General features: G+C 37.3%; 5 protein-coding genes and 1 pseudogene across 10 annotated transcripts; 5 read left to right on the top strand and 1 right to left on the bottom strand.

Annotated features, from left to right (window-relative positions):
* Positions 1–29,080: 29,080 nt before the first annotated feature.
* On the bottom strand, positions 29,081–38,394 carry slc39a7 (solute carrier family 39 member 7). The gene is made up of 8 exons (XM_030147567.1): positions 38,236–38,394; positions 36,249–36,668; positions 34,947–35,115; positions 33,505–33,582; positions 33,232–33,366; positions 32,335–32,448; positions 31,018–31,214; positions 29,081–30,112 (listed from the first exon to the last, which is right to left on the bottom strand). The coding sequence occupies exons 2-8, from the start codon at positions 36,657–36,659 to the stop codon at positions 29,858–29,860; spliced, it is 1,359 nt and encodes a 452-aa protein (XP_030003427.1). The 5' UTR covers positions 36,660–36,668; positions 38,236–38,394; the 3' UTR covers positions 29,081–29,857.
* A 4,968-nt stretch (positions 38,395–43,362) lies between these two features.
* Positions 43,363–49,821, top strand: LOC115428492 (major histocompatibility complex class I-related gene protein-like). 2 transcript variants are annotated; one of them, XM_030147569.1, is made up of 7 exons: positions 43,363–43,479; positions 45,332–45,598; positions 45,924–46,190; positions 46,291–46,608; positions 48,232–48,322; positions 49,109–49,128; positions 49,222–49,821. In XM_030147569.1, exons 1-7 carry the CDS (start codon positions 43,428–43,430, stop codon positions 49,224–49,226), a joined length of 1,020 nt encoding a protein of 339 aa, XP_030003429.1. In that variant the 5' UTR covers positions 43,363–43,427; the 3' UTR covers positions 49,227–49,821. The 2 variants fall into 2 exon arrangements, with proteins under 2 accessions (XP_030003429.1, XP_030003428.1); XM_030147568.1 differs by having other exon boundaries at positions 49,109–49,821.
* An 815-nt stretch (positions 49,822–50,636) lies between these two features.
* LOC115428634 (major histocompatibility complex class I-related gene protein-like) lies at positions 50,637–58,225 on the top strand. 2 transcript variants are annotated; one of them, XM_030147769.1, is made up of 7 exons: positions 50,637–50,760; positions 51,946–52,212; positions 52,305–52,583; positions 53,514–53,816; positions 56,550–56,651; positions 57,455–57,472; positions 57,596–58,225. In XM_030147769.1, coding segments are annotated over exons 1-7 (1,020 nt in total). In that variant the 5' UTR covers positions 50,637–50,711; the 3' UTR covers positions 57,598–58,225. The 2 variants fall into 2 exon arrangements, with proteins under 2 accessions (XP_030003629.1, XP_030003630.1); XM_030147770.1 differs by having other exon boundaries at positions 50,643–50,760; positions 51,985–52,212.
* Positions 58,226–64,138: 5,913 nt separating this feature from the next.
* LOC115428178 (major histocompatibility complex class I-related gene protein-like) lies at positions 64,139–86,292 on the top strand (annotated as a pseudogene).
* On the top strand, positions 76,665–79,453 carry LOC115428591 (class I histocompatibility antigen, F10 alpha chain-like). The gene is made up of 4 exons (XM_030147714.1): positions 76,665–76,801; positions 77,199–77,453; positions 78,814–79,126; positions 79,410–79,453. The coding sequence occupies exons 1-3, from the start codon at positions 76,756–76,758 to the stop codon at positions 79,104–79,106; spliced, it is 594 nt and encodes a 197-aa protein (XP_030003574.1). The 5' UTR covers positions 76,665–76,755; the 3' UTR covers positions 79,107–79,126; positions 79,410–79,453.
* Positions 86,293–118,687: 32,395 nt separating the features above from the next.
* rxrba (retinoid x receptor, beta a) lies at positions 118,688–137,532 on the top strand. Of its 4 annotated transcripts, XM_030146588.1 has the most exons (13): positions 118,688–118,875; positions 119,677–119,824; positions 121,115–121,350; positions 121,662–121,815; positions 121,976–122,155; positions 123,626–123,646; positions 124,783–124,943; positions 125,616–125,745; positions 126,673–126,805; positions 129,276–129,311; positions 130,733–130,824; positions 130,962–131,067; positions 131,584–137,532. In XM_030146588.1, exons 2-13 carry the CDS (start codon positions 119,809–119,811, stop codon positions 131,729–131,731), a joined length of 1,413 nt encoding a protein of 470 aa, XP_030002448.1. In that variant the 5' UTR covers positions 118,688–118,875; positions 119,677–119,808; the 3' UTR covers positions 131,732–137,532. The 4 variants fall into 4 exon arrangements, with proteins under 4 accessions (XP_030002448.1, XP_030002450.1, XP_030002451.1 ...); XM_030146590.1 differs by lacking the exon at positions 123,626–123,646 and having other exon boundaries at positions 118,690–118,875; XM_030146591.1 differs by lacking the exon at positions 129,276–129,311 and having other exon boundaries at positions 118,693–118,875.
* The last annotated feature ends 6,647 nt before the right edge of the window (positions 137,533–144,179 follow it).

Genomic DNA, 144,179 nt, shown 5'->3' with positions numbered 1-144,179 from the left:
AACATGCAGGATACCGGCCCTCGAGGATCTGAGTTTGAGACCCCTGCTGTACATGGTGTGTAAGAGATAAAATGAGAAAAAGGATATGTTTAAATAAGCAAGCAAGCAAGTGAGCACCTGTAGCATTATGCACTGAATTAGGATTTTTGTGAGGAGGCTTTTTTTTGCACAGAAAGGAGCTGATTTTGCATCAAATGTGTAAGTATTACCTGTATTACATTACATTGGTTCTGTGTGATGGAGTGAATTTACCATTTGTGGGTGCTTTGTGCATTACACACCAGATTTTGGTCTTATTTACACTGATTTTGCACCAATAAAAGTTGCACAATCCTTTTCTGGATCCTTGTTTTAACCCACACTGTGACACTAATGACTCATATTGTGGTCTACTGTCGCATCAATATTTTTGATTTGTCCAACTGACAATGGAACCAAAGTATAAAAACACATTTTACATGTACCTTTGTCAAACAGACCATAGATGAGAGGTGTGGATTTGGAGATCTGAACATATAAAGCACCTGTAAAATCCAGTGCTGTTTATTGAATTACATCTGCTTCGAAATAATAAAAAAAAAGGTTAACTGCATCTACACCTGAAGTTATTTCAGTTCACATTAAAAAGAAACTCTGGTCACAGATGTAAAAAGTTATTTTGTAGTTCTGAAAAGACCCTAACTCTGCATCAGGAGCCATGTGCCTGGCTGTTGTCTTGTTTGTCTGACAGACGCTACAGCGAAATCTGCACAAGGAAACTGACGAGCAGAAGGGGAAAAAACCAACAGAGGTGTGATGTAATATATGAATATCTTTTTCATTTCTTCCTCATACTGATCATCGTGCAGTGAAAGAAATGCAGCGCTTGGCTGTTGGCTGTGCCAGATTTAACGCCCATTCCAGCATCATCACCTGCATGTAAAGGAACTTCAACAACCTGTAATTTTGTGTTTCAACCAAATGAGGTAAAATAATGAAATCACTGGTCTAGACTTACCAGAGCCTCACTTTTTTAAATCTTAGAATGATGTGCATGCTATCTTTCCTACTCATCAAAATATTTTATATGCGGTCAAGGCTTTATTAACATTTTAATATCATTAAAGAGACCATGAGACCATACACATAAAATGAATAAAGGAGTTCTCTGGTTTTTAAAGTGTTTGTACTTTTACTGAAATTATGTGTGTACTTTTGCTCCAGCAACAGTTTTAACATCCCATATAAATAAGAAACATCGCAAGAAAAGTAATAAGGAATTGTTCTTCCCATATCAGGTTACATCAACTCTCATCACTCTAACCCTTGGAAACCTAGAGCTATTTCTGTTGTGACATCTAAGAGATTTATTACTGTTTATTATTTCATCTACTGCATTTGTCAGCAGAAACTAGATGTTTTCCTATTTGTAGTTTACTGATCATGTAGGGGAGACCGGGTATGGTTGTAACACTTTTTGTCTCAGCTCCTATAACTTGCAGAGTGTTCACGGTAGGGCTCTCAAATTTTGACGCAAAGTACCCTCATTTGTTTACTACAAATAGAAATACCTACAACTTCTCCAACTAGATCACAGAATTAATTATTTAATGTCAAAGGCAAGGAGTGCTAGTGTTAAAACCTACTCCACTACCGGGGTAGGTTGTAACACCACCTGGGGTAAATTGTAACAGTAAGATTAAAGAACTAAAAACTGAGACTACACCACAAAATGTGCTTCCATTTAAATTTACTGTGTATGTGCTAACACTTAAACATCTTCCAGTGTTTTACTAAGAACAAATAGAAGATATCATTGATGGGTAAATAAAAACATTCTGAACATTAGAAATTCAGCTTTCATAATGTTTTCTACATCCATACCAAAGTGACAACAGTGTTTGAAGGAAGAATCTCAAGTCCTGGGTTACTACACACATTCTAACCATCAGAACTCTAGCCACTTATAAAGGGTTACATAACATGGTACTTTACCGCCCATTGCACATTAAATGTAAATTAAGCTTATGGTTTGTTCTTGAAGGTGCATTGTTTAGTTCCTCAGATGCTTGGTTTTAAGTTTGAAGTTATCGGATAAACATTGGAGGATTTGGATTCTGGCACAGAAACAGTGTGAAGGAATTTAGTTTTTTAGGTAGGAATTTTTATTAGGTTTTGTTACTGGTCCTTATACCCATCTATTTTAGGGATTTCATTTTTGTTTAAAAAAAAAAAAGTATGTTTGAATTAACAAAGATTTAGAGTTGCCACACTATTTCTTATTTATGTATAAAGCAACATGTAACACTTCTATTTACTGTCTCTGTTCTTTTAATGTTTTGTTTTTGCAAAATAAAGAGCTATTAAGAACACTTTGATGTATGATTTTTGACTTACACTTTACGTAGAGCCAGCAGATACTGCTCATAAGTCATCATACTTGTGTTATAATATACAATTGCTAATAACCTCATACAGTGTTGTCACTTTACTAAAAGCTCTTAAAGTCCTCTTGTAACTTATTATTGATGTTTATAAGGCATTATTCAGTTTCAGAAACTACATGTCAGAGCAGTTCTCTGTGTCTTTATAACTGGCCACAGTTATGATGGATATAATGTGTTCTGTAACCCAGGACTGGAGATTCTTCCTTCAAACACTGTTGTCACTTTGGTGTGGAGGTATAAAACATTCTGAAAGATGAATTTATAATACATTATGCCTACACTTTGAATACTTTATTAACCTTGGTATAAGTTGTTTTACATGATCATAAACTGTTGTAATGACTTTTATAATGCATTATAAATGCATTATAATGTCTTATTAATGTGCACTTAATGCATTATAAACTAGACCTTCAAATAAAGTGTTACCAACTTTCTCAGTGGCTTTGATCCTAAGAGTCAAAGAACATTCTTTGAAAAAATATTCAAAAATACTTATGAATGGTGTACTCATGACTTAGACTAGACTTATTTGTCCCAGAAGGGAGATTTGTTTCCACATGATTGTACATAGAAATTGTCACACAAACACGCACATTAACGTCAGACAGAAAAGAAAAACATACAGATAAGGCAGACATACAGTATCACAAATACACTTAGTTGTGGCAGACACGGCAACAGATATGAGAAGGAGGAGAGTGTGATCCATAAAACTTCAGTGGAAGGTCAGAGGCAGCTCCCAATTCACAAAAAAAATTAAAGGAAGATGTTTTTCACCTAAAGAAACCACAGCCAAGCGCACAAATGATAAAACATGGATGTGAGTGTGTTCATCTGTATGTGTCATCTGTCTAATCAGAATCAGATTCACAGTGATCACAGATATATGTAGGTTTTCCTGGGGTGCAATTTTGAATGAATGAATGAATGAATGAATGGTTTATTTTGGTTTGTACAGTAATCCCTGCACACAGCACAATAACCACAATAAACACAAAAATAGGACCAGTGGCCCTGTAGCTTAGCTTAATGGCCCTCTCCCCTACATGTTTTTTTTTATATTTATTGTTTTATATTTAGTATTTCTGTCTTTTTTTTTTTTTTTTTTAGCTAAATATATGATCAATCAAACATTAAAACAAGTATTCATCTTTGAACTTTATGGGTTTTACTGCTGAATGCCTGGGAAACATGATACAAACCCTAAGATGCTGTGGGCCACCCTAACAGGTCCACTTCCTTCACTTCAAAGAAATGGATTAAACGTACGATAAATGACAAGAGGAACCAACCTAAAGTGTGATGGTAATATGTTGGTCCCCAGTCAGAACAACTTCAGCATTCTTTGTCTGTGATCCAACAGCCGGTGAACTCTACTAAAGGAGTTAGGGCAGTTAGATCCAAAACATAGTCTCTCATTTGGTGCTTTGATGGTGGAGGTGTGGAAGAAAAAGGCATGTGCCATCATATCTGATGTTAGATATGGTCATTGATGTGAATAAACAAATCAGATTTACAGTAATGTAACACACAAACCAGACAGAGCTGATAGAGATGATTAGCTATTTACTGACATTTATGAGTGATTCAGATCGACCAGCTAACCTGTTAAATGCATTTCTTTGGATGGTGGGAGGAAGCTGGAGTATCCACAGAGAACATGCAAACTCCACACAGAAAGGACTGGGTTTATTATCACTATATCATCCTCTGCATTTTGCATTTTTAGTGAAAATCATGTATTTTACTATTATTGATTCACTTGTCATAAGGGCTGCACTATTGGAAAAAACTGACATTGCAATTTTTTTTTAACCCTGTGATATATATTGCGATTTGAAAAAAAAAAACTCAGGAGGTGTAGAAGCCAATAATGTAATAACAGCCAATAACGTAATAACGGTCGATAATGTAATAAATTTGCCATTTTTAAAACCTAATAAGCCAATAACGTAATATCTGGCCAATAACACAGTAGAAGTCCTAAACCGATAACGTAATAACCTTTGGCCAATAACATTATAACTTATTGGTTGGTTATTACGTTATTGGCCTGATAAAAAAATTTTTTGCAAATGTAATAACTGAGTCAGTAACATAATAAGTTATAACGTAATTGGCCAAAAGCTATTATGTTATCTGTTCAGGACTTTTATTACATTATTGGCCAGATATTACATTATTGGCCTATCACATTTTAAGAATAGCAAATTTATAACATTATCGGCCGTTATTTCGTTATCGGTTGTTATTACATTATTGGCATCTACAGGAAGATATGATAGCTGTGTGATGCTGATGTAAATGGTCAAACTAATTAGTTGTTTCCTCGAGTTATGGCAACAGGTGCAAGGCACTATCGACACAGAACATGTGTTTCAATATCATCCGTCTTGTAGCCAAAATAATTCCAGGTAACTGACGTTGCTTTTCTTTTTGGCACCAAGTCTTTATTTATGGTGATTTTCTCTTGTTTGTTGCTCATTTTTAGCTTACAGGCCGTAAGCTATTGTCGTCCTGCAGTGTCCGTCGGCGTCGTGGGCGTCTGTCATCTGTCGTCGTCCGTCATCCGTTACAAAAATTTCAATCGTCTTCTTCTCTGAAACTACAATTCCGATTGACTTCAAACTTGGTATACAGCTTCTTTATGATGATGTCAACAAAAGTTAGTGAAATTATTTGGATCTGGATCTGATTCTGGATTTGGTGCCACTTTGAAAAATTTCCCTGTTATAAGAGATAGGAAGTGGATCGATGCAATAACTCAGTAAATATAAATGATATCCAGTGTAAATTTCTCCAGTCCATCCCTGATGGGGTGATGACCCAAACATAATGTCCACATGCTGATCAGGATCTCCTTCTGGATCCGGGAACTTATGGAAAATTTAACATGGACTCTTATGGGGAAAAAATTTCAATTGTCTTCTTCTCCGAAACTCCAGTTCTGATTGACTTCAAACTTGGTATACAGCTTCTGTATGATGATGTCAACACAAAGTATTGAAATTATTTCGATCCAGATCTGATTCTGGATTTGGTGCCGCTTTGAAAAATGTTCCCATTATAAGAGATAGGAAGTGGATTGATCCAATAAATCAGTATCAATGATATCAAGTTGGAATTTGAATTTTTTACAGATCTGATTGGAATATGACCAAAACATGGGCTATTTCTGTAAAATAATAAATACACAGAACTGGGTGATAATAAATGGCATCTGGATACATTTCCCAAAGCTTTTAATTTGTGTGGTAAGCTACAGGGCCATTGGTCCTATTTTTCAGTATTGTTACCAGTGACTCACTCCAAACTGATCAAAAATCGGATCGCTGCGTGCAGTGTGTGTCAGGTACTCTTGAAATTATATGAGAACATGTTGAGTTCATTTGCCTCATACATTGCAGGACCTGTGATGTGACAATTGGGCACACGTACATCGCAATGACGATGCTCAAACGACATGTTGTGCAGCTCTACTTGTCATGTAAATGGCCGTTAAAGCTCAGAGGAGATTCAAAGGTTATTATATGAAAACAGAGAAAACTGAAGAAAACATGACTTTTTCAGCAAAAATATATCATTAACTGAACATAAAAACAAGTGTCTCCAACCATGCTCATTTATCAGATTCCATGGGTTTTATTGGTGAATCAGTGTTGTAGAAGATGACGGTGTTTCCACAATCACTACAGATTCTTATCATAAATGTTGCATGTGCAGTAGAAGTAGTAGGTCTCACAGTCTTGCTTTTTTTTTTTTTTTTTTTTTTTTTTTTTTTTTTTTTAATTTGAGCAATTAAATTATGGTTGAAAAGTGTGTTGTAACACAAGTGCTATTGAACATGTACCAAGTTAATTATTACTGAAAATTGCTTAGTAATGCCTTACACTACTGTATTTCAACAAAAAGGAATCTGTTATTGTAATGCATTACTTTTGTAACACATTACTCCCAACACAGGTTATTAACAGTAAGAATATAAAAACAGATAATACAGTTTACAACATGTCGTACCAATGCTTAATGGAAATAACAGATATGGTATATGCGGTGACATGAAATAAAATCAAAATGGCTAAAAACAAGTATGATGATCTTGTATTAATGGTTGCACGGAATTTTTGAAAGAGGAGAGTGGAATGAATGAGCTCAGCTCTAAAGGAAGCCAAAAAGAGGAGCGGCCAAAGGAGTTTTGGGCTTCACTGACTGTAGGATTAAAGACAAAGAAGGCTGAGGCTGATCTGATGGGGGACCAACATGTTTCATCGCACGTTATCTTGGTTCCTCTTGTCATTTATCTTACATTTAATCAATTTTTGTGTTTGAAGGAAGTCGACCTATCAGGGTGACCGATAGCCTCTCAGGGTTTGAATCACATGTTTTCCAGGTGAACGCACACACCATCATACCTGATGTTAGATATGGTGGGTGTTTTCCGATGATGAGTATAAATAAACTCATAATGCTGTGACCTACAAACCAGAGGTGGGTTCCTGTTTCATTTACTGAAGCGGCCAGACCCAGATTAACTTGGTTCAGTTCTTTGAAGTGAGATAATGCTAGTAAACCAGTTTGTCCACATCAGTTTCCAAATTACCTGAGTTTGAACTTGATTTGTTAACCTGAGACTATGCAAACAGGACAGATCCTGGTGTTTTGGTAAAGTCACTTCATGGAAATGTCCGTGGAGTTTGCATGTTCTCTGCAGCTTCTGCATGGTTTGTGGTGATTTCCAAATACATTTTTCTCTACATTGAACACATATATATGTACTTTCTAAGTGATTTAACACTATTTATTATAAAATTATTCATTTATTTGATTCTGATTTGTTTCCAATCCATTCATTCATTCATTCATTCATTCATTCATTATCTGAACTCGCTTTATCCTCGCTAGGGTCACAGGGGACGCTTGGAGCCTATCCCAGCTACTTACGGGCGAAGGCAGGGTACACCCTGGACATTTTGCCAGTTCATCGCAGGGCTGACATACAGAGACAAACAATCACTCTCACATTCATACCTATCCAATCCAATCCAATCCAACTTTATTTGAAAAGCACTTTAAAACAACCATAGTGGACCAAAGTGCTGTGCAGAAAAATAAATAAAAACCAAAGTAACAGAGTAAAATAAAAGAATAGATTAAAAGACATAGAACAACTGTAAAAATACAATTTTAAAAAATTAAGAAATTAAAAAATAAATAAATAAATAAAAATACAGAAGAATAGATAAAACCTAAATAAAAGAATAAAATACAAGAATAGATTAAAGCTGCAAGCAGCATTGGGCGGGACCTCGCACCGGGTGTTCCGCCTCCCCCGCGATCCGCCTCCCGTGACCGTCGAAACCTCAGCTCCACTCACACCTCTCCGTCCCCATACCAGTTCCCACCCTTTAGTGTCTGTCCTCCTTACATCTGTACAGAACACCAGCGACCTTCTGCTGAAACCACCATCACCTTTAAATGAGACTTTTATTTTGGAAACCCTACTGTGTGTATGTGCATTTGTTTTGTATGTGAGAGAAAGAATCAGTTTGAAAAATGAATTGAAATTGTATGAATAATTGAGCACTGAAGTGATGATTTACCACATTTAAGGCTTTTATTTTGGAAAAACCCTATTGTGTGAGCATGTGTGTCTGTGAGAAAGAGTACTTTTGAATGAAGAAACATTGTACAAACAGTTGAGTGTTTGATCATAAAAATGAAAAGAAGTTATGTAATAGAAATTTTGTATTATTGGTAATTTGGGTTTTATTTAGTAAAACCTGTTTTAAAATGGAGAAAGAAAAAAAAAAAAAAAAAAATATTTGGATTGTCTGGGACTTGAACCCAGGTCCACTTGTTCTATAGGCAGCTACATGAACCGCTGCACTAAGGATAGACACATGTGACAATGCACCAGGAAGAGTTTTATGGGAACTTTGTCATTGTTAAAAGTGAAAGTAAACATAGTCTTCAAAAAAATCACCATTATTCCATAACCGTAGGTCGGATCTGAAAAATTCTTTCACTTTTGGATTCTGCAGACTTGTGGGAATTTCATGAGGTATAACTTTTTATTCAAAAGTCTGAAATGACTAAGCAGTAATTGCAGAAACGTAGAGTAACTTTCAAAGGCAGATTGCCAACTTCCTGTTGGAGTTAGCTCATGAGTGTCAGCGTATGATTTGTCGGCTCAATCAGACCAACATTTTGGTATTTGTTTCATGTTTCTGTGACATTCCTACTGGCCACTAGGGCAGATTTTGTGTGTTTTTTTAGTACATAGGTGGCGCTACAGAGTCCATTGTGGCACCCAAGGGGTTAATTTTGATATTGAATCAAAGTGTTCACCAGCCATGACATACATGGCAAATTTGGTGAGTTTTGGAGCATGTTAAGGGGGTCAAATGGCAGTCTAAAGGGGGAAAAGTATGAAAAGAAACAAATTGTTATAAATCAATAACCGTACATCCTATCTGAACAAATTTTGCATGTGAGCATTGTGCTGAGTCCCGTGAATGTGTAGATATGTCACATGTTGGGAAAAACTCCAAAGTGAAAAATGAGTTCCAAACATCGCAACTTTGCGGGCTTCTAAAAAAAAAAAAACTAAGACAGTTATGGAAAAAGTGCGAAGTAGCTTTTTTGAGGAGGGTTCACTCTATCTTTTGGCACTATTTAGAAGTCAATATGACAAACGGTGTCATCGGAGTTAGTTTTAAAAATTTTATTTTGAAAGGCAAATTGCGAACTTCCTGTTGGAGATAGCTCATAGGTGTCACTGCGGGATTTGTTGGGCTCGATTGAACGAACGTTTTGGCGTTGGTTTCGTGTCTCTACGACATTCCTACTGGAAGTTTGCAATTTGAGCATTTTACTTTGAAAGGCAAATTCTGAACTTTCTGTTGGAGTTAGGTCATTAGTGTCAGCACGTGATTTGTCGGGCTTGATAAGACGAAAATTTTGGCGTTGGTTTCATGTTTCTACGACATTCCTAGTGGCTGATAGGGCCATTTTTGTGTATGTAGGGGGCGCTAGAGAGGTCATTTTGGCACCTATGGGGTTAATTTTTACATTTTATCAAATTTTTCGCCAGGCTTGACATGTGTGCCAAATTTGGTGAGTTTTCGAGCATGTTTAAGGGGTCAAAATCCAGTCTAAAGTGGCGGTCGGGAAAAAAAAAAAAAAAAAATTAAAGCTGCAAGCAGCATTGGGCGGGACCTCGCACCGGGCGTTCCGCCTCCCCCGCGATCCGCCTCCCGTGACCGTCCACACCTCAGCTCCACTCACACCTCTCCGTCCCCATACCAGTTCCCACCCTTTAGTGTCCGTCCTCCTTACATCTGTACAGAACACCAGCGACCCTCTGCTGAAACCACCATCACCTTTAAAATGAGACTTTTAATTTGGAAACCCTACTGTGTGTATGTGCATTTGTTTTGTATGTGAGAGAAAGAATCAGTTTGAAAAATGAATTGAAATTGTATGAATAACTGAGCATAACAGTGATGATGTCTCACATTTAAGGCTTTTATTTTGGAAAAACCCTATTGTGTGAGCATGTGTGTCTGTGAGAAAGAGTACTTTTGAATGAAGAAACATTGTACAAAGAGTTGAGCGTTTGATCATAAAAATGAAAAGAAGTTATGTAATAGAAATTTTGTATTATTGGTATTTGGGGTTTTATTTTGAAAAAATGTACTCCGTGTACTTTTGAATGTGTGCAAAATTTCCAGTATCCAAAATACAATGCAGTAAAACCTGTTTTAAGATGGAGAAAAAAAAAAAAAAAAAGTGTGGATTGTCTGGGACTTGAACCCAGGTCCTCTTGCTCCATAGGCAGCTACATGAACCACTACACTAAGGACAGCCATAGACAGCTGGCCACCAAGAAGCATTTTATAGGGACTTTGTCATTGTTAAAAGTGAAAGTAAACATAGTCTTCAAAAAATCGCCATAATTCCATAACCGTAGGTCGGATCTGAAAAATTCTTTCACTTTTGGATTCTGCAGACTTGTGGGAATTGAGTGAGGTATAACTTTTTATTCAAAAGTCTGGAATGACTGAGTACTAATTGCAGAAACGTAGAGTAACTTTCAAAGGCAGATTGCCAACTTCCTGTTGGAGTTAGCTCATGAGTGTCAGTGTATGATTTGTCGGCTCAATCAGACCAACATTTTGGCATTTGTTTCATGTTTCTGTGACATTCCTACTGGCTGCTAGGGCAGATTTTGTGTGTTTTTTAGTACATAGGTGGCGCTAAAAGAGTCCATTTTAGTATGCAAGGGGTTAATTTTGATATTGTATGAAAGTGTTCACCAGCCATGACATACATGGCAAATTTGGTGAGTTTTGGAGCATGTTAAGGGGGTCAAATGGCAGTCTAAAGTGGAAAAAGTATGAAAAGAAACAAATTGTTATAAATCAATAACCGTACATCCTATCTCAAAAATTTTTGGATGTGAGAGTTGTGCTGAGTCCCGTGAACGCGTAGATATGTCACATGTGGGGAAAAACTCCAAAGTGAAAAATGAGTTCCAAACATCGCAACTTTGCAGGCTTGTAAAAAAGAAACTAAGACAGTTATGGAAAAGGTGTGAAATCGTTGTATTAAGGAGGGTTCACTCTATCTTTTGGTGCTATTTAGAAGTCAATACCACAAACGGTGTCATCGGAGTTAGTTTTAGAAATTTTATTTTGAAAGGCATATTGCGAAGTTCCTGTTGCAGATAGGTCATGAGTGTCAGTGGATGATTTGTAGAGCATGATCCAACAAAAATTTTGGCACTAGTTTCATGTCTGTACGACATTCCTACTGGCCACTAGGGCAGTTGCAGTTTTTTTCACATAGGTGGCGCTAGAGAGCCCATTTTGGCACCTATGGGGTTAATTTTTTCATTTTATCAAATTTTTCGCCAGGCCTGACATGTGTGCCAAATTTGGTGAGTTTTCGTGCATGTTCAGGGGGTCAAAATCCAGGTCAAAGTGGTGTGTGAATAATAATAATAATAATAATATAAAAACGAACGAAAAACAACAGGGCCTTGCTTGCAGGCAAGGCCTCTCACTGTGTGAGAGGGCCTTACCTTTCGGCTCGGTCCCTAAAAAACGAACGAAAAACAATAGGGCCTTGCTTGCAGGCAAGGCCTCTCACTGTGTGAGAGGGCCTTACCTTTCGGCTCGGTCCCTAATTAAAACATAAAAAGCTGTACACTTAAAAAAACAACATTATTTAATCCATAAAGACCCAAACAGCCACCGGTGACCAAGACCATCTACTGATCTAAACTCTTTAATACTTGTTGATCTACTAATCCTGTCAATACATGTAAAATAATTGGCGGAAAATGTAGTTTGTCATCCTTTCATGGTCATCAGATATGACCCATTTGGACGTTCAGAGGCTCCGCAGTTACCATGGAAACACCATCATCTTCTACAACATTGATTCACCAGTAAAACCCATGGAGTCGGATCAGTGACAGTGGATGGAAACACATGTTTTTATGTTCAGTTAGTGATATATTTTACAGAAAAATACACTTTTTCTTCAGTTTTCTCCATTTTGATATAATGACTGTTGAATTTACTCTGAGCTTTTATGAACATCTAAATGATCAGTGTATTAATTATAGGAAAATACATCATTTACACTGAAAAAACACAAAATAAAGAGGATAATATTACAATAAATGGTGATAAAACTTAAGAAAGGTTAAATATAGAGAATAATTCATTTGGGAACTGCCACAAAAGTACAACTGGGTCTGTATGGGTTAATCCAGTGGTTCCCAACTTTTTTTTGGCTTGAGACCCAATTTTAACATCACAAATTTCTGGCAACCCCAGACATTCAAAACAGAGACGGTTTTTGCTTGGAGGTGTCTTAGTGGAGGCAGGTGGTTGAAGAAATCTTTTCATTCTCTGTGCGGTCCGGTTTCAACTGTGTCCAGGCAGGCTGAAGCGTAGTAACGCATGCAGTTACATGATCGGGTCAATCAAGATATGCCCTCTCAGATGTTATAACCTGCATTTTATTTGAACTTGATTTTTATTAGGAAAAATGTGTGGTGTTTTAATTATAATTAAACATATATTGAATCATTAAAAAATATTTTTTATTAGTAATTTTTTTACATTTTTTTTTTTTTTTTTTTTTTAATCAATTACTCGAAATTTCAGGCCACCCCATAGGAATTCCAGGTGACCCCATGTGGGGTCCGGACTCAAAGGCTGAAAAACATTGGGTTAATCCTAAAGCAGGTTGTGGCAATGCTGGAGTCTACAGTACATCCTGCACATGTCACCAGTTCATCACAAGGCTGACAAACACTATGTGATACCATTAATATTTATTTCTCAAATCATTATGAACAGAATATCTTATGGCTGTAGTCATGATGTGTCCCAATATTTTTGTTCATGTAGTTTATAAACATCAATATTTCCTTAAAGTTTAATGGGAGATTTTTCTTCCTCAGTGAGATGTGAAGAAAGTAGATGGTTAGTTGAGGTAGAAAATTATCATTTACAGTCAGAAAATGAAAAATATATTAGAAATTTAGGGGTAGAACATTTAAAATCATATGAACAAAAGAAAAAATCTAAGTTGACAGAACTCAAAACCAAGTCAAAACCATCTTTGAGACATTGTGGAAGCAAAGATAACAATTTAAACCAAACTAACCAATGTAATGATATTTATCACAAAATAAAACTATATCATGACATTATTGTTTTGTATCCCACACCCCTGTCCACATACTTTTGTCCATATAGTCTATGTAGAGATGAACAACCATTCACTCACATCTGTGAATGATTTAGATCGACCAATTAACCTATTTAATGCCAAGGCCAATGTTAGAATCTAACCTAGGACTATCCTCTGCACTTCACATTTTTCAGTGGAAATCAGGTCTTTTCATGTATTCTCAGATCTTTAACTGACACTGACAGTGATGCAGTGGTACAAGAGGGTCCTGGATTGGAGTTTTCATGTTCTCCCCGTGTCTGCGTGAAACTCCAGGTACTCCAACTTCCTCCTACTGTCCAAACACATGCACCTTGATAGGTTGGTAGGTTGATAAGTCAAACTAAATCACCCATAGGTGTGAATATGACAATGAATGGTTGTTGGTCTGTATATGATGACACTGGTGACACTTCCAGGACATACCCCACCTTCGACCAGTGGTAGCTGAAATAGACTCCAGCACCCCCCACCCCCCCAAAGGATGAAATGGTCCAGAAAATGAATGAATCATTTGTTAATCATGTAGATGTTCATTAACAGTCAGAATAAATTCAAAGGTTATACCAAAAACAAAAAAAAAACTCAAGAAAAAGTTAGCTTTTCAGTGGAATCGATCAATGAACACTTAATGTAAACACACAACGAAACTCAATCAAAAATAGAAATAGAAAGTTAGCACAGTTCGCTAATCTGATTTTATGTTTGTGCCAAGTTATGTTTATCTCATTGTCTTTTAGTAACTGGAATTGGTGTTTGAAGTAGAGGTGTAACTTCAGATTCTGCAGAGGAATGATAAACAATTCTGGGAAAAATATTTATAACTTCCTTAACCCTTGACGACCTACTTAAGGACCTTGACGATCGTAACGACAAGTTTTTTGTCGTAATTTCCAAATGTATTTTTCTCTACATTTAAACTTTCCTAAGTGATTTATGATTTTAGCATCTGCATTTTTCAGTGAAGATCACATATTTTCCTTTATTTAAGTTACTGATCATGTAGATGTTCATAAAAGCTCAGAGAAAACTTAGCAAAATCTATCATTAACTCAGTGAAAAACAGAAACAGGTGTTGTTGGTTATGTTTAATTTAAAGGAGCGTGAAGTGTGAGAGAGGCGTGGATTCAGATTCTGCAGAGGAATAATAAACAATTCTGGGGAAAATATTTATAACTTCCTTAAGCCTTGACGACCTACTTAAGGACCTTGATGACCTTAACGACAACTACTTTTTGTGGCACTTTCCAAATGTATTTTTCTCTACATTTAAACTTTCCTAAGTGATTTATGATTTTAGCATCTGCATTTTTCAGTGAAGATTGCGTATTTTCTTATATTTAATTTACTGATAATGTAGATGTTAAGGTGTGGGAGACTTTCGGGACCAATTTTTCATCAAACCTGTAAAACCTCAGTCATAGCCTAAGTATCACAAATCTGTAAGTCTTTCTGTGATTACTCACCTGAATCTTTTGCATTACGGTGAACAATTTCAAAGTGCCATCCACCATAAACAAAATGTGTGTTTACAAATAGAGCCAGAAGATAACTCGGGCATCTTCGGAATTTTGCTGCGACGTGCATTGTGGGAAATGGAGGCTCGCGCAGCCACCTGACAGCTGCCAAAGACACGACGCGGAAACGGCAGGAGCTCCCTTCCCTCTATGCATATTCCTCCAGCCGTTTCCGTCTTTCAGCCGTTTCCGCATCGTGTTTCTTTCATCCATATAATATCATATGGTCACGCTGCCATTGCCGTTGCAGGCAGCTGCGTGAACCTCCCTTTCCCACAATGCACGTCGCGACAAAATTCCGAAGATGCCCGAGTTACCTCCTGGCTCTATTTGTAAACACACATTTTGTTTATGGTGGATGGCACTAAGAAATTGTTCACCGTAATGCAAGAGATTCATGTGAGTAATCACAGAAAGACTTACAGATTTGTGATTCTTAGGCTATGACAGAGGTTTTAAAGATTTGATGAAAAATTGGTCAAAAAAGTCTCCCACACCTTTAACTCCATGAAAAACAGAAACAGGCAGTGGTGTAGTCCAGGGTATACGGGAGTATGTGGAGTATACCCACTTATTTTCAGTCAGCATTGGGTATATCCACTTCTAAATCCCCCTGATGTGCACCATTCAGTAGTATCTGGGCCAAATTGCCCATTTTTTTCCCCTTGGATGGTGAAGCCATGACCCGCCCTACTCTGCCTCTAATTGGCTAGTACTCACTACCTTCACTGATTAGATTGGTTAACTTTAGAAATGAGGACTGATGAGCCCAGCAGAGGAAGAGTAGGACGGGTCATGCCGAGGAAACTATTGCTAACTAGCACCGGCCACCTCTGGAACCTGACTGGATACCTCAGGTGCCAGTGCCAACCCAGTTGATTGACAGGTCACTGCACGTCTCTTTGAAAGATACGTGATTACTGGAAATGCAAACGAGAAAGACAGAAAAAACGTCTTTCGAATGAGTGACACATACTGAAAGAACCTATTTTCTGAGATAAGTTTTAAGGTGGTTTCCAAATGAGTTACTGTTTTAAATTACTGGTCATATGACTGCACATTTAGAGAAGAGATTTTGTCGCCAATAGTTAAACTGTGTGAGTAGGCTAATTAATGAAAGGCCAATGTTATGAAAGGCTAACATTATTCTATGTTTGCCTCATGTTGAATCCATTTACTGTACATTCATGCAGCTGCTTGTGTGACCAGTAAAAGCTACAAACTGCTCCTGATCATAATATTATAATAGTGAGCAAATACTACTGAGGGATTTTTGGGTAAAATAAATAGAGTAGTCTTTATATGTCACTGTTTCTAAAACACCATTTTTCTGGACTTAAGAAAGAAAGAAAGAAAGAAAGAAAGAAAGAAAGAAAGAAAGAAAGAAAGAAAGAAAGAAAAGAAGCCAAAAATTGAGAGTATACCCACTTCTCCAGGGAACACTACACCACTGGAAACAGGTGTGGTTGGTTATGTTTAATTCAAAGGAGCGTGAAGTGTGAGAGAGGCTTGGATTCAGATTCTGCAGAAGAATGACAAACAATTCTGGGGAAAATTGTTTTAACTTCCTTAACCCTTGACAACCTACTTAAGGACCTTGACAAGCTTAACAACAACAATTTTTTTGTGGTAATTTCCAAATGTATTTTTCTCTACATTTAACCTTTCCTAAGTAATTTATCATTTCAGCTTCTGCATTTTTCAGTGAAGATCATGTATTTTTCTATATTTAATTTACTGATCATATAGATGTTCACAGAGAAAACTGAAGGAAATGTGACTTTTTCATAAAAATACATCATTAACTGAGCATAAACAAAGTGTCTACATTGTCTTTTGCAGTCGATGTTGTTTAGTAGAAACATTCAGATCGCCAACTGAAATTTGTTTTATTATACTTTTTCAGTTACAGGTTTTGGCATCAGATTTGGTTCTATGTGCACATGTTTCCTTCAGGGTTTTCTATCACATGATTAATGTGTTTTTTGTCTAGGCCATGTTGTTCAGGATGATCATGTTAGAAAAATCCAATTGTTTCTCTAAGTATAGGATGTTATATATATATATATATATATATATATATATATATATATATATATATATATATATATATATATATATATATATATATATATATGCATGCATTATCTGCATTTTATCTGAGTTATTTACATGTATTAATAGGATTAGTGGATCAGACACAAACACACCGGACCACCAACATCACAAACACTAACCAAGAAACAAAAGAAATTATGTGTTATTGTAGATAAAAAAAATTGAGTCTGAAATACCATATTAATCTTGTTTGTAAAAAGAAAGAAAGAAAGAAAAGAAGCCAAAAATTGAGAGTATACCCACTTCTCCAGGGACCACTATACCACTGGAAACAGCTGTAGTTGGTTATGTTTAATTTAAAGGAGCGTAACGTGTGAGAGAGGTGTGGATTCAGATTCTGCAGAAGAATGATAAACAATTCTGGGGAAAATTGTTATAACTTCTTTAATCCTTGACAACCTACTTAAGCCCCTTGACAACCTTAACAACAACAATTTTTTGTGGTAATTTACAAATTTATTTTTCTCTACATTTAACCTTTCCTAAGTAATTTATCATTTCAGCTACTGCATTTTTCAGTGAAGATCATGTATTTTTCTATATTTAATTTACTGATCATGTAGATGTTCACAGAGAAAACTGAAGGAAATATGACTTTTTCATGAAAATACATCATTAACTGAGTATAAACAAAGTGTCTACATTGTCTTTTGCAGTCGATGTTGTTTAGTAGAAACATTCAGATCGCCAACTGAAATTTGTTTTATTATACTTTTTCAGTTACAGGTTTTGGCATCAGATTTGGTTCTATGTGCACATGTTTCCTTCAGGGTTTTCTATCACATGATTAATGTGTTTTTTTTCTAGGCCATGTTGTTCAGGATGATCATGTTAGAAAAATCCAATTGTTTCTCTAAGTATAGGATGTAATATATATATGCATGCATTATCTGCATTTTATCTGAGTTATTTACATGTATCAATATTTTATGTATGGAAGTCTGTCTGTAACTATTTAATGTACTGCTGCCCGTCTTGGCCAGGACACTCTTGAAAAAGAGATTCTTAATCTCAATGAGGTTTTCCTGGTTAAATAAAGGTAAAAAAAAAAAAAAAAGGATTAGTGGATCAGACACAAACACACTGGACCACCAACATCACAAACACTAACCAGGAAACAAAACAAATTATGTGTTATTGTAGATAAAAAATTGAGTCTGAAATACCATATTAATATTGTTTGTAAAAAGAAAGAAAGAAAGAAAAGAAGCCAAAAATTGAGAGTATACCCACTTCTCCAGGGACCACTATACCACTGGAAACAGCTGTAGTTGGTTATGTTTAATTTAAAGGAGCGTAACGTGTGAGAGAGGTGTGGATTCAGATTCTGCAGAAGAATGATAAACAATTCTGAGGAAAATTGTTATAACTTCTTTAATCCTTGACAACCTTCTTAAGCACCTTGACAACCTTAACAACAACAATATTTATTATACTTTTTCAGTTACAGGTTTTGGCATCAGATTTGGTTCTACGTGCACATGTTTCCTTCAGGGTTTTCTATCACATGATTGTTTTTTCTCTAGTTCATGTTGTTCAGGATGATCATGTTAGAAAAATCCAATTGTTTCTCTAAGTATAGGATGTAATATACATATGTATATACATATATATATATATATATATATATATATATATATATATATATATATATATACACACACACACACACACACATATATATATATATATATATATATATATATATATATATATATATATATATATATATACACACACATATATATATATATATATATATATATATATATATATATATATATATATATATATATATATATATATATATATATATATATATATATGTCAGGGTAGAGACTGCGATCTGGTAGGATCGGCGATTCTACCAGTAGAGACTCTGATCGTAGTCTCTACTGGTAGAGACTACGATCAGAGTCTCTACTGGTAGAAACTCCGATCCGAACCCTAACCCTAACCCTTCTACTGGCAGGATCGGAGTTTCTACCAGTAGAGACTCTGATCGGAGTTTCTACCAGTAGAGACTACGATCGGAGTCTCTACTGGTAGAATCGCCGATCCTACCAGATCGCAGTCTCTACCCTGACATATATATATATATATATATATAAATATATATATATATATATATATATATATATATATATGCATGCATTATCTGCATTTTATCTGAGTTATTTACATTTATTAATAGGATTAGTGGATCAGACACAAACACACTGGACCACCAACATCACAAACACTAACCAAGAAACAAAAGAAATTGTGTGTTATTGTAGATAAAAAAAATTGAGCCTGAAATACCATATTGATTTTGTTTGTAAAAAAAAACAAACGAAGTCAAATGACATTTTGAGTAGAGTCCGTTCATTGATAAATCATTCCCGTTTTTTGATTTCTTATAATAGCTTAATTTATCCTTACATTATTTATTCCAATACTGTTTTGGGGGCAACCTGTCCCACTTATCTCAATAAGATTTTCCTGATTCAAAAGAAATTTTTAAGAATGATCAGCTTTTCTAAGAGACTCGACTCATCTGCTTCTCTTTTAGAAAAATTTAAACTTCTCTGTTTTTGATGTGAATGTTTACCAGACCTGTGTATTCATGTACAAATATGTTCACTTAACTCATTACCTTTTTAAAGTTTTCCTAGAACTTTTTTATGTTGTCCTCTGTTATTCACAATTATCCTACACAATACTCAAGCAAATTTTATCTTCCTTAGCCGACCTTCTGTCAGTCAGTATTCTCTAAAATATCATGGACCACATTTTTGGAATAATCTACGACCTGAATTTCATTCAACATCTTTATCATTATTTAAAAAGCATCTGAAAAGGACTCAAATTTGCAAAAAAAAAAAAAAAAAAAAAAAAAATGGAAGACTGTATATCATTTGATTTGTATTTCTATTATTTTACTTTAGATTATTATTTCAGTTATACTGTATTTTTAATTCTTCTAATTGTTTATTTCTGGGGAAGTATTTACATAAGCCTTTGTTGGCTTCTATCTTCTCCTGCACAATGGTGTTACTTGCATCAAAATTGTTTTTTTAAATTTTGCTCTTGCTGTTTATGATGTGCAAATAAATAAAAGAAAAAGAAAAGAAAAAGAAAACTAAACCAAGAGGAGAATACACAATAAATCAGTCAATAACAGACATTCAGATGGAATCCACTAAGCAAGGGAAAGATGGAGAACCAGGAGGATGGAGGTGTTTCAGGGGGAACTGAAAGGCCAGAGTAAGAAAACAGAAACTGGAAAGGTAATTGTGGCTCATTTGACATTAAAAATTTATCAAACAATGCAGCTCAATAGACAAACAAAATTTCATAATCATTGCATGACAGGTATGTTGTTTGCTGTGTTGTTGTTATGTAACGGCCGGACCAGCAGATTCACGTGGATTTGAAATTTTTGAACATTATTCAACAGGTGATCAAAAAAAAAAAAAAACGCAGTCACAGAAGTTCAGTTGTTCTTATGTAACGTAATGACACTATTAAGGCTGGAGTGAACTGACCGCATTAGTTACACTAAACAGGTTTTCTATCTTTCAGTGACAGCTGCTGTTAAACCAGACTGATGGTGCACAAAGGTCAAATCCAGCCAAAAATGTAAAATATAAAGTTTCACCTATCACCCTGCTCATTTTTAGCTTAAGAACTCTTTTATAGAACTGTTTACAAAATTTCAGTATCACTTGTAGAAAAAATATATAGCTGGTGTTATGACCTGGCTCAGAGGCCACAACAAAAAAGGGGAACACACCATAATGAAGTTTAACACAAGAGTATTTTATTAAATCAAAATAAGTCAAATTAAACCAAATTAAACCAAATTAGAGAAAAGCAAACTAAAGTATTTTACAGGATGTAAATGAGCCATCAGTAATGTCAGTAGTGTAAGTGTGCATGAGTGGACGTATGCTGATGTGGGTGTTGAAAAGTGCGAAACAGAACAAACATCAAAACAACATAACCAACCCAAAAGCTGACAAGGACCTGTGAGGGCAGCGAGCGCAGCAGCAGCCAGCCAGCCTCTAAATGAGAGAGCTATAGGCAGACTATTTGAAGGCAGGAACTCTGGGCGCCACAGGTGTTCCTAATCTTCACATCAGGTGCCTGTTAAGAGACAGAAGCTGGAGACATGCACAGCTCCCCCAAGAGGACCCCAGGGGCCGTAACACTGGTTATGTACAGTTATACTTCTGACATATATGTAAATGCACTGTTAAACGGTATACATGTAGTTCTACCTTCAAATATTAACGAAATATCTAAAATTATCATTACCTGTGAAGTTCTGCTAAAGATGCCAATGCACTGGATTGTAAAGATATGATTTGCATTCATTTACACTGATGGGCCGGGGGATTCATGTGACTATTAGAGGGGGTAGTGAGTCACTCTGCTGGTCTCCCACGGTGATGAAAACTAACATCACAGGGGCTTTGACCAAAGCATCAGAAAGTGACCAGATGGGATGAGAACCATTAAGAAACAACTTTTAGAGTCAAAGAGAGTGACAAAGTGATGGATTGTAGAATCACTGTTGTAGTTTTCACCACTGGACTTAAATGAAAAGAATGGAGTTTGTTGATGAAATGACAGCGTTTCTTCTACACGGTTTGAGTTTGACTCTGAGGCTTATGAAGCTGGTTCGTTGGTGGTTAATAGTTCATTCTTTATAAAATGAGAGTGCAGGATGGAGACGGATTTCTTCTTACATCAGTGCTTTACTTTTCATATACCGTAATAGCTACAACAACACTTCCTTAAACATTATCTCACATGACCAAACCAGCCAATCAGGAACTAACAGTACCTTGATTGGTAAATGTAAGTGATGTGGAAAAGGCACATTCAACAGGTTATCTCAGCTGCTTATGTACGACAAATGAAGATAATTAAATGTATATATGTGTAAATAATTATTCTACAACATAATATGTAAATAGTCATTTGTGTAACAAATGTATATATATATATATATATATATATATATATATATATATATATATATATGTGTGTGTGTGTGTGTGTGTGTGTTTTTTTTGTTTTTTTTTGTTTTTTTTTCCACAAATACCTGAATTAACTTATTCCCTGTAAATTATTATTAAACCTTACATTCATTCAAGATAAATTGTTTTAACTTCTGAGCCTTACAAAGGTATAAAGTTATTATGAGATGTTTTTATCTTTGTCAAGTTGTTTTTGGATCCATGGTTTAGACTAAACAGTGAAGTTCTGACCTTGTTTGTTGGATTCCAAACAGATCTTTAGTTCAGCTACAGACAACACAAACCGAACAGAAAACAGGTGATTTATGGTTTTACTGTGGCTGGTTTCTGTCTAAAACCAGAGCTACGCTAACAGAGCTATAATGTAAACTATCAGCTGATGTAGCATGTGAAGATTATAAGACAGTGTTAAATAAGTAGCCACAAATTTTAGTTTGAAGGAGAAAACTTGATGATACCATAATACAGATATGAGTAAACAATTAGTTTTATACTTTATTCAGTGACTGATACAGTTTGTGGATACATGGCATTGATTCGGTGGTGGTTTTGGTCCTAAGTGTGTTCTGTACCAGGCTCCTCCTACTGATGAGAGTTTGGAACATTAATACCTCATAGAACTCATTTAGATCAAATTTCTCCTAAATAAATAAGGCGGATGTTGATCTCATTCTGTTGCAAGAGCAGGTAATGATGCATCTTGTGAAATTTTAATTCAGAGTGATACTTGAATTTAATGGTTTAAGACTTGAATTGGCCGTCTGACTACAAATCACAACCCCATAGTCTAAAGCACAAGAAATTTGTCTGAACACTGTCCATTTTAGGTGTCAGTTTAAAGTGTGATCTTTGAATGAGGGAGGATACACTGTAAAAAATGACCATAGAATTAACACCAAAAAGTTGTAAAATTGCGACAGAAAAAAAAAAACTGCAAGTGAAAATACAGTGCAAATACAATTATTTGAAAAGCTTTTTGTGTTAATGATTAAATCAAATATAGCTGTAGTTTTATGGGAGGAGTATGTTAATAAAACCAGATTTGTATGTAGAAATTATGTGTTGAAATAATACTGAAATAACCGTCTATTCTCATACTTAAAAAAAATAAAAATAAAAAAGTAATAGGGTCAAAACACAGCATTCGAAATCTCTCTGATGGGACATTTTAGAGACAATTTGACAGATTAGTATTGCTAAATGACCCACATTTTTACTTTTAAATTCATATTTGCTTTAGTTGGACCATCAGGGATTATCCAAAACAAGGAGCTACTTTATATTGAAATAAATGTTGGAATGACAATCAATCAAAGTTCGCTCTCTGACGGGACATTACTGTGTTTTGACCCAATAACAGCATGGGGTGGCTCAACCATGGCTCAAAGGTAGAGCGGGTCGTCCAATAACTGAAGGGATGGCAGTTAGAATCCCGCTCTGTCCTAGTCAGTCCATTGTGTCCTTGGGCAAGACACTTCACCCTCCTTGCCTCCAGTGTATTTCACACTGATGTATAAATGTGGCTGTGGCTACAAACGTAGTTTACCACCACCAGAGTGTGAATGTGAGAGCGAATGAATAATGGATCAATAATGTAAAGTGCTTTGGGTGCTTTGAAAAGCACTATAGAAATCTAATCCATTATTACTATTTTAAAAAGTAAATGTAACATTTAAACATGTAAGTATCACTGAAATCCAATGTTGAATTCACATGTTTAAAATGTTAAATTTACTCAGCGAACTCGTCCACTTCAGAGTAACAATGATATAAATATCACTGAAATCCAATGTTAAATATATATGTCTAAAATGTTAAGTCTACATGTTAGTCCATAAATATGTTTATGGTTTGATGTGTTTTTTTACAGTATTGTGTTGGCACCCAAAGCTGCCAGTTTTTTTCCATAAAACAAAGGGATTTTTTTTTTTTTTTTTTACAGTGTAATACATTCCGCTTCTGAGTTACATGCTGTTACATGTCAGGAGTCTTCTGCACTAGACACTGCACGAGTACTGTCATACTGAGCAGGCCAACCTCGCTTCAGGCTAATTGCGTAGAGGAAGAGATTTATCCAACGCAAACAAATTAAAACAGAGAAGAGATAACGAGAAACCCCGCATGTATTAAACAGCAGAATTAAATTGTTCTTTTCTTCCTCGTCATGAGTCTGACAACAAACCATGACTTTACATGACATGCATCCTTGTAAAGGAACCAGACACCTCAGAGGAGGAAATACTTTTATTACTGCCAAGCCCTGAGGCTTTTGCAGATTTATATAATTATCACTGGCTATGTGTCTGGTTAAAGAAGCACATGTTCAAAACTTAACTTCAGCGCCAGTTATTAAAACCCCTCAAAGACCTCAACAGTTACAGACGTCCAAAAGCTTCTATTTATTGAACATATTAATGAACCACTAATCCTATCAATACATGTAAATAACCGGCGTAAAATACAGTTTGTCATTTCTTCATGGTCATCAGATATGACCCATTTGGACATTCAGAGGCTCTGTAGTTACCGTGGAAACACCGTCATCTTCTGCAACACTGATTCACAAATAGAATGCATGTCAGTGGATGGAGACACTTGTTTTTATATTCATTTAATGACACATTTGCTGTAAAAGTCACTTTGTCTCTATTTTTCCCTCTTTTGATGTAAATTTAAAATTTACTGTGAGCTTTTTTTAAACCCAATACAGTTCTGTTTTCAAAAATGACAGAATGATAGCAAACTGTAAAAAGATGTTTGTGTTATCGTGATTCATTAGAAAAATAAGTCAAAAGTGTTCCCCTTGGTTAGTTCACTTCCACTGAATCTAGTTTTCCATACTCAGGTTTCATCTTTCTGTGACTCATAAATGTGTCACAGAGGGTATTTGACTGTTTTAAAGACACAAAACACTGAAGCATTTTCAAACGAAATATAAAGGTGTTTTCAAGGATGGATGGATGGATGGATGGATGGATGGATGGACGGATGGATGGATGGATGGGTGGGTCTGTCTGTCTGTCCGTCCATCCGTCTGTCCATATCTATCTATCTATCTATCTATCTATCTATCTATCTATCTATCTATCTATCTATCTATCTATCTATCTATCTATCTATCTATCTATCTAGCTCAGATTCACATTTTAAACACATGTATCAGAAACACTGCCCATCCCTGCATCTGTTTATCTGTGTGTGTGTGTGTGTGTGTGTGTGTGTGTGTGTGTGTGTGCGTGTGTGTGCGTGTGTGTGTGTGTGTGTGTGTGTATCTATGGGTGTGTCTGCTGTGTCCTTGTTTGCCCTTTTTGTTCTGTCTCTGTTGTTTTATGTGGGCAGAACTTAGTGACTGCGATTCACTGAAATGCTTTACTTCCTTACAGTGGAAATGAATGATAAATGAATTAATAAATAAAGGACGGGTGCAGCTGATTGTGAGAATGTGAATGTGTGAAGGTTTTCATGTTGTACCAAAACCACTTTTCATAAATCACAACTCAATAATAACACAGTGACATGTCTTGAATGTTATGGAGGAAAAGGAATTTTCTGCCACTTCCTGCTCAGAATACTAATAATAAAAGGAAAAAAACACCTGTACCATTGCCAGGGTGAACAGTGTTACCACTTACCTAACACCTGCTTATAGAACTCAAGGTCAGATTTTCTTTTCTCATATTCTTAGCCTTATAGCATAATTGGCTAAGTCTTTATTATTTTCAGATCAGAGCCAATGATGTAAAATGAAGCAGCAGTAGTAGTTATTGGGAGAGTAAAGTTCTGCAGATATCACAATTTGGCTAAAAAATATAACTTCCACCACCTTCATTTTCCGCACTTGTCTGAAAGTTGGTTTATCAGACATTTTCGGTGTTGTTGTCAGTTAAGTTTCTATCAAGTTGCCCCCTTCTGCTGTTCCCACCACTGAACAACGCGGGACGTGATTGGTGGCCTCGTGTAATTTCTAAATTCTGATTGGCTCACGGATAGACCCTTATAAAGCCAAGTTGGAGTTTGATTTTGCAGATAGAACTTTTGTTTTTGTTTTAAAACATAGTAAAAAAAAAAAAATGCAAAAACAAATACAATACACATCAAATACTGAAAATAACCCCTCCAATATTAAGAATATGTGAATAACTCAATTTTGTCAGAAATGTCAGATAGATACAGTTTCCGACAAGGGCCCATTTTGCAAAGCTGTGGACACTTTAAAGACATTCTAAACATCAGTCTACACATTGCTGAACCATTCAGCGTTGCACATTAACATAATGTTAGCCTCATAGCAGACTTCATCCCCTTGGAATTATAAGGTTCTATCTATGGTGGCCGACAAGGGCCAAACACATTCCACTGGCCCAATGTGTCTCAATTAGAGAAAACAGCTGCAAGTACAGAAATGATGCAAATTCACAAACTCAAACACAAGTCTATACAAGGTACAAAAAGAGGAACATGGTGCAAATGAAAAAATGTGCTGTAAGTCACAAAAATACATGCACAATCATCAAATGCTCTGCAAATAAAATAAAAATAACATAACAGTCTATAAATGAAATAGTAATAAACATATTTACATTAACAATCTATCCAAATAAAAAGATGTGAATAACCTGAAAAAAAGACATTTCTGAAGAAAAAATAAGCACAATTTTAACAATATCATGCCTCAGTTTATCATTTATACATGTGTATGACACCAAACATTTAGTAACTTGCCAGATATTGTTAAAATTGCACTTGATTTTCTTTAGACATTTTAGGTTATTCAGGTAGATGACATTTTATTGTTGAAAGATTGTTAATGTAAATATTTTCATATTTTAAAGTTTTATTTTTTGCACTAAAACAAAGAGGGAAAAAATATAGATATAATGATTAACCACTGACTGTTAATATCTTTAGTGTAATTTTTACACTTTGCAAATTCCTACTGTGAGCTGGATTGGACCCTTTGGCGAGCCAGTTTTGGCACCTGTACTGTAGACTGAAATAAACTGAAGTGAACTATTTACCAAGTGAGTCAAACTGAAAGCACAGTCTGGCATTTTACAGCACAGTTTTTGCAAAACTGTAACTATCATGTGCACTTCAAAGTCACAGTTCTGTCTGTCGTCTTTGCACATTAATACGTGTGAAAACACTCAATAATCAGTTGACGGACCAATCAGAGGTTGAGCTGTGTTAATAGACCACAGGTGAACGGTGGGATTGGACTCAAATGATACAGAGGAGATCCAGGAGGTACAAAGAGGGTGAGATTTAGCAGAATTTTCCCCCTTTTTTCACAGATGTTTGTGTTTTAGCCTGTTGCTTGTTTTTGTGTGCTTACTCTAAAAGGGCTGATGTATAATTTATTGACTCAAATCAGCAAATTTTCAAGTTGTTTAAATAGTTTGATTTTGCAAGAGATGACAACTGTTTTGCAGGTTTGGTGTGAGCATTTATGGTTAATTTGTGGAATTTTTCAAAACAAATAGTGACATAGTCATTTCATAGAACTTGCCTGACTCTGATACCTCAACAACACTAATGCTGAACAGATTTTTTTTTTTTTTGTATGTTTGTTCCTCTCGTCCACACATAAACACCATTTTCATTCACAAAAACTAACTCTCTCCAGAGTGTAGGTTGTCTAAACTCTGGTTTGTGTGTATCTGTGCATTCAGGGAAAATGTACACTTAGTTCATTGATGTCGTCCCAGCCCGTGTTACTCATATCTATTATGAATTTGTGTAATGAAGCTGCACCTGAAACATCAAATCCAGGTGTGTAAACCAGTGTATGACCTGGAGTAGGTGGAGGTCAGCACTGATACCTCTGGGAGACGGACCAGACTGGCATTATGGACAAATCCACATCATGTAAAGAACAGACTTCCACACCCAACACTTAAGGTAACACAAGTTTACAACTGAACATGTTTCTGCTTCACCTTCATGACAGATTAAAGCCTCTGTGTCCGTTTCATTCCAGTATTATCCACAGTGTCCACAGGTTGGACAACAACAGCTGTGGTTTGTCTGAGTGTTTGGCTCAGTTTTTACATTTTACCGATCCTAATACACACACACACACACACACACACACACACACACACACACACAATCTAGTATTAGGAATTATAGCACATAACTGTCACTGAAAGTGCTGAGTTCTTTTCTTGATATAATTACTATTGGGTCATTCCATGGCAATTCAACCAATGGTCCCCACATGACCCCCTCAGAAAATTCTGAAAAAAAAATAATACTTGTTCATCTACCAGATAAATGAACACATCCAAAATTTTAATGTCACATCTGTAATAGTTTAGGAGATACAGCCCTTTGAAAATTATTTTTTAATTTTGCAAATTTGCTTTTTGGCCAACTAAGATTTCCCAGAATCACCAATTTTCAGAAAGCCTGTTTGTCTTGATAATGTCTTTCTGTGACATTCATCCTTTAAGATCAATCCAACAACACATCTTTCCTCAGAAAATTTCAGAATTTTCTGAGGGGGTCATGCGGGGCTCTTTCTGAAATCTAGTTGATTTGGGGTGGAATGACCCTATTGGCAAAAGATAGGAAGTCACATATGGGCTTTCATTTGGTGCCTTGACCTTTGACTTTGAGGGACCTTGAAAGGTGAAACAAACGTCAATATTTAAAAATCACACAAACATCATATATATCCGCCTAATGCTGCTTTTCCTTTTATTGATACTTTTTTTTTCTCCTCAAATATGAGGAACCTCTTCACCTTCCATCAAACTCCTTCCTCAGATCCTGGTCCACTGCCTTTAAAGTCTCCCTTAAACCTCTGAAACCTCAACGATTTAAATTTAATGTGCAGAATGTTCTCAGAGGACGCTGACACAGGAATGATAGAATGTCATCTTAGGTCATGCTGTGGGTTTGACTGTTGTGTAATCCTGTATATAAATTGGCATAATCCATCAGTAGATTCCAAAGAACTTTGCAGAAAGGATGTACTCCATGTTTCTTGCTGCTCCCTCTTGTGGTCAGTTCTGTAAACTGCACACTAACACACAAATACTGTGTTGAACCACTCCAGTCACACTGAATATTTTAAGTATGTAGTTTAGCTGAAAAGTATTGTGTAAAAAAAAAAAAAAAAAAGTTCTCAATTCGGAAATTGACTTTTATTGATGGTGTATTGTCTTCCCAGCTACAAATGTTCACTTTCCGCTGTATCATTCATCAGCTGTTGAAAAAAAAAAAATTGAAATATTTCAGCACAATTATATTTCAAACAACTTTCCCTCACATGGAGAATCAGGTGGATTTTAATTAACTGAAGCTGAACATGAATCCATTTTGATCCCATCTGTATGAGCCACAATAATTTCTTTTATTCAGTGGAATGTAAAAATACTAACATTCAATATCTTCAAACAAAACCGACAGTAAACACAGAACGGAGCAGGTCGGCGTGGTGACAACAAATGAGAGCTCGTCGTTTGCTTCTGACAGACTCAGCTTTGAAATGTAGACTTCTGGACCAATGTGCTGAAGAATTCAGACTTCAGTCTTGTTACTGGGAATCTGTTTACGACGGGCCCAGCTGTCAGTTTAAAAAGCAGGAAACTAAGTGGATGATCTGCTGTGAAAGTGGTGAGCAGAGTTTAGGAACAGAAACAGTAAAACTACCTTCTATCACTCTGGAAAAATAACCGTCCTTTAAAACTTTTCCCCAGTTTCTGTCCCCCATTGAGTCACTCCTGCTGAAGTCGACACATTCGCTTCAACATAAAGCAGTAACGCAATTGGACATTTGACAATTAAACAATTAAAAAACAAGACAAAAAAAAAATATCCATTCGCCATTATTATGTGATGTTTGTTCCAAAGCGGAACTTCATAAAAAAATAATCAAAGAATTCACAACCTTGACAGAAAAACATCCACTTGAACTCAACCTGAAACCACATTTTTAACCCTTTTTTGACCTTTTCTATATCCGTCTGTCTCTTCAGGAGTGCGTTTCTGTCTCAGTGGTGTCTCACTCATACTCGGCGATCAACACCATCATGCCCACTCCGAACAGCAGGGCCAGTATCTCCATGAGCGACTGTCCGAAGCTGGAGCGGCCCGCCAGCAGCTCTGGGAGCACAGTCACTGTGGCGATGTAAACGAAGCCGCCGGCCGTAAACGGAAGGATCCAGGCGGTTGCCGCGGCACCCACGCCTTCAGCCAATAAGGAGCAAGCTGTGCCGGCCAGAGCTCCCAGGGCTGTCAGCAGCTGTAGACACATGGCCTGATGGGAAATAGAGGATTCATGTATCATTAGTGAGGGCAGAGCAACAGGGACCTAGAATTAAATATCAGGTTTTCTCAGTATTATTCATGATTTTAATCAGTTTTTTTCTGTCACTGAACTCTTCAAAATCAGTTTTCTCTGTTACTTCATGTCAGATCAATGTGAAAGTTAGTATAAGGCAGGAAATGTAACATGGTGAATAAACAACCACCAAACAGGGACGCAACCAATGCAAAATTCCTGGCCAACACCAATGTTACATTCTGTTCTGTTAATTTTTTAATGTTATTTATACCTTTAACAAAGAATTTTCCACTATAAATATATAAAAAAAATAGAGTTCCTATTTTAAAGTCTCTCAGTCCATCACCTTATCTTTCACTGCACAGTCAAATGTACACATTTATGCAAATGTATACATTTAAGCAAAAACCTTCAATATATCCTCCTGAGACCCAGGAAAGTGAAAATTTTAGCTTTTTTACATTAAACAGTCATCTTGATTGGAAAACTGCATAATGCAACAGTTTTTTCACATACATTTTTATAAAACTATTTTTTAATGAAATGTCCTTTGCAATGGACAGTATTTTTTTTAGTAAAACTGTCAAACTTTCATCCCCTACAGAGAACAAAAATGCATTGCTGGGTCTTGGGAGGATAAAAAAACAGATAATTGACACTCGGTGATGTATGAATGATACATCAGTACATCCTTAAAAACAAAAGCAAAGTGTCAAAACTGTTATCTATTTAAAAAATAATGTCAAATGAAATAAAGTATCCCTAGTAGGCAATGACCACAAAAGATTTATTTCACGTCGATTAAAAAGCAAAAACTCTTATTAATCCAGTGAATTAGAGATAAATTGACATCTGACTGTGTTTTGGTTCGTTCTTACCTTTCTTTTGGTGCAGCCGGACTGGACCAGGATGGCGAAGTCTCCGATCTCATGCGGGACCTCATGCAGCAGGATAGTGAGTGTAGTGATGGCGCCCACTGCTGGACTGACCAGGAATGACGCTCCGATTGCAAGGCCGTCAGTGAAGTTATGTGTGAAGTCAGCTGCCAGGTTCAGGTAACCGGACACCTTAATATCTACATGAGACAAAGAAACGCAAATATGTAGCACTGGGATGTTTTTAATTAGATGCTTTTTTTCCAAGATGGGACAGGATGACAGAACAGACTGATCACATGATGTTTCTTAATAACTTTATTCTAAATGATCACTCTGAACTGAAAAACACCTGACGGTATATTTGTATAAAAAAAAAAGCAGGTAACCCAAATGGAGAATACTTAACGCTAACAGTGTATGAACACGTTTGCACATATTACCCATCATGCTAACTGATGTGTTTTCTGGTTGATGTATAACTTTATTTATCCCACAATAGACAATTCAGTTTAGCAGTCCCCAATTTCAATTCAGGAAGTGAATCATAAAGACAATATAAGCAACAAGACATCAACCATTTCAGACATACATCACACAGTGAGAACAGTTTATGAAAACACAGGTAAGTAAGTTAACAGACACGTATCGGTTATTCAAACCAATAACTACACCTGACTCATTATCAGCCTGATGGCAGAGGGAATAAATGAGTTTGAGTATCTGTTCGTTTTCTTTTGAGGCGCATAATGACGTTGCCTTGATGCCATTAACATAAATCTATCTTTAAGGATATCGTCTGGTTGGGTTTAGAGTCTTCTGGCTTTCTGCACCACCTGCTTTTTCCACAAAGAATTCAAGTCATTTAGTTGGACTCGAATCACCCTAATGATGCTACGGAGACTGTTGTTGTTCTTAATAGACTGCCCATTATAAAAGCAAAAAAAGAGTAAAAACACTTAAATAATGATAATAACTACATAAAATGGGTTTAGAAACCCTAAAAGAGCTCATCTTCCGCAGCAGGTGGATTCTTTGTTGACCTCCTTTGACCATTGACTCAGTGTTTTTGTCGAACCTGAGCTGAGAATCAATCAGAGCACCTAGATATTTGTACGTGTCCACAATTTGGACGTCCTCACCATGAATAATACCAGCTTCAGGCTCAGATTTCTCCTTCCTAAAATCAATAATCAGCTCTTTAGTCTTTGTCACATTTGGGTCAAGGAGGTTCTCGTCACACTACTGTACAAATGAGGTCAGAGCAGGGCCATGACCTCTGTGAACCTTCTCTGGTGTAGGTGTAATGTCTGCTCTAACCTGTGCTGCTCTTCTCCTCTTTCTTTGGCACTTTCTCATCTTTACTTCCTTTGTCGTCTTTCTTCTTCTCCTCCTTCTCTTCTTCTCCATCACTGTCCTTTTCTTTAGGAGCAGCTGAAAATATAATAACAAAATTTAGAAGAGACAACTTGACCGCATCACCTACATGATAAAGAGGAAAAAACTACAAGACATCAGACAGTTGTAGTCTAATTTACCTTCAAAGACTAAAAACATTCATTGCAAGATTAGACAGACAAGAATACAAGAGCAAACACACTGCACATAATAAATTAGAAGTATAAAAGAGAACTGGTAGAAAATCTGGACAATCAAAAAGTAAGGTGCAACGATAAACTGTAATGTGCAAACTAAACTGGATTTTTTTCAGTAATACATGACTGTTGGAGCCAAAATACATTTTGTTTGTTTATTCATCTTTTTATTCTGACCTTAATTTAATAATTGTTTAGTGGGTGTGGCTGTGATGATCGCCACATGTGCAATTCATCATGGGTGTTGGTGTTGCAAGGTTACATATACCTGCTGTGTGTGTGTGTGTGAGAGTGAGGACAGCCCCAAACAATTTTCTGACTGAGACAGAGTAAATTAAGTTGGTCAGCGTTTTCAGCATTTTTTTATGTTAAGGAGCCTATTTTGTTTATTTATAGAAAGTATATGGAACAACGATTGTGACCTGTAATGAACACTTGGACTTGATAGCAGTGAATACATGGATTGGCATATCCAAAGACAAAGAAAACCAAACGGACATTCATTCATGCACGTGTTAAAAAATACAACAAGTTGAACCCTTCCACACCGTCGTAGTGGCTAAAGGTAAAGCCATTACAACAACAATAGATGTTATACTGAAGAAATATTTTTAATGAGTACCGTGTGAGTGGCTGTGGGAATGTCCGTGGCTGTGGCCTCCCTTCAGCAGACGTACAAACTTCTCCACAACCAGGAAGGCGATGATCCCACCGAGGACCCACAGACCCACTGACATCATGTGACCGTGGGCGGCTCCTGGGTAGAGAAGAGGTACCACACATCTGAAACAGTTCAGTTTAATGCAGATAGAGCATTTCCTTTAATTCTGGGTGTCACTGCTGTCTCTAAGGGTGTCACATGTACTATGCCTCCATCTGTTCACTGAATGCGTACCGTGGGAGTGGCCGTGGTCATGTGACTCTTCAGTGTCATGTGAGTGGCCGTGATCTTCTCCGTGGTGAGAGTGCGGTTCTGTGCAGATCCAATACAAAAGCACCATCAGCAATTAAGAAAAACCTTTTGTGTGTTTGCATTTTTGATTTCACTTATGCAGATTTGGTCTAAAGCCCTGTTCTTACAGGACCAGTATGACCTGTGGACTCAGGTGAAATTAACCCAGAGTCTGTGTTTCAAATGGTGCATTCACACAGGAAAAGAAAAGTCTGTTTTTCACTCAAATCTATTGACATAATTCCCTGGTTCTAATGTCAAGTACAGGTTAACTATTTACAGACAACTATTAGAAGACAGAAACATGTCCGTGTTGTAGCTGTTGTCATGTAATTCATCTCATCTTCAGATTTAGGTTGCCTCTTGTTGTGAACATCCTTGTGACATTACATGAGCCTCCTGAATTTACATGTGAAATGCTTTAAAACTTTCATTTATCATCACCAGTTCAGACACCATCAGCCTTGGCAGGAAACAAGATGAATAAATGTGCTGAAAAAAAAAAAGGTGGATATTTCACAAAACTTTTTGTCTGAGCCTCTCGTTCCACACAAAAACAATGTTTTAAGTCTCAAAAGCTTTTTTGAAACTTGCGTTTATAACTGAACTTGTTCTTGCTGCTAACTTTCACTCCTTGTGTGTCTGGTAGTGATATATTATCTGCAGTTTTTCTGAGTGTTTGTATCAGTTGTTTTTGCTCTGTGTGGACAGAGGCATTTCATTTGGACAGAACGTTTCTTAAAACGGAGGTGGAAAATACTAGTTTAGAAACATATCCGCATTACTGTGGGCAGAGAATGAGGGCAAAAAATGCCAGAATTTGGAGATTTACACCTCGTCCTTCTGCAGCTTCCTCCTCTTAGTTCAAATGAAAAGAGCAAAGGTAAATACAGATGAAATGACTTAACTTCATATTATTGAAAGTACAACCACTTTGCTAGGTTTCCTGGAATAGAGCAGCAGTCAGATCCAGGTTGTGTCTGATGGAATCTTATCAGTGGTCAGTCATTACAAGTTTCAATCATGTATTTAACCCTCTATATGTCTAAAAAATGCCTGAGATTTGAATACATTTGGACGTCACAGCGTAGATTTTCTCCCGTCAAAATCACAGGCAAGGAATGAATGTAGAAGTCTCCTCTACTGGTCCTGTCAGACCACTTGAATTACAAACTGCTGAAACACTGTAGATTTTTTTTCCCTGTAATGCTAAAAACAATCAAGCACTGTAGCTTTAACATGGGAGAAAAAAAAAAAACTGAAAATTGACAGGTAATGCAACAACTACACACGCAAGAGGTAACAAATATGTTCCAGGTGTCACATGTCATGTAAATTTTACTATTTAATGTTTTAGATGAAACCTCTATGGAGGAACTTCCTACCCAGTGCATGTGGAATGAGGTGGAGGAAGGCGTCGCCCAGAAGTCCACCTGAGGCGAAGCTAAGCAGCACCTTCAGCAGGTTCTGGTGCTGGTCGCTGTTGGACTGAACTGGGATCAGAAACAGGATGAGGAAAGGAGCAGCGCTGATAAGCAGGGTGGCTCCAATAGCCTGCAGAGAGGGATGGACGGAAAGTTAGGACCACTCCCACTTTCAGAAGGTAATGAAAAACTGGAAGGTCAGAGATACAACATGAAGGTAAAACAGCAAAAAAGGAGCAGTTATTCATGCGGAACTGGTCTCAGGAGTCTAAGTTTACACAATATCCATCAAGACTCAGCCTACACAGGAAACAAAGTGAATGCAGTGGCACTCATTGGTCCATCCTGAGACTATTCACACAGTAAATGACTCACTCAACATACGGATCCCTGAAAACAAAACATTGGTCAATATCTATTTCGAACTGATGTGACTGACAAGAACAAAAACTCAGAAATCATGTCAAAATACAAGGTTTGACACGAGTGATGACTGTTAATTTATCATCTGAGTTATAATGCATAAAAGTAAATGAAATGCAGTGCTGTCTGGGTTACTTTTGGATATTTGATTAGTTAGGATAATTATCTTCCCTGCTTAAAATGTTATAAGTAATTTTAACTAATTTGATTACATCAAAGAAATGTAACTCCTTATATGCAATTACTTTTTCAAACTGGGTTACAAAGCTGCAATTTTCTTGAAAAAAAATCTAAATCAAGTAGTGTAAAACTTCCAGCAATCAGCAGACCAGTGCCATACAAAAATCAGCCACAAGAGGGCATTCATACACTGCAAAAAGATGCAAAACGAAAGGATGCATAATGATATTCTACACAGTAAATGCTTTTTACCAAAAAGAATGAAACTAATATCATACATACATACATGCCAATATATATAGACACCTGTAGTTAAAATACATTTTCCCCTCAGTGACTGTAATCAGTAACATTTTTATATGTAAGTATTCCCAAACAGTGATGTGATGCTCCTTTTTACTCATATGAAGAATATTCTGCTAAAATGAGTCAAATGTGTTTTGGCGCTGGCTTTACTATTGACAATATTAATGATTTTATGCTGATCATACTATTACAGCACCAAAGTTATAACATAAAACTAGTGTTGCTCACTTTGGTGAATAAGTAGAAAAATCTGATTGTTCCTGTGACTCCTGATCATGTAGTACTCCCAGCGTCTCAGAAAACAAGTTTTTTCTTTTAATTATCCACATCTTTACATTAAACGCATAAACACACCTGAGTCCAAAGTTCCATCATGTTCTTCTCATCTCCATCAGCTTCCCTCTTCGCTCTCTCGCCTCCATGTGAGTGTGCGTGGTCACTTGAATCTTTGTGCACACGAACAACATCCTCGTGATGAGCATGTCCGTGTCCATGGTCGTGGCCGTGTCCATGGTGATCCTCCTCATCTGGGAGGTTGGCCTCAGCGCTCCATTTGCTCGCTCCATGGAACATCTTCACCTGAGCACCATGAGAGTGCCCATGGTGATCGTCCTCTCCGTGGGAGTGTCCGTGGTGATGGTGTCCGTGGTGATGGCCATGTCCGTGGTCACCATGGGAATGGCTGTGAGCGATGGCAGACTGGGAGGCAATCAGCAGTACTGCACATGTGGCGAGTGTCAGTGCCAGTAGACGTACACAGCTCATTTTGTCCCCCTGGGAAAAGACAAAAAGCACAAGAAAGAAAGTCACACTTCAGTCAAGGTAAAAGGACTGCATTTTATTTTCCCCTTCACAGATGATGAATATGATTTCATTCACCTTTTCCCTGTAAATTTAAAACAGTGGGAGAAAAGAATGACCAACTACAGCTGTAAGGTGTAAAACTACTAGTAGATCTGGAGCCTGGCTAGGATTGAATAATTAATATTAAATGATTATGAAATTGAAGCATGGCCAAATGCAATATCCAAATCCAAATCTGTGAAAATGTGTCATTTCGGACAACAGCATGAATATAAGAAAAACACAGCATCAGCTTAACTTATTTGCCATCTTGCTGCCATGTAAACATGCAGATAACACACAGGCTGTGTTCATCACAACATGTTGTTTGAGGCTTGTTGTAACTTAATTCTGGTTAGCATGACTTAGATTTGACATGACATAATAATAACTGTTTAGGATTCTGTAGCCAATGGAGTCATCAGTCACTTAATTTTTCCACTGAAAACAGTTTTAGAAAAAATCTAAAACCTTTTACCATGAATTATTCCTGTTATTAGTAATAAAAGTGTATAAGTTATGCATGTGCCTCTGTCACTTTTGCTGGTGACATATATTCCTCAGATACTATAGTTTGGCATCAAATGACAATTTGTGATCAAATTGTGGTATCACACAGTCAAGTAGATCAGCACAATGAACATACTGAAATCCTTTATCCAAACTTACAAAGACCACAGAAAAAGTCACATCGACCTTTTCGGATACTATTTTTTTTTCAATGAGAAGGAATGCCGGATTTATATCACTACTACGAAATATGTCGATAAAACTGCAATGCATTTTTTTCCTGCATGTGCTCAATTATAATCCTGTGCAGTTAAACTGTGGAGATGAACAATAGAAAAAGAGTACGGCCTCAATGCATTGTTTAGTTTGTATCGTATGTCACCTCTTGTAAGACTTCCAGTATCAGTAAATTGAATGCTTTAATTGATTTAGACTGATACACACACATTATAAAACTGACTAGATGATCTGTGTTCATGATCAATGATATTTTTCATTGATACATCACATTTTGCACATTTGGGAAGGACTGACTCAAGCTATGACATTACAGTAGGATCTGGACTATTGTCAATCCAATTTGGCAATCATGCTCAGTATTAAGGTTATGATGTGATATACAGATGTGCTACAATGTTTAGTAGTAACACTTAACAAGATGAGATGATGTGTGTAAATGTTATTGAAGCTGGAATTGTAAATTCCTGGTCAGGCGAGAAAATTGTTAACCAGGTCTAGCTTTAAACTGTGATTTTGTTTATATCCTGGTGGCAGACACGCCAGACGTGGATGTAAAGAGGATAACATCTAATCCTAAAAAGCGTCAACTTAATCTCAGAGTAAACAGTAAAAGCCAGGTCGTCAAACAATGATCAATGGTTTCGATTAAGTTAAACGAAATGTTTGTTAGCCGCTAGCTAGCTAATAAACAAGCTAACGTGTTGCTGAAGCAGGAGCAGCATCACTAGAACAAATCATTAATTCTTACCTAAATGTGCCAGATATCACTGTCTGTTTGGCCGCTGGTTACTTCTCCGTCCTGTGTCCGCTGTGTTTGGTTAGTCTGCAAATATTCCTCTAGTTTTGTCCAACCACTGGTAGCTGTATAAGACGTGGCATTAACTCAACTGCACTCATTGAAATCTCGCGAGAGTACGTTCCATGCCACTTTCGCGTCCTTCTATTTACTTCGCCTCCTTTAGTTAAAAAAACCAAAAAACAAAAAACGATAGTTATCTTATATTAAAATACTTATTGTGTTACAAAAGCATTGTTTAAAGGAACGTGAAAGCTGGATATAATAAACTATATTTAAAACACAATTTGCGAAGTATTCAAAGGGGACTAGAGAGGATCTTACGCCAAATGTCGCGAGAATATGTGTCGTTTCAAAACTTGTCCACATCCCATTCCAGCAGCATCCTGGAGAAAAGCGGGATACAGAGGAAACTGCACAACATGCATCCTGTTAAAAACTCTGCCAAGTTTCAGTATTACCAGCTATTTAACTTAATGAATAAATGTGCAACGAATTCACTATTAGATTCATAAATTAGTCGCAGGCATTGTTTACCTAGTATTCTCCCAAAAAACAAAATATACTGTGGATTAACAGCTTCCTGCTTTTCAAATAGCCTACATGGACACATTTCAGTGTCAGTATTTAAATTGTAGATTTAGTTTTCAATGGTTTAGAGCATATTTGTACTGTCATATGCCACACATGATTTTGTCATCGCTATTTTCTATTATGATAATTAATGCCTAATTAATCCAATTTTATTTGGCCTCCACAGATAAGTATTTATAATATGTTCTATAGAGCACTTTAACTTCACTTGTCTGTTATTGTCTCTATACCTGGGGTGTCAAACTCATTTTAGTTCACGGGCCAGATTCGGCCAAATTTGATCTGAAGTGGGCCGAACCAGTAAAATAATAATATAATAATATATAAAGTCAACTCCAAACTTTTCTCTATGTTTTAGAGCAAAAAAAGTTAATTTACATTATGAAAAGGTTTACATCTACAAACTGTCCTTTCAAAAGATGTGAATAACATGAACAAACTGAAAAAATAAGTATAATTTTAACAATATTCAGCCTCAGTTCATCATTTCCACATGTACATTATAACTTACAGATCACAGTGGATCTACAAATACACAAAACATTGAGTAACAGGCAGAATATTGTTAAGATTGTACTTACTTAAGACATTTCAGGTTGTTCACATTTTTTGCAAAATTATACTTTGTTTTAGTGTAAATACATGAAAATATTTACATTTACGGAGAGAAAAATGTGGAGTCATTATTGTCATTATTTATATGTTATTATGATAGTATTTTACTGAATCCTGCCCACTTGGGGTTGAATTGGTCTGAATGTGGAACCTGAACTAAAAGGATTGTTAATATCTTAGTACAATTTTTGCATTTCACAAATTCATCCCACGGGCCGGACTGGACCCTTTGGCGGGCTGGATTTGGCCCCCGGGCCGCATGTTTGACATCTGTGCTCTATACTATTCACTGATCACTTTCTAACTCTGTAATCATGGTGTCACAGCTTACTTACTCATACAAAGGCATGGTGATAATAAATATCCAGGTAATGAAAAAATTACTTTTTTTTTTTAAGTATAAAATCAGAACACATAACAGTGGCATGCCCATTCACCAGCAATGAATGCAATGCAATGAAACCAGTCATTGCTAATCTCTGACATGTCCAAGATTCTGCAGCAATACCACAACCCTCCACCATGCATTATGTAGACAATAGCTCATATTTTTATTATTATTATTATTTTTTTTTTAAATAAAATTGGCGGCATCACATATTCAACATGTGAAATGCATCATCCATCATCATCTCTCCTCAGTAACTTCCTGTTACCTCTGTTCTTCCTAAAGCACAATATCCCCAAAATATGTTTTAAAAGGTAAATATTATGTTAAAAAGTGCTTTTGGAGAAGTGAAGTTCCACAATTTATAGACTAATGCTTAATATTTTTACCTTTACTTTCTGAACATTACAGTGAGGTATAAAAATAAAATCTTTCCTCTGCATTCAAGACAATGATTTAACAAAACATTTCTTTTTTCAAAGAAAGAGTAAGATTTCACTTGGTGACAACTGTTAGAAAGGTCTTTGTCCACAGACCATCAAAAAGTCTCAAACTAAGGCCTCAATCTTAAAATAATAATCCAAAAATCTGACACTTAAAGATCTTAAATATTCCACAGACAAAATATGTGGCATTGCTCTGGTTTATTTGGAAATCATTGCACAGAATTAGAGACAAATCAGAAAATGGAAATGTAACATTAGCTGGATTGAAACATGGTTAAGGCTGGTTCAGGACAATAACTAGGCCTGTTGGGCTTTTATTTATATGAATGGAAGGCCTTAAATTTGACCAAAGAACTCTTGAAAAATGTCTTAAAAAGTCATAAATTCAGTTCCCTCCTGCAGATACCCTGTAATCAGAGCATTACTTTACAGTTTTGGTTCTCCCCTGTTTTACATTGAGGTGTAAAATTCAAATGTTTGCCACATTGGTTCGTTGAAGACACACATCACTTTCAGGTATTTGCAATTCAAGTGACTTTTGCTGATAATTCACTGAAGTTCAAACATTGCTAAGGTGTGCACTGCTAAACTCAAGGCTGAAAAATAATAAAACTGAAGGTTCACAGAGCAAAATCTAGACCTTGGAAATAAAACCATGGAAGTTTCAGTGATTCTTTTAAGATCAATGATAAACCTGACCTTACTGTACACAGATTGGCCTCCAAAGTTCCTCATACCATCACTGAGTTTTAGAAAACTTGTTCCTCTACACAGAGCCACGCCCTCTGATGACTTTCAAACTTTACTTTTATAGTCATGAGAAAAACAACCTATCCTAATAAATAACAAGCACATTTGAATCCTAAGGTTTTATGTGTCAGGACATAATAAAACCTCATCAGGTTTTACTGGGTTGTAAATCTATTTACATCTAACCTCAAGTGGAAAACAACACACAACAAATTCCACCACATTGATTCTTTTCTTTTTCAGCAGTTCTATTATACATTTTCTTGTTTCCTGTTGCATGACCTCCATTTCAGTCCAGCTTTAGCTATCGGATATGGCCAGATAATCCCCCCTCCACCACAGTGCTTGACAGTAACTATGAGGTGTTTGTGCTGATATGTTTGGTTTTTGCCCAATGCGCTGTTGTGCATTTTGTTCTGTTATTGTTCTGGGTGAAGATGTTTCAGTATCTGTCAGACTATTCCTCTGTGAAGTTTACAACATGTCGTCAACTGTAATTGAACATATGTAACATAAGCTGTCAAGCATTTCATGGAAATAAAAATGGTTTCTGAATCATTTTGTAACATCACATATAGAAAAATAAAGAAAAGCACAGTTCCCTTATTAAGGAATGTTATGCATAATATAGATGGACATCACTTTACTTTATATCTTAATCTTTTCTTTAACAAGATAAGGATAAAAATTAGAAAAAGAACAAACAGACAGAGGTGTTTATTGCTCCCGATGAGAACAAAATTCAACCATTTTGATTTGGAACACTTTTTTAGATAACGATAAAATATATTTGGATTGTGACCACCATCAGTGGAATAATGAGTATGTGAAATAGTCACAGAGTCCAGAGACTGGCTGTAAAGTGGAAATCTGTCTAAACAAATAAATATCTAAACAGTTCTAAGTGTCTATATTAGTTTTGTGCCTTTACTTTAGCTACATTTACTTGGAAAAATTGTTTTCTTTAGATTTATGTCTAGTGATGGGACTTTTGGCTCTTGGAAGCCGTTCAATCAGGAGACGTACACTGAAAAGAGCCGTTCAAAACACTGGCTCTTTTATGTTTTTTGCATTATTTTGAAACACCAATGTTTTAATGACTAAATAGGCTACAAATAATGATTAACATTACCTTTTAAAGGTGTTTAATTGGTGTGGCAGTAAATATTATCTTACCGGAAAAAAGAATAGTTAGTTCAAATGTGTGGGCTAAATCCATGACATGAGAGGTGACATTAGGCAAATGCTGGAATTTGACCAAAAACATCACGGTACATTATGTGGACTAGTCTGTAGCCTAAAAATGAAGAAGAAAATAAAACATTTTCTTATGAAATAACATTTTATTCTCCTCAAAACAAGAACAATAAATGTGTGTAAACATACAGAAAAAATTGCACAAAACACAACAGTGATTAATCACTGCAATTACTTAAATACCTGAACTTTAGTGCAATTCTCAGAACAAGAACAGTATGTTGGTAAATTGACAGGCAATCAGACACTCCCTCCTTAAAAAAAAATGAACGGCTCTTTACAAAGACTCGGTTCCCATCATTCATTTCAAAGAGACGTTCAAAAGATTTGATTCGTTCGTGAATGTCACATCCCTATTTATATCTATTTTATTCTGTGACCCAGGCTTCTGATGTACATCCACACATCACATCAGTCTGCTGAGAAATGACAGGATGGATAAAAAACACAGGAAATGACAACAGATTAATGAGCACTACACTCAGAGGTGACTGGGGTTTTAGCATCTGTGAAAAGCCTTAACACTGTAAAAGTAAAAAAAAAAAAAGTGTTTTGAATATATTTGATTAGTGATTGTGCCTTTTCTAGGTGATAAACAATCTTTATATTCATCAGCACTTGCAGTTGTTTACATCTGTCTGATTAAAGATTTTATTCTACTTCATTCTCTGTGGTCATTTCTAATATTAAATATGCATCAGGGACAATGAGTGGGCGAAGCGGCTCATTTTCTTTTACCAATAATTCTATGTCAAATGAACAAATATGTGCAATAATAAAATATTCACTAAATAGAATGAACCAAGCACCAACAGGGGGGATAGAGGAGAAAAACAGTGAGTATGAATAAGTAACTTTGAATTTGTGTCATTAAAAGCACAAACAAGAAATACAGTCTTGGTAAACAGAGGTTGTTAGTGCCATGGAGCTTTAGGACCAAGAGGCTTCCTTTCTGGCAATGTCCCCAGCCAGTTTTATCCAACCTGTCAGTCAACCATTACCAAAAAACCACCGCCCATTTCCCTTTCACTTCATAATCACTGTAAGCACTTCAACACAAACCCTCTGATCACAAACAGAAGCTTCCAAATACAATGATGACAAAAATGTATTTTTTTCTCCTCATCTGCCATGCTGCTTCCTCTGGTAAGAAAACATTTAAAACAGTTTATTTGCATTAATAATAGTAGTTTTGAAAAATGATTCCTTGTGTGCAGGATTAACTTTTCAGTTTCACTTTACCCTCATGTTTAACTTACCTGTTTGTTTTGAAGTCAAACTAATATTGACCGATCAGCCATAATATTCTGATCACTGAGTGTTAATATTAATGAGTATTTCATTACAATGGGACCTTTCACCAGGGTGGCTTATATTAGACAGCAAGTGAACATTTAGTTCTCAAAGTTATTGTGTAAGAAACAGCATAATGGTCATGAGTAGGCATCTGAGCAACTATGACAAAGGAGAAATTATGATGGGTCAGAGCATCTCCAGATGTTGTTCATTCTTAGTGTAAAGTGGTTTGTACTGACCAAAAGTATCCAAAGAACAACTGGATCTCAACCAGTATAGCATCTGTTGGTGCATAACATTATCACCACCTGTTGAATATTGTGTAGGTTCCCCATTTTCCACAAAACAGCTCTGACCCAAAGCCTAGCCTCCACCAGACCACTCAAGGTGTGTGTGGTATCTGGACCAAAACATTACAGCAGATCCATGAAGTCCTGGAACTACAGAGATGGACCTTCATGGATCAGATTTATTTGTCCAGCACCTCCGTAGTCCATTTTTAGTCACTACTAACAACTGCATACCAGGAACACCCAACAAGACCTGCAGTTGTACAGATGTTCTGACCCAGTCATCAGTTACAATATGGAACATGTCAAAGTCACTCAGTTCTGTTTGTTGATCAAGGACTAAATGATCACATGCTGCCTGATTACATCCAACACAGTGACAGGTCCCATTGGAATTAAATAATCAATTATTACCACCTCTCTGGTCACTGACTGTTATGGCTGGTCAGTGTATTTAATTTGGCATTAGTGGCAACTGTGACTTCATGATATGTTTGAGTTAATTTTATAATATATGGCAATGAAGACACCTTATCTATTGCTTATATCCATGCTTTTCAGCAAACTTCTGACCTACTCATCTGATCTGATTTTTTAAAGCTGCGGGAGACTTTCATCACCAATTTTTCATCAGATCTGTAAAACCCCAGTCATAGCCTAAGTATCATGAATCTGTAAATCTTTCTGTGATTACTCACCTGAATCTCTTCCCTCACAGTGAACAATTTCGAAGTGTACTCCACCACAAACAAACCATTTGTTTTCAAACAGAGCAGTTAGGTAACTCGGGCATCTTTGGAATTTTGTCGCAACATGCATTGTGGGAAGTGGAGGTTTGCGCAGCCGCCTGGCAGTGTCAGCTGCAACCATTTGACTGACCAACCAACGGCTGGAGGGAAACGGAGCACCTGGCCCTTTCTGCATTGTGTTTGTTGCAGCTGCTTCGCTTCCCACAATGCATGTTGTGACAAAATTCCAAAGATGCCCGAGTTACCTACCAGCTCTGTTTGAAAACAAATGGTTTGTTCATAGTGGAGTACACTTCGAAATTGTTCACAGGTGAGGGGGATTTTCAGGTGAGTAATCACAGAAAGACTTACAGATTCATGATACTTAGGCTGTGACTGGGGTTTTACAGATTTGATGACAAACTGGTGAAAAAAGTGTCCCGCAGCTTTAAGGACTTTAAAATCATATTAACACATTCGTGTATTTTGTCAGCAGAGGGCAGTGTAGATCCTGGGTCAACTGACTGCTAAGTGCCTGTTGTTGTTCTGAAATTTGTTGTCATGTTCAACAAAATGACTCGCATTAGGTTCCTATTTCTAAAACAAATATAAAGTCATTTTTACAAAGACATGATGTGTCATATATAACAGATAAAACCTTCCATCTTTCTTTGTGTTTTGTAGCGAAGCACTCCTTGGTGTATCGCACTATATCATATACTGGAGTCTCAAACTTCCCAGAGTTTCAAGCTGTGAAACTGGTCAGTAATGTGAAAGTGGCATACTGTGACAACAACATAATGACAACAGTAATCACAGAGGACTGGATGAAAAAATATATGGAAGATCATCCAGACATCTTACAGCTTCACAATAAAAGGTGTATTTTCAGTTACATGACTTTTGGAAGAATCATTGATGATGTGATTCATTCCTTAAACCTAACTGAAGGTAAAGTATGTTTGTTTCACATACTTAACACATGATACTATTATTATTATTATTATTATTATTATTATTATTATTATTATTATTATTATTATTATACCATTTCACCTCACGTGTTTGAATCCCAAAAATGACAAGAGATGTTAAGGAAAAAAAAATTAAAAATTCAGGTCAAGTGTGGGAATGGTACTCTTTCAAAGCTTTGATGAACAAATAAAACTTTGAATGATTTTGATGGCAGACAAACTGTTAGTTACATATTCTGCTGTTTAAAATTAATAAGCATTGCTTAACATCCATCCTTGTTTTAATACTGTTTCTGTTTCAGATGCACACGTTTTTCAGTCCTTAATTTCCTGTGAATGGGAGACACAGATCAGAGAAATGAACTGCTTTGGACAGTTGGGGTTTGATGGAAAAGACTTTTTGACTTATGACCTGAATACTAAAAAACTGTGTGTTTCGGTGCCACGGTTCCACAAACATAAGATTCCAGATTATGACCAAAAAGACTACAGCTTTACAGTGGATAATCTTGTCCCTTATCTCCTGAAAGAGTATGTGGAATATGCAAACAGTTCTTTACCCAAAACAGGTATTCATATGTTGTATTTTTAGAGCAGTGATTCATGTAGCTCAGTTTGTTTGTATTTTTGACTGAATATGTTGAGGTTTGATGAGGTCTCTGTTTCCAGAGTTTCTCTCAGTGTCTCTCCTCCAGACGTCTCCATCCTCTCCAGTCACCTGCCATGCTACAGGTTTCTACCCTCACAGAGCCGTGATGTTCTGGAGGAAAGATGGAGAGGAGGTTCATGAAGGTGTGGAACATGGTGAGATCCTCCCCAACAACGATGGAACCTTCCAGATGAGTGTTGACCTGAATGTTTCATCCATCACACCAGAGGACTGGGGGAGGTTCGACTGTGTGTTTCAACTCGCTGATGAGAAAAACGACATTGTCACCAGACTGGACACTGCAGTGATCAGGACCAATGGGATCAGATATGATAGAGGTGAGAAACCCACTGATACTCATCGGTCTCTCTGTTGCTGTCTGTCAAAGGTGCAAATTGTTTTTTAAAAAACAGTGTGTCAAGCTAAGCAGCCAAGGCATCAAAAGTAGTAGAGACTGAATGGGCTTTATGCACAGCCGCACTACTACCTGAACTTGAAGCAGCTCCTTTATTTCCTGTCTTTCAACATTGAACACACAGGTGTGCCTGACCACAGTCGTCGCAAGAAGAAGCAGCAGACACACCTGGATTAATCAGTGTGTCCAATAATGAAAGACAGGAAATAAAGGAGCTGCTTTAAGTTCAGGAAGTAGTGGGGCTGTGCAGAGCCCATTCAGCCAGAGTCAGTTTAAGGTTTTTACCTTTCTGTTTTATTTTCAATAATTTGACAGCAGAAATGAACAAAACAATCATCCATCAGCAAAGTCTAGCTACTCCACAGAACCATCTCCAACCACCAAGACAACTGTGAGGCCTTTATACTAATGCTCCTCAAGTGGCGGCAGAAGTACCAACTAGAACAGGGGGAACAACCCACACACAAGCTATACAACAGAGTAAACTATACAGTATCAACACTCATATTTGTATCATACACAGACATACACAACATGATTATATAACAACAAAATCCCATACCCAGCTATATACATAAATATTTACATAAAACCAACACCCCTGCTCAAATTCACCGGTATGTGCGTCACCTGGGCAGAGCTATGATTGGCCCATCGAGCCCCCAGGGGCGGGGACTGTATTGATCAACGGACCATTCCACCAGGAACATGACACTCATAAATTTGTGTCCACCATGCATCATCTTTTAAAATGATTTAATCAATAGATTTTTTTCCCTTAACTAAAAACATGTGTCATCCCTTCCCCCACATGTCCACACCAGCTGTCTTCCAACATCCCACAAGTTTTGAACTAAGTTCAGAGGGATATTTTAGCAGCAGGGGTTGGGACGGGAGTCTGATCTGATAAATGATACATAAAATCATACAAATAAAAATGTTTATGTAATATTTATTTAGTGTCATTTATTGTACTTTGGCGAGATCAGTGTGTCAGCTGTCCTCTTCTGTAACGTTGTAGTAGCGGGAATATCTAAATCTTACCCGGATACAGCAATGCTATTTTTTGATTGGCTGGTCGATAGCTATATTCTTTTTATTTGATTAGCTGGTGCACTGGTAGGCGCCTTCTGAACTCTACAGGGAACCTACTTGATTCCTCCCTGTTCCACTGTTATAAATAGCGGCACAACTTGGTGGGCGTTATCCTGGTAATTTCTCTTTGTGAGAAATACAAGGTGTGGCAGATGAATGGGTTGCAATGCATGTGTCTCACGCCCAATGCATGAGACTTGAGAGCCTGGCACAGTGACATCAAAAAATACTTATGAGCACTTCAGTTTCCACATTCTGTTACTACTACGCTACATTTTTGTTTCATCTTACTGGCAGTGAGCTTAATTTTTCTGTCAACCTGTGTTTCTTGGTTCAAGACAAAGTTATTGAAAGAGGTTTCATCAAGTGAAAAGCTTCAGTCATTTAAGGCAAAATACTTTGGGCCAGATCCACAAAATGACTGCGCTAATCTGTTCTGTTTTGATTCCAGGCTCCAGGGTTGTTGTTGGACTGCTGCTCCTCATCTTCTGCATCGTTGGGCTCGTCATCTGGAGAAGAAAGAACACTATGACACAACAATGGTGAATGTGCAATGAATACCCCTGACATGTGTTATTGTGTTTACTACTATCACAATAAAAAGTGAACTGATTAAATCCATTCATCTAAGGTTTTACATGAAAGAAAAGTACGAGTTAATGTCCCGTTGAACAGGATTATATGTAGTATTGATTTTCCATACTCTCACCAGCAGCCAGTAGTCTCATACCAGAACACACTTAGGACTAACAAAACCATCATCAGATAAACACTATGTGCCCACAGACTGTATCACTCACTGAATGAAGTATAAAGCTCATCCTTTTACACACAACCATATTATGGAATCATTAAGTTTTCTTCTTCAAACTAAAACTCACAGATGCTTATTTTAACAGTTGCTCAAAATAACACTGTCTTACAATCTTCAAGTGCGGCATTATCTGATAATTTACATTATAGGTCTGTTATCTCAGCTCTGTTTTTAGACTGAAAACAGCCACAATAAAACAACAAACCACCTCTGTTTTCTGTTCAGTTTGTGTTGTCAGTAGCTGAACTAAAGATCTGTTTGCAATCCAACAAACAAGGTCAGAACTGTCACAGTTTAGTCTAAACCATGGATCAACAAACGGTCACTTAGTAAAGATAATAACATCCCATAATAACTTTATACCTTCATAAACCTAAGAATCTAACTCACCTGTAGATAATTTATATTGTTTGAAAGTAGAAGTACTACATACAGGCCCTTTAACATAGACACATTAATGAGTAAATAAATGTTTTTATATTTTGTAACATTTTTTTTCCCACAATTATTTCAGGGTTCAGGGACTTGTCACTCGTAAGTATTATACAACTTCCTTAAGATGCAAATGTAATGTATAACACAGATGGACAACACTGTACTTCACTTTTTAACCATTTGTCTTAATAGGATAACAACAAAAACAGGAAAAGGAATAAACAGACAGAGCTGTTTGTGGCCTCTGGTACGAATGAAATTCAACCAACATGATCTCGAACAGACTCATCAGTACATAAGGATAATGTACATTTGGTTTGTGACCACCATAGATGGCACATGAGTATGTGGAGCAGGTCCAGGATCAGCTCTCATAAGCACTTTTAAGTGGGTTACAGTCTATATTTCCTTAATGTGGCAATATTGGGGTTGACATGTCACATTTGGGGCATTTAGGAGAAGGTAACACAGATGAGGTGAGGGGATATTGGTACTAAGAGTCGACAACCAGGGAGTAACAGGGGTATAGATGGAATGCAGAATTCATTTTCTAAAGGGGCTGAGGGGTTGTTACAACATTCAACATTGGTCTTGTATGTATGTGAGAAAAAGCCTTGACATATTGTTAATATTTCAGAATTGATTGTGTTTTGTAGAGTATTGGTGATGGTGTCTGTGCAATACAGATAAATTGATGTAACAAAACTCTCCAGAAGGTTCACAATCTTTAATGTCTGCTTGATCTCGAAGTTTATTATAATTAATCTCTGTGATCATTTCATACCTGATCAAATAAATAAATACATAAATCAAAAGGAATAATTGGAATTTGTATTTTTTTTTTAAGCTGAATGAACCAAGTACTTATAGAGGAATGATAGAGGAAAGCATGCACCTTTGTTTAGTCAATAAAAATAAATAAATTTACAAGTCAAAAATGAATATTTACAGTAATATGCAATACTCTTAATTCACCTTTAGCTTTGTTGTTTCTGCAGGGTTGAAATCAGCATACATATTTATTTCTCACTCTTTTCTTCATGTACAACAAGAAAATACAGGAAATTTGTGCACAGCCCTAAAAGAAACGCCATAAACTGAACTAAATAGGTTGTAAAGGTTAAAGTCACCATTTAGTGTGACCTTTGACGCCATGACGAGAAGCAGCACAAACAATTATAAACATCTAACATGTCTTGAATGAAACCTGGTATAAAACACAGAAAATTAATGCAATAAATCTCTTATTGTCTGAACAAAAAGGTTAAAGACATGTTAAGTGCAAAGGGAGGTCACACTAAATACGACCATTTTGGTGTATTTAGATCTAAATATGGAGACTGACAAATGCATATGTGTGGACGTCAGAACTTTATTAAACCAACAAACCTAATATTGGACCAGGGCTGTTGCACAGTTCTGTATCAATTTGTCAAGTACAAAGAGGAAATATAATCTGGATGACCACAAGTTTTTTTTTTTTTTTTTTTTTTTTTTTGCCCTCTTTCACTTTAGGACAAATACATGGGGGGGAAAATTATTCTGCAAAGTTTGCAAAAAACTATATTTGCGTCACTGCCAGTGCTCGTTTGTCTTTGTCTATGATCTGGACACACCCACAGACTCTCTAAACACACTTCAGACCAGATGACACTCAAGCTTCAAGCAGATGAAAAAACACAATGCAGGCATTATTTGTGTTAATCCTCATCTGTCATGTCACATATGCAGGTAAGGCTCGCACTGTAGAAGTACCAGGATCCTGTTAGGTGTCTGTTCTTTTAGTATTTAAAGCTGGATTTTCCTGTTTGTCCTCTCTAGCGATTGGTTTTGACCTACTTTCACTTTGTGAGTCACACAAGAACGCACTCATTACATTTGTGCATTTGACACTGGTGCAGTTATTAATAGAAAGGTATCAACAGTTACATAGAACCAGGAAGTCTGCATTGTGAAATGTCATTGTCTAAGCTGTATTATCACACTTTTAGCGACATATACTTCCTATATGAAGGAAGTCACTGTTGACAAGCGCAAAAGAAAGTGAAAGCTTTTACACTGTTGCAGGCACTCAGGTCCCATCGTTTGCGTTTCATTATGAACCTGCATGATGCATATTGTACTGGAAGTACTGTTTAGACCAGTTTTTTTCAACCTTGAGGTCGGTACTCCATGTGGGGTCACCTGGAATTCAAATGGGGCAGCCTGAAATTTCTGATAATTGGTAAAAAAAAAATAAAATCACTAAGAAAAAATATAATGTGTGTTGAGAGAGACAATCCCAGTCCATAAAAGACATGACAAACTGAAGCTCAAACTGAAGCACTGTGGTTCTGTTTATCTGTCACATGTTCATTGTGGTCAGTTTCAGATGCTGCAGCTCTTTCATAATTCATAGTTTGAGTTCTTGTTTGTTCAGTATTAATTGTCAGCCTTGTAAATCCAAGCTGGACTGACTGTACATATCCTGACCATGGAAAATACAATTCTCCCTTTGTGCAGTAATCTACACCTGGCTTTTCTGCCTCCGTCCATAATGATATACATTATATAGACTAAATGTCATCTGAAATTAACGTTTATTTGCAACATAGTATAGCAAACAATTACATGATCAAAAACAAATTAATTTTAGCACAAAAACATTCTCAGTTTTGAATGTCTGGGGTCGCCAAAAATTTGTGACGTTAAAATAGAGTCACGAGCCAAAAAAGGTTTAGAACCACTGGTTTGGACAATGCTGAATATGTGTTTCCCTATTGAACACCAATTAGTCAGTAAATTAGATAACACAAAAACTCATTATTTTTTTCAGTTAAACGTGAATAATCATTTTTATCTGCATACAACAAAAAGCTATATGTGTAAAACATACCTGAACTGAAGAACTGTACATTCTCATCTCTTTTTCTACAGTGAAACATTCCCTGAAATATTTTCTTACTGCAACTTCAGGCGTCCCAGACTTCCCTGAGTTTGTGGGTGCAGCGATGGTGGATGAGGTTCAGGTGGGCTACTGTGACAGCAGCATCAAGTCTGCAGAACCCAAACAAAACTGGATGAAAACATTAATACATGATGATCCTCAGCATCTAGAGTGGTATACGCAGAAGTGTTTAGGTAACCAGCAGGTGTTCAGAACCAACATTGACCACCTGAATAAACGCTTAAACCAGACTGGAGGTACAGTATGTTGATTCAGCTCCTCTGCAGTTCTCTTTATTCATATGTTTTATTAAATTAACTTCTGAAAACATCTCTGTCTCTCTCTTTAGGTGCTCATATTTTACAGCGGATGAATGGTTGTGAATGGGATGATGAGACTGGTGAGATTACTGGTTTTAATCAGTATGGTTATGATGGAGAAGACTTCATAGTACTGGACCTAAAGACACTGACATGGACAGCGCCTAAACCTCAAGCCGTTGTCACCAAACGAAGATGGGATACAGAGAAGGCTAGATTAGAATACAATAAAAACTATTACATCTATAAATGCCCTGAGTGGCTGAAAAAGTACGTGGCCTATGGGAAGAAGTTTCTGCAGAGAACAGGTGAACACAAATGAACAAGAGCATGGCTTTGTGCATTTTCTGCTTGTAATTCACATATAATGGTAATGGGGTGTTTCTATGAAACTGGGTGCATTTTGGTACCTGGTACTTTGACAACTTTTTAGACCCAATATTAAAAGAGAAATGTAGACATATTTCCCCTCAGGATGTCCCTAATGATGACCTCAGATAAATGCAAAAAAAAAAAAAAAAAAAATTATACTCTTGCACTGAACCATCCCAAAATTAATGAATTTTAAATAAAATATTGGGGCCAAAAATAGGACCAAAATTGGGACGTGAAAAGCTATCCAGATTTTAGTGCATTTTTATCTTAAAAACATGGCTTGAAATGGTCTTGTATAGTGCTATAATTAAAGACACTGTGTTAAATTTGTTGATCCTGGTGGTTTTTCTGTTCCAGACATGCAAGTTTTTTATGAATTTCAGTCTCATTCCAGGTTTTGAGTGTCACCCATCGTGTCCACTTACGTTGCATGCAGTACCTGCCCATTTAAACACAAATAAATTGCAAATGATTTTGCAACAGTGGGCATTTTTGTGAAACACTCTCCCTTGCATAATTAGTTCAAATCCCAAAATGTACCTGTGAGAGAATAAAGAGATATTTAAAAAAAAAAAAAAAAAAATAGTGTCCTTTGACTGTATTACATGCAGATTTTTGTAATAAATATAATATAAAATAATATACAAATGTGTTTTATCTGAAAAATAGTTTCTCTTTTATCTCAGTAAGTATTTTTAAAACAGACCCAAAGTGCTTCCAAACTTGCTTCTGGTTTGAATTTTTAGTTCCATGTCCTGCCTTTAGGGACCAGGTTCATAGAAGCACCCAATGATGTAACACCATATATAAGTCATGTCGTATTATGCAACTGTTAAGAATGATCCACTTCATTCTTTCTGCAGAGTTTCCTTCAGTGTCTCTCCTCCAGACGTCTCCATCCTCTCCAGTCACCTGCCATGCTACAGGTTTCTACCCTCACAGAGCTGTGATGTTCTGGAGAAGAGATGGAGAGGAGGTACATGAGAACGTGGAGCATGGAGAGATCCTTCCCAATGATGATGGAACCTTCCAGATGAGTGTGAACATGGACTTGTCATCGGTCAAATCTGAAAACTGGGGGAGGTACGACTGTGTGTTTCAGCTCTCTGGAGTCCAGGACACCTATGTTATCAAACTCAACAAAGCAGTGATCAGGACTAACAGAGGTGAGACACAATCAGGAGGGAGCTTTGGGTGACAGTAATACATTTTTAGCTGCTATCTATACAGTACTTTAACTTTTGCCTAGTTTCCCACAGTTTTTTTTTTTTTTTTTTTTTTTTTTTTAATTATTATTCTTTGTTTATTTGGAAAAAGCATGTCATACTAAAATTCCCTTTCAGGCACAATTCAATATCCACACATCAAATCTGAACGGAGATGCTAATCCAAGATTTTTTTTGTCGAATATAGAACAAAAAAAAAAAAAAAAAAAAGAAAGATAAGTGGGTGGGAGTAGAGGGCTTATTCCACTACTTCATCAACAAGATAAAACACACTAAGGTGTTTATGTTTACATTAACCTAAACACAAATGTATATCATATAAATGTTTTCACATAACCAATGTATTCATTTCACATCAATTACAGGTTTTACATAGTTTGTCCATTTTGACCAAATAGTGTAAAATGATTCCTTATGTCAACATCCACATTATCCTTTTAAACATCATTCCTTACATTAGTACCATTACTTCATGGTACCTAACAAAGCAGGTACACTCACTGTTCATACAGAGGTGGACCTTACAGACCCTGGAGACCACATTGGACCTGAGATTGTTGACCCACTCTAACCATTGCTCTTACTGTCTTGTAATGTCTTGTAATTTTCGGAAATAACCGAAAATAGTCACTTGCCTGATAATGTGTTAATTTATATTTGGTAGCTGTTTCTTGGAATTCTCAACATGAGGTCCAAGAGTTAATGCGAGTAATGGTCGACATTCAGCTGAAGAAACAATCTATTACAGAGACAATGAAAATGAGTGGCCAAATCAGAAATTTAGTGCTATTATGTCTGTGTGGACTCAATAATATCACCGTTGTGGCTTTTTGTGTTAACTTTACTCAACACATCTGCATCTCCACTTTACATTCATTGTCGTGCATTCGGCTACGCCTCTTAAAGGCACAGGAACATTACTTTATGCAACTTAACTTCATGATCCAGAGTATAAACTATAACTCTATATATACATAAATATATCTCAGACATCACAGGTACATTCTTGAAAACAAAAAGAAAGAGGTCAGCATCACCAAAAAACCTGGACGACCACAGAAGTCAACGAAAGTGGAAGATCACATAAGTCTAATGTTGGTAAAGAAAAGCCCTTTTACCACATCCAGACCAAGTCCAGAACAAACTTGAGGAGGTTGATGTTGGTTGACATGTCATTATCAAACTGTCCAATTAAGAGGATTAACAATAAAGTGCTCTGCTGTTTGGGAGAGCATCATCAGATATTGCACGGCTACCTGGTTTGGTAATTTAACTGCTCAATAGGAAACAAAAAGCATAAACACATTTAAAAACATAATGGAAATCATTGGGACACATCCTTCTCCACAGTCATTTTTGAGTGCTCTGTAGAACAACTTACCTATAGAATTCTTACTGACACTTCTCACATCCTGTCATAAGTTTGAGCTACATCCCACCAGGAGGCGCTACCGTCCTGCTAAACACAGAGCAAACAGACTCAAATATTAATTCTTTACAATGTACATTACTCAGCTTAACAAAAAAAGGCTTAAGGGTGTTTTGGTATTTGTAATATTTATTTTTTAAAACTGCACTTGACTATGTAAAGTACTTGTTTCTATGCATTCTGTGAACCATGCCCATGTCTGGATTGTCTTGTGCATGTGTACTGTCTGTGTTGTTTTCTACTGTTTTGCACTTTAGCTCAAGACAAATTTCCCTTTGGGGATAAAAGAGTTTATCTTAATTTAACTGAAACCACTGTTAACACTCAACAACAGGACGGACACTTTAGAACAGTGTTTTTCAACCTTGGGGTCGAGACCCCTCCTGGGGTCACCTGGAATTCAAATGGGGTCGCCTGAAATTTGTAGTAATTGATAAAAATTTAAAGAAAACTTACTAATAAAAAATATATGGTGAGCTGACAGAGAGAATCCCAATACATAAAAGACATGACAAACTCTGAAGCTGGAACTGCAGCACTGTGGTTCTGTTTATCTGTCAAATGTTCATTGTGGTCGGTTTCAGATGCTGCAGCTCTTTCATAATTCATAGTTTGAGTTTTTGTTTGTTCAGTATTAATTGTCAGCCTTGTAAATCCAAGCTGGACTGACTGTACATATCCTGACCAAGGAAAATACAATTCTCCCTTTGTGCAGTAATCTACACCTGGCTTTTCTGCCTCCGTCCATAATAATATACATTATATAGACTAAATGTCATCTAAAATTAACATTTATTTGCAACATAGTTTAGAAAACTATTACATGATCAAAAACAAATTAATTTTAGCAAAAAAAAAAAAAAAGGTCTCTGTCTGGGGTCGCCAGAAATTTGTGATGTTAAAATGGTGTCACGAGCCAAAAAAGGTTGGAAACCACTGGTTTAGAAAATGATAGAAGCCCTCTGTAGGCAGATGAAACCAAGATGAACTTGTACCAGAATGTCACTGAGAGGAAAGGAAGAGCTCATGAACCAAATGATACTGGAGTGTATAAACTAGAACTATCAGTAAAATCTCATGTATGTGGCATTGTACCAGCTCGCTCGACTCAAAACTGAGTGACTGTCAGTTTGATTACAGCTTACAGCATCCTCATCAACATCAAAATAAAAGCGGTTGTTGTATTACATCAGATTTTCCAACCACTGTCAGAGTCACATGAGTTTGTCATGTTTTGGTTGCAGTGCCTCCTTCAGAGTTTCATCCTGGTTATGCTGTTGGATTGGTTGTCGGGCTGCTTCTCGTTGTCTGCATCGTTGGAACCTTGATCTGGAAGAGAAACAATGGTGAATTATTAATAAACATATTTTGTAATGTTTTATAGAAATGTAGTTCACATGATACTCATACATCAGCAGTACATTCATTTTTTAGTCACATATTTAATCTTCCTATCTGTCTGGAAATCCCTGTGATCGATTGACCAGCAGCTCCTAAACTATGGAAGGATCTGCCTCCATATCAGACAGGCCTCCTCTGTCTGTTTTTAAATCCCTTCTTAAATCCCATCTTTTCTCCTTGGCTTTTGAAACCATGTGAGATGTTTGAAGGTATTATCTTTATTCTATTGTTTCTTATTTGGTAGTGGTTTATTGTTCTTATTTATCTATTTTATTTATTTATTTATTTAGTTGTTTTTAATTGTTTGGCTTTTTAATCTACTCTTGTATTTTATTCTTTTATTTGAGTTTTATTTATTCTTCTGTATAGCACTTTTTTCTTTTTTGGACAGTTTCTATGTCTTTAAATCTATTCTGTATTTTATTCTTCTATTTTGGTTTTGATTATTCTTCTGTACAGCACTTTGGTCCACTGCAGTTGTTTTAAAGTGCTTTACAAATAACATTGGACTGGATTGGACCAAAATCTCTCTGACTGTCATCAGACATGGGTAGAACTGAGGCCGCAAAAACCTACAAAGAACTACAGTATTTTAGGGTCTTTATAAGTTGTAGAGCTTAAAGTACCATCTGTATGGCTCAAGAGGTCATATGATTCAATGCAATTTCAAATAAGCAAGAAGTCGATCTTTTTTCAACTTTTCATTTGTTTTGAAAATGGAATCATGTTGTCTCTTGTCTGTTTTCAGGATTCCACCTTGTTCAGTGTAAGTTTTCTACTCTAAAATATTTCAAAGCTTTTTTTTTTCCTTCATGAGCAACTAATAATTCGGCATTATATCAATAAGATTTCTTCTTTAATGTTATTTATTTCACATTTTTCTTGACAGAAGGGGAACAGTCAATCCTGGAGGAGGAATGGGAGAGAAACTCCACATTCTCTGGAATAAATTCATTAAAAAGTTTTCCATCTCCTACTTTTATTTCTTCATCTTTTTCTCTTCTACATCTTTTTGTCCTCATCTGGTTTGTCTTTTTCTTCATTTTCTTTCTCTTCATCCTCCTCAGCTTCTTTTTCACTTTATTCTTCTTGTTCGTCTTCATTTTCTGCTTCATCATAGTAGTAGTACTTTTCCTTTCTCTCTTTCATATTCCTCTTCTCCTCCCTCTTTGTCTTCCCACCCTAGCCCTACTTAAAATTCTGAAACTATTCTAAATATTTATCATTTGTTGTATTGTATTTATATCCAGACAAATTATATCTCTGTAGTTATCATGATCCCCTGCCCTACTTTTAGATTAAGACAGATAAGGTTAAAAACTTATTTAAAATGGCCCATTTTTAGGACAGTTTAACCAAGCAATGTGTCATTAAACATGATTTGGCCAATGTGATTAATGACTGTAAATTCACCATGTTCAGACATTTAACCTGTGATTGTGACTAAATACATCTGCATTTTACACACTTTCTTGTTTGTGATTTACTTTGTCGTTTGTCTTTTTCAACGCTAAACCAGATGTGCAGCTTTTTTTGTGCTGTACTCTCTGCCGATGCCTGCACCAATAGCGGATACCAAGAAAATTAATTTACTTAAATGAAGCAATGCTGTTTGAGTTGAGCAACGAAGGCCCAGTCCCAATTCACCCCTTAGCCCTAACCCTTACCCCTACCCCTTGAAACGGAGCTGTAAGGGGTAGGGGTTGAAACATTCTCCTGTGAAATGGGACAACCCTTTCAGACCTGTTACGTCATCATCAGTCATCGTTGCCGCTATAAACAGATGCGGCAATTTTGTTTCCAAAAGTATTCATCATGCCATCAGCAGCTGTAACCATCTCTGTTTCATGGGCTTTGGTCATCTTTTTACGAGTATCAACTATAAAACTGCAGAAATGTGATCTATAACACACTGAAACGGCATCAAACGGTCAATCAAATGATTACGTTGTTTGCGAAGACAATAAGAATATGTGTGTGTTTCTTTCATCACACTGCTGCACTTTTTTGCTGTTTACCTCCATCTTGCCAATGATTCGAACAGAATTATGGGAAATTTCTCCTACCCCTCCGTTCATAGTGTGGTCCTGAAAAATCTCCATTTCGACAGCTATACACCCCCCCGCCTTAGCCCTTCCCCTCCGTCTAATTGAAAATCGGGACAACGCTACCCCTTCACATGTACGCACAAAACCGAGGGGGAGGGGGAAGGGGAAGGGGCCAAGGGGTGAATTGGGATTCTGCCAAAATGTACCCATTGGTAGAAAAACTAAAAGCAAGAAAACTGAGCATGATGACGATGTATTAAACATTCAATGGGGAAATTTAAAAGGTTTGTTTTCGAAATGGGCTACAAACCATAGACTTGACAGTGTTTCGATCCACACAGTTTATTTCTCTATATTCATCTCCAACCACCTCCTTCCAAGGTTTGTCCCTATTTACAGGTGTCACTTTTTTCATCCAACTGCAAGAGGATCATAGACATGAAAAACTGCAAACAACACCAATCACCATTTAATCTTGCCCCGTCCACACTACTGTGAATATGTCGCACATTTTTTTATGCGCCTGGTGTTGACGTTTCCGATGCAGCTTAATTACACAAAGCAGTAATACACATGAGCAAAACAGGGTGTGATGCCATCATTTTCCAATGTCTCCATTTTATCTGTCCAGTGTATGACCTGCAGTAGGTACAGTCCTGTCCTAATGTCTTCAGCCACTTTTAGCTCTGTTGTTTTTTCAGGGTTGAAATGAGGATATATATTTTATTATTTTCCTCTTTTCTTCACACACAACAAGAAAAAGCAGGAAATATGTGCGCAGTTTTAAAAGACCCACAAAAAAATGAACAAAGTATTGTAAAGGTTAAAGTCACTAATTGATTTGACCTCTGACCCCATGACAAGAAACAGCACCAATAGAAACGGCTGATGCGTTGAATGAAACCTGGCGTAAAACATCAGAAAATTAATGCAGTAAATCTCATATTGTCTGAACAAAAGGGTGAAAGACATGTTAGGTACAAACGGAGGTCACACTAAATACGACCACTCTGGTTTATAGAAGCTGTTTTTTTCTCCCTGAGATGTTTGTTTATCCTGCTGTGTATACTTCACATACTGTATATCCACACTGGATCTAGATACAGAGACTGAGAAATGCACGAGTGATCATTAGAACTTTACTAAACCTAACGTTGGTTTTATCTCTGTATTTGAATCTATAACAATGTGGGGAAGTGTTGTAATGGTCCAAGTGAAACATTTACAATTAGTAGGCAGATTCATTTTTTGTCAATTCAGTTAGTTTTAGGTTTCTGCTGTTTCCACTTTCACTATTGTACCAAACCTGTTTACCACCTAACAGTTTTAATGTTCTCTCTTTTTTTTATTTTCTCAATGTACAAAAGATCATGATATAAAAAATAAGAAGCTACCGTGAGATTAAACTGGCTGCTGTTATATAGGTTTTTTCTTACGTTTGTATTCTTTAAAGCTCAGTATAACCCATAAAGATCCAATGCAACTTTTCTTTCAGTTCACAAATGAATTTTTCCGTCTATTTAACCTTTCTTAAGTGATTTATCACCATTTATTATAATATTATCTTCTGTATTTTGCATTTTTTCAGTGAAACTCAGATATTTTTCTCTATTTAACATATTGATCATGTAAATGTTCATTAAAGCTCAGATTAAAGTTGAGGGTTATTATATCAGAAACAGAGAAAACTGAAGAAAAAGTGACTTTTTCAGTTAAATATATCATTAACTGAACATAAACCAAGTGTTTCCATCAAGTGTTATCTCTCAAACTCCATGGGTTTTACTGGTGAATCAATGTTGTAGAAGATGATGGTGTCTCCACGGTAACTACGGAGCCTCTTATCATCCAAATGGGTCATATCTGATGACCATGAAAAGATGACAAACTGCATTTGCACCAGTTATTTACATGGATTGATAGGATTAGTGGATCAATAGGTATTAAACAGTTTAGATCGGTAGATGGTTTTGTTCACCAGTGGCTGTTTGGGTCTTTATGGGTTAATGTTGTGGAAAGGCAAAGTGTATCAGTAATGGAAATGGCAAAACATTTCACAAAAGTAAAGGAAACTGTTTTGTGGTTAAAGATCGCATGAGATGTAAGATCGATAAAGATCAGCGCTGGTTCTAGCCTGTCATATTAGCGTGGGCTGGTTGGTTTGAGATGATTGCGAAGCCGAATAGTGGCCTGAAGGCTGACAATTTGAATTGCAGTCCTAACGGTACTGAAAAGAAGTGGTTTTTGGGGTTCATTTAAGAATAAGAATCACTTTATTGATCCCCAAAGAGAAATTCAATTGTCGGTAACTCATACATGTTCATTTACTCTTTAATATAAAATAAAAATTATTTTAAAAGTCCTTCATATATATTTCTTTTCATTGGATGAGCTTGAAAAATAAAAGAATGAATACTAAATACTAATACAATAAAATATTCTCACTGTGGCCAGAATTTATACAAAAAGAAGGCAGTCTACAATTGTTCAAATTTAGGCTGAAAAGTGGCACAACAGAACAACTGCACAAACAACTGAAACTGGGCCAAAAATAAAAATAAAATAACTAGATTATATTTTTTCATGTTTCACAAACCAAAAAAGTCTTATTCAGTGGTAAATGACAAAGAAAACAAATCTTTGTTTTCCCACCTAAAACCCTAAACTTTAGACTCAAATGTCAGTAGAACAATATACATATAAACCAACAGCACAAAATTATCATAATAAATAGTATAATAAATGTGACAGAGATTGTTTGCCCATCACTTGGTTTTTGTACCTTCCTTGGGTGATGACTGAGAGGTTGTGTGTGTGTGCGTGTGTGTGTGCGTGTGTGTGTGTGTGTGTGTGTGCGTGTGTGTGTCTTCACTCAGAGTGGAGATAAGCTCAGTAATACTTCAACGCCACAAAATGAAGTTGTTTGTGTTGCTGCTGTTCTTTCATGTTGCGTCACCAGGTAAAGTCTGATTTTGAAAATATAAAATGATTTGTCTTTCTGAAGCTTTTACTGAACATGGCCTGAATTAGCTCTGATATTTGTCCTCATAAATATCACATTGTGTTTCATGAAGTGATGCAGACCGGTTTATTCTATATAACAAACTTGATACATTCTAAAAATGACTGGAAAACGTATTTAATAAATTCACCATGATTACAGTTGTCTACAATTTTATGGAAATTATCAGCTTGAATTGGAAAACAGCTGGCAAAAGTTCCAGTGGGCTGCCACTGACTTTATTGGTTTAGTAAAGTAATAATGGTGTGAAATCTGCAATATTCAGTCTGTATGAAAATACAACCAAGATGTACAGCATGTTGTATATGAACAGAAATAGAAACAAAAGTTTGATGGGGAAAAAACAGCTTCTATAAACCAAAGTGGTTGTATTTAGTGTGACATCCCTTTGCACTTTACATAGTTGTAATCCTTTTGTTCAGAAAATAGAGATTTACTGCATTAATTTTGTTGTGTTTTATATCAGGTTTCATTCAACACGTCAGGTGTTTTGTATAGTTTTTGTCATGGAAACATTGGTCAAACTAGACACTGATTTATCTGTGTGTGTTCATAACTGTCCACATATTTCCTGTATTTTCATGTTATATTTGAAGAAAAGAGGCTGAGAAATAAGTATGTATGCTAATTATATTACTTCAAATACAACAAAGCTAAAGGCAGGAATAACAGTTGTGCACATTCTAGTATACTATATAGTGTACCATTGTTCATTAATGTCCTTTCAAAATATTGTATATATTTTTAATATACTACATTTCATTTATATCCATTTAAAATATGCTGTTTGATCAACTGTTTAAATTAATTTTTGCTGACTGGTTTGTGATGTTTCAGAAGAGAGTTCCATTTATGCGTAGCTATATTCTTCACTGTCCTCCCGCCTTAATTTGCTTTTACCTTTGGAACCGTAAAACTCCCTGCATCAGCATTTCTGCTGAAATGATTATAAGTGACTCAACTATGATGCAAGTTGTGGACTAAAACATTTTTTCACCTTTATTTAACCAGGAGAATAAAATCTCTTTCGGGGCCAAAATTCACACTAATCCAGATAAAAGAAACTAAAACTTGACAAAAAAAAAAGGAGCAGAATATAAAAGAAACTAGAAAAGCACTCGGAGAGCGCAGACCTCCGCCAAGGCAGATCTGCGCCCCCAATCACCACCAAAATTTAATCATTTGTTCCTTGTGCCAGTATCAACATTTCCTGAAAATTTCATGAAAATCCATCCATAACTTTTTTAGTTATCTTGCTAACCAACCAACCAGCCAACTAACAAACCCTGGCAAAAACATAACCTCCTTGGCAGAGGTAAAAAGCAACAGGTAACAGCAAAGAGAAGAGAAGAGAAAGGAATGTGCATGAAATATCATCCAGCAAGGATCAGCAACTACACCCATGCGGAGTTTTTGGTAACACACACCCTTTCTTATAAACTAATAATGAATCAAGAGGCCTGAGTAGACTCATGGTAAGAACATTTGTCATACATGTAATAAAAGTTCATGAATATTGTTATACTAGTTGAGACCTGTCAGAATTAAAAGGAGGATACAACTGGGGGTTAAAGTAAGACTTTTCATACAATGTTGACAATTAAATCAATAAATGAAGGGATGTCCCTATGGTCTTAAAATAAATAAGAATGCACTTGAGACCAAGACAAGGCCATTAAATAATGCTTTTCAGAGATTGTGTTGTAGTCATTGTGTGCTGTTGTCTGTGTCTTTACCCTGTACTCTGTCCTCCGTCTGCATCTGCATACAAGGTGTTTCAGCCCAGGGTCCATGGGCATATCTGCCTCTGTCTGCTTTAGGAATGTGCATGTGCTTGTCAGTTGTTATGTTTATGTTAATATTTGATCATGACGACAATGTCACTTTGTACCGTGGGATGTCCATCTATAACTAGGTCCTTCTGTCTCCTCTGTTGAATAATGTGTTGTCTTGATGTCTACGGTGTAATGCATCCAGAGAATCTTCCAAGTGTTCCTTGGTTTCAGTGTCTTTCTACACATGCTTACAGAAAAATTCCCTTCCCTTCTGTGTGATTTTTTTTTAACAGTTCTTGATCCGTCTTTCCATCAGTCTGTAATATATGAGAAACTTGGTTGCTGTAATGCCCCTGTTGTTTATCTCATCTGATCTTGGTCTCCACCACTTGAAGTCTTTTCTTATCTTAGTCTTAACCATGATGCTGTGCATAATAAACTTGATGCAAAGAAGAGTTTCTGAAGTGTTTTTCATCACTTTTTAACAGGCTCAGGGTTGACAAGTTACACAAATGGATGTTATGTCAAATTATGACGATTCTACAGAAATAACTGAAACCATTTCCTCCTGCAGATTGCCATGACTTGACGTTTGCCTTCACTGGTTTGTTTGGAGTCCCAGACACCCCAGAGTTCATGTCCACTGCAGAGCTTGATGGGCTTCATTTGATGTACTATGACAGCATCATCAGAGAAGCAGAGCCCAAACAGAAGTGGATGAACAGATGATGAAAGAGCATCCAGAGCCCACAGACTGGTATATTCATGAGTGTAACGCTACCCACAGGTTCTTCAGTGACACCGCTAAGAGTATGATGCAAGGACTCAACCAAACTGGGGGTACATTTGTGTTTTATTACATTACAACAAATGTATTTTAGCTTCTCATAGCAAGGTGACGTGTCTATCATGAACACACACAGTGAGTAATGTGATTTTAAAACATCTGCAAAGTAGATGTATAATTATATTTGTATAATTTCATATGTAGATGAAGAGAACGGAGATATAACTGACTTTTCTTACCAGCGGTCTTTCTGTAGATTTATTAAAACATCGTAGACTTCTTTATACATGGTAAGTGTTTTTAGTATTTGGACAGTGAGCTACATTTTATAATTTTACTTTTTGTAATCAAAATGTGATTGAAGCATGGGCTTAGATTTAATTCAAGGAGTTTAACCAAAGTATTCCAAGAATTTTTTAGAATTACAACCATTTTCAACAAAGTCCCTCTATTTTTAATGACTGGACACTGACTGACCCTCAGCATCATGTCCAAATGTGTGCTATTCCCTGGTTATTCTGTGACAAATGAAGCAGATAAAAGGTCTAATCAAACTAAAGTAAATCTATCAGAGAGATACTGAAAACTTTAGGACTTGTCAAATCAAAGAATCCACTGGTGAACACAGTAACGTGGAAGACCACGGACCACAACTAAAGTAGATGATCACAGAGTTCTTTAGATGGTGAGAAAAAGAACCCTTCTACAACATCCAGTCAAGCCCAGAACAGACTTGAGGTTGATATGTCGTTATCCTCGTCTCCAATCAGGGGATGGTTTCATGAATGTAGACAACAACAAGATGTAAACCAATGGTAACACAACAACAGATTAGAATCTGACTGAAAACATCTTTTTAAAAAAAAGCCTGATCAGTTCTGGAAAAAGATGGTCTGGACAGATGAAACCAAGATGAACTTCTACCAGAATGATGGTAAGGGAAAAGTATGGAGGAGGAAAGGAACAGCTGATTATCCACATCAGATCATGTCATATGGAACTGGGCCACTGGTACAGTAGTTACTGATGATGTTGAATGCTGATAGAAGGACCAGGATATATTCTGAAGTTTACAGAGCTTTCCTCTCTGTTCAGATTCAGACAAACGATGAAAAACTCACAGGACAGTGCTTCACATTGGATGTGTATAGTGGCCCAAAACATACTTTAAAAACGACCCTAAAGGGTAAAGAAATGGGATGTCCAATTCAGTCACCTGATCTCAACCCAACAGATCAGCTTCTCAGTTCCTGAAGACCGAACTGAGGGAACAACTAGCAGTAACTGAAGGCATCTCCAGGAGGTAACTCAGCATTTGGTGACGTCCATGGGTTCCAGACTTCAGGCAGTCATTGACTACAAGGGACTGTCATCTGAGTATCTAGCAGTAGTAGTTTGTACAAGAACTTTTGAGAGACTTTGATTGAAATGGTTGTAATTCCTAAATGGTTATTGCTGCATTTTTGTTAAACCCCTTAAATTAAAGCTGAACGTCCACACTTTGATCACATCTTGATTCCTTCATTTCAAATCTCCTGTGGTGGTGAACAAAACCAGTATTACAAAGTTACTGTGTTACTGTTCAAATATGTGTGTATCGTTAACCTCACAGGATAATTACCCAAGTTATATTTAAAGGTTTCCAGAAAATAGGGCAAAACACACATTTTTCACAAAATTCGCAAGAACTTTTTAATTATACTGTAATAGTAAGTACAGCCAGATGAGGAAAAAAGACAACAACAATTGCATAACAAATTAAACTGGTTTTGATCAAATATTTCATTTTATTTAACTTTTATTTACCCAGGTTGGTCCCATTGAGATGGGGGATCTCTTTTTCAAGGGAGACCTGGTCAGCAATACAGTAAAGGATTTGCAAACACAGAAAAAAGAATAATTATACCTAGCCAAAATATGACTTCGGCAATTATCCTATGATGGTATTGTTATTGTCCTGTCTGGAGACTACAACTGGTATAAAGAACAGGACAACAACAAAATCTAACAAAGGAATGTGCACTATGCTGCGCACTATGCTAATCTGGTCAATACCTAGCCTTCACATTTGTTGTCTTGTTGCTCCTTTGTCATCTGAAACCAGAATATTCAACATATTCATAATTTGAAGCCAATAGCACAGATACTTTTAAATTAAAATAGCTGAATAACAGCATGTCACATCATAATTTCTTGTCTTTTAGATTTACAATTGCAGAATTTGTGTGTCTCCATTGCAGGTGTTCATGTTTTCCAAAGAGTAAGTGGTTGCCAGAAGAATAATGAGCCTGGACATTTTGATAGTTATGTTGCATATGCTTGTGACAGGGAGACTGTCATAAGATTTAACCTGAAAACACAGACATGGATCCCCCAAGTACCAGAAGCTGTTGACATCACAAACCAGTGGAACAGTGATAAGACTGGACTGGCTCATGTCCTTGGATTTCTGAACCAGGACTGTCCTAAATGGCACATGATGTACTGTGACTATGGGAAGGAGGATTTGAGTAGAGTAAGTAAGGTCTTATTGTAAAGAATGAAATGTAATGTAATACATGCACAAAATGTGCAGATGCAGATTCCATTTACATACCATTCTCTTTCCAGAGTTTCCCTTGGTGTCTTTCCTCCAGAAGTCTCCCATCTTGTTAGTCAGCTGCCACGCTACAGGTTTCTACCCTCACAGAGCTGAACTACACTGGAGAAGAGTTGGAGCTGTTTCTGTCATTAAAGCCACATACAGGAGTCTCCCCAACAATGATGGGACCTACCAGCTGAGTGTTGACGTGAACATAGGATCACAGGAGGACTGGGCGCAGTATGAGTGTGTGTTTCAGTTCTCTGGTGTTAATGATGACGTTGTAGTGAGACTGAACAAAACACTGATCAGGACCAACTGGGGTAAGACTGGAAAAGCCTCTATTAAATGACTGACATATTTGCTTTTGTTTCACTGAGGAAGATTTATTATTAATCCAGGAACACTACATTAATGACACCAATAATCAGAGTGGGTCTGATAATACAGAATGGTTTATTGAACAAAAAGGATCTGAAGTAGTCATAAAACACTCTAGAAATAAAAGGGAGCCAAGTGAAATATGCTGCTGCGGTAGTGTGATGCACCAGTCAGCCAGCCGACGCACTGAGTGTGTCACCACCAAAATGTAATCATTTGTTCCTTGTGCCAGTATCAACATTTCCTGAAAATTTCATCCAAATCCGTCCATAACTTTTTGACTTATGTTGCTAACAAACAAACAGACAGACAGACAGACAGACCGACCCAGATGAAAACATAACCTCCTTGGCAGTGGTAATAATCAAAACTACGCACAAAGTAAACAGTTAAATATCAAATAAATTGCAACAGGAACCTTGCCTCCACTTTTGATTTTGAGCCTTAAGGCAGGTTTCTTTTATCTGGCAACACATGATGGTGAAATATGATTGGACAAACACTAACATACACATACTAGGGGTGTAACGGTATAGAAAAATTTCATTTCAGTATGTTTTCGCTACAGGGGTCTTCGGTTCAATACATTTTCAGTACGTTTTCAGTACAGTGAAGGAGACCAATTTCATAAATAAATACTTCCAACTACTAAACACTCCATCGACATAACTGACAGGATATCTGAAATGCTCCCAAATTGGAGACCATGGAGAAGATGAAAGGTCTTCCAACTCTGGCTTTGTACCTGTGACGCTGCTCTGAGCTGCCATACTGGTTCACGTTCAGCATGTGTATGGTGCATGTACCATTTAAACATCCATCTAGGACAGGAGTGGGCAACTCCGGTCCTGGCCGGTCCAGGCAGGTATCCTGCATGTTTTAGATATTTTCAGATATCATGCAGGATACCGGCCCTCGAGGACCGGGTTTGGACACCTCTGGTTTAGATATTTCCCTCTTCCAGCACACCTGGTTCAATTAATGATCAGCTCATCATCATTCTCTGCAGAAGCCTGATAACGATGTAATGGCTTCCATATGTGCTTGAAGAGGGAAACATCTAAAACATGCAGGATACCGGCCCTCGAGGATCAGATTTGGACACCTTTGATCTAAACCATGCGGGATACAGGCCCTCGAGGACCAGAGTTGCCCACCCCTGGTCTAGGGTATCAAATATTGCATATGGGTTCCACGTTTGGGCACTGTGCTCATAATGTGTGCATTATCAAATCAAATCAAATTTTATTCATATAGTGCCAAACCATAACAAAAGTTATCTTATGACACTTGAGACACTTGAGAAGGCAGTGTCTAAACAACTTACAGCTTTTCTGGAGACACACCAGATCTATGACACTTTTCAGTCTGGGTTTAGACAACGCCACTCAACAGAAACCGCACTATTAAAAGTGTCTAGTGACATCCTGATGGCGGCTGACTCCGGGAAATCCACGGTCTTGGTCCTGCTAGATCTCTCCTCGGCCTTTGACACAGTGGACCATACCATAATGATTGAGAGACTGAGGGACCTGGTAGGGATGTCAGGTCATGTGCTAGACTGGTTCTCCTCTTACCTGACCGGCAGAAGCTTCACTGTGTCAATAAACAACTTCCAATCTGACTCAGCGGATCTACTGTGTGGTGTGCCCCAAGGCTCTGTCCTGGGACCAGTCCTATTCTTACTCTATGTCCTCCCACTTGGCCACATTATCCGACAGTACAGTGATGTCTCCTATCATCTATTTGCGGATGACATCCAGATATACTGCTCCTTTAACTCCTCTGAGCCCCACAAACTGAGTTCCTTAATCAACTGCTTGTCAGAGCTGAAGCAGTGGCTAAATGATAACAGCCTCCATCTGAACTCCAGCAAAACTGAGACCCTCATCATTGCCCCGGATAGTGCAATCCCAGGGATCAAACATCACCTTGGAGACCTGAGTTCCTCGGTAAAGACAAAACTGAGGAATCTGGGTGTCATCTTTGACCAGGACATGTCTTTAGAATTCTACTCCAAACACCTAGTCAAAAACTGTTTCTTCCACCTACGCAACATCTCCAAACTCAGATCTATGGTGTCCACAAATGAGCTCGAGATGATCGTTCACGCTTTCGTATCTTCTCGCTTAGACTACTGCAACAGCCTGTTTACATGCTTAAACAAGAAGGAGCTGGCCCGTCTACAGTTTGTCCAGAACTCTGCTGCCAGGCTCCTGACCCGCACAAACAGGAGAACCCACATCACTCCCATTCTTAAATCTCTCCACTGGCTCCCTGTTCTATATCGTCTTCATTTCAAAATTCTTGTGCTAACTTTCTGGGCTCTACATGGCCAGGCCTCTGCATACATTGCTTCCCTGATCCAGCCCTACAGCTCGACTCGTAGCTTGAGGTCTTCAGGACAGTACCTGCTGATGGTTCCACACACCTGTTTTAGCACACGCGGTGACAGGTCTTTTAAAGCTGTGGCACCACGTCTATGGAATGACCTGCCTCTACACCTACGGTCCATGGACTCTGTAGAGAACTTTAAGAAACACCTCAAAACCCTCCTGTTCAAAAAGGCTTTTTAGTCTCCCACCTGACCCAGGACCACCACAGACTGATTACACTCTATGTATTCATCATAACGTACTCCATGTGTCACCCCCCCCCCCAGTCTCTCTATATCTCTATCGCTCTCTCTTTTCTCCTCCTTTACTCTCTCTCTCTCTCTTTAACCCCAACTGGTCAAGGCAGACAGCCATCCTTCAGGAGTCTGGGTCTGCTCGAGGTTTCTGCTGTTAAAGGGAAGTTTTTCCTCGCCACTGTCACCAATCACAAGTGTTTGCCCCTGAAGGATTCTGTTGGGTCTCTGTAAACTTAATTTGATTCTGATTTGAATTGATAAAGCACTTTGTGACTCTGTCTGTGAAAAGTGCTCTATAAATAAAATTTACTTTACTTACTTTACTTACTTACACTTTACATATAGAGCTGGTCGAAACCAGACTCTCAAGCCAATATATTTACAATTTTGTATTCCGCTTTAAGGTTTGTGTGGAAACATATGGAGAGTGTTTGCGTTCTTCACATAGGCTACATGTATTCATTCCATACACCGTATTGTATTGAAGGCCCTGAATCGCAATGGTTCGGTACAAATGAGTGCACCGTTACCCCTAACACATACACTACTACAATATACTACTGGGAATAATGTAATACCTCTTCATGGAGCAAATATAAAAATACAGGGTGTAAATGTAGGTCAGTGGTTCTGATTCTTTAGCAGAGAAGGCCTTGGTGGACCTGATGGACCAACAGTGAAATGTTAGCTTGTACTTAACTACTAATTTTCTGTGAAAGGGAACATATGCACATGGGATAATAAATGAGATTCCACGATGAAAAAAAAGTCAAAAAATGATTGACTTTGATATAATGTGTATTTTATTAAAATTAAAGTAGCTGCACATGCACACACACATATAGCTTTGTAGGTTTGTCCACAAATTATTTTTTTTCTCTGCTAAAATGTTAAAGCACATTATGATGCTGTCATATAAGAGCTGAGATAAACTTCACACGTTTGTTTCCTGTGAAAGGTATCAGGAAACCCTGGTTTGGAAAAAACACGCAACTTATAGATGATAAACTAAAAGTCCAGGCCTTTTTTTGTACTTGTTGAAGCGAAGATGTGAAATATATTGTAAATATCATTAATTATCCTTTGCGCTCAGGGAACTTTCCATCTGATCACTCCCTGAAGTTCCTTGTGGCTCAATCATTTGGAGTGAAGAACTTCCCGGAGTTTGTGGGGGTCATGATGGCTGATGATGTCGAGGTGGGCTATTGTGACAGTAACAACCTGTCAGCAACACCAAAAACGGACTGGATGAAAGATCTGATGGAAGCAGAAGCAGAATTCAAGGAGTGGTTTGATTCTCACTGTCATTCTCAACAAAAACACCTAAGTCTGTTCATCGATATTATAATGAAGCTGTTCCAACATTCTGAGGGTATGGAGCATATATCTTTATATTTATCATCTTATCTTTTACCGCTAATGTATTATCCAAAACATTTTTATGACACAAACTAATAGAGCTTCTGTTACAGATGACATTTTTCAGATCAAGACCAAAAAAACGACTTTTATGTCTTTTATGTTGTTTTGTGGTCACCTCTTTTACATCATTTTTGTCTTGTTGCATCTTTTATCCGTTCTCTGCTTTTCACATTTATAAATTCCTCTTCTTCTACACTTTTCTACCATTTAAATTCAGAAATAAATCCAGATATTATATCATTGGTGTGCATTTTACTCTTACAGCTCCATGACCTAGTGACTTCTGCTGATTTCTCTGTTCTCTGTCTCAGGCATCCACACTTTTCAGATGATGACTAGCTTTGAAATGAAAGGAGACAGTGGTGACCTTATCAGTCATTTTCAGTATGGTTACGACGGAGAGGACTTCATCAAATTCGACACTGACACAAAAAGACGTGGGTTGCTTCAAATGAACATGCTCGTGAAATAAAGAGTTGGTGGGACCGTGATTATAAAGCAACCACAGATATTATGACTCACCTCAGCCGTCACTGTCCTGACCTGCTGAAGAAGTATTCTCTGTATGGAAATAGCTCTCTGCTGAGAACAGGTAGAACTTCACCACCCGATGAGCTAAGTTATGATGTTGATACACAATATAACACATGCATATCTTTGGTTCTATCTCTGTGATTTCCTCCAGAGCTTCCATCGGTGTATCTCCTCCAGAAATCTCCGTTGTCTCCGATCACCTGCCACGCTACAGGTTTCTACCCTAACAAAGCCAAAATGTTCTGGAGGAAAGATGGAGAGGAAATCCATAGTAATGACACTGAACTCCCAAAGAGCCTCCCCAATAACGATGACACCTTCCAGATGAGCGTCAACCTGAATATTTCATCAATCCAACCTAAAGACTGGGACAAGTACGACTGTGTGTTTCAGCTCCTTGGAGTCCAACACAGCAACGTCACCAAACTGGACAAAGCAGTGATCAGGACCAACTGGAAAACCACTCAAAGTAATGACAGTAACACATATCAATGTCACAGTCAACAGGAACCATGCACACTCAAAAAAAAAACAAAACCAGTAAATGGGTTCATTATAGCTCTGTTATCTTAGCTCTGTTTTTAGACTGAAAACAGCCACAGTAAAACCACTAATCACCTGTTTTCTGTACAGTTTTTTTCATCAATAGCTGAATTAAAAATCTGTTTGGAATCCAACAAACGAGGTCAGAACTGAGTTTAGTCTGAACCGATCAACAAAAAGAAACTTAGCAAAGATAATAACATCCCATAATAACTTTATACCTTCACAAGTCTAAGAATCAAACTCACCCATGTTGAAGAGACACTGACATTTCAGCATCAAACTGTGATTCTAGGTTTTTATGACTTTGTCCCTTTTTGTTTTACCCTAGAAGTTGTTTCTCAATGGTTCTCATCTCATCTGATCACTTTCTGATGCTTTGCTCAAAGGCCCTGTGGTGTTAGTTTTCTTCACCAAGGGAGACCAACAGAGTGATTCACTACACCCTCTAGTGGGTACAAATTCAGTTCACACCCCTTCAATCCAATACACTGGCATCATTGGCAGAACTTCAAAGCTCTTTATTTTAAATATTCATGATAATTTTAGCTCTTTTCTTTTAAATAGTTGAAAGTAGAAATATTACATATAGAGCCTTTAACTTTTGGACACATGTTAATCAGTAAATGATTGTTTTTGTAACATTTCTGTTTTCCACATTTATTTTCGGGTATCTGCTTGTGGTGTGTACAACTGCACAATTAAGTGACGACAGTAATAACAGTATCAGTATCTTTGTACTTATATAATGGCAAAAGGCTTTAATATATAGGTCCAGGAGTGAGAGGACTAAGGGTGATCTCAGTGCAGAAATGGATAAAATAAATACAGTGTGTGGAGAGAGGTGTTGTGTAAAACATACAAAATGAAAATCACTACATTTGTGTATATTTTATTAGGTTATGAGGTTTAATGCAGAAATTTGTATATTACCATTGAAAAAATATACATTTTCATAACAATTTATCTGCATTGTCCTTCTTAACCAAGTGATCTGACTCAAATAAAAATTAAAGTCACAATTTGCCTCTATCACCAAATAATGCAGGTTTAGTAAAAAACCTAAAACAACTCTATATATTGTGAAACAGATGAATTTAAGGGACCCAAGAGAAATATGATGGCGAGGTAAAAGATCAATCAATTTTAAGATAAACTGACTACAGTTTTTGTCATTATTGCAAACGGATTTCATATTTCTCTTGAGTTTACACAAAAAATTGTTTGAAGAAGGAATTTCTGAAGGAGCAGATTGCACAAACAAAAACCCTTTCTGTGTGAAAATTGTTTCAGACACACCATCCATCATTAAAAAAAAGTTATCCCAAATTATTTGATAAACTTAAGTGGATTAAAGGGTTGATGTGCTGTTGTTTTTTTCTTCTAGGCTCCACCAGTCTTAACCTTGGTCTCTACATTGGTCTTTACATTTTTCGGGCTTTTGTATTCCTGTTCTTGTTAGCTGTCAGCGTCAATGGGTATTATAAGTGGAGAAGAGGAAAAAAAGGCAAGAGTCTGTTTTTATATATATTAAACACATGTTCAAGTATGACATATTGATTTTATAACATCCTTCACTTATTATTATTAAGTGGTTTTTGGTTGTTTTTTTTTTAATGCTTCTAGTCTTTTTAAAATCTTAATTCTGATGTCTGTCATTGTTATTTCAGGATTCCGACCTGCAAGAAGTGAGTGTTTTCCTTTAATGCAGCAATATTAAAGCAAATGCAATGCACAATCTGGTAAAACACACATTTACATTGTGTTGTTTTGTCTCAACAGGAAACCGGAAGATTAGAAAAGGATGCCGAGAAGTTAATAACTTCAATATGACTGAACTGTCATAAAATTTTCAGTATGCACCCCTGTCACTGTGGTGCCGCCATTAAGTCCAAATGCTAATATTTCATTACTAAAATATATATGTTTTATCCAATTCAGCCTTTAAATGAAGTATAACAGCAATTAGTCGAAATAATGTAGGGTGTTCTTAAAGTCATGAAAAGTCTTAAAGGTGATCATCTAAAATTAAGGCCTGAATTACCAGAGGGAGAATGTGAGCGCGAATGAATAATGGGTCAATAATGTAAAGCGCTTTGGGTGTCTAGAAAGGGGCTATATAAATCCAATACATTATTATTATTATTATTATTATTATTATTATTATTATTATTAAAATTGGTATTTTATTACTAAATCTGACACTCAAAGATGTTAAAATTCCACAGACACAGTTATTGATATTGCTATATTGTCTTTGTAAATATTTGTACAAAATTAGCCCAATATGTAATTAGTGTTGATCATTTGATCCTAACGGAGATGGGAATGAGTGGAGAATCCAACAGTCATTCATGGGTGGAGGGGTTCAGGTACGAGCTTTAGCAGCTTCAGTATCAGTAGTGTTTCATTAGTCATGGACAAATGGAAATGAAACATTAGTGGATTGAAAAACAGTAAAAACTGGTTCAACACAATAACTATGAGAATCATTGGACTGTTAATGTGAATGTAAGGTCTGAAATTTGACCAAAAATGCCTTGAAAAATATCATAACATATAAAGACCCAAACATCCACCAGCGACCAAAGCCATCTACTGATCTAAAATGTTTAATAACTGTTGATCCATTAATCCTATCAATGCATGTAAATATTTGGTGTAAAATACAGTTTGTCGTCTATTCATGGTCATCAGATATGACCCATTTGTACGTTTAGAGGCTCCGCAGTTACCGTGGAAACACTGTCATCTTCTACAACACTGATTCACCAGTACAATCCATGGAGTTGGATCAATGACAGTGGATGGACACACTTGTTTTTATGTTCAGTTATTGATATCTTTGCTGAAAAGTCACTATTTCTTGAGTTTTCTTTGTTTTTGATATAATAACCCTCAACTTTACTTTGCTCTTTGATGAACATCTACATGATCAGTGAATTAAATATAAGAAAATACATGATTTACACTGAAAAAAAAAAAAGCAAAATAAGGAAGATGACATTACAATTAATGGTAATAAATCACTTAAGAAAGGTTAAATGTAGAGAAAAATTAATTTGGGAACTGCCACAAAAGTAACACTGGGTCTTTGTGGGTTAAAAGTCATAAATTCAACGTCCTCAAACCTACAGATACACTGTGTTAATATTACACTTTCTATTAAATTAGAATGTTTATTAATTGTGATAAATCACTAATGATGCACTGTTCAGTAAATGCAAATGTACTGTTATTATGAGCATCTTAAGTGCGGTACCGCTCCCCTGGTGGAAGTCAACGGCACGACGTGAGCTTCAACTTTTATTCACATACTATTATGCTGTTTTATTTTATGCTCAGTAGTTTATGGTTTTATATGATACAGAAATATTAAAATGCATTAACCCTCAAATGCCTGAAGATGCTTATTGATTGCTGAAATGTTTCACAACTTCATTGCCGATGACTGAAAACAATAAATCAGTAGGTTTTTTTATGGAGCAGAATTAGTTTACTGTAAAAAATGAAAATGTAAAAGAAGGAATAAATGAGGAAGTGGTCCCATTCCTCAGCTTATTCAGGTCCATACACAGGTGATGTTTCCTTCCTTCCACATGTTAACTCCATTCCCACACACATAGATTTGGGTTTTGTTACATTTTACAAAATCCCCAAACTTCTCTGTAAGTCAAGTCTGTATTTAAAACCAATAACTGAACTCAATACATGACAGTCCGGAAAAGTCAGAAATGGCCTCCATACAATGAAATACTCCAAATTTCAGTGATGCTTTCTAGTAGTTAAGATGACAATTACAGTGTTTGTGCATCCTTTCTATTTTTAAACCAGAGCAGCAGGATCTGGATCAACAGGTTTTTGTTCTAATGCAAGTCGAGATCAAACCAAGACACAAAGACGTGATACGATTACACATTTTTAACATCTGTAACTTAATATGATATATCTGATTTGTATGTATACAACAGTTAAACAAATAACTGCAAAAAAGAAAAATGCTGTACACTGCTAATGCAGCACCGGGGCATTTAAAACAATCCTGTGTGTGAAGAATAGGAAAATATGAATAAAACAGTCGTAGTAGTAGACTGAAACAGGTAATGTTCACACACAATGAGAAAAAGTATCAACTCAGCAATTCTAATCATTGCAGTCAAAGCAGTTTATCTGGATTGACATGGGTGTTTTTTTCCACCTGTATCATTCCCATCTGCCCACACCTCTGACTGACACTAAACACACACACTGTGATTTCATCGGGACACAAAAAGAAACGCTGGGGAGCAGCTGAATCCTCGGTTCTTCATCAAAAATCAGGAGTATGAAGTTATTATTGTTGCTCTTCTTCTGTCATTTCTCATTTTCAGGTAAGATTTGGAACATTTGAGCAGATTTTAGTGACAAAGAACCCTGTCAGACTTCTGATACTTTTAGATGAATTCATAGATAAATGACCTGTATCATCAGTCACCCGTAAAGCTAATGTTAGTTGTTATATTCATGTAATTGCACATATTCTGTGGCAATTAAATGTGTGAATTTTGTAAGGATGTAAAGAGAATACCATTAAGAGGTGTCACATCTTTAATGTGCTTCAAAAAGGGTCGTGTTTTGAAATTGCTCAATAAATTTATAAACTATAAACAATATAATTTACAAATTTAATATGGTTTTTGGTATACATTGGTTTTAATGTTGCACACGTTGGCAACCAGTGATAAATGCTGCAAGTTGATTCAATCTGAAAACCTGTTTATCTTGCAGAGAAACACACCCTCAGTGTTTTATTCACTGTGTCATCTGAAGTCCAAGCCTTCCCAGAGGTCATTGCTGTTGTGCAGGTTGATGGTGTCCAGGTGCTCTACTGGGACAGCAACATTAAAAAAGTGGAACCCAGGCAGGACTGGATGAAGAAGCTGATAGAAGATGATCCTCAGCACTCAGAGAGTCTCACTCAGGATGAGCAGATCATCAGAGACCAGCTTACTGAGGTGATGCAGCATTTAAGACAAACTGAAGGTAAGTTACATGACGGAAAACACACATTTCACATGATCAGCAGCAAACAGGAAATCACACTAGTGCAACTTTTACCCAACATAATTTTTGGTATGAACTGGGGAGAACAGTTCCTCTTAACGACAGAACTACTCCAGGCATAAAGACAGAAACCCTCTTGTGTTTTATATTTTCACTGTTTCACTAAGTATAAAATAACTCACTATCACTATTTTAACCCATAAAGACCCAAACATCCACCATCGACCAAAATCATCTACTGATGTAAACCAATTAAGACCTGTTGATCCATTAATCCTATCAATACATGTAAATAATTGGTGTAAAATACAGTTTGTCATCTTTTCATGGTCATCATGGACCCATTTGGATGTTCAGAGGCTCCGTTGTGAACGTAATTAAACCCATGGAGTTTAATAAATGACAGTTTATTTTTAGTTAATAATATATTTGCTGAAAAAGTTACTTTTTCTTTAGTTTTCTCTGTTTCTGATATAATAACCTTTGAATTTACTCTGAGATTCAATGAATGTCTACATGATCAGTAAATTAAATGCAGGAAAATACCTGATTTTCACAAAAAAAAACCCCACTAACTAAATAAAGATAATATTACAATAAATGGTGAAAAGTCACTTACAAAAAGTTAAATATAAAGAAAGATTTGTTTGGGAACTGCCACTAAAGTAGCACTGGGTCTGTATGGGTTAAGTCCAGTCAAATATGCAAAGTTTGTAGTTGAAGCGGAAATACAGAGTTTTTGCAATTGAAACAATACACTGTCTCATCTACTTTGACTGGTTTGAACTGGCAACATTTCAGAATGTTGCAGAACAGAGTAGTTGCAAGTTACAACTCATTGAGTTGGAGCAACTGTGGTCAAGCCCAACACCCACTGCACACATCCAGCTGACACACTGTAGGTTATATCATGCAAATCACTGCAGTAACCCTGTATAATGTGAATTATATGCAATGAGTTTATGAAAAATCCTCTGTTATTATAATAACAATGCAATATTTATTTATTCAAACATAAATGCACTATTTTTATATAGACTTTTCATTGATATACGTATTGTTAGTATTGTAAATATTGTGTCTATTCATATTTTATGTCTATTTTTACTCTATTTCGCTTTAGTTTTATTCTTATTTTACTTTTTGTAAATTTTATGCTCTATTTTCTTATTTTACTTTTCAGTTTTTGTAATTTTATATTTGCTCTATTCTTATTTTCTGATGTATTTTGGTTTTTGTAGCCCTCCTAAATTCATTGCACAAGCAATGACAATAAAGGCAATTCTATTCTATTCTATTCTATTCTATTCTATTCTATTCTGGGGGCTGGTGGTCTCAGGTGTCCATGTTCTCCAGATAAGAAGTGGCTGTGAATGGGATGATGAGACTGCAGCGGTGAACTCTGTCAGACAGTACGGTTACGACGGAGTGGACTTTATCAAACTGGACATGAAGACACAGAAGTGGGTCGCTCTAAAACCAGAGGCTGACATTATCAAACAAGACTGGGACAAAGGCACAGAAAACAACATGCGCTGGACAAACCACGATACAAATATTTGCCCTCAGTGGTTGAAAAAGTATCTGGACTTGGGGAACAGCTCTCTGCACACACCAGGTAAAGTCACATGACCTGGTCTGTCATGGCCCTTATCCCTTTATTACCCTGTCCCCCCAAAGGGGAGGCAAGGGGGATTGTTTTTGGTTCAGTTTGTTGCTTTGTTATTTGTTTGTTAACACTCTAGCAGCAAAAATATTGGCTGAATTCATGCCAAATTTGCCAGTGACCCAGAATAGATGTCATTACATTTTGGGAAAAGCAGGTCAATGTTTTAAATTTAAATTAAATTTTTTTATGATCTTTTAAAATCTTCCCACTTGCTTGTAATGGGTGAAATACGTTCAAGGGGCAGGGTTTGTTGTGCCTGACACCACTAGTTTCACTGATCAAATGAACAAACATACACTATATGGACAAAAGTATTGGGACATGTTGAATTCAGGTGTTTCTTTTCTAACAGGGGTCTGGGATACAAAACAATAATGACAAACATCATAATATAGTTTTATATAAGGATAAATATCATTGCATTGGTTAGTTTGGTTTAAATTGTTATCTTTTGCGCTAATATTTCTCTCAACACTGATTTTTTTTTTTTTTTTATCTAGGACTATGATTTTAAATGTTCTACCTCAAAATTTAAAGGCTGAAAGGCAAAGCTCTCGATTTACCGGTCAATCTACGTTCCAACTCTTACCTATGGTCATGAGCTTTGGGTCATGACAAGATCCCGGATACAAGTGGTCAAAATGAGTTTCTTCCGTAGGGTGGTTGGGTGCACCCTTAGGGACAGGGTGAGGAGCTCAGTCACCAGGGAGGAGCTAGGGGTAGAGCCTCTGCTCCTCCACATCCAGAGGGGCCAGCTGAGGTGGCTTGGTCATCTGTTTCGGATGCCTCCTGGTCGCCTCCCTGGGGAGGTGTCCCGGGCATGTTCCACCGGGTGGAGACCTAGGGGAAGACCAAGGACACACTGGAGAGACTATGTCTCTTGGCTGGCCTGGGAACACCTCGGGGTCCCCCCAGAAGAGCCAGAGGAGGTGTCTGGGGAGAGGGAAGTCTGGGCATCCCTGCTTAGACTGTTACCCCCGCGACCCGGCCCTGGATAAGCGGTAGAAATGGATAGATGGATGTACCTCAAAATTTATAATACATTTTTCATCCTCCGACTGTAAAAAATAATTTTCTACCTCAACTAATCATTTACCTTCTACATCTGCTTTAAAGAAATACTGATGTTTATGTTTTAGATCAGCATGAACAGAACCATGATGTGTCCCAATATTTTTGTCCATATAGTTTATAAACATCAATATTTCCTTAATGTTTAATTGGAGATTTTTCTTCTTAAGTGAGATGTGAAGAAAGTAGATGGTTAGTTGTAGTAGAAAATTATTATTTACAGTCAGAGCATGAAAAATATGTTAGAAATTTAAAGGTAGAACATTTAAAATCATAGTTATGGATGAAAAACAAACAAAACAAAATCAGTGTTGAAAGAAATGAAGTAAAAACCATCTCTGAAGTATTTTGGACGCAAAGATAACCATTTAAACCAAACTAACCAATGCAATGATATTTATCCCAGTATAAAACTATATTCTGATATTTGTCATTATTGTTGTGTGTCCTAGACCCCTGTTAGAAAAGAAACACCTGAATTCAATGTGTCCACATACTTTTGTCCACATAGTGCATCTGTCCTTTCTCTGCAGATTTTTGCTCAGTGTTTCTCCTCCAGAAGTCTCCATTGGCTCCGGTCACCTGCCACGTTACAGGTTTCCACTCGGGCAGAGCTGTGATGTTCTGGAGAGAAGATGGAGGAGATGTTCATGAGGAGGTGGAGCCTGGTGAGATCCTCCCCAACGGTGACGGGACGTATCAGATGAGTGTTGATCTGCATGTTTCATCAATCGCACCTGAAAACTGGAAGAGATACGAGTGTGTGTGTCAGCTCAGGGGTGTTTATGAAACCGCTGTCAAACTGGACAAAACCCTCATCAAGACCAACTGGAGTAAGATACAGTATTTACTATGAGAATTCATGTCATTCTGTGATGTTTCCTCAGCTGCATGAATATATACTGTAAAGCTGAATATAAGCTTCTTGTTGGGTTAAAGCATAGACATGAATAGAATCAATAGAGGGTTAAAAAGGTAGCATGAAACTTATAATGATGATTTTCTTTTTTTTTTTTTGTAATTATGTTTTTGGGGTTTTTTTTCAGTCAGCGTTATCTTACCAGCATTTTACATCATATATATAATTTCTACATATGTAAAGAAAAACAAACAAAAAACAGAAACATACTCATACAGGGGAGCATTGACAGAAATGGTAAAATCATACACAGTACCCTAAAATAGAGTTAATGGGAGATAACAAGTATATTTCCTATTCCATTCTTTCCTTCCAGAAACCCTTTTCCCCTGTATAAATTAACACCAAACATTTAAAGTGTGTAGCGTGAACCAAGGGTTTACATGGGTCTATATGCATGTTACTCTTATAAAGTAAAATCAGCTCTTAATAGTGTTACAAAATCAAAACAGTTTTTCAGTAATTGGTGAATTTGTCTGAATCAAGTCTGACAGAGAAAGTCTACTTCTCCATCCTATAGATGTCATCTATAACCTCTGTCCAGTCCTCCATTTTTGGTGCATCCTTTTTTAGGCACATCCTAGTGATGGCTTTTTTTTACCTGTCACCGACAATTTTCTGAATAGATACTTGTCCTGTGAATTTGTTATTCCCTGGTTCTCTTTTCCCAAGTATATGGATTCAAACGGGAATGGAAATTGGACTTTGAAAATTTTCTCCGTGCTTTTCTTCAAAGGCTTCCAATAAGGCACAATATAAGGGCAATCCCAAAATATATGAAAATGATTGGCTTTATTTTCACCACATAGTCTCCAGCATCTGGTATCCTGAGATTTCTGCACTGGTTCAAATTAATGATTATTTTCATTTAATTAAATCACAGACCATATTTGATCAGAACTACAGTGCATTCCAAACAAACACAGTCTTGATCTGATTACACCTGTCTACAATAAATTAGGAATGATCTGCATCGAAGATTAATGTCCTAAATCTTACATACTTTAATAAGAGGATAAGATGAATTTAATAAGAGCCAAAGTGTTTTTACCTGATATTTTCAATGTATATGATCAAGTGTTATTACATCTATATTTTGGTTTATGTAAATTTATACAAAAAATTTTTTCATAAACCTCCCACTATAAAGGAGCCTGTAAATTGAATATACTGTGATGTACAGTCAAGCTCTGAGACAGACATTCCTTTGGAGTAAAATCCATTCAAGAAACTACAGCTAACCAGCATTTTGACTTGATTTTTCTTTATTAGTGACCCAAACTTAATAAAGTTTTACTACTTTTATTCTGGTGACATCTTACTTGGACACCAGTGTTTTGTTTTTTTGTTGGTTTTTTTTTTTTACACTTATTTTTTATCAGTCGTTTTTCCCCCTTTTTTTTTTTTTTACACAAAACAAAGACATAACAACAACAAAACAAACAACATTCGGCAGTCAGCACTTGTTACTAATCAGAAACAAAACTGTCAATTGGCACGTACTTGCAACATCAACATAATTACATTAACCAAGTCTGAGCAGCAGTTCTCTTTCTGTGTCAGGACCCACACTGATTGTCCTTGAAAAAACCATCAATTTATTCCACCTTCTTGTATAGAGCTCCGCTTGTAGTCTCAACATAAGTGTAAGTCTCTCCACTTGTGGATTTCATCCACTATGTTCGTCCAGTCCTCCAACACCAGTGGCTCAGGCCGAAGCCATCTCCGGGTGATTGCTTTCTTAGCTGCAGCACCAAAAATCATCAGAAGGTGCCTGCCATTCACCATCGAATCATCGGGAAAATCTCCCAGCAGAAGTGAAAGAGTGGGTTGCTGCAGTCCAAAACCCGAAATCTGCTCTATTTTTGTACCAACATCTTTCCAAAAAGTTGTAATTTTTGTACAGGACCAAAAAATGTGGGTGTGGTAAAAAAAGAAAAAAAAAATGTGGGTGTGGTTTGCCACAACCTTGTACACTAGTGTTACATGTAAATCAATGCAACAACGGCAACAGAATTGAAAAATATTTCAACTTGAGAGAAAAACTGAAAATGAGAGATAGTAGGCAAATATGTCAATGTTTTTGATTCAACTTTTTTAAAGTGTAGAGACAAAAAAACAGGTATTTGGTAAAAAAAAAAAAACTGCATTAAATATTAGGGTTGTCTTATACTTTATTTTTCAGAGCTGATATTTTTTCTATATGTTGAGGCCTGTCTCCCACATGAAGACAGTGTTTAAGGCTGCAAAAAGTGATATTTTTAAATACCTGTTTGTTTTTTCTGTCTTCATGGAAGACGTAGAGATGCACCTGGATTGGATGTTTCAGGTGCAGCTTCATTATACAAAGACAGAATAGACATGAGCAATATGAGGTGTGACGCCATCATTTTCCCTGAACACACAGACACACAAATAAGAGTTTTAACAATCTACACTATGGAAAGAGTTTTTAAAAAAATCACCAAATGTTGAGGAAAAAAAGTATGCTTTGCAAAAAAACCTGCATTAGTGTGGGCGGGGCATGAGTTAACTCAAGCAACAGCTGCCTTCCCTGGTTAAGAGTTACTCCAGGTAAATATTTTCAGGTATTTTTGTCCAAAAAACACACCATATCCACACATTTGGTCTGAACACAGTTGCACAGTAGTAACTTCATCGTATTCAGCATCTTTTTGCAGTTATGATTAACCCATAAAGACCCAAACATCCACCAGTGACCAAAAGCATCTGTTGATCTAAACTGTTTAATACCTGTTGATCCACTAATCCTATCAATCCATGTAAATAATTGGTGTAAAATACAGTTTGTTATCGTTTCATGCTCCTCAAATATGACCCATATGGACGTTCAGAGGCTCCATAGTTACCGTGGAAACACTGTCATCTTCTACAACACTGATTCACCAGTAAAGCCCATGTAGTTGAATCAGTGACAGTGGATGGACACACTAAGTTTATGTTCAGTTAATGATAGATTTTTCCTGGAAAAGTTTTCTCTGTTTTGATATAATATTCTATTCATTCACACTGAGCTGTTATGAACATCCATGTGGTCTGTAAGACACTTTTTCACTTTTGTCTATTTCTAATATAATAACCCTCAACTTTATTCTGAGTCCAATTTAATCTAAATCTACATGATCAATAATCAAACATGATTTAAGAGAAAATAGCAGATTTTTACTTAAAAATGCAAAATGCTGAGCATAATATTATAGTAAATGGTGATAAATCACTTAGGTAAAGGTTAACCCTTTCATGTACAAATTATGAGAACCTTAGTCAAGATTTTTTTCTTCAGTGTTTAGCCATGAAACAAACAATGCGATCGAGTTTTTTTTTTTTCTATGGAGTTACAAAAATATCCATGCATTTAATTTTTTAAGTAAAGAAACATGTGTTTAAAACCCAATATCAGAAAGTGATATGAAAGCAATGAAATAAAAACATTTTTAATGCTGCTAATCTGATGTCTTCTCACATTTTAACATATTCTAATGCTAGTAATTACTCACTTCATGGAGATAATATGCAAAAAAAACCCTTCTTGTCTAACAAATAACAATTTATTTACACTCAAACATGTTACTGCAGATCAGGTTGATCAAGAATAGTAAAGTTACAGTAATGATCTGAATTACAGTGTATGGGATGGTGCATAAGCGTCCACTGTGTTGGCTGATATGGAACTAAAACAACAAAACCCATTAATATACAAGAGAACAGCTGGAGAAGAACTGTCCACTGGAGTGGACAGTGCATGAAAGGGTTAAGAAAGAAAAAATCATTTGGGAACTGCCACAAAAGTGACACTGGGTCTTTATGGGTTAAGTTATGTGTTGGGTTGTTTTTTCATGATACGCTGGATTTGTACTTGTAAAGGAGCCGTCTTTTTTGTCAGTCAATAAGGATTATCGTTGATTTTGCGTAACTATTGATTGAATGATGGACAGAGTTAAGTAGTTCAGCCTGTCGACTCAGTCAAGATTTAGAGGGAAAATCCCTCCCACCTCCAGGCTTCAACAACCTGCAAATCACTGCAGCAGATACAGTTAATATGGCAACAAATGTCAGCATTTCCAACACAGGTATTTTTTTCCCAATATTTATTAAGGACATTAAATAGAAACATCTGATATATAAATATCTTAAAATATTTTCCTGTGTTACATGGCATAAATGCAAAAAAAAAAAAAAAGAGTAAAGTCTCAATTTTCAGCCTAACCCTAAAAAATAAAGTATTTTTCTTAATAATTCTTCATAATTAACTGTCATTGTTTCTGTTTCAGATGTCCTCTCTGAGTTTCCCATCGGTCCTGTCATCGGATGTGTTGTTGGATTCCTGCTCTTGGCCGTCATCGTAGCAGGACTCATACGATGGAGGATGAACCGTAAAACTGTGTATTTTATGTGATTTCATGTATCCCAAATATCCATAGGATTACTTACTGCAGTGAGTGAATATTTTGCTGTTTTTCTACACATAATTTCAAGTAATTTTCTTGGTGATAAATGTGCAGTATTTGCTTATATTTATATACTTCCACATGTGAATCTATATTGACAGGTTACCATTAAAGTTCAAAAAAGCTGAAAATGATCCACTTGATTGTAACTTACGGGCTAACTGGCACTAACATGATAATATAGGAGATTTGAGATGAGAATAAAGACGACAGTATGAACAGCTGTCTGAAGTAGACCGTCTAATCCTCCATGGAAGGAGTAACAGCTGGAGAGAAGCTATTTGTGCAGACTTTAATGAGGGACAGACAACATTAAAAAAACAAAAGTGGTGTCTCAGTCTCAAGGATCCGTTGATTTTCGTCGCTTCCTCGTGAATGATCAGTTTCACATTGACTTACATGATTGATTCAATAGGAAAACATGTTTACAAGGACAACAAAAGTGAAGCAGTATTTATGTGAAATAAACATTATTTACATTTATCTCAAAGGTCAATATTTTGAATCCAACAAACACATTTCACTTGTCATGCATCTATTCTGTGCTTTCTTTTCTCAGTATGTCTATCTTTTTATGATTTTTATTTTAGTCAGGATACATTTATTTATTAATCAGTGCATTGAACTGTCTTTGTGGATGAATTTCTCTATAATGTATAAATAAACCAGTCTCATGTTGTCTAATATGGACACGTTTCAAACTTTTCTTGAAGTCTTGTCAAGAAACTCATATTATATTGCCCATTGTTTCATTATGGAGTACAGTAAAAGGGGGGAGCATACAAGGGGATAAGTGGTTTTTAGCTCACAGGCCGTTAGGCTGTAAGCTATTGTCGTCATGTGGCCTCTGGTGTCGGTGTCGTCGTCTGTCGTCCGTTACAAAAATTTCAATCATCTTCTTCTCTGAAACTACAGTTCCGATTGACTTCAAACTTGGTATACAGCTTCTTCATGATAAAGTCAACAAAAGTTAGTGAAATTATTTGGATCCAGATCTGATTCTGGATTTGGTGTGACTTTGAAAAATTTCCCCATTATAAGAGATAGGATGTGGATTGATACAATAACTCAGTAAATATAAATGATATCAAGTGTAAATTTCTACAGTCCAGCCCTGATGGGGAGATGACCAAAACATAATGTCCACATGCTGATCAGGATCTTCTTCTGGATCCAGGAACTTATGGAAAATTTAACATGGGCTCATATGGGGAAAAAATTTCAATCATCTTCTTCTCCGAAACTCCAGTTCTGATTGACTTCAAACTTGGTATACAGCTTCTGTATGATGATGTCAACCCAAGGTACTGAAATTATTTCGATCCGGATCTGATTCTGGATTTGGTGCGACTTTGAAAAATTTCCCCATTATAAGAGATAGGAAGTGGATTGATCCAATAAATCAGTAAGTATCAATGATATCAACTTGGAATTTGAATTTTTTTTTACAGATCTGATTGAATCTGGACCAAGATGTTACAGCAGATCCATGAAGTCCTGGAAGTAGACAAGTGGACCTCCAAGGATTAGAATTATTTGTCCAACACATCCTACAGATGCATAACTGTCAACAAAGTGAACACAAATGACCAAAATATGAACAATGAACAAATACTGACCAAACTAATCAACAGTATGATTAAAAATGAATGTGAGTGACAAAATGAACTCAACAGCCAACACAGTAAACAAAGTGGACAAAAAACAATGAAAAAAAAGAACATGATTGTCAATAAAATGAACTAAATCATCAACACACTGAAGAAAATGAACAAAAGAAGAATACAATAAAGTGGACAAAAGTTAGCTAAAACCAAACAAAATAATATGCAACCATGGATCAGATTTATGTGTCCAACACCTTACACAGATGCTCAATGGTCCTGAGATTAGGATGTCCTTCCTTACTACATTTTTAGTCTGTACCAAGGTTATTATCGTGAACAAAAACTAGAATTGTAAAAACATTTTCATTAACTAAAATAAATAAAAACTATAATTAAAAGAAAAAAAATAACTAACTGAAACTGTATTGTGTGTGTTTACAAAACTAACTAAAATGGATAAAAATGATGGATAAAATTCCCTTCGTTTTCGTCTTTGGCAAAATCAGATTAGTATGATGTCAATTTATTTTGCTCGGGCAATTTTAGGTAGCGGCCCCATACGACACTTCACGGTCCGTCACTTGTGGTTTCCAGTCGTCTTCTGGTCCCCACTCTACCTGGAAACATGGAGACTAAAGTTGGGAGAAAGCAGCAGAGTCCTGTCTTGGATTTATTTGAATACGACAGAGAAGAAGAGAAAAGATATTCAAAAAAAACTAAAACTAAACTAAAACTATGCATTTAAAAAATAAATGAAACTAATAAAAACTAGCAAACCTGCTCTACAAACTAATGAAAACTAACTGAATTAGAGAAAAACAAGTCAAAACTAAATAAAACTAAATTATAATGAAAAATCCAAAACTATTAGAACCTTGGTCTGTACTAACCACTGCAGACCAGGAACATCCAACAAGACCTGCAGTTGTACAGATGTCCTGCCCAGTCATCACTGTTACAGTATGGAACATGTCAAAGTCTCTCAGTTCATTACGTTGATCATTTTGTTGCTTCCATCACATCAGCTTCAAGGACTAAATGTGACACCTGTTGCCTTATACAGTATATCCAACCCAGTGAAATGTTGGAATGAAATAATCAATATTATTAACCCTTGTGCTGTCAGTGGCCAGTGTTACGGCCGATCAGTCTATGATCATGTCTTATAAATACTAAGACTTCTTAAAAATGGATCGTATTAGATAAAATCATTACACTTGTTAATTTATTTAGAAAATGATCAATCCTTTACCCTGCTCTGAACAACAGCCACTGCAGGATTCTGAAAAATACTAGAAACAGGGACGAGGAGGTGGATGTTTGAGTCGTTCTGGTCATTTCCTGGGCCAGGGAATCATGAGACACTGATGCAGAACCATATAAAGATCTGATGGGGTTCGTTTGGGCCTTATCACCCTGCTCTAATGCTTTGGTACTTTAAAAGTTTATCCTAGAATATTTTCAGTGTATTTCATTTCACAACACACAAATAATTATCCTTTTTCACAATATGATTTTTCTTATTTCTTGAATTTGTTTCCCTTTATCTGCTTTAGCACTTCGTCCCTTGAGATTCAGCTGGTTCTATGTCCACTTTTTGCAGAAATGGAGTTAAGCATATCAGGACATTCTAAAATCATTTAAGTTTATGTCCCAAAGGTCTTAGCTCCAAGATAAACATCTACACACACTCACACCTAGAAACATTTAGTTCTATGTCCTGAGTGGCGCTTGTTTCAAATCAGGTAGTTCTGTGTCCAAGGACCCAATCAGGGGCCATACCTGGATCATGTGACACTCACTCAAAATGGCCGTGGAGCACATATAAAGCACAAAATGAGAACTCATCAGAAAAAACGTTCTATTTTGATCCCTTCTGAAAGACTTATGGATTATTTTGATGGGTAAGTTGTTCACTGATAATGTATAGATATTGTAAATCTTTATTTTGTCGTGTTAGGGGCAGAAAATCACAACATTGCTCATTGATAAACTTTTGAATATGATAGTCATTTCATATTTGAGTGTATGAGGCATTTTGACGCAAAATTTGGCATTTCTGGATAAGTTTTATTTTTCATATTTTCATTCTTTCATACTAGATTTTGGTCAAGTGGCCAATATTGTCCCGGCCTCAGGTTCAAATGAAAATGTGGCTCATTTACAGACTCGTCATTGATTTGATATAATTGTTTTATCTGTGAATGTATATTTAATTTTGATGCAATTTTTGCATTTTATACACTTTTTTTCTAATTTTTATTTTTTATGTTATAGATTCTGGTCAAGTGGGTAATGTTGTCCGGTGTCAGGTTCAAATGACAATGTGGTTCATGCATCGACTTTTATCTATGAGTGTACGAAGGATTTTCAACACTCATCCTCCTCAGTCTTAAAAAGGTCGTTCATGGAGTTACACATCATTTGCCTACATTCCACAACTAATTATCCTGCCTTTTGAGGATTGAAGTATGGCTAGAAAATGGTTGTTTGCCATGAAAGCTGAGTGAACACAATTTACTCAGGTCCTCCAGATGTCCTAACACGTTTATTCACCATTCTACCTTTAATGAAAAAGGATAGATGTGCTCATTTTAGTTGTCCACCTTAAATATATGTGGATTGGAAAACACTTGCAAAGGATGCTTTTTAATGTTGCATTTTGTGACATCAGTATAAAATACATGTAATCACTGACTAAAACATTCTTAGTTTGTTCATAACTTTTTTAAAAACAACTCTGGTGGACGGAGAACTTCCTGATTTCGATCATAAGTGACACCTGTAAAGGCACCAGCTCCTATGTTGGACACAGAACTTGTTGACCAGGGGCAACTTCCATACCTTTTAATCAGAAAGTTCTATGTCCATTTTTAACCTCTTATATCTCTAAGCCTGTGGAGATTTAGAACATGTTAACAATATGTTTAGGGTTCCTTCCACAGTCAACACTATTCCACACAAAAGATGATTGATAACTCCAAATATCAGAGATCAGACAGGTGAAATATTCAAACTCTGTTTTCTCAAAATGAGGAAAAGTGGACATAGAACCAGCTGATTCTCAAGGGACGACTTGCAAGAAAATCTGACTGTTGTGTCATATTTATAGAGACACAAACTCTTTGACGCCATTAGGGGGTGCTAGTTTCCCATGTGGCGCAGCTCACCTCTTATATTCATTTATAAACCACAAGATGGAGCCCTTCTGCAAAACAAATCCAAAAACTCCACTAATACTTACACTGTGATTTTTGTTCATTCCTGTGTTGCTTGTTTATACAGATGTGATATTATATTACTGTTATTCTTCTGCTCATGGTTTTAAAGACCCATTTTTAGCTTTTACACACTAACCTCCTGTCTGTGGCTGCGTCTGCTGAATATGAAGTAAAAAAAAAAAAAAAAAAAAAAACAGCGCAATTACTTGGTTGTGATTTTTTTGTTGTTGTTGTTTTGTTTTCTTCTTTTGCAGAAAAACAAACACTGCCACTGCTGCCATTGTCAGTCTTCTCCTTGTCGTCATTGTCATCATGGCTGTTGATGTTGGATTCATGGTTTATAACAATCGTTGTGGTGAGGAGGGAAAATAAAGGGATCTGATTATTTATCATCTGAAAACACGTACAGAAAGTTTTAAAGAAGCAGCTTCATGATAATTGATGGCAACATGCTGATATTAGACAGGAGCAATAAGATGATGATTTATTTGGATTTTTGCATTAATGACTAACAACTACTGTTTTCTTTTACTTTTAGGTAACATCTGTGGAAATCGTAAGTAAAATAATTTTCCTTGCATTCTGTCATCACTCATGGTCTGTACTATTGATTGTAAACAGGCTTCTTGATGTCACTCTTTGCTAGTTTTAACAGGATCTTCCGTCATCTGACTGTCACTGGTTTTACAGCTCTTGAAAACAACGCTGAGCTCTGTCAGAGACTGACCACAGAAGTTAACTCAAATCACATGAAATTAATCAAACACAAAATTAGAACATTGGACAATAGAAGATTAACATCTGTCAATGATCACAAGCTTGTATTAAATGCTCAGGGTCTTATGCTTTTCCACACTTATACAGAGGTTTTTCTAAAAGGGTATTGTCCCCGTCTGTTATAAAAAAGAACACTTTCCTGAAAACACTTCAGTCTAGTATGGATATTTAGACTTTAAACTGTGGACCTTCACATAATGCTGGAGTTGAACAGCAATAAGTTAAATTATAAACTTAAGTTACCTTCATAGTGTTGATTTGAGCTGCAATTGAAAGGTATTTTTCTTATCATGTAGTTTTTGTTTTGTTTTTCGGATTCAGTGCAGTAGTTCACACTGCTGCCTCACAGCGAGAAGCTCCTGGGTTCCTTTCCAGAGTTACACTTTCTGCGTGGTGTTTGCATGTTGCAAGGTTTTTCTCCAGGTGAATGTGTAGGTGTGAATGTGAGACTGAATGGTTGTTAGTCTGTATTTACCAGCCCTGTGATGGTAGCTTGGTGTCCCTGTGGCACTCTCCAGGACTAAGCACACTAAAAAATGGACAGACGGACGGACTTTATTTGTCCTTAACTACATCCCATAATTGCAGTGTAGCAGTAGCATAACACACAATAAAAAAGAATAGAAGAGAAGAGCAAACACTATACATAATAAATTAGAAGAATGAAATTAGAATCTCCTAAATGTGTGCTGACCTCGATCTCTTGAAAGTCATGGACTGACTTATCCCCCCTTTGTATTTGATGTTTGAGGTGCATGTTCAAGACACAAAGCAACTTTACTGATAGACATGTATCACCTCCGTTTACCCTGTTTACATGGACACACACTCGCATCTCGCATCCACACAACTGTTGACAGGGCATTTATATTGACTTGAAACTGTTACGGTTCATCGAATCACCTGCGACAAATGTTACCAGCGTAAATAATTACAAAGTCATGGATATTTATATTTTTCTTCTCAATGTCATTGTTTCTTTTGGACACATGGATAATTTTGCTTTGAAAGGTTTGAGTTTAAAAAATGTTTTAATGTAGTAATGAATACCTCAGTCGTGTTGGAAAGGTTATTTTAAAATGTGCTTCACTACAGAATACAGGACATATCACTTCAATCTGTGATTTATTCTGTTAAACTGCTCCAAAGCAGAGATGAAAGATTAGAGTATGAATGAACACTTTCCATACAGATGTGAGCTGCAGCTGTATGAAGACACACTGCAATGTTTCGTTTGGCAAAAAGAACAGAGACCTTGACCTTTGACCATCAAGTCCATAAGTATTTAGACAGTAACACAAACTTTGTAGTTTTGTCTCTGTTCACCACCACAGTAGATAATTAATGAAGGATTCAAGATGTGAACAAAGTGTGGCTTTCCAGCTTTAATTTAATGGGTTTAAGAAAAATATTGCATTAACCATTTAGGAATTACAATCATTTTAAACAAAGTCCCTCCATTTTCTGAGGCTCTACAGCAGGGGTGTCCAACATATGGCCCGTGGGCCAAAACCGGCCTGCCGCAGATTCCAATCCAACCTGTGGGATGAATTTGCAAAGTGCAAACTTACACTGAAGACAGTAACAGATGAGGGTGTCAAACTCATTTTTACCCAATTTGATCTCAAGTGGGTCAGACCAATAACATGATAACAGAATAATACATAAACAATCGGGCTGAGCGATAAAACAATAACGATATATATCCCAATATAAGTTTCCTCGATATAAATGAGACCTGCTCGATATAATTTCGATAGAATTCATTTGTCCATGTTTTGACAGACATAAGAACTGCCAGTCATAATTAAGTAGCCCCGCACAGAACCAATCACACTAGAGCCATGGCAAGTTAGGTTGACGCCCACAGCACAGGTGTAAGAGCAGCCGCAGCACACACTAATGTTTGGGCTGCAGCGGGAGATGCATGTTCCCTCACAAGGACTCAGGTGACCGGGTTACTGAAAAGTAGGGTGTGAACTGTTTGGGTTCAGGGTCTTCAATACAATATGGAGACACATGTAGGCTATGTGAAGAACGCAAACACTCACCACCGTAAAGTTGGCAAGAGATTCACAGATTTGCACTTCGCGGCTCAATAGATCATCGGTCAATAATTGTTGAGACACGAATGACGGCTCTATTCAGCTTTGGTAATACAGAGAGGAAACTACAACCCCATTTTCATTCAAACAAATGGTCTTTAACGATCAGTTGACGGCATTACCTCAAATGTGGAGCCAGTTAGTGAATGTGAGTTTAGGGGCCGTCTGCAAAGTGCTAACCGAAAAATTCCTACATATTTAAAATTCAATAACTTTGCTTCTACTCAGTGAAATGGCACCAGATTTATCTCACACACCATGAACCCCTTCTGTACACACTACACCACTGAGATTGGACAAATATCAAACACAGATTAGACAAAATATAATATGAGGTACAACTCTGTATTTAAATGGGCCTATATTTGTGTCACCAAATGATGTACTGTTTGCTTATTTGTCTAAGGGTTTGTTTACATGATTGCAGGGGGAAATAAATGTATTTATATACATATAATATATATCCGATAGTGTCCGATAGTCGAACCTCGGATCCAGGAGGAACAATGCGGTTTTCGTCCTGGTCGTGGAACGCTGGACCAGCTCTATACTCTCCATCGGGTGCTCGAGGGTTCATGGGAGTTCGCCCAACCAGTCCACATGTGTTTTGTGGATCTGGAGAAGGCGTTCGACCGTGTCCCTCGTGGTATCTTGTGGGAGGTGCTTCGGGAGTATGGGGTCCGGGGCCCTTTGCTAAGGGCAGTCCGGTCCTTGTATGACCGAAGCAGGAGCCTGGTTCGCATTGCCGGCAGTAAGTCAGACCTGTTCCAGGTGCATGTTGGACTCCGGCAGGGCTGCCCTTTGTCACCGGTTCTGTTCATAATTTTTATGGACAGAATTTCTAGGCACAGCCAGGGGCCGGAGGGGGTCCAGTTTGGGGACCACAGGATTTCATCTCTGCTTTTTGCAGATGATGTTGTCCTGTTGGCCTCATCGAACCTGGACCTTCAGTGTGCACTGGGGCGGTTTGCAGCCGAGTGTGAAGCAAGCGGGATGAGGATCAGCACCTCCAAATCCGAGGCCATGGTTCTTGACCGGAAAAAGGTGGTTTGCCCTCTCCGGGTCGGTGGGGAGTCTTTGCCCCAAGTGGAGGAGTTTAAGTATCTCGGGGTCTTGTTCACGAGTGAGGGAAGGATGGAGCGTGAGATTGACAGACGGATCGGTGCAGCGTCTGCAGTGATGCAGTTGCTGTACCGGTCGGTTGTGGTGAAGAAGGAGCTGAGCCGAGAGGCGAAGCTCTCAATTTACCGGTCAATCTACGTTCCCACCCTCACCTATGGTCATGAGCTTTGGGTCATGACCGAAAGGACAAGATCCCGGATACAAGCGGTCGAAATGAGTTTCCTCCGTCGGGTGGCTGGGCGCACCCTTAGGGATAGGGTGAGGAGCTCAGTCACCAGGGAGGAGCTCGGAGTAGAGCCGCTGCTCCTCCGTGTCGAGAGGGGCCAGCTGAGGTGGCTCGGGCATCTGTTTCGGATGCCTCCTGGACGCCTCCCTGGGGAGGTGTTCCGGGCATGTCCCACCGGGAGGAGACCTCGGGGAAGACCCAGGACACGTTGGAGAGACTATGTCTCTCGGCTGGCCTGGGAACGCCTCGGGATCCCCCCGGAAGAGCTGGAGGAGGAGTCTGGGGAGAGGGAAGTCTGGGCATCCCTGATTAGACTGTTACCCCCGCGACCCGGCCCCGGATAAGCGGAAGAGAATGGATGGATGGACCAATGTTTTAATGACTAATTAGGCTATATGTGATTATTGACATTACATTTAAAGGTGTTTAATTGGCGCGGCAGTAAATATTATCTTACCACAAAAAATAATAGTTAGTTCAAATGTGTGGTCTAATTCCATGACATGAGAGGTGACATTAGGCAAATGCTGGAATTTGACCAAAAACATCATGGTACATTATGTGGACTAGTCTGTAGCCTAAAAATGAAGAAGAAAATAAAACACTTTCTTATGAAATAGCATTTTATTCTCCTCAAAACAAGAACAATAAATGTGTGTAAACATACGGAAAAAATTGCACAAAACACAACAGTGATTAATCACTGCAATTACTTAAATACCTGAACTGTAGTGCAATTCTCAGAACAAGAACAGTATGTTGGTAAATTGACAGGCAATTGGACACTCCCTCCTTTAAAAAAAAAAAAAATGAACGGCTCTTTACAAAGACTCGGTTCCCATCGTTCATTTCAAAGAGCTGTTCAAAAGATTTGATTCGTTCGTGAGTGTCACATCACTAATTGCTTGTTTTCCACTGTGGTGGTTGTGAACAGATGGAAGACTACAAAATATACATCATTGTCCACATACTTATGGACCTGACTACTTAACATAGCAACAGGTTAGTGAGAAAACTAATAAACAGAGATGTTATTATTATGTGAATTAACAGATTTGAGTTGAGTGGCTTGCTACATCACTCACGTTACTTCTGTTGGTAGAAATTAAAAAGAATGTAAAAGACAAAAATGTAAATGTATTTCTCAGGTGAACATGCTACACACCTTAGGTTTTACATATAACCTACTCTGGTGCAGATACACTATTTTACTTTGTTTAAGCTCAGGGCCTAATTGTAAATCAATAAGATCTTTTACATTTCAGTGGAAAAAACTTAGACTTTTTTTTAAGGATTTATTGTGATTGCTGATGCTTTAACTTGATACAGTAGCTCATATTTGGCATTCTGTTACATTTATTTTGTCACTCCTCATCACATGTAAACTGACATTACACAAAGACACAATGTTTATGCCTTTATAATATATTTGTTTTGCTTCGAAGAAAAAAAAAACTTTGTAAAATGTTACAGAAAGTGTTCATTAGTCTTTATCTTTTGATGAAATAATTTCAGTTGCATTAATGAAGAGTGTGCTGAAATAATGTATTAAAATATATGTGTAAAATATATGTATAAAATGTGGTTTATTTTCATCCCTTTAGGAATATCTACACAAATTAGTGTCTATATACATGAACAAGTTGCATTCTATGCTCATGGGGTAAATCATTTCTTTCCATTTATTCCTTAATTTTTCACAATTTTTTTTTTGTGATCAACTTTTAATTTATTTTAAACGCATAGCTTGAACATCCATTTTACAAGATTTACACAATGTATAGAGACAGATTACATGAATGTACCTACCCTGTATCTTGTGTTAATAAATAAATAAAAATATATAACAAAAAAATAATAATACCCTCCGCCCACTCCACAGGTCCAGAGCCTTAGTTAGTAGCTTAGTTTTCCTTAATTTGGGTATTTTTTATGTCTACACAGTGATTTGCGGTTGGCTAGTTCATGAGCAGAGGTGGAGAAAAGTTCATTTTATTCTGATTTTTACAGTATTTTTTACAAGACAATTCATTTAAGACCCATTTGCACAAGTGTTTTATTCTGCTTGCACTACGTTTTATCACATTATCTCTAGACACTGTTCCCTTGTCTGTGACTGTCACTAGAAATATTAATAAATGTCCTGTAGCTTCAACAGGGGAATGCCTCAAACTGCAAGCACTAAAAAACACATTCATGTCATTTTTGATATTTTCATGCAGTTTCATTTCATATTAACAACTCCAAGCTGCAGTGGTGACATGTTTGTTTCACATTTTATCTACAAAGACACAGTAATATTAATGTCTTTGCATAACATGTCGTCTACTAAACAAATTCATCATTTTTTCCATGCAGCCCTGTAAGCTGTCTTAAGGCGTTACTGTTTAGACTGTGCTATAAACATATTTTCAGTGTGTTTCTCTGTTCTCCACAGATATCAACAGGTGAAATTTTATCACCATTGATTAAGGGAGTCAGAAACTGCATGGTTTCAGAATGGCTCCGCCTTTTATCTATGAGGAAAAAGAAAAATATTAGAGAAAGATATGGGGGGAAAAAAAGGTTTAGCAGGTTATATTTTACCGTGGAAAAGGCAATAAATTAGAATCTGGTATAATTAATCTGTCTTTCTTTTGTTGTTTTTAGATTAAAACACGATGTAAATTTTCAATCTTAACTGAAGGCGAAATACAGTGAATGGAGCTCCTAATTTCTAACCCTATAGACTGTACGAATAATTTTAAAACAGTAAACAGTTTGTCACATTATAGGTGAGAAACTACATCTGGTCTGACCGTTACATGACTCAGCGGCTTTGGACATCAGCAGCATTTAGAAAAAACAAGCTCATTTTTACTTGTCTCCTGTTTCATTTTCACCTGATTTTCACAGAACAAACTTCATTGACTGATGCACATGCATTCACAGCTCCATGAACCATAAAAGAACACACTAAAACCACTTCTATTCTGTCCTGTGCTTCAATTATAACATATAAAGCTGATTTTTTCACACTTCACCTCTATGTAAGAATATATTTTTAGAAAAAGTCCAGTAACACCACATGTACAGTCTAGTCATATACTTAAACTTGTAAAGGGGTGAAAAAAAGTTTTCATTTTCCAGACTGTACCATTTGTGTTCGCAGGGAGACATTCAAGTGCAGGCAAAAATATGACCACCTAAATTGTAAGTGTTAAATGACCACAGGTATCGTCCTTAATCCTGCCTTCATGAACACACGGTACACATATTCATTTTGGGTGCACCAAATACACTCAGTTGTATTAGTATTTTTATTTTGAATTTGATGTAAGGATGCAAATGAACCCCATGGTCATGTTTTATCAGTGTAAAACTACTTTGTTTATTTGTTTAGTGACTTAACAAAGAGTATTTACAGCAAAGGCAAGATAATATTTACAATATTACATTTCTTTTTCTACATCTGATTGGGCTGTAATTGTTTAATTAATTTACAGACTATACGCTTAAAATAAGTTTGTATCTTGTTCTTTGCATTTTCAGTGCAGAGGGCTGTTCATTTGTGATGATGTAATTGGACTGATTAGTACTGGAGGATAAGTATTGTAATGAATGTCTTTTATGTACTTTTGGGTATTTATTGGTCACACAGTCCCAGCGTATCAGCCTGATTGGTTCTCCACACCACAGCAGCAGCATATTTTCCATATAGACCCCTTTATTTTTGCAATATTTCAGAATTGCTCCGTGTGTTATTTAATAAACCAACATGTATGTTTTGACCCACAGTAACCACTGGTTTTGTCCGTCAAGGTACATCTGAGTGAAACTTCCTCAGTCTTACCTTTTTACAGACTTATTGGCAAAAAAAAAATATTCAACTACTACTTGTGATTTGGAGAAAAAAAAAACTTTTTTGTACAGCTTATCATACTGCTGAGGCTGTATCATAAAAACTGGGGGAAAAAATGGTTACGAGTGACTCATGAAAACCCTGCACATTGCTCTTATTGCATCATGCATCGTCCCAAACCTCCTGGAGTTTGTGGATGTTGCAATGGTTGATGGGATTCAGATGATTCACTGTGGAAACTGCAGCTGGAGACAAAGACTTTAAAAACTGTCATAAAATCCAGTCTGTCGAGCTCTTCTTTTCAGAATTCTTCTTCTTTGAGCTAATTTATTTAAGCACTGAAAAGCTGATCTTTGGGGGTTTTATTTTTACAGAAGTAGAAAAGAGGGTCTCAGCCTCTTCATTTTCTCTGGCTTATCTCCAGTCAGACGTCTGTTTGTGGAACCTCTGTAAAGGTCCAGCTGCCTGTCCTGCACCCACTGACCCATGACTGATGTAGAGGGAAAAGAAAGTTAGAAAAACATCCTGGATGGAAGTTATTATAGACTTACTGATCAACCCATAATAATTCAATCCGTTATAAAACAGGCAAAAAGACACTATTAAAATGTTTACTTCTCACCCTTTTTCTTGTAATTAAACAAAAAAACACATCCAAGGTGAAGCTCATTCTTTCATTTTTGTACTGGTCTGGTTTCAAGTGACAGAACTGAGAGAGGATTTTTCAAATGTCCATATTTATGAACATTTTCCACGTCTGGAAATTTTGACCCAACATTTTTTCTAGGCTTTGGGAGATGTACAAATTTTTAGGTTTTGTGATGTTATTGTGAAAATGAGAGTTCTTGTATGAAATGTAACATTGATAAAGCATAAAAAATATAACACCTGTCAAGGTTTTTCTGTAGATAATACTGGACCTGGTCAGTGATTTTAAGAGTTTAGAAGTAAATAATTGCACAAACGCTAAATATCATGAATGTTCTTTCCATTTCATACTTTGAGAAACAACTTCTTCATGAAAAAGACAGATGTCAGATGCACTCCCAGACAGACAGACAGACAGAAATTTAAATCAATCAATATCCTTGTCGTTGAGTAAAGTCTACTTCAAGTTCACACGTTCTCTGGGGTGTCTGCAGCCGGCTGCTCATTTTGTCCAGGGGAACTCCGCTGACCCCTGAGTCCCTGCCAGGGATTGTCCTGATGCAAATCAGGATGGGGAACCAATTCATCGTCACACAATTCGATTAGACATCTGCATATTGAGCATCTGCACCTCACAAAAATCATACCATCCTCCCCCACTGCCCCCACGTACTCTGGCCCCCCACGGGGGTAGCGCCCCACGACCCCAGGGGCAGCCTGTGTCCCAGCACCCCAACCGCCTCCTCCCGTCTCCCCCTCTGGACCCCTCCTGACCCTGTCAGGCCTGGCCCCGCCCCACAGACGGGACACTGGAGTTCAAGGTAAATGTCCCTTTCTGTGGGTCTGTCTGCGGCCTGCCCTGCCCTGCCCTGCCTGGCCCTGCCTGGCCCGGCCCCCGCCCGGCCCCTGTCCAGCCTCTGTCCGGCCCTTGTCCGATAATCACATGCATCGCTCCTTTTCACACTCACAGATGGATGCACACACTGTTTTTTCATTACGTTTTTTTTAGAAGACATGGCTTTGCCTTGAAATTGAGGGCTTTCCTTTCTCTGGAGCTTTTCTATTGTCATCAAGTCTGACCACCGGCTCTTACTCTGACGCCTACGCCCCTCAGAACATTTCCCTCCTTTTTTGATGCTGTTATTAATTCATCAGTTTTTCTTACCACCCTGGGAAGAAGATTTTTTAACCAACTTGTGTTGAGCCTCACCACACGTTAGGTTAAATTAAGATGTAATTAAACTTCTTCACTGTGGCTACAACCATGAACTAACAGTATTTGTTTATTAGCTCTAATACTTGGAGTAGTATCTGTCCAAATAAGTATTGAAGGAAGTGTATTCTGGGCAGCACATGAATGTGCAATCAGGTCTGATCTGGATATCTGAGACCCAATGTAGGGAGCTGGTGACATGACAGTGAGAAAATCTTACATAATCCACCTGAGGGTACTTGTAGCTTTGCAGATGCGATATAAATCTCCCAGCAACCACAGCAATATCAGTGGGTTTATAAGAGCTGTGTGTTTAGCTGAACATAACAAGCATCCTGACCTGAGAGGGTTTATCAGAGTGTACGTGTCACAGCAGTGAGTTAAACCACCTTATATCTCAGATTAACCTAAAAATGACAAATTCAGGTAAAATGCAGTTTGTCATCTTTTCACGATCATCAAATATGACCCAACTGGACGTTCAGAGGCTCCGTAGTGAACGTAGAAACACCACCATCTTCTACAGCATTGACTCACCAGTAAAACCCGTGGAGTTTGATCAATGGCAGTGGAAGGACACGCTTCAGTTAATGATTTACTTTGCTGAAAAATGCACGTTTTCCATCTTTCTCACTTCAGCTTGAATTTACTGAGTTCAAAATAGTAAATTAAATATAGGAAAACACATGCTGGCAAAATGCAGAGTATAATATTCTCATAAATTATGATAAATCACTGAGGAAAGTTTAAATGTAAAAAAAAAAAAAAAAAATTTGAAAGACACCACAAAATAGGTCTGTGAAGGTTAAACACATCCAGAAACCAGAGGGCAGAGTGAATTAGACATCTTCCTTCTTGTGTCTCTAGGTTTGAGGGTGAACTTTTAACATGTGTGCAGGATCAGAGGAGAATTCATTTGACTTGAGGCTTGTATTTTTTGATAAGGTGTTACTTGATTCTTTGAGTGATTAGTTCAGTTCGGTTCACATTTTGTTTCCTAATAATTTAAAATATCTTTGCAACTTGTATTTGTAATTTACAGCAAGATATAATTTTGTAAAAGGGTAACCCCAGAAGCTATCCATTGCTTATAAACAGGGGCCCAAGACATTAAGCCAGTGGTTCCCAACCTTTTTTGGCCGTGACCCCATTTTAACATCATAAATTTCTGGTGACCCCAGACATTCAAAACGGAGACTTTTTTTTTTTTTTGCTAAAATTGATTTGTTTTTAATCATGTAATAGTTTGCTGTATGTTGCAAATAAACATTAATTTTAGACGACATTTAGTCTGTATAATGTATATTATTATGAACGGAGACAGAAAAGTCAGGTTGAGATTACTGCACAAAGTGAGAATTTTATTTCCTTGGTCAGGATATGTACAGTCAGTCCAGCTTGGATTTACAAGGCTGACAATTAATACTGAACAAACAATAACTCAAATTATGAATTATGAAAGAGCTGCAGCATCTGAAACCGACCACAATGAACATTTGACAGATAAACAGAACCACAGTGCTTCAGTTTCAGCTTCACAGTTTGTCATGTCTTTTATGCATTGGGATTGTCTCTCTCAAGTCGTCATATATTTTTTTAGTAAGTTTTTATTTTTATTTTTATCAATTACTAGAAATTTCAGGCGACCCCGCGTGGGGTCCTGACCCTAAGGTTGAAAAACACTGCATTAAGCAAACAGTAAAATTGATTATGAAGACAGTCCCTATTTCTACCTAAGCTAAAACCTAACCCTTGCTCTAAAACAACCTGAGGTAATTCCATAAATACAGACAGTATAGAATTTAGACAGTATTGATTGATTGACTCTGACTTTCAACAAGCCAAAACATAATTAAACTCATCCAGTGACTCAGATTAATAAAGTTAATGATATAAATGCATCAAACTCTGGGTGTTTTGAGATATTTCTGTGGTCTCATCTGTGCACGTGTGTGGGTATGTGTGCTGCTCATCACTTTGAACCTCGCCTCTCTGATTCTTGGCAGGAAGTGGGCATCAGCAGCGCTTGGTCGTAAAACTGCTTTTGGTTGCTCTCCCAGAGTGCGCTGGGAGGAGAGAGGACAGAGAATCTCTGTGTCACCTCGCCGTGGCACGGGATGTGAGGAGATCGCCGGGAATGTCAATAATCGCTCTCAGGGCATCAGAACCACCTGAATATCAATGCATGTGACACCTATGAAGACGATGCACGGCCTGGTGACTCTTCATTCAATACAAGTGAAGGAGCAAACATTTAGACACATTTCTCACAGGAAAAGCACAGGTGTAATGAATGATAATGTTAGGGGTTTTATGAATAATCACGACCAGTTAATGAAAGGAAAAACATTCATAAGGTTATCATGTTGTACGGTAGAGTTTGTGTTGTAAGTAGGTATGTATTATCAACACAAAGCACTTACAATCTCAAAAAGTAAAGTAGTCACAGTGCTGTAAAATGGTCCTTGTCAGTGTTTTACTATTACATATAATGTTTATGGGTTCATTTTACTTCTGTCTTAATGGGTAGGTTGCAATTTTCTGCTGTTGATGTTTAATCCATAAAGACCCAGTGCTGCTTTTGTGTCGGTTCCCAAATGAATTTTTTCTAGTTAACTTTTCTTAAGTGATTTATCACCGTTTACTCTATTATGCTCTGAATTTTCCATTTTTAAGGGAAAATTAGGTATTTTCCTGTATTTAAATCACTGATCATGTAGATCTTCATTAAAGCTCAGATTATTGTTGAGGGTTATTATTTCCAAAACAGAGAAAACTGAAGAAAAAGATTGTTTTTTTCTGCAAAATCTCTCATTAACTGAACATAATCCCTGTGTGTCCATACACTGTCATTGATCCAACTCCATGGGCTGTACTGGTGAATCAATGTTGTAGAACATGACTGTGTTTCCATGGTAACTACGGAGCCTCTGAACATCCAAATGGGTCATATCTGACGACCATGAAAAGATAACAAACTGTATTTTACACCATTTATTTACATGTATTGATAGGATTAGTGGATCAACAGGTTTTAAACAGTTTCGATCCACAGATGCTTTTGGTCACTGGTGGATGTTTGGGTCTTTATGGGTTAATCATAACTGCAAAAAGATGCTGAACATGATGAAGTTACTACTGTGCAACAATTTTACACCAATTATTTACATGGATTAATAGGATTAGTGGATCAACAGGTATTTAACATTTAATATCAGTGAATGATTCTGGTTGCCGGTGGATGTTTGGGTCTTTATGGGTTTAAGTATGAACTCATTTTAACTTATAGACGAGTTTAATCTTCAGTAATGCATCATGAAAAAATCACTGATGGTTTTATCTTCCTTGTTGGTGGAAGAAGAACTCTGATCCTTTATCTAAGTAAAAGTATTAATACATCATTGCTAAATTACAAGTAAATGTTCTCCATTCAAAACTTAATTTAAGTTAAAGTATCTAAATATCATCAGCAAAATGTACTTAAAGTGTCAGAAGTTGCAGTAAAATGGTCGGTGTGAGCATTTTACTCATATATCTGATGTTTTTGATTCATTTTCCTGCTGCATTGATATGCATGTTGCATTTTAAAGCTGTGCATATTTAAGGTTGAGTTAATTTCAGCTACTTCATAAAATATTGATGGTTTAATCAACAGCACCACATAATGTTTACTAAGATCATCATGTTTGCAGTGTCACTGACCTGTGAGAATGACATACCTCTACAAAGTCGACTTTTCATGAGCTTTTTACCTTCCTTGTTTGTGGAAGAAGTACTCAGCTCCTTTATTTAAATGAAACTCCTAATAAACCACTGCTAAATAACAAGTAAATGTTCTGCACTCAAAACTTTATTATTCTTAAGGGGAGAAAAGTTGCAGTAAAATGGACCCTGTCAGTGTTTTACTATTGTTTCACATGCATTTTCCTGTTAAATTAATGTGTATGTTACATTTTACTGCTGTACTTGTTTAAGGTTTTAGCTGCTTTGTAAACTGTTGGTGGTTTAATCTACACTAATGCATAATATCCTTTTAGTTCATAGCATTATTGCACTGTGAGAACTGGATATCTCTAAAATGTTAACTTTCATGAACTTTGTGTGTGCATTTTCCAACAGATGCAGGAGGTTTTATGAAGTTTATTCAGGTTAAGGAGAAGACTATGAACACTTCATCCCTCAGTTTATCTCAGACATTCTAAATCAACACATTTGGACGTAATGTCTTACATGTTTCTAGGCATGACGGACATGAAAAATTGTGATCTGAATAGGAACTACAACTGTCTAATGACAGTGATGGAGTAAAAAGTGTTATATTTGTCTCTGGTATGCAGTGAAGTAGAACTATGCATGGATTAAAGAACAAAATTACTCAAGTAAAGCAAATCCTGGAATAAAAGTTTCATTAGTTTTATTGCACCACTGAATTTTCTGCTATATGAACATCTAAAAGCATCACTTTGAAGGTGAAGAAGAAATGAACCCCCAGTTTGATTTAGTAGAGAGATAAGCATTACTTATTTAGCAGAAAAGCTATTTTTCTAATCCATCTCTCAGTGTTTCTTGATCCATCCTTAAAATTGATTGAGTTGTCAAAATCGCTGTCTTTTCATTTCATCTGCGGTGGAACTCGGGGCTCAGCGTTCTCCCATCGGGGTATATTTGTAGCTACAACACAATGTTCAAAAGCCTTTGTCCCTCATCCTATTGCTGTGATCTGCGTCTCAGGGCTCGTGGACAAAAGGTGTCAAACGGAGCGTTGGACTTGGCCTGCCATGTCCTCCCAAGGCTGCTCCTAATCCTATTACTGTGGGCTGTGGAGGAGCATGGGCCCTGCACTCCCTTCATCCCTCAAACTATTAAAGTCTAAGGGGGCCCTGTGTGTTTACTCTGCCTATGTGTGCATGTATGTGTGTGTGTTCTCGTGTGTGTAATTGCATTGTAAGCGACTTCTTATCCACGTTGTCATAATGTGTTATCCACTGATGCAGTTCAGGGTCTGCCGTCTTTTTCAGTTTGCTATGGGGCAGGTGGATATTTCAATTTGGAGCTTGATAGCTGATAATATTGTCAAAATTAAAAATGCTCGCCGCACAACCTTTAAGTATATTTAACTCCTAAAGACCCAGTGCTACTTTTGTAGCAGTTCCCAAATGATTGTTTTCTCTATTTTTAACTTTTCTTAAGTTATTTATCAACATTTATTACAATATTATGTTCTGAATTTTGCATTCTTTAGTGAAAAACAGGAATTTTCCTATATTTGATATACAGATCATGACTGATGTCCATAAAAGCTTATATTAAAGTTGAATATTATTATATGAAAAACAGGAAAAAAGTGACAATTTCAGTGAAATACATCAACTGAACATAAAAACAAGCGTCTCCATCTACTTTCTACTGTCATTTGTCAAACTCCATGGGTTTTACTCGTGAATCAATGTTGTAGAAGATGACGGTGTTTCCACATTCACAATGGAGCCTCTGAACATCCAAATGGGTCATATCTGATGACCATGAAGAGGTGACAAACAAATAATTTGCACCAATTATTTACATGTATTGATAGGATTAATAGATCAACAGTTACTGAGCAGGGATCAAACATTTTATATAAGTGAATGATTTTGGTCGCCAGTGAATGTTTGGGTCTTTATGGGTTAAAATTTATCACCATCTTTACATATTTTGCTTTATATAGCATGAAGGATGAAAAGTTGCAAACTTAATCTTGCGCTACTTGTGTTATAATGATGATATTCTGACACACATGAAACATCAACTAGTTGCATATAAGTTGCATATTGACTTATTATGAATCTCTTTGTACTGCCTTATTCTGCATGACTTTATTCTGCAACTGCAATATCAATGTCTTTATTTTATTTTATTTATTTAACCACAAAATCCATTTTATTTTCAAGTGAGACTGGGCCAACAATACACGCAAACATCAAACATGACAAAAATGCACAAAATATAACACAAGTAAAAGCAAGAATGAGAAAACAGAAAGAAACACACATGCAACAAAATCAAGTTAGGAAAAGCAGTTATAAAGTCTGCATTGTCACAGTTTCTTACTAGAGCTTTTAATTCTCTCCAAATCAGAATATTCTAAATGTCATTCCAAGACCATCGAGCAAAATAAGAGAACACTGTTCTGCCAAGTTCTGTATAAACCCTCAGAACATTGTATAGGAGTTATCTACAGGGGTGAAAATTATCATAATTAGAAAATGATACAAATAAGATGAGACTTTACCCAGTAATGCTGTGTAAATAAATGTATACCAATGATGTGATCTCCTCAACCTTAATGAAGGCCAAGAAACCATATTATAAAGTATCAGATGGACACTGGATGAGGCATTGGATATAAAACTCAATACACTATGATATACAGAATCAACACAATGCAGCTTTCCCGAGATAGCACACATGAAAATAATAATAATAATAATAATAATAATAATAATAATAATAATAATAATAATAATAATAATAATAATAATAATTGTTATAATAATAATAATAATAATAATAATAATAATAATAATAATAATGGATTAGATTTCTATTGTGCTTTTCAAGGCACCCAAAGCACTTTACATTATTGATCCATTATTCATTCACTCTAACATTCTCACTCTGGCGGAAAATAAAAGTTAGTCACCATTAATCAAATTAAAGCAGAGTTTATTCCAATAGCAAAAACCTAGGATGATTATAACTTTTGTTTTTGGAAAGTTTAGGGAAAAAAAGACAAATATAAGTAAAAACTTACTGATCAAAAATATGTGGTGAGTTAAGAGTTGAGATACGTAAAAGACATGACAACCTCTAAAGGTGAAACTGAAGCACTGTGGTTCTGTTTATCTGTCAAGTGTTCATTGTGGCCAGTTTAAGATGCTGCAGCTCTTTCATAATTCATAGTTTGAGATATTGTTTGTTCAATATTAATTGTCGGCTGTGTAAATATCCTGACCGAGGAAAATAAAATTCTCACTTTGTGCAATAATCTCAACCTGGCTTTTCTGCCTCCGTCCATAATAATATACATTATATAAACTAAATGTCGTCTAAAATTAACATTTATTTGCAGCATAGTGTGGCAAACTATTACATGATTAAAAACAAATTAATTTTGGCCAAAAAAAAAATGTCTCCGTTCTGAATGTCTGGGGTCTCTAGAAATTTGTGATGTTAAATAGGGTCTGGAGACAAAAAAGGTTGGGAACCACTGCATTAGACAAACAGTGTTGGAGCTAAACATCCTTAAAAACACCAGCCAACTCATTATAAAACAACTTAAAGAGACGCAAAATAGCAAATCTATTCAGCAAGTTTTCATAAAATTATTAATCACCACCAAAATAAAGATGAAATAAATCATACAAGACATCTAGAGCCAGGTGTTCTTATCTGAGTCATTTAACCCTTAAAATGTTTTTGTGTTGACTTCCAAATGAATTTTTCTCCACATCTAATCTTGGATTATCCTCATATATTATAATATTCTTCTCTACATATCACATTATCAAATGAAAATCAAGTACTTTCCTGTTTTTCATTCGCTTATCTTGTAGGTGTTCATAAAAGCTCATGATAAATTCAAAGGTCATTATATCAAAATACAGAAAACTAAAGACTTTTTCAGTAAACACTAACATTACAACATAGTAGTCTATCTTTGGACGAGGTAAAGCATCTAACATGAACACATAGTAAACAAAAAAGCAATAAGAGTTTATGTCTCCAGTTTTGTAAATCTCTAACCTCTCATGTCACATTTACTGTTGATGATCCCAGGAAGATAATCAGCTTAAAAACAAATCTTATTGGAAAAAACAAAACACATACTTTAAGCTCATGATGTGAGGAATGTTGGACAAGTGACAGCAAAATTAGAAGCTTTTATGATACTGAATATTTAGTTGAATGTAACCAAGAGCGTAAAGTAGAAACCTGAGCCAGTATCCCCTTCATTCACATGCAAATTATCAACTTGGGTAATGAATATCTAATATCTCTAATATACACAACCCAAATGTATTTAATCAAGACAAAAATCCCTTAAACCTATAAAGACCCAGTGCTGCTTTTGTGGTAGTTCCCAAATGATTAGTTCCCAAATTTTTAACCTTTCTTTTATCACCATTTATTTATGACCATTTACTGTAATATTATGTGCTGTATTTTACATTTATAAGTAAAAATCAGGTATTTTCCTACATTAAATGTGCTGATTATGTAGATTTTCAGGAACCCATAAGGACCCTGTGTTACTTACGTGACAGTTCCCAAATTATTATTTTTCTCTATGTTAAACCTTCCTCAAGTGATTTATCACCATTTATTGTCATATTATCTACTGTATTTTGTGTTTTTCAGTGAAAATCAAGTATTTTCTTATATTTAATTTACTAATATGTTGATGTTCATAAAAGCTCAGAGTAACGTTGAGGGTTATTATATCAAAAACAGAGAAAACTGAAGAAAAAGATATTTTTTTTCTGCAAAATGCATCATTAACTGAACATAAACTGTCTTCATCCACTGTCAATGATCAAACTCCATGGGTTTTATTGGTGAATCACTGTTGTAGAAGATGGCGGTGTTTCCTTGTTCACTACGGAGCCTCTGAACGTCCAAATGGGGTATATGTGATGACCGTGAAAAGATGACAAACTGTATTTTACACCAATTATTTACATGTATTGATAGAATTAGTGGATCAACAGGGATTAAACATTTTATGTAAGTGAATTATTTTGTTTGTCAGCGGATATTTGGGTCTTCATGGGTTAAAAGAGTAAAAGACAGTTGACTATGTGTGTCTACTTCTATCTAGTTTCTTGTATTCATCGATACTTTCTCTGTTCTTAAGTGTGTCACACATATGAAGCTTGTCTGTATCCCCATGTTTTGTATCGACTTTGGTGTGTGCTGCAATGAAGCCCATCACAGGAACATTATTTAGATAAGCCACTGGCAGAGAAAAGCGGGCAGGCGAGAACAGGAACAGGTAACCGTCACATGGTGTCCCCTGGGTAATGCAGTTTATTTAAGGACATTATGAATTACCCAGAGAGCCTGATATAAGAGGACAGAACAGAAAACCAGGGAAAGTGTGTGAGAAAAAGTCACATTACATCCAAGAGAGAAACACCCTACTTTATGTATTACAAACTAAATGCATAGAAGTGCATTTAGTCCCTCTGATCATCATCATTTGATTATTGATAGTGAATTAGTGTTCATATCTTGTTTTGTTGGCTGGAACACCAGTTAAATGTGATGAATAATGGGAGTAAAGAAGAGAAAATAATATTCTGTTTGCTTGAGTTTGTTTTTGGTCTTTGGTCTTTTTCCTCTAATCTTGGAAAAGGACCAAAAACTGACAAATTGAAAGTAGAATTTTAGAGAAAAATCACTACTGGCCATTGGATTTGATAGATAGGGGTATTGAGTGATAAAGTGAAAGATTATTTGAGGGTTTGAGGTTTTCTTTTCTTTTGTTCTGTTTTCTTTCAGGTATTTTGATATGGTTGTATAAGTTGCAGCTTCAGCCAGCACTGTTTTCACGCCATAAGGTTGTGCATTTGTTGTATGTTGTATATTTGTTTGCTGTTAACTTGCTGTCAATACATGTCTATATATTGTCTGAACATGTCTGAAACTAATACTATTCACAAAAAAGGTGTGGAAATTATCTTTGACAAGGTGTTGCTTGTTATGCATTCTATTGTGTAAAACCTATTTGTAAAAGTTAACTGACAACTAAAGGTGTCAAATAAATGTAATGGAGTAAAAAGTACAACAGTTCTCTCTGAAATGTAGTGGAATGGTAAATCTAGCAGAAAATGGAAGGTAGAAATTCATTAAAATTGTACTTAATCAGTTAATTTCAACCATTAATAATAAGAAATAATACGGGATACTATTGAATAGGAAGAAACAGCATAAAATTATATTGATCAGCTTTAAGCAATTATTTAAAAGTTTCAACTGTGAACACTAACAGTGGCAGGTTCAATGCCATTATGCAAACACATCAGATTTGTCTATATATTATACTGAGGATTTGGAGTTTAAGGTATAAAATGCAGGAAGGTTTTCCCATGTTGAGTGAAATATTGATTTATTGCCCCTTCAGTGTGTCTCATTGTCTGGGAATAATTTTGAGCTCAAAATGACCGGAATGAAATGTTGTCGAATGGCCTTTTGTTTCTTTTGGTATCACTTATCTGGCTAAAGTGCAGACCTTGGCCACACAGACAGACACACACGCAGCCGTCCACATCTTCTCAATAGTCGCATTTGCGTTCACATTGACCAGAGTCAATTGCCTGTCAAATGCAATGCACGATTAGACACCAGTAGGTATCAGGTCTAATACAGGGGCGCCTCCCAAAGCCTGGACGTTATGGGGCCCCCACTCTGTGAACCCTAAGGCCCTCCTCTCTCTCCTTAACCCTCTACAACCCCCTCCCCCTTTTTATCTCGCCGCCTCAGTTCAATGTTAATGTCCAGTGCTGTCCACTCCTCGGACGTTTCCCTCCACTGCAAAAGCCCAGAGAAGAAAGGGCGAAAAAGAGAAAGAAAACCAAACCTTCCCTCCTTCTTTTCTCACCCTGGCCTCCTCTTGTGTGCTGTCCAGCTGGCTGTGACCCTTGACCCCCTGACCCTCACTCCTGACCCTTGGACCCGTTCCCACGCCACGCCTTTTTGTGTCCACCTCGCCATGGTAACACCTTGGTCACTGCTGCTGCCACGGTAACAGATGGACAGGGGCCTGGAAATAACTTCATTCAGCCCCGCCCGGAGGGGTGAGTACCATGGACAATCTGCCCCAAACCCCCTCCTCTCCTCTTCGTCTCACACACATATACATACTTGGACACACACAGCGCCCCCAACCAAACTTTGACACCTCCTGTGCCACATTCTAACACCCAATCCCCTTGGATCTCTTCCCGCAGCAGGGGCCTCTGGATATCAGGCCCTGATAGAGTCATTAACACAGAGATCCCAGATTCACCCTGGCATGTACATGGAACATACATGGGAATAAGAATAAGATCTGTTGTTGGCACAGGAAAGCGCATATAAAGACACCCCAAAGTCACCCACATATCCCATTTCACACTGCTGGTATTTATGGTTCGGGGCGTAGGAGCCCTAACTTCATCGCTGTGCTGTAATTATCTCTCTGCTTCTTTTATTAGCCCTATTGTTTTCTCACATCCTCTGATGAGAAAAGAGACTGGGGAGGGGAGTTGTAAAGACACAGAGCTGAGCAGTGGGGGATCTGTTTGCTAACTCGGAAACAAACGATGAACTGAATAGCATCCCTGAGCAGTTCAATAAGGTGCAGCAGGAAAATGAACTGCAACAGTTTTGGTGCTAATCAGTAACTAACCTCTAAACAAGGTTGTGTGTGTTTTGTCCCCTTCTTTGGGGAACACCTCTTGGACGGACACTATGAATAGATTAAAGAGGGACAGTGTAATTACTTGCACTGAAAGGGGCCCACACGGTGCAGAGGAAGAGAGGGCTTACACTGTCGAAACACACTTGTCTTTGTAACGACAGCCCTGATCCTCTGGGGTCTCATGTTGTGCTCCCTGCTGACAGCAAACAAACAAATAAACAAACAAAATGCCGAACACTGACACTCATCTCAGCCCACTGGTGTCATGTTTATCTTGCAGGTAACTAGCATTGTTTTTCCTTTATCTTTATCTCCTTGTGGTGATTTTAAGGAATTAAAAGTTTGATTTATAAGGGATGCTTCTGATCAGTGAGACTGTGAAGTGTGTGTGTGTGTGTGTGTGGGGGGGGGGGGGGGGCACTTCAGACAATCACCAATAGACTGACCACAGAGGTGAAATCATACCAAATCTACTTATTCAATTTTGGGAATTCTTAACCCCCCCTCTCCATCGCTGCATACATCTGCATCCCACTATCTTTCCCTGTAGTTTCACACCCCCAACAAACCCCACACTGCTCTGTCCCCTCCTCTGTCCATCCCCCCCCTTACTCACCCAGTCCCCCTTCTTTTCTTCCCCCTCCCCAATGCCTCTCACCCAACTCATTGTACCAAAGGAGATTTTCTCCATTGAGGCCCAGTCTCTTAGGTAACCCCAGCGCTGCATGAAATGAGGAGAGGGAGAGAGTGAGAGACAGTGAATGAGTGAAGGAGAGAGAGAGAGAGAGAGAGAGAGAGAGAGAGAGAGAGAGAGGGCGGGGAAATTGAGAGAGAGAGGGCGAAGGAAATGTAAAGGCGGAGGGAGGGCCGGACAGAAAGGGTTGAAGAAGGAGAGGAGGAAGGACGCAGGATCAGAGGAGGCAGAGGCGGAGAGAGTGAAAGATGGAGAAGTAGGACAAGTGCGGTCAGACGTCGACAGCGATGCAGCTAAAACTCGACCCAGAACTGAGGGATGAAGAATGAGAGGCGAGGATGCCTGTCGTACATGTAAGGATGAATCCTCTGTGGCTGAGAGGGACTTTATCACCTGCTTTTTGTAGTAATTCCTAATCCAGCTTTTAGGCCCCAAAGGGTCCAAACACTGGGCACTACTGCGCTTTTGTCCTCTTGTCTTTTTCTTGCTTTTTTTTTCACTTTGAACTGATAATTACTGTATCTCCATTGAGACGTTACACATTTATTTCACTTTTCAGCACAGGAAGCATTGAAGTTTGTGTTCATGCACCTGCAGAACCAGAATGGATGAGTTCAGGCCTTCAGGCTGCTACAGACCAGCTTCATCTGAGCTACTTAAGGAAGTGAAAAGGGATGATGTTGTCAAGTTTTAGTCAAGAAAATGTTGCAGACACTTTTGAATAATAATAGATTTCTATAGAATACCCATGATTTTATGCAAGCATTCAGGAGTTGCAAACATTACAGCAAAGTTTTGTGCAGTACTGTAAAAAAGTTTAAGCCTTCATGACTTATTAGCATTCATGACAGAAAGTAACACTTCCATTTTCACCAGAGTCTAAGAAGAGGAACTGCAGATATGCTATATTTTAATAATTATTTGAGCTTATTCACAAATTCAACATTTAATTACTTTTTCCTTTTGTGCAATGAATTTTCTGGGTCTGTGATTTAACTGTAAACTTTGTTCTGAACAGAGACTTTAACTGTAAGGAAAGGACCCTCTGAAACGCTGCCATCCTTTGTGGCCATGCTGCTCTGCACCTCAATGGTGGGCACACAGCACATGGGGTTCCCATGAATAGGCCAGGCCTCACCAAAGACCACATCATTTGGATAAAGACGGGCTCCCACAGAAAGAGAAAACGCCTCACGGAGTGAATCAGATAAAGAGAAAATGTTGCGTACTGCAAATCAGATTAGAGCGAGTCACAGCTTTACTTTTTGGTTTTCAGGTTTTTTTTCTCACCACCACCCTCCTGCCTCCACCTCAGTTAAATTTACTACCACTGCTGCTCATGTGTCTGATAATAATGCGCTCTACTGCTGCGCTGAGTTATCATCTCAGGCTTTTGTCTTCTTTGATCTGTGTGACCGTTGGGGGACCCACTTCTTCTTTTGTATGGGGTCACATCACCGGCTCCTTTTGGACGGGCCTGCCCCCGGGTGGTGACCCCTTCGTTCATCATGGTGTCACCCACACAGAGGACAAGCATGAGTTAGAGCTTTCTCTCTCTTTCTTTTCTCTTCTTTCTTTCTCTTTACCTTCCCGCTCATTCCTCTGCTCTGTTCTGACCGTCCTGTCCTTCTCGTCCACTCTTACGCACTGACCTGAGGCGAGCGAGGGGTCAAACGCCTTTATGAAACTGAGCATCAGCAAAGGGAGGAAATTATTTGTGGATGGAAGCTCATTCAGTCTTTGCTGTTAGTCAAGTGAAGCTGATTTTTTTTCAGTAACTTTGAATCACCTCCTAGTGATCCAGGTGATCTGCCTTACAACCCACCTGAGTGTGAGAACATACAGGTGACCGAGACAAAGATGGAGGTCTGGAGCTGATTGTCCAAACGCAATTCTTGCGTCTGCCTTGTTGAAACCAGGAGTTGTGGATGGACATCACGCCCCTGGCCTCTGCAAATCAGCGAAGGACAGGCTATAATGGATGGGATAAAAGTCAGAGGCTGTGTAGATGATGAGTGAGAAACTAAAATGGCATTTAACCAAAGGTACTGTTTCTGTTATAGGTCAACTCAGATGGACAGAAGCTTAGGGATTTTACAGTCCAATAATGGGTTTACATTACACAATATTTTATAGTATACATGTTTGCTTTTTTCATTGTCTATGTTACATGTACATTTGATTTTCAAACAGAAGTCAGTGCAAACAAAATACATTTGTGTGAACTCCTACTTTTTCTGATTTTTCCTCAGGTGCAAACCCAGGGGCGTCACTTTGCACATACAGAGGGGTCTTTTGGAGGGGGTGTTAGGATCTCTCTGTGGAGCAGAAAAAGCTGAATAGCTCTCACCATGTTAAGTACAGTTGAATGTGTCCGGTTTGTACTTCAGCGCCGGCGTCTAGAGAGGGTCCTGCTAAATCTGCACTGGAAGGGGTGAGAGTGACGGAAAGGGAGAATGAATGAGGGGAGGGGGTCTGTGTGTGTCTACTCACCCTCTCTTTGGTTACCCCTGTGAATTTGTCTCTGTGTGTGTTTTCCTGTGTTTGACAAAGTTCAGGGGGCAAACTCAGAGAAAGAAAAGGGAAAATGAGAGAAAGTAAAGGATTTGAATAAGGTGGCGAGAGAGTGAGAGAGACAGTGAGCAGGATGAAAACGAAGGCAAAGATCTGACAGAGGGAGGAGGAGGACAAGAGGACATTTTTGGAGGGAAAAGAAGAGCAGGCACCTTGAAATTTGTGTGGCGAGATAGTCCACTGCTTCACAGCACGAACGGCGTAAATTGGTGAGATTTATAGATTGAAGCTGCAGGAAGCGACAACTCAGTCTGGGAAATATGTATAAAGAAAGAGAAAGAGTGAGGGAGAGAGAGAGCGGGAGAGAGAGGGCGGGAGGGAGATCAAGAGTGAGGCTGCATTAATATGCTAATGGCCTGAGTGAATGCACAACAGGCCCACTGACCAGGCTAATCACTGGTGGACACACACTGAGGCTAATCCCTCACACGGCACTCACACATAATCACACATGCAAGCACACATGCACATACAGTGGAGGCCGGCTCAATGTTTGGACAGTGACTTATTTTGTGTTTTTTTAATTTGTTTCCCACTACTTTGGGTTTGGAGATAAAACTCTAAGTTTCTGGTTTCTTTACGGGGTGTTGATATCTGTATCTGGTGAGAAGTGAAGGAAATACAAACCACTTTTTAAACAGTGAGTCCAACCAAGTCTAATGACTTATCTTCTTTTTCATGTATTTCTTCTGTGCAAAATTTGATGTAACGATTAAAATTGAGAGGAAAGCAAACAATAAAAAAAAAACCAGACAAAGTTAACTTGTTTTGCTTGTGTTTTCCTCTTGTACTACTGTATTCTTTGTTTATACTGAAACTGTAAGAATACATATTCTTATATTTGTGTGTTTTGTATGGCCTATTTTATAAAGCAATACTTATTTTACAAGTTATTTAGTTTTACAATACCATAATTTATTAAAACTGACATTCTGAAGCCTACTTTATCAAAGACTGCTCACTTTGTCTGTCTGAGAGTAAAATAAAATGGATTTCTTTGGTAAACTATGGCAAAAATGAATAGACCAAAATATCTGCTTAATACAAGCAAATGTCTACATAAAGACTTGCAATAAAAGAGCAAAAATTATTTTTGATAGACTATAACAAACATGCAAAACATTCCAAATGAGTCTTTAGTGCAATGCAAGTTTAGCCCCCTTGAGGGCGGTAAAGTATCAAAAAAAAAAAAAAAAAAAAAAAAAAAAAAAAAAAAAAAACCTGCTGAACTCTGGCCGGATTCAACCACAGGAAGAGAAAACAGTGACACAAACCATAAAGAAATCAGAACAGGAATGTCAGAAATTACAACTTTGGTGTTGATCTGTGAGTAGAAACAATGTTCTCAATGGTTTATTGTAATGATGGAAAAGATGATTATCTACAAATCTGAAGAAAAATGTACAAATCTGAAAGAGTACACTAATAATAGAATATTAATTAGATGTATGGATATATTTTTTTACTATAATATATCATGAAGAAAACACACAATTTCCCCTCGATGTATTACTTCGCACCAAGATGATGTGATGAAGAAAATAGTCTTTTGTCAGTGCTGAAAATCTAGGGGCACAGCAACTGGTACAAAGGCAAACAAAATGGAGAAATTCAGTAAAAACTACTTCATATATCCATAAAATGTAAACTGGCATAGAGAAGAAATGAACAGATATATGTGTGTGGACATATTTTTTTTATGTTTTTTATGCCTATACTTTTCAGAGTATTGCATTATGCAAACACTGAGCCTTGTACAATTATAATGATAATGAATTCATATTAAACATTTTACAAAAACTTTAAATAATGTTGATAAAACATTAACCCTTTCATGCATGAATTATGAGAACCTTAATCAAGATTTTTTTCTGAGTGTATTTATTCCTCTTTAGGCAAAAAAAACCCAAAACCAAAAACAAACAAACAAACAAACAATGTGATTGAACTTTTTTTATGAACCAATTTTTCAAGAAGTTACAAAAATGTCCATTCAGCTGGACACCATGCATTTCATTTTTGAAGCAACATACAGGGTGGGGAAGCAAAATTTACAATGAACATTTAGTTGTTTTTTCTCAGCAGGCACTACGTCAATTGTTTTGAAACCAAACATATATTGATGTCATAATCATACCTAACACTATCATCCATACCTTTTCAGAAACTTTTGCCCATATGAGTAATCAAGAAAGCAAACGTCAAAGAGTGTGTGATTTGCTGAATGCATTCGTCACACCAAAGGAGATTTCAAAAATAGTTGGAGTGTCCATAAAGACTGTTTATAATGGAAAGAAGAGAATGACTATGAGCAAAACTATTCCGAGAAAGTCTGGAAGATACTATTAAAGAAGAATGGGAGAAGTTGTCACCTGAATATTTGAGGAACACTTGCGCAAGTTTCAGGAAGCGTGTGAAGGCAGTTATTGAGAAAGAAGGAGGACACATAAGATAAAAACATTTTCTATTATGTCAATTTTCTTGTGGCAAATAAATTCTCATGACTTTCAATAAACTAATTGGTCATACACTGTCTTTCAATCCCTGCCTCAAAATATTGTAAATTTTGTTTCCCCACCCTGTACTGTGTGAAAACTATGAAATAAAAACATTTTAATGCCAATAATCTGATGTTTTCTCACATTTTAACATACTATAATACTAGTTATTACACACTCAGATAATGTGCAAAAAAACCAACATTTTTTCTTTTAAAAAAATGTTAATTACAGTGTAATAATAACTAGCATTTGATTTATACTCAAATATGTTTTTGCAGATCAGGTTTATCAAGAACAGGAAAGTTACAGTAATGGTATGGAGTGCAGTGTATGAGATGATGCATAAGCATCCACTGTGTTGGTTGCTAAGCAAATAAAACAACAAAATCTGTGAATATACAAGAGAATAGCTGTAGAATAGCTGTCCACTGTACTGACCACTATGCATGAAAGGGTTAAATATGAGCTCATTGTGAATTTGTTACCAGGACAGATAGCTTCTTGCAAAAAAAGTAAGAGTTCCACAGGTGTAGATGAGCCCAATTTCAAAAACTGCACTCTTTCACACCGCTCGCTCTAAAATATATTTATTGGACATGAATGTAAAATAATGCTACTTCTGTTTACAATGAATAAAATGCAATATTGAGATGACATGATGGATCTGCAAATCGTATAATAAGGTGTAAAAGCAGGGTTTAAGTGGTACCATGCTGTATTTTAACGATGTGACCTATTCCATAAAGAGATTATTGTAATGTGAAACAGGGCTTTCACCGCTGCAGCTACAGAGTTTTGGTGCATGCATCTGTTCATCTGCAGATGTTAAACATTATTACTGATGTGATATGATGCAATGGCACAAACTGAGAAGTCATCATATCAATAATGTATTATATTAATAGGCTAATCAATGTGCGTTAGTGGTAGCGTCTGTTCTCCAGCGCCACAGCACCGTCTCTACACGATGCCCGCTAATAACCTTTTCAACAACTGACATACTGAGCTGAACTTGTCTTGACCTCCTGACCCCTTTCACTGGATGTGTCTGTCTCATGAGAGGCGGAACACGACCAATCAACCCTCCTCACAGACTGACAATCCGGACTGCAGTGTTTTGCAGCGATTCAGAACCAATGTACAACTGTTAGAGAGCACTAAGCCAAATCCTCCACCATCATCATGTTTTCATCCTTGCAGGGGGAGGGAGGGTTGACTACGAGGCAAAGTGGGGGGAGAGACAGACACACACGGGCCTAGTCGCCACATCCTTTCATGCGAAGAAGCTGTGCCGCTAAAACGTCAGTAATCCGTATTTGCTTCCAAATTATATGTTTGAAACCCTTTGCTTTTCTGTGCATTCGAGGATTAGACAGGAATAGACAACCGGCCGCAGAATAATTCGCTCTCGTCTCTCAAGCTCTGCTCCGATGCTTTCGGGCTAACTAGCATGCTAGCCCAGTTAGGTAGCTAGCCGTAGCTACATCTGCCAACCTAAACCAGACAGAGCAGAAATCACTCTAAATTTAACGTCAGGGGCCCGTTTGCGTTAAACGGTGTGTTGAAATGGGTCTGTACAAATCACGTTGTAATCGGTCAGGGTGGTTATCTTGATATTTATCTCTACGGTAGGTGCAGATATTTTAGGCGTTAGCATGGTAGCGTTAGCTAGTTTACGAGTTATGTGACGACTAACGCTACCCTGCACGAGCGGTTTGTTTTCATCTGTCTGGGCCCCGTCTATATACCGGAACAGAACAGGATTTCATTGCGTTCGTTAAAGACAACGTAATTAGTGTTCAATAATCGATTCACTGGTGTTAGGTGTCTACGCTAACAACTCAGTATTTGCTTCCTACTGTAGCAGGACATGCATAAATATGGCAGCAGCTGGCTACTCAGCAAAGTCCTGCTGCAACACCTTTTTTTTTAAATGCCAACAATGCATCAAATATATAAATATTTCTGTTTATATGCAGACAGATGGCTAAGGAAGGACGAGATGATATCTGCCTGTCATTACCTGTTTGAGCAAACAGGTATTAGCTACATGTGCCACAACATAATCTAATGTGGAGCTTTTTCTTGTGTTGGAATTTCAGACCCGTTTTTGGTTTCCCAAAACAACTCCGGCCCGGGCCTCAGTCCGCGGTCTAGAGTTTGATTTCGGGCTGTTTGAGACTGAATATCGTCGGTGTGTAGCTGCCAGCCAGCCCCTGAGCCCAGCCACCATCATGGGAGACAGCAGAGGTAAGAGAAATAACTTCACGATTTTGGCAGGAAAGCAGTTATAGACACTACATGATCTGCAAAACGTTACATCTGGAAACTGATGTTGAGCGGTTACAAATTGTACAAGGTGTAATTACACACTAGCACACAATACTGTCATACATTTTTTGTCTATTATAAAATACGACTTTTTAATTTAGGCATATGTTACAAATTCTGGGCTTGTTTAGTTAATTGACAAAATACTTAAGTGTGGAAAATATAAATATAACATTGTTGGATATGTTAACCTATAACGTCTTTTTTCCATTGATTCTACCAATAATATACAGACTATACTGTAATTAAATGAAGTACTACTTAAAACAGAATTGTCTAAAAAAATTAGTTACAATGATTACACATTTTAGAACATAGTAACATAGCCATGTAAATACTGTAAACTAAAACTCTAGTTGGCCTGTGTTTTATTTTGCTGAGAGTATATAATCTGTTAGTCCAGAGTGGGTATATTGTAATGAAAAATTCTGTAATGCAGTAAAGTGTGTAGTATCAATTTGGCTCTAATCTCCATTGTTCTGCCAGTAATTAAACTACAACAAAATAATAACAAATTATTTTAGTGTATATGAGCACTTTGAAGTCAGTAATCTAAAACAGTTTTTAACTATGCTGCTTCATGATCTTTACTGTACTAATTTACTGTAAAGTAAAAGGTAATGAAATTAAGTGTGTGATTCCTTGCAGTCATCGCGTCTTGCTCTGAGGATGATTTTTTTCACATTGGGTTGAGGGAGGAAAAAAGATCTGATCAGACAAGAACCAAGTACACCACCTGAAGCATTAAAAATGCAGCACATGGCTGGAGTAGAACGCGCCAACAACATACAAACCACAGCATCAACAGAAACAGCTGAATATTTGGTCTCTTACCTTAAATCTCAGTTGAAAAGAGGTGGTTGAAAGTGAGTGAAAACGGCATTATCTCTGCTTGTCAATAATTCATAACACAGTATTTTTTAATTTTATTTTTTAACCAAAATTAGATGTGAAATGATAAAGATTGTATTAGAAATCTCACCTCAGGTGTTGTGTAAAAACTGTTGTTTGCCAAATGGTCAATCCCCTCAATTTTACTCAAACTGTACTAAAAAGTGGTCAGTTTGGAATGATCCAAATCTCACTTTTGCTGTTTTAATCCAAAATACATTAAAATGTGTGAAAACCTATGTAATTTAGTTAACTAACACATTATGTCTAATAATGATTTACGTTTCGTTTCTTCCTTCTCTGGACATTTCCAATCAGATTCCCGCAGCCCAGACAGTTCGTCTGTGTCCTCGCCCCCGTCAGGACAGCGTTCACCTCCACTGGTTCCATCGGCTGCAGCTTCCATGACCTCGCTGCCTCCTATCACCGCTGCCGGAGTCAACAGTCCCATTAGTAGCATTGGCTCCCCTTTCTCTGTAATCAGTTCTTCACTTGGCTCGCCTTGCCTACCTGGAACACCGTCAGTGGGCTATGGACCCATTAGCAGTCCACAGGTAAGGGATGAGAAATGTTATAAATGTAATGGGATGCCATGCCATCAGAAAGGTTAGATCTTGACATTTTGTGCTATCTCATTGAGTTTGTACGTTAACCTGTACATTCTGGGCTACGAACAGAATCATCGCCATTTTATAATGTGTCCATTACTGGTGCATATCTGTAATTTTAGCACCATCGGGGTCGTAAATAAATACTTGGTAAGTTCATATGCTAGACAAGTTTTTACTATATCCTGTTTCCTCTTCTGTGCCCAGGCAGACTTAACAGCTTCCTGTCTGTCCCGTTATTTCTGTCATGTTCACAGATCAACTCAACAGTGTCCATGTCAGGGCTTCATGCAGTAAGCAGCTCAGATGATGTGAAACCTCCATTAGGCTTGAAGCAGCTGTCGTCTCACAGCCCTGGGCCAATGCTTTCCCAGAAACGCATGTGTTCCATCTGCGGAGACAGATCCTCTGGTGATAAGACTATTCCTATCTCTTGTGCATTGCATATGAGTTCGGCCTGAACACCAGACAGGGTCAAACAATCATTCTGTACCTTTAAAATTTCATCCACTGTAAATAATTTTTTCTGTCTTGTTTGACTCTTTTACATAATTTGTCCCTCACTTTCCAGGTAAGCACTATGGCGTGTACAGCTGTGAGGGCTGTAAAGGTTTCTTCAAGCGGACAGTGCGCAAAGACCTGACCTACACCTGTCGGGACAATAAAGACTGTATGGTTGATAAAAGACAGAGAAACCGCTGCCAGTACTGCCGTTACCAGAAGTGCCTGGCCATGGGTATGAAGAGAGAAGGTAAGAAACTTGGTACAATCATCAACGCTCTTTGTAAGACACTCGTTCTCAGCCCTTTGCTTGTGATCCCTAAAAACGAGGCTGCCTGTGACACCTTGTCACACACAGAATTTCTTGTTTAAATGCACAAAATGGTGCATTTGGACACAAGTTACAATTTAATTTTGTTCTTTTAAAGGATTTGTGAAATTGTAAGAAAATTGCACTTATGGCGCTCTTGATTCTTGAATATTTGTTGGTAGCAGAGAAGCTTCCATGTCATTTTTTTGAAAAGACAGATGAATTTTTGATTGAGCTTCTCAAGACCAAGCTATGGACTGTTAGTTATGTTTTCCTGTCTAAACGTGGATGAATTACTGTCGTCTGACTGTTTTCTTAAGACGACAAATTAGGGTTATGAGATACGATGATAGAAAAAGCTCAGTCAATTCACATTGTAATAAGCTGTGTAGTTGTTCGGACACAAATCACACTCTTTATGGCATTTTTTTTGTTGTACGTGTCATGAATGCAGACAGTGTTGTTTTATATTTGTTATATTTTTTTTTTATTTACATCACAAGCTTCAATTTAGTCTTAACGGTTTTACATAACAAGATGTTTACATTTGGTATTTTATACATCACTACTTTTTGTTTGCTGCTATAATTCCAACAATTTTACTTTTATATATCAGGTTTTTACATATTTGATCTTTTATCCCATGTCAGTGTTTCTCCTTTACCTTTATATATTAATATTCATATTTTGTTACATGCTAAATTAAAAATTAGCATAGAGTTTCTAAATGAAAGGAGAAAAATACTCAAATATGAGTCTGTGGCCTTTATTTGTTCATTATAAAATTCAGAATGTAATTAAAAATAAGCCTTTCATAATGGCAAGGCTGGACAATGTATCGAATTGATTCAATTAAGCAGTATTTGTGGAAAATGCCCAAATCACAAAATCAAAATTATTCTTCTGGAGACCTTTCTTGCTCAGCAAAAATTCCATATGCAACCCTTTTGTTTCTTGTAAGATATTAACTGTGAATGTGTAACATACAGTTTTAGTAAAGGAAGAGTATTTTAGAATTATGTTTCCAATTCATGTAGTTGGAAAACAAACCATTTAAAAAAAAAAAAAAAAAAAAAAAATTTTTTTGGCCATACTACAGAGCTTTACACTGAATTTACAGACAAAGACATCCCTCATTTTAAAATGAAACCTTAATACTCCTGTTGCTGTTTATGACCGTGAAACTCAGTTCTATATGATCATGACGAGCTTACAATCCTCATGAACATATCTAGTTTCTGATTTATTAGCACTGATAATATTTCTACAGTAGGGGATAGACAGAACGAGTAGAGTGGTAGAGAGGGAAATGGGGGTGGGTAAGCCTTATAAACACTAACCCCCTTTCCCCCTCTCTTCCTCTTTTTGTTTCCTCTCGTTCTCTCTCTCCCCCCTTCCCTCCTTCTGTAGTGGCCAAGATGAACGACAGATGTAAGGAGAAGAGGGAGGGAGGGGTGTGTGTCTGGATGTATGAATGAATAGGATAGAGAGACATTACATTGCATATCAGTGACAAGGAGCTAAGCTAGAATGTATTTTTTTCCTTCACAGTTCCTTGTCAGTTCTCATGGGTGGAAAAATATCTGCCTTAAATCACTTTCCTTAAACCTTTATAAGCCCAGGGAACATTTGCAGAGTATCTGAGCGGCAGTAATTCTAATTATCATCCAACTCTGGTCTAAGGTTCTTAATTTCAACTGTCATCTCCTTTCACTTCTACATCTGTCAGTGACATTTTACAGGAACTTGTTTAAGAACAATTTGATGCGCGTTGTAGAGCAATAGTGAATGTTTAATTGGTTTTCCCACTTAAATTCATAAATACTGTTTGTTGTTCTGCGTCTTTACTTTTGGACATATGTGCTAAAACATCAGGTATTGCACATTAATTGCAACACCTCATTTGACTTGACTTTCAGATTCAAGTTGAAAGATGTTCACTCTGATGATGTTCATGCTTTGGGGTAAAAAAAACGCTTTCCGAAATACAAGGTTTGATGTAGATGAGGCTTTATAAGTTAGACCTAAAGAAAAGGTTTTAATGTCCTGTGAAAAGACTGGGGTACATGCACTAAAACAAATCTGGTTTTCTCTCATATGTATGATTTGTTGTGAAGAAAAAGGTTATTTCACTTCATAAAAAATGTGTGTTATTTGTCCTATTTCCAGTGGCTGAAAGAAGTATGAAAGAGTATGAAAGATTATGAATTTATGATGAATTGTATAGATCTGTATTTTTGTTCTTTCCCACTGTTTTGCACATTTTACTATTAATCTTTTTATTTTTCATATTCTTTTTGCTTATTTTCTATGTTAATCTCTTCCGTCACAAATCTCTCTCCCTCACTTGCCCTCCTCATTATCACTATCATCTTGTTTTCTGCCTTTGCCTGTCTAAACTTGCTTCTTCTTCATTATCCATTTCTTGCCACCTCACCTCTCGTGCTTCTCATCCTTTCCCCTCTGCATTTTCTACTGTCTGCCCCTGCTTCCTCTCCCTCCTTTTTTGTCCTTCATTTTATTTCTCCTGTGCTCCTCTCTGCCCACCCCGATCCCCCATCCTACAGCTGTCCAAGAAGAGAGACAGAGGAACAAAGATCGGGAAGGCGAGGTGGAGTCAACCAGCGCAGTAAATGAGGAGATGCCAGTGGAGAAGATTTTGGAGGCTGAGATGGCTGTTGAGCAGAAGACGGAACTTCATACAGATGGAAGTTCAGGGGGCAGCTCTGTGAGTAGTGTGCTCCTGCAAATTCCATGCCAGTATTTTCTAGAAATAAGCTTTGATTATGGCATATATTCACTGTGGCATTGTTTTGATAAGCTTATGCTGTGTGACAACATTTATTTCCATAATATTTTGGTCAGATAACGTTACTGTACCATGACCTGACCAACCGAAGCAACCACAGATTATAACTGCCCCTCAGGCTTGTACTGTAGGCACTAGGCATGCTGGGTAATCACTTCATCCACCTCTCATCTCACCCTGATGGTCCATCACTCTGGAACAGGGTCAGTCTGGACTCATCAAACCACACGACCATTTTCCATTGAAACACATCCCAATTTTTATGCTCTCTATCAAACTGATGGTTGTTTAAGAAATGAGAAGATACTCACTGCATCATTTAAAGGGTTAAAGATCTTGCAGCAGAAACATGTTTATCATTCCAGTAAATATCCAATAGAAGGATCTGAACTACGTGCTTAGTTAAATGCAGTTGTGGGAGTTTTTTGCTTAGTTTTAGATTAGTTTTAGATTATCTTGGATTTGTATATACTTGTGTTTGTTAATAGTTGGCATCAGGTAATCTAAAGGTAATCTTAGTTATTATGGTTACTACAGTTTGTTACTGTCAAGCCTTCTGATGAAACGCTGTGTTTGAAAATGCATTTCCAGCCCAACGATCCTGTCACCAACATCTGTCAGGCAGCAGACAAGCAGCTCTTCACCCTAGTGGAGTGGGCCAAGAGGATTCCACACTTCTCTGAGCTGCCCCTGGATGATCAGGTCATCCTGCTACGTGCAGGTCAGCCCAGATGGTTAAATGAAAATGATCTTGGTTTTTTTAAGTAGGGGTGTGACATTCTGGGCAAATAAGTTTTTGTTTTTGTTTGGGTTTTTTGGGGGGGATATTTGCCCAATGCAAACGCACTAATGTTTTTGTTTTTTTGTTCATTTTGATGCTCTTTAAAGTCAGCCCTTCAAAACACTGTTTTCAAATGAATTAGTTCAATCTTATAAATGTATGAAACAAACATGAACATAACACAACAGAATAACACTGGCCTCTACTTTCATATTTAGAGAGGCCAAAAACTGTCAGCAAGACTTAACTTGGCATCTATGATCAGCCAGTGTATTGATGCGCTTTTTTACTGCGTTCTGGGTTTACTCACATTTGTTACAATAAAAAAGAAAAGTAAATACGAAGTGTGGCTTTCAGCACTAAACGAGAATACACTGTATTTTCCAGAGCTGTATGTGTCACCATTACTATACTATGGAATAATAACACAAATGTACTGTGCAAATGTCGCCTTTAGGTTTGTGCAGGGTTGAAATGAGCATACATATTTATTTCGCATTCTCTTCAGCTACAACAAGAAAATATAGGAAATCCTTGCACAGCCATAAAGAAACACAATTAACGAAGCTAAATGGGTTCTAAAGGTTGCCATTTAGTGTGACCACTGACACCATGACAAGAAGTAGTGTGCTGTATATACTTCCCATATATCTAGATTGAATCTAAATGCAGAGACTGAGAAATGCTTATGTGTGGTCATTAGAACTTTACTAAACCAACAAACATAATGTTGAATGAGGTCTTTTGCACAGGACTGTTTATTAAGTATACTTTACAAGTCTTTTATCACATCTTACTTTACTTTGTATTTAGTTTTTACCACAACAAAATAACGTACAAATTTTTATACCACCAACTCTCCAACAGGCTGGAATGAACTCCTGATTGCATCGTTCTCCCATCGCTCAATCTCAGTGAAGGATGGTATTTTATTGGCCACAGGCCTGCACGTCCACAGGAACAGTGCTCACAGTGCAGGAGTTGGAGCGATTTTTGACAGGTAATATACAGACTTTACAAGTATGGCACTCAAGAGACATACTACATAAGTGATTTCCCCTGGAATCAGAAAGTTTGGTAGGTCATGCAAGAGACCAGGACATGGCACTAAAAATATTAACGCCACTGGAGAGTTTAGAATTTATGTGGAGTTCTTCTCCAGTGGCTTTTTTAACTTCACTTTAAATTTCAAGCCCCTGTTCAGAGTAGCTGAGCTTGTACAGACTATCAACACTTCCTAGACCAAATTATAACGACCCTGTAAAGTCTGTAAGGTCCATATCTGCCCTAAAAGCAAAGTGTAAACAAGAACATTGGACTTTCTCAACATGGGTTTCTTTGTCTCTGATGGTTTTACTGTGTCCGTTTCTTATAAATAATATGAACATGCACATTCAGGAGCAGCTGGATTAATGGCTAAGAGTTAGGACACTATGAAGAGCTATGTCTTTATCTCTGGTTGGCTGCAGCTGCTGTGTTCTGTGTGGCTGTGATTGGCTGTGACATTTTGCTTCTTGGCCCGCTGGGTGACAGCGCATGCCCGGGTGGCTGGTGACTAATGCTTACCCATAGACATGCATGTGCACATGCACCCCCAGGCAATCTCCGAGGCAGAGCACCCTTTGTAGCACCTGGTAATGGAATAATGGCTGACTAATGGACAATACTAACAGGTGAAAATAGAAATGCAGTGGTTATATCCCATTATTGTTCAGAGTACTGTAGAGGCTATAGATGCACAATTTGGAGTCATAACTCATTGATTAATCAGTGATACCATCTTGGCACATATATTACACCATTCTTTCAATGGAATTAAATACTAGGACGAAGAATTTTAACAGTCTGGTTGATACCCTGTTTATTCTAAGATCACAACATCAGAAACTAACTGCAATAGACACACATATATGCTCACATACAAACATACATGCATATACACACGTGTGTGTGTGTGTGTGTGTGTGTACACATACATACATGGAGCATATATATAAAGTATTATTTATTAGTGTAGTTTTTGTTGAGGCCACGTTATCATTACACACAAATTTTACCTCATTTGTTTGAGATATCAATCATAGACATAATTAAAGCCACGGCCTCTGCACCTTTCAACCATCCACTATTATCTCACAAGTTGAATCACATGTTCAACATCATCAATGTGGATATAATTAAACTATGACAGCTCCAATACATAATGCACAAATACTGGTCTAAATCATAATGGGATGTCAATGCATTATTCACTAAATTAGCAGGTTTTAATTAATTTCACTTCTTTAGTAAGACTTTTTGATTCCGTTATCATCTATCCTGAGGAAAAAAAACACTGCAACTCATTAATTTTATGTAAAACCCCAACTACGTCACAACATGTCAATGCACTGTTAATTACACAGTACTTACATTGTTATTAAAGTACGATTTCAACAGAAAATTCTTTCAGGTTTAAAGCAATCTAACTGGGCTCATGGCAAATGACTGAAACCTTTTCCTCTGGTACCTTTTAATTTCCACATAGCACTGCTCTTTTCTAGCAGCAGACTTCTATTTCAGCTTGGCATCAACATCTGTTTGAAGCAGCTGGATCATAACGGTGATGAATTCAGTGGTGGTGAATAATTCAGTATTCAGATGTAAAGTTCTTTGCAACAATTAACACAACTGAACACGACAGCAAATACAACAGCATGGCAGGAAACTCAATTTTTTTTTATGTTTCATGACACAGATTGACCAAAAAGAAACCAATATTTCACATAATAGAATGGGTGAGGCCTGCTTCTTTTGTCATTCTGCGAGTCAGGCTTTTGTCCACCAAGTTGTCTCCACTGTGAAGGGTCTCAACACATTATAAAAGTGTACCTTTAGCGTAAGAATGAAGAATGACAAAAAATAGTAGGCTCCTTTGGCTGTGTTTTCTGTTTTTCTGCTCCATTGGTTGATTTTAAGAACATTTGCTGTCTCTGTTAGTTATATTTAATGTATTTAATATGTCATAGCCTCTTTCACTCAAGCTTTACTTGAGTGAAACTTCCTGATGTTATGCTTTCATAACAATTAGTTTTTGCCAGGACCACTAAATATAAGTTGTTTTCAACTTAAGGTCCTTGTGTACTAATGGTTTTCTGCTGTTTTGCACATGGCTTATAGAGTTTATCATAACCTTCTTTCTGCTTATTTTAATACATGTGAATATACTTGTTGGTTGGATAACACAATACATTTTGGTATTGTAAGACTGATCAAGAGTGTCATAGTAATTAAGCACAGGAGTAAATTTTGAGCCCAGGCAACAAAATGTGAACAACCCCTATACAATCTGTACTGCACTTTTTAACCACACAAAATCATCTTATGCACTGAGAGCTTTTTCAGGTGAAAGTCCCAAAAAATCAGAACACTGTAATAACAATGTAACTGTGTATTGACATTGTAATAACACATTGTGATTGAATACACAGGGCGCACAATGCTGAGGTTGGGGCCATATTTGACAGGTAATTACTCCACTACACAAACACTTTTCTTGAACCCCTCCTCTTCAGCCAACATCAAAACAAACAGAACCAGAACAATTTTTTTTTTTCTCGCAGCTTTGCCAAAACCAGCTGATTTTCAACATGTCGCGCTAAAAACATCATCCGCTGAATCATTTGTCCTGATCATTCAGTGAACTGTGGGCGTATGGTTTAGATGATGATGAAAAACAATACTGCATTTTAAGTGCGAAATCTTTTAAGTTTGGTTTGTGACTTCTCTTGTTGTGTGCAGAATACTTGTTTTGTTTGGCTATTAATGCCTCCGCTTATCAATTTCAAGCCTTAAAGGACAATTATGGACAAATGAAATACGTGGTGGTCTGGTTTAATGACACTAGCTTTTCAGGAGTACTAATAGTTCGATGGTACTGTATACATATTTTTCTACTTGTTTCTGGTCATTTAGTTCACAGACAAAGGAAGAAAGGAAGTGAAGGACCTAAAAGTCAGTTTTATTTGGTGCCACATTAAAACTTTGATGAGGCTGTTTTTTTGACTTGGGCAGCATCGACATAAATTAGTCAGCTAAAAGAGGATGCATTTTTCTGACAATGAGTTGAGAAGAAGGTCATTTATGTCTAATTTCCATGATGTCACCCTTTCAATTCCAATCAAAGTCATTTTTCTACCTGAACATCATAACATTCATAAGAAGGAAATAAAGTAGATAAAGATGTAAAAGTTTAGACTGTTCTCATCGATGCGCAACACGTCAGCAACAAACTGATGTCTGTATGTCATTATAGACCATAAGAGTTTGACTTGTATAAAATACATGTATTTAAACTAGTAGCAGGGATTGATGGTTTGTAAGGTCAAAATCACATTAATTCCAAAACATTACAGGGTGTTCATTGTTGATTTTCTGTGGGTTTGGAGAAAAGAAGTGAGAGTCAAGTCCCGAAACCCTGACTGCTACAGACTCTGAACTGTTCAGAGTCATCAATCATCAGACTTCCCAACCACCTACACCTGTTTTTGTATCAGTTCAGTGGAAATAAAAGGGGGAGAAGCAATCTGTGAAACACCCAAAGTTGGAAAAAACTCGAACTTTGCATTATTTGCTGGTGGTCGTATGTCACATTTTTCCTCAGAAGCAGCTTTTCAGCCACGTTCTACTGTCTGCAGTCATAATCTATGTGCACTGTTCTAATAAGAAACCACATATAACAATGCGGTTATGGAATATGGTCCGTCTGTTGTTCTCATTCTTTTCTTCAGTCTCTTCCTTTCGTTGTTTTTCTTGATCTTCTTCTTTTCCCTCTATCTGTGACTTGCTTCTTCACCTTTACTCTTGTTTTCTTCTTTAATTTTATGTCATTCTGCCTTTAACTGGTGTCACCTCCTGTTTTTCTCTTCCCCCCCTTTCCTCAATGCAGAGTTTTGACAGAGCTTGTGAGTAAGATGAGAGACATGCAAATGGACAAGACAGAGCTGGGTTGCCTTCGAGCCATTATTCTTTTCAACCCAGGTATGCCTCAAGGCAGAAATGTGGATCATATGTCATGAAAATGAAAAATAATATTTGGATTTTGCTGTTTTTTAAAAGTGGCAAATGTAACATATGGTGCTGCATGAAATGTCAATGTCCTCTATTTTCACTTGAAGATGCCAAGGGTTTGTCCAATCCCAGTGAAGTGGAGCTACTGAGAGAGAGGGTGTATGCCTCTCTTGAGGCTTATTGTAAACAGAAATACCCTGACCAGCAGGGCAGGTACGCTGCAAAACATATCTACATACAACATAACTACATACACACGTATACAAATGTGTGTGTGATACTGAGACACTTTAGCACTTTATGATGTTGTTTCAGGGTGGTTTGTTTAACTGAGTTTGACATCATAGGTAAAGAACACTCACAACTATAAGAAGAAACCAGACAAGGGAACTAACAATTTCTTACCTATTTTGCAAACATCTTTGAATAAGCTTCACTCCTCTGATTGTGACAGGACTACATGTAATCACAATGTTTTGCTCAGTTTTGTCAGGTCAAGTGTCAGGAGAAAATACTGTATAGTAATATATATAAGTGACAGACTGGTAACTATTATATTGATAAGTATCATGTTCAGGACGGGATTTTTGTGATGAATAGCTTTGTTTGCTTAGTAATCCATGTTCATGCATCTCCTATAATGCCCCTGTACAAGAATGTAAAACATATTTCCTTCTTGTCATATTTTCTGAGGTTTGCACTTTTTTCCTTCTTTCTTCCTTCATCCAGGTTTGCAAAGCTCCTCCTCCGGCTCCCAGCACTGCGCTCCATTGGTCTAAAGTGCCTGGAGCACCTGTTCTTCTTTAAACTGATTGGTGACACGCCTATCGACACCTTCCTGATGGAGATGCTGGAGGCGCCACACCAGCTCACCTAAAGGAGCCAGGTTTGGTCCGGTCTGGATCTGATGCACACCAGGATTCCCAACACATTGCCCCGTGTTGGTTGTTGGCTCTTCTCATTGGGCCTCACTTAACTGCAGCACCTGCTGGTTTTTGGACCGGCTGTCACTCTTAAACACATGGACACACACATACACACACAAACATACACATATTCTCTGTCTCACCGGCTAATTATGTAGACACATGCACAGGCTATTACGCAGGTCTTCAACAAAAACATGAGTAATACACTGATACAAATGGCTCTAAAAGAACAATATGCTCATGCACACAAACAGACACATACACGTTATCACCCTCTTTTCCCATACTCAGTTTTTCACCGTAGGGGTTAAGACTCAAGCAATTTACCCCCTTTTTATCAAACATATACAGTAAATGTCTTAATTTTAAGTTAGCCTTCAGTTTTCACATCCTCATCTCACAGTGGGTTTTTGCTTCTGCGTAACTGGTATACTCCCCGTTTTTACTTGAGTTACTTGGTTACACTGCTAGCCGCACCTCTGTATATTATATCCATCACTAGCCGGTTAGTTATTCATGTATGGTTTTAGCTTAAAATCAGGTGCATAGCATTTCAATCAACTGTCCACCATGAAACAAATGTATTTGTTATTGGTCAGGAGGTGTGTCCGATAAAGGACAAGCAGACACCCTCCCAGTGAGTTCATCCAATCTGGTATCATTTTAATATTTTATGCTTTTTGAATATTCATGCTGAAACTTGTTTGAGTTTCTATTTTGAAGTACTGTACTCATGAAATGAGAGCTTTTTCCAAGGCATTGAAATCCAGGAAAAGGGGTCTGGGATCACTTTGTTGAACAGACTAACTGTGTCCCTCCCACCCTGATGCGCACAGCGGGCTTTGTAAGACAAGAAGAATGACTTGAATCGTTTTGTTTTCTTTTTCTTTTTTTTTTTTTTTTTTTAAGTTTTGATTTTATCCTTTTTCTTCTTTGGCAGTTGGTTGGCATTTTGAACAGCTTGAGGCTCACAGGAAGTACAGCTTCATGCAAGAAAAATTAGTATTTGTTTCTCTTCAACTCCTGCTCCCCTAAATCCTCCCTTTGCTGGTGGTCATTATGCACTTTTGTGAGTTGTAACTGTGTAAATGTTCCTGTTTCCTAGAAATGACCATCTATTCTCAAGACACCTAAGATGACCTTGAAGGTACTATGTGTAGGGCTTTCTGATTATTGCATCATGGGATTTAACATAAGCCACTAATCAAATGGTCACTGGCAAGTGTGTTAGTCTGTCCTAATCCCTTTGTTCCTTATTTTAAGTGGAAAGTAATTTTCTTAACAACTCCAAATATAACTGGTGAATCTGTACTCAGCCAGGTGTTTAAAGCTGAAGGGCACTGTTGGGTAAATAAATCCCATGTATGCAGCAACAGTGTTCTAGTGCAAGATCCAGCCGTATGAGAGGCGTTGCATTCTAATGCTGCATTTTGTTCTCTGTGTAAAACAAGAAGAGACAAAAGGCTGAATGGTTTTTGCACACCACATAAAACGACGGCCATGATGGGAAATGTAAAGACAAATTTAAATGATTTAATGTCAGCAATATTTCAACATGTATTTTCACCTTGTAGCCAATTGATAATCAATCCTTTTGAAGGCCACCACTGATTGATTGGGTTACTGACATTGGATATTCATTGTTAAACAATGCACTAGTGTGGAGTGTTTGACTAATGCAGTGATCAAATGAGCAATGCTGCAAAATGAAAATCCTACACCTACTACCTGCAGCTTTCAAAACTTTATTCAGTGTGTACTGGTTCAATGCTTGCAATTTTTGTACAATAGATGTAAATAATACAAAAAAAGTCACAGGAGTCATCCAGAAACAAAAGTCTGTTCACACTGATGTGAATATGAGATTGATGTCTCCAACAAATAACGTTAAAAGCTCTATTTTGTGCTGAAAAAATATCAGACTTGTTTCCCACATAATGACATCATCATGAAATTATTATGAAATTATGACTGAGCCCAGGGCCAAACCACACCTCACTGCTACTTTTGCACCAACAAATGCCAATGTTTCCTGTTGTTCTTATTAATTGATTGGCTGGATTTCATTGACAATGGCACTTGACATTTACTGTGATTGAAATTTGTGGGCAACTTAATCTCAGCATTACAGTGAAAAGTCAAATGAAGCTACCACAAGATCAGGAGATATAAACTATGAATTAAACCGTCTACACATGCTCAGTGGCGAGCAATACTGGGGTACACAAACTTATTACTGTTTTTGTTAGTAAAGTATTTAAGGGAGTGTTGATGTTCTGAGGTATATTTAGCCTTCTTATTAGTCACCACATTTAATAGCAATTAGAATCGTATATTTTGCAGTATCATTCTACAGGGAAGAGGTACAGCAACCCTCTACCAGGTGCTAAAAACTAATGTGGTCTTTTAGATTAAGACTTGCACATCTACATCAATGCAAACACAGTATGCAAATAATCAGACAAATCACACAGCCATTCTCCACTCTTTCAACAGTTCTGTTTAAAATCTAGATTTTCCTCATAGTCTTCGTTACTTTTTGACCCCTATCCTTATCGTTGACTCCGACTACGGAAATTGAACACCAGCGAAGTGCTTGTACATTTTGGCTATGGCTGGTTAGTCTTTGTACTCTTCCAGGTAGAGCCAGAGTCTTTTGTATTTTAGGAAAACAAAGTTTGGCTGGTTAGAAAAGTGAAAGTAGCTGTTGAATTTAGGGGGCCAGCAGCCACTTTGATCAGAAAGAGCAATGAGCTTCCTGCCCTGCAGAATAGTCCAAATACTCTGAGAGGATCCTTGGCTTCCCCCATGTGATGTGGACTTGGAGGCTAACACTTCTATGACCTGTAAGACAGGTGGTTTTTTAAATGTCAATAAGATGGTCTGACCTTGAGGTTTGATGTCGTATCTGAGTTTTTCCTCCCATGTATAGAGGCACGTCGGCCAAAGTAGCCTCCAAATGTCCGTTAATGCCCAGTATGCCTGGAAAAGTCAGCCCTTTGTGCACCATTGCTGCTTCATTTTGTTTGTTGGTATAGATAACGTGGCTGAGACTGATGCTTGGAGTGATCAGAAACCAACATACACTTGACATCCTGCAGGATGGTCTCAGCGCTTTATTTACTCGAACTGAGCAGAATTTCTGGGCGTACGCTCCCGCTTCCTTTTCTTTTAGTTTAGAGGTCAGCTTTAAAAGACTGTCAGACAATGGAATGAAGTTGAGTGCAACCATAGCTAAGCTTTTTTTCCTGGTCCCATAGAATGTGGGCTGACTTCAGGATGGATGGTTTTTTGAAGAACCTCATCCACTGATTGGCTTTCAGCTGAGCATCTTTTTCTCTGTGGGTTTTTCTGGAGCTTCCTCCGTTGAATGTTAAGCCTGCTGCTATTGCTTCATGTTTATAGCTTGGGATGGGAACGAATACACAATCAGTCAAGTACAGGATGATCCACGTCTGCATTAAAAGTATTAGTCACATGCACAGTTCTCTGAGCAAATGCCACACAAACTAAAAAATATGCAACTCATTTGTGGTTCCTCACATTTGAAAATCTCTGCTTATGTGCTTACATAAGTTGATATCAATTGGCAATCTTATTATTTAGACTTCCCATCCCTCCATAAATCAGCAATGCATCAAAGTTTTGATATATCCTTTCTCTGTTTCTTTCCTTTTGTTATGAGTTTAGGTGATGTTGAGGATGATACACAGATAAGGCCAAGAAAACGTGATACAGTCAGTGCAGGTTTGAATGCTAAGCCACTTTAGATTTGCTTATCAAGCAAACTGTTGAAGCAGCAGATTATGGTTGGGTATTTAAGGTTTTTCTACCAGTTATAAGGTATGTGTAGACACATGTGTATATACATATGTGAATGCAGTCTGTCTGCAACTGCACCTTTTGAGTGAAGCTTTGGCTGCAATGTGCTAAGAACTGTTAACTGATTTTGTATCACAGAATAATGAAAGGACGCACACAAGAGCCAGGATGCAGAGGTAATTCTAGCTGGCTTCTTGACATTATGCTTTATCAGAAAATGCTTCCCCATCTTTACTGCTTTACTATGATTTAAACTAATGCTTAACTCACTCAACCATGTGGGCTGAAAAGTACTGGGCTTTCATTGGAATGGATGTATAGAATAAGCCTATGATTCTTGGACTGTTTGAAACAGATGAGGAGCTTTTTGGTAGGAAAGGAGTTGAGGGGCTGTGTGGAAGGGGTCTGTGGCCACCAGAGACCGCCGTTTGCTCCACATTGCCTAGAAATGTTTGTTGTTGCAACCGTGTGCACTCAAGGCAGACACATGCTGTGACCTTTTGACTGTGTAGCAGTATTGTTGTCGCCATCTTTGTTACATTTTGAAATTGCTTTTTGAAAGTAAAGACATTAATTAATTGTGTATTTTTTTAATGGATCGCAGCCTGTGATGGAAGAATTGATCATCATGTATAGTTTAGATTTCAGGGTGGCATCTTTACACGTTGACACAGGCCCCCTGGAACTAAGGCCGATCCGTTTATGATCATTGAGGTGCAGTGTGTGATATGCAGCCTCGAAAACCACCATCCTCACTGGTTTATTTATCACTGCCAAGCTGTTTGTGGAAGTGGCCTTTTTAAATGCAGGGCCACTCAGACCCCACTGCTTGTTTGCCATGTATGTTGTGATTATTGTGCTGCACATTAAAGAGTGTGCACTAATCTTGGCCTGTGTAGTGCATGCTAAAGTGGGGCCCTAACAGGAATGGAATGACAGCTTGTGTGGAGAGGGGAGGACTGGTCATTGGAGAGAGAAGACGACCAGTGTGTTTCCTCCCCTGGGTGCTCAAGTTGTGAATTGGTGCTTTTTTATAGGGTCCCCTGGCCTGAAAATATCTGCTAATCTTTCCAATACTAGGAAGTGCAGAAACAAGTGAAAAGCAGATCAGGAGCAAGTTGACCAAGCTAGACTAGACAGCTGTGGACCTGCTCTTCTTGAGCTGCATCTGTTTTTATGGTTTCTGCGTCCATGCCTGGTCCGTGTCGGTGTTGGGGTTGGATGTAGCGGTTTGCTACCGGCAAATAAAACTAACCCTTCAGAGATGGTTTGAGATATTGAGTGGAATAACTGGTTCCAACAATGAACACGCTGTGCAAAGGTTGCTAGAATCCATAGGCCTAGTTTGCAGTTGACACTTGAGAACAGTATCTGGTTACAGTGAATGAAGGCGATGAGAAGGGTCAACTACTTATGATTGCTCTCTTTAAGGATGAGGTTGTTGCTGATGTTTGAGGTTACAGTAGGGTAAGGAGAAGTGACGGGCAGGGACTTGCAGAATTTGGATTAGGTGTTAAATTTGTTGATCAAGAAGAGAAAAAAGAAAACCCTATTTTCCAGTAGATCAAGAATCTTCCTTAATTGTTTACTTTTCAGCTAAATAAAATTCACACACTTAATCTTTGTCTTGTTTCCTGTCTCTCTCCTCTCTGACTATGCTATTTATCTTTTGTTTATTACAAAGTATTAAACAAATACAAGAACTGTAAAATCAGAATGGAATCTGTCACTCTTATTTTTAATTTTTCTCTTGTGTCTGTTTTTTGTCCTGTTTGTATCTTACTCCATCATACATGTGGAGCTGATTGACTATTGTGTGCTTTGGGGATTGAAAGAAGAAAAAAAATATGAATAATTTTTCAGTCATTAATTCTGAATCTTGTTTCTGTTTGTTGTATCATGTCTGAGTAAAGGTTTTAATACTGTACCATCACTGTTTTCACTCATTATTTTAAAAAAAACTCACCTTTCAATGTATTTTATTATCAAAGTTTGACAAAAAAATCTGATATTTCAAGGTGCAATTTGACATTACCTATAATCCCTGCTGCCTGCTTTAACACATTCTGTGTAGGTTGAAAATTACCGGTCTGCACTCGTTTCCTTTAGGCTCCACATAAATCACCCACTCACTGACTGAAATGGAACGTCCCAACTTGACTTCTACCATGTCCTGATGGTACGCTCCTCAGTCCAGCAGGACCCCAGGGCCCCGGGTGACCACTGGCGCCGCACTCCCACCTTTCAACCTCTAGAGGGAGCACTGACCTTTTGTCCTTCATGTCCAACCTCCAGCAGCTGGTACCTCCTGTCCACTCCACCTCCCTCCTACATCATCGGTTAGAGCTGCTGAGTGTGGGGAGGTGGAGTTGCTCATTACTGTTTCCACACCAACTTAACACACCTTAGCCAATAAGAAGACAGATTAACCAAGACCAGAACAGTTACGACTCTTTTCCCTCCCATACTGATTGGATTTCATTGAAAAGGTTGAAAGTGGGTATGATTTTCTATCTGTGGCTGTTCAGTTAGAGATGTTTTCTCTCTCTCCTTCTGCCCTTTCCTCCTCCTTCCTCTTATACCCTGTCTCCTCCCTCATGTCTTGACAGCTTGTTCATTTCCATTCTTTCGGAAAAAGCAGTTCTGCTACATGACAGCTACACAGCTCACTAAATATGACCGCAACATATTGCACATTAAAAGATCCATTTGTAGTTTAGTAGTTTAACATGTAATTCACTACTTTCAATGCCATTCCACCAGTATTGGAGGACTTGTAGGTATTATCCAAATTGAAACAACTGTCTGTCCTCAATGATCTATGAGTTGGTCACACTTATTTAAGCCCAGAGGATAATTCTCTTCAAAATTATTAGGTTATCCTGACTCAAAAATTTAAGACATCAGCTAAAGGCATCTTCTTCCTCGTTGCTGCCGTCTGTGCCAAGTGTGCCACTGTGGAAGCTGCTGCTGCAGTACCAGTGACTGCCAGCAGAGGGAGCAGACACAAAGAACTCTCTGTTTCAGGACCCTGAAGACCATTAAAGCCGTGTCAGCAGCATCGTATTTAGAGAAGACCCTGTAACCTCTCAGCTTGGAGTGTTCTCCCATGTGCACACGACAAACATGCAAATGTCCTGGGTTAGATGCTGATTTTCAGATGCGTGCTGAAAGTTAAGTGAGTTTCAAGTCCATGTTGGAGTATTTAGTAGATGTAATATTCATTAAGAAATTAGGCAATTAAATCATACTATATTTCCTATCATTCTTATTCTTTTACATTTGATCATGAGAACCATCTATGAAGGTCTTTCTAGTTCTTTTCTTACTTTCTCAACTTATATTTTATCCTCATCAGTGTCTTTTCCTGCACCGTGGCAGAAACAATTCATTGTGATTATCAGTTTCGCCATCAATAGTTACATTATGTGTAACTGACCTACAGTTGCCACATTAGCGCTTCTGGAGATGATGGGAAGTTGATCAGTTACTAGTCAAATGCTTTTTTGCTTTTTTTCTAATTTTACAGCAACTACTTCTTTGCATACTCCTCTCTCATCCTGACTCATTCCATCATTTCTGGCAACCTTTCGATCTTCACCATGTCTTTCCTTAGCTCCTCTCTCCTCAGTCTCCTTCTGGCTCTAACCCCCCCCCCACACACACACACACTCAAACTCCCCCCTCCCCTTCAGTGTGTGAGGGTGAGTGCTGCAGAAAGACACCTTTATACCTGGGGTCAAATTCCTCCTAATTTCTCCTTCACAAACGTCAATTTTCACCAGGTGAATGTTATTGCTGTGCACTGAATAAACGCAGCGTGTTTGAAGTCACTTGCCAGTTGCGATTTGGTGGATCCTGTGTGGCAGAAATACCCCACACATTGCATGCATGCACACTCACACACATCAAGAAGACAGAGCTTTATTGAGTTGTGTGCTCCGGACAGGGCAAATACCAAACAGCAGGGCAAGGTGTCAGGTGTGTTTACAGGTCACTGTTATTTTCTGTTCTCTCATGCAGAATCAGTGCAGAATAAATACTATGATTCCCCTTTAACCGTCACGGTGGCATTATATATGTTGCTATTAATTTTGCCATTTAAACTCAACCAACTTGTAGCTCATTGTCTACACTTGCTTACATTGATACATTTTTCAGTTAAAGTTGTATGTAGTATTGATATTCCACACTCTCACCAGCAGGGGGAAGTATTGTACCAGTACACATTTAAGATTACCAAAACCGCCAACAAATTAATGCTCATTATTTACACACATCTGTATTATGGTGTCATCAAGCTTTCTTGTTCAATCTAAAACTCAAAGACACTTATTTTAACAGTTGCTCAAAATAACACTGTCTTGTGATCTTCACATTCAGTGTCAGCTGATAGTTTACATTATAGCTCTGTTAGCTTAGCTCTGTTTTTAGACTGAAAACAGCCACAGTAAAACCACTAATCACCTCTGTTTTCTGTAAAGTTTGTGTTGTCAGTAGCTGAACTAAAGATCTGTTTGGAATCCAACAAATAAAGTCCTGTCACAGTTTAGTCTGAACCGTGGGCCAACAAATGACAACTTAGCAAAGATGATAACATCCCATAATAACTTTGTACCTTCATAAGCCTCATAATCAAACTCACCCATGTAGAAGAAGTGATGCAATTTCATCATCAAACTCCATTCTTTTCATTTAGAGCTGTGTCCAGTGGAGAAAACAACAGTGGTTCTAGCTTTTATCACCAAGTCACTTCAACTCTCAAAGTTGTTTCTTAGTGCTTCTCATCCCATCTGGTCACTTTCCGATGTTTTGGTTAAAGGCTGACTCACTACTCCTTCTAGTGGTCACATAAATTTCAAAAGCTCATTGGTGTAAAGAAAAAAAAAAATCCATATCTCTACAATCCAATACATTGGCATCTTTGGCAGAACTTCAGAGCTCTTTATTCAAAGAACTAATTATAATTTCAGGTCATTAGTTAAAGGTGCGGGAGACTTTCGTGACCAATTTTTCATCAGATCTGTAAAACCTCAGTCGTAGCCTAAGTATCACGAATCTGTAAGTCTTTCTGGGATTACTCACCTGAATCTCTTGCATTACGGTGAACAATTTCGAAGTGTCATCCACCATGAACAGACCATATGTTTACAAACAGAGTCGGGAAGTAACTTGGGCATCTTCGAAATTTTGTCGCGACGTGCATTGTGGGAAGTGAAGGCTCACGCCGCCACCTGACAGCGGCAGCGCAACCATATGATATTATGTGGATGAAAAAAACATGATGCGGAAACGGCTGAAACGTGGAAACGGCTGGAGGAATATGCATAGAGAGAAGGGAACTCCTGCTGTTTCCGCCTCGGGTCTGTAGCAGCTGCCACTGCCAGACAGTGGCGCAAACCGGCGTTTCCCACAATGCACGTTGCGACAAAATTACGAAGATGGCTCTGTTTGTAAACATATGGTTTGTTTATGGTGGAGGGCACTTCAAAATTGTTCACCGTAATGCAAGAGATTCAGGTGAGTAATCACAGAAAGACTTACAGATTCTTGGTTCTTAGGCTCTGACTGAGGTTTTACAGATTTGTTGAAAAATTGGTCACGAAAGTCTCCCGCACCTTTAATATCTGAAAGTTGAAATGATTAATAAATATAGATGACACACCATTGTTTGACCACCAAAAAACAGATGTGTTCAGAGCATATACAAAACTGCTACAACACCAACCATTTAGCTGCACAAAAGAGCTCAGATGTCAGTTTCCCTCATTCTGTTATTCATTCCCTTTCAGAAAATTAAGTAAAGGTAGAAATACATCCCATAAACCTTAACCTTAGAGAATGGTTACATGTTTAATATACTATAACATTTAACTGACAAAAGAAAACATCAGCTGTTGACCGTTTTTTTGAAGGCAGTATCCTTATATTTACTTGCATGTTGTTCATAAACGGTGAAAACAGCTATTAGTGGAGACATTTAACCAAATTTTTGTGCAATATATGTCATCACCGTTCATTTAGCTTGTTTTAGCAATGAAAAAAATTCCCACAGCATTTTACAGCAGGCCGTTTCTGCAAGGTACAGACTGGTCGGGACCCAATGAACCCTCGGAATGACTAGTGACAACATTTAGTGAAGCCAAATTACTGGTCAGCCACTGTCCCCATGTTCTTTCAGCTATAATGACATGCTAGGTTTTGGGTATACACAGACCAAATCCGAGCCAGGGTACACTTAGATGACTGTGAGCGTCTCCTGAGCAGAGCTAAATCTGGGTGAAACTGAAGAATGAGTCCCACACAAAGTATATAATTCTACATCTGACGGCGGTTGGTCTTGGTTTCTAATCAAAGGAACATGGCAGATAAAAATATGCCAGACTGAGAGAAGATGTTTTACATGTCAGTGGTACCGTTTGCAACTGGGGATGTAATCAGCTGTGTATTCTAGAACTTAATATGAAGCTGGAAAACATATATAGAAAAAATCAGAATTATAGACCTAAGTCCTGAACCCAAGTCAAACGCTGATACCTACAGCACCATCCACTCCAGATTAACCCATAAAGACCCAATGTTACTTTAGTGGCAGTTCCAAAATATTTTTTTCTCTATATTTAACTTTCCTTAAGTGATTTATCACAATTTATTATGACATAATCCTCTGTGTTTTGTGGTTTTTTTTAGTGAGCATCAGGTATTTTCCTATATTTAATTTACAGATCATGTGGATGTTCATAAAAACTCAGATTAAAGTTGAGTGTTATTATATCAAAAACAGAAAACTGAAGAAAAAGTGGCTTTCTGCAAAAACTATCATTAACTGAACATAAACCAAGGCTGTCCATCCACTGTAATTTATCCAACTCCATGGATTTTGTTGGTAAATCAATGTTGTAGAAGATGACGGTGTTTCCATGTTCACTATGGAGCCTTTGAACGTCCAAATGGGTCATATCTGATGACCATGAAAAAATGATAAACCACATTTTACACCAATTATTTACATGGATTGATAGAATTAGTGGTTCAGAACTTATTAAACATTTTAGATCAGTTGATGGTTGTGGTTGTTGGTGGCTCTTTGGGTCTTTATGGGTTTAGAAGCCAAATGTGCCCTTTTCTGACAATAAAAACAATTAGAACTGCCTGAAAATTCAGTGAAATCAAGGTCAAAAACATGTTAGTTGCGTCTTTGTTGTGAAGTATGTTTAGCAAAAGGATTATAAAGTGCCACCACCCAAGTTTCGCTGTCATGACAAGAGCGGCTGAGCAGTGTCTGAGGATTAATGAGCTCTTGTCAGCGTGCCAGGCGAAAACGTGAGAGAAGAAATGTATGTGTGCGGGAAAATGAGCTGAGGAAAAGACAGGAAAACAGAAAAAGGAAGAGGGAGGGTAGTATTTTCATTCTGGAGCATCAGTTATTTATCGTGTTGCCTTGTCGTGTGCATGTTTTGTCCGTGTGGCCGTGGCCCGGATGTGTCCGAACAGATGAAAAGCTCTTTGATGACTCTTCTGTAGATGGACGGACAGACTGGAATGAGCTTAGATTGTTTGTATTAGTAGTTTTCCCTGACCTCATTAACTGTGTCTGTGGATAAACACCAAAGCTCTGCATGTTCAGCCTGTTTGTTTTGGAAATTAATAATTTTGTTTTTCTTTTTTTGATCTTCTGTGCCTCCGTCCTCAGCGCTCTGTTGTTTCTTCTCATCCTGCTTACTGATTTCACCCTCTTTGCTTTTAAATCACCTGTTTTTCATGGGTCTGTAATGCATGTTAGTGTAGAATCATTTTTACTTTTCAGCTACAGGGGTGTTGTCGTACCCTGCAGTGTCTGTTTGTGTCTGTCCATCAGTGTCAACAGGATTACTCTTGACCAAATCACTGATATTTAGGTCAAATTTGAGAAGCTCTTAGACCACTTCTTTGGGCGTTGACGTTGACTTTCCTTTTCAAGATTAAATCGGCGGAACATTATTAGGCACCCCAAATACACAAATAAAGGTACCAAAGACTAATAAAAGTGGGTTTAGCAAAATATGACCCCTTTAAAGTTACGTTAAAGTTTTAAGTGTGATTAAGCAAAGTTTTTGTTTTCATTTTATTTGAGCAATGTCACTGTATATGGGTTATTCTTATTGTTAATTTTGTGTATTTTCCTTTAATTTGACAGTTAATCCACGTGAAATCATCAGCCTCCTCACTGACCATCTATGATTTGCTTCATACTATTAAAAAATATATATCATCTTTAGTCTTATTAACAACCATACAAAAATGCAATCATATCTTCATTAGTTTTAGAGATATTGGGGTGATGGTGAAATGGGATGGTGATTTTACTGTAAAAACAAGTGGTGCAGAAAAAAAATGCTAAGTTCAGTAAGTCATTACTTTTCAACTATACATGATAGATGCATGACATTTAATGGAGTTTTTTTTTTTTTTTTTTTTTTTGAGGTACAGGGTATCTTTATTTTCTGTAAAATAATATCCACTGTTGCATAGTTCCCAAATTGTAGCTTGATGAAAACTGTTAAAAATGTAATTTGGCTGCAGAACTATTTTGTC

This window comes from Sphaeramia orbicularis, chromosome 11, assembly GCF_902148855.1.
Source record: "Sphaeramia orbicularis chromosome 11, fSphaOr1.1, whole genome shotgun sequence".
Lineage (NCBI taxonomy): Eukaryota > Metazoa > Chordata > Actinopteri > Kurtiformes > Apogonidae > Sphaeramia > Sphaeramia orbicularis.
This window is presented reverse-complemented; position numbering and strand designations above follow the sequence as displayed.

What these genes read in the sequence shown, in the direction of transcription:
- LOC115428492 (XM_030147568.1), top strand. Translation starts at nt 43,428, where the DNA reads ATGATGACAAAAATGTATTTTTTTCTCCTCATCTGCCATGCTGCTTCC. An exon ending in CTGCCATGCTGCTTCCTCTG is followed by an intron (nt 43,480 to 45,331) that starts GTAAGAAAACAT and finishes TGTGTTTTGTAG; the next exon opens with CGAAGCACTCCTTGGTGTAT. An exon ending in TGGGATCAGATATGATAGAG is followed by an intron (nt 46,609 to 48,231) that starts GTGAGAAACCCA and finishes TTTTGATTCCAG; the next exon opens with GCTCCAGGGTTGTTGTTGGA.
- rxrba (XM_030146588.1), top strand. An exon ending in CATGGGTATGAAGAGAGAAG is followed by an intron (nt 122,156 to 123,625) that starts GTAAGAAACTTG and finishes CTCCTTCTGTAG; the next exon opens with TGGCCAAGATGAACGACAGA. An exon ending in GTTGGGGCCATATTTGACAG is followed by an intron (nt 129,312 to 130,732) that starts GTAATTACTCCA and finishes TCCTCAATGCAG; the next exon opens with AGTTTTGACAGAGCTTGTGA.
- slc39a7 (XM_030147567.1), bottom strand. Translation starts at nt 36,659, where the DNA reads ATGAGCTGTGTACGTCTACTGGCACTGACACTCGCCACATGTGCAGTA. An exon ending in CCTCATTCCACATGCACTGG is followed by an intron (nt 33,583 to 34,946) that starts GTAGGAAGTTCC and finishes GGATCTGCACAG; the next exon opens with AACCGCACTCTCACCACGGA. An exon ending in TTCCCACAGCCACTCACACG is followed by an intron (nt 32,449 to 33,231) that starts GTACTCATTAAA and finishes TTATATTTTCAG; the next exon opens with CTGCTCCTAAAGAAAAGGAC.
- LOC115428634 (XM_030147769.1), top strand. Translation starts at nt 50,712, where the DNA reads ATGCAGGCATTATTTGTGTTAATCCTCATCTGTCATGTCACATATGCA. An exon ending in ACGCTTAAACCAGACTGGAG is followed by an intron (nt 52,213 to 52,304) that starts GTACAGTATGTT and finishes CTCTCTCTTTAG; the next exon opens with GTGCTCATATTTTACAGCGG. An exon ending in GAAGTTTCTGCAGAGAACAG is followed by an intron (nt 52,584 to 53,513) that starts GTGAACACAAAT and finishes TTCTTTCTGCAG; the next exon opens with AGTTTCCTTCAGTGTCTCTC.
- LOC115428591 (XM_030147714.1), top strand. Translation starts at nt 76,756, where the DNA reads ATGAAGTTATTATTGTTGCTCTTCTTCTGTCATTTCTCATTTTCAG. An exon ending in CTGTCATTTCTCATTTTCAG is followed by an intron (nt 76,802 to 77,198) that starts GTAAGATTTGGA and finishes TTTATCTTGCAG; the next exon opens with AGAAACACACCCTCAGTGTT. An exon ending in GCATTTAAGACAAACTGAAG is followed by an intron (nt 77,454 to 78,813) that starts GTAAGTTACATG and finishes TGGTGGTCTCAG; the next exon opens with GTGTCCATGTTCTCCAGATA.